Source organism: Epinephelus lanceolatus, chromosome 20, assembly GCF_041903045.1.
Source record: "Epinephelus lanceolatus isolate andai-2023 chromosome 20, ASM4190304v1, whole genome shotgun sequence".
In the NCBI taxonomy this organism is placed as follows: Eukaryota; Metazoa; Chordata; class Actinopteri; order Perciformes; family Serranidae; genus Epinephelus; species Epinephelus lanceolatus.
In genome coordinates, this window is record NC_135753.1 from 8,886,018 (window position 1) to 8,987,090 (window position 101,073).

At 40.4% G+C, this 101,073-nt stretch overlaps 1 protein-coding gene across 4 annotated transcripts; it reads left to right on the plus strand.

Annotated features, from left to right (window-relative positions):
• Nucleotides 1-14,860: 14,860 nt before the first annotated feature.
• On the plus strand, nt 14,861-100,710 carry rnf152 (ring finger protein 152). Of its 4 annotated transcripts, none has more exons than XM_078162663.1 (3): nt 14,861-15,342; nt 93,518-93,619; nt 96,422-100,710. In XM_078162663.1, exon 3 carries the CDS (start codon nt 96,612-96,614, stop codon nt 97,254-97,256), a length of 645 nt encoding a protein of 214 aa, XP_078018789.1. In that variant the 5' UTR covers nt 14,861-15,342; nt 93,518-93,619; nt 96,422-96,611; the 3' UTR covers nt 97,257-100,710. The 4 variants fall into 4 exon arrangements, with proteins under 4 accessions (XP_078018789.1, XP_033495434.1, XP_033495435.1 ...); XM_033639544.2 differs by lacking the exon at nt 14,861-15,342 and adding an exon at nt 74,626-74,854; XM_033639543.2 differs by lacking the exon at nt 93,518-93,619.
• Nucleotides 100,711-101,073: the final 363 nt, after the last annotated feature.

Consider the following 101,073-nt stretch of genomic DNA (forward strand, 5'->3'; position numbering starts at 1 on the left):
CGGACAGCGACGATATGTGACTGGTGTCTGTAGATAGATCCGTAAATATACATATGATGCCTCAAGTGTCCAATGCAAGGAAGTAAATAGCAACTACCTGTAGCCATTGGAGAGAGGCTTATTATCCATTTTTCGCCATCCAGTAGTTTGGAACATGCGCTTGGAATGTTACTCTATGTTGGCAACTTGTCTGTGTTGATTGTATGTATGTTTGTATGTATGTATGTGAAAATTGCAGCTGTTTGTACTATACTGCCCAAGATGAATTTCCCTTGCGGGACAATAAAGTTTATCTTATCTTATCTTATCTTATCTTATCTTATCTTATCTTATCTTATCTTATTTTACCAGGAGAGAAACAGGTACGTGGCAGGTCCTGCCATTTTGTGAAATATTTCATTAAAAAGACGTATGAACGGCTGAATGAGTCATAATGACAGTCTGACTGTACATAATGTATAATGATATTTTAGCAGAATAACATTACTCAGATTCACAATGTGTTAAAACTACATAAACAAGTTCTTGTAATCGCACAAACTCAATTGACAATCAACTGAATCAACTGAATTGAAGAAAATAGCATGTCAGCCAGTTAGCTAAGCTAGCACACTGTCATACAGTCTCTCCAAAATCCATCCAAAGTTCAATTTTTCTTAACATACTCAAGGCAGATTTCTAACTGAAATATTACAGGGGGGGGGGGGGGGGGGGGGGGGGGGGGGGATTCCCATAGGAATGAATGGACTTCTGATTGCCTTGTCTCCTTACACATACGTAAGTGGAAACAAGGCCTCAGGATATTTGTCATGTTTGGGCTGTGGTGGCAATTGAGCCTAAAATATATGTATATACAACTGTCAAACATAAAATGTTAATATTGCATTTTCATTCTCAAAACACGTTTTACTTATTTCAAAATTTGAAATATCTATTTTATATTGGTGATGATTGTTGACTTTTATAGCACCTACTTGTTTTTTCTCTTCTTTTTCCATGTTTATTGTTGGCGTTATGCACCAAAATACTGAGGCATATATGAATATGTTTGAAAAAGGATGTGAAAATCTACTTGGCAGTACGCCTCTTTCTATTTCTGATTGAGTTGCACTTTCAATATCCAACATATTAGCTATCAAGTGACACACTGATACATTTTTTATCATAGTGTTTCATCTTACACAAATAAATTGATGTAAACATGAACAAAACTGGAGAGAAGAGTGTATAGACAATAAAGCTAACATGAAACAGACAGGGCGGCACGGTGGTGTGGTGGTTAGCACTGTTGCCTCATAGCAAGAGCACTCCGGCTTCCTCCCACAATCCAAAGACATGCAGATTGGGGACTAGGTTAATTGATAATTCTAAATTGTCCATAGGTGTGAATGTGAGCGTGAATGGTTGTTTGTCTCTATGTGTCAGCCCTGCGATAGTCTGGCGACCTGTCCAGGGTGTACCCTGCCTCTCGCCCAATGTCAGCTGGGATAGGCTCCAGCCCCCCCGTGACCCTCAAGAGGATGAAGCGGTTAGAAGATGAATGAATGAATGAATGAATGAATGAATGAATGAGACAGACACAGTAATGATAACGGAAAAGAAGTACAACAGCGCACAAGATAAAATATTTTACAGCACAGATACAGAGCTTACATGAGAGTAAAAATAGGAGCTCGGCTTGTTTTTTCTTCCTACACTAAAGGTACATTTGTTGTCAGCACTGAGGCAATGAATGACATTCTCCTCTATTCATTCATATTCATACACAGATACAGTATCTGAGGTGGGTGGAAAACACACAAAGAAATGTCACATTGTGTAAAACTTTCTCTTTCATATAGGAGTCCTATACAACATGCACAGAACCACTCACCTGCCAATTAAATAACCTGACCTGTCCTAAAAATAACAATATAAGCCTGGCTGAGACATGTCGTGATGCGAAAACCCACACGTTTGAGATGATTCAATAAGACTATGAATGTATGAAAAAAACAACATTCATGATGTTTCTCATAAAACTGAATAACTTCCCATTTAAAGTTACAGCACAACATTTCAACTGTCCCAGAAATATTACATTACTTAAAAGAAAGATTATGAACAGTTTATTCAGGTGCCTACGTTTTTCACCATGAATACTGTAGAGTTTGATTAGCTCAGGAAAAAGTGAGAATTATTAAATAAATAAGAATTATTAAACATAACCACTTTAATTATTCGTCCAGCGATATAATTAGGGAAAATTAGGGGAAATCCTAGTTTAATCTAATGCTCCCTACCATACTTATTAAACTTTGCATCAAACCCCAGCACAAGAAAATTATGTTGTTTCACCAGAGTTGTAGCAGACCAGAAGCTCTGGAGGTGGAAGAGGAAAAAGCAGCGTTGCTACTTGGTGTGAACCGCTCCTGGTGCTGTCCCACGGGGCAGCCTGCTCAGCTGGTCCTTCTCTTCTCCTCGGTCAAACTTCTTGGAGCCCTGGGCACTTTTGGGCGTTCTTGAGCCCACATGGCAACTTTGGCTCGGGTGAGCTTGGCTCTCCATGTCGGTCATCTTCACACACCCAGTGTGGGCATGCAGGAGTCTGCCTTTCTTCAATCCTGACCTTGTTGGTCCAGGACACAGGAGTTAGGCAGACCTTGTGGCATAAAGTTTTTTCTGTTGGGTTTTAGCATGTTCAGTTCTGCTCAGGATGCAATCAAACTGCCCAGTGGGGCCACGCTGGATGGGGCCCAGCATGGCCCACTGGCTTCTCAAAAGTTCTTCTTCAAGTTTTTCTTTTTCTTTAACTTCTTTTACTTCTTTTTACTTAACAAGACAAAAAGTCTCTTCTCATCTTATAGTTGTTCCAAGGGGTTGAGACTGGCAGGCAGGCTCCGGCCTCTGTGCTGTGATTGGCCTTGCCAGCTGTCTGCCTCTGGGCTGATGTCCAGTAGGAGCAGTTCACTGTCACTGGCGGGACATTTCACTCCTCCCCTCCCGTACCTTTGCTAGTTTAAAGTTTAATTTACTTGAATTGCTTCCTAGATGGTTAATGAAGCTTGGAACATTTCTAATGCTTCCATATTTACCAACGAGGCGCTGTCTGCTATTGAATGGTACCAAACACACATTGTCTGCAACAGGATATTACCAACTTATAAATAAGTGGTCAACAGACACTACTAATTCAGATTTAAATGTTATACATGGTGATCATGTTATAACATCATATACATATGTACATGTGTATGTATATGCACTGAAATAGAAAGAAAGGTGAAGCATAAAATTACAATCAACATGTTGGTTCCTGGAATCCGCATTTCTGTCTGTCCTCTTAAAAGACAACCACAGGGAAAGGTGGGTGTTATCACATTAGCATACAGTACACACAGGTGTCGGAGTGGCATCTCAACTTGAATTTTCTTCCTGGATAACACCAACACCAACATGTTAAATAATAAAGTTACTTTTGAAACACCTTTCAGACCATGTGGCTGAGTCTGTCTCTTTGTTTCGTTTCCAGAGTTTGTGACGTGTCGTAAACTCTCCAGCCACATCTGGTGAGGTGGGGGTTGTCGAGAGCTTATCAGTTGAGTGAAGGTCTATCTTTGATGTCAGCTGAGTAAAAGTCCATTAGTGTAAATCCAAAATAAACAGGCTTGATCACCCTACATAGATGTGACTGCAGGGTGTCTGAATGTGACATGAAAATGAGTTTATCACAGAAACAAACTTGCTGTGATGAAGAAGCTCAAAGGTACAGTTGTCCTGTACTTTTTGGGCTTCTGAGGCTGATATATAAGACTTTTAAAATATCCATGACTGTGTAGCTGTAAAAATTAAGAGGTAAGCTCTTTGCTTAGACACGGTTGCAACCAGTGTTTCAGGATTCAGTGATTCAGATTACAAACACATACACTCATTTTATTTTCTGAATTAAATTTAGAGCCTCTGTTGGTGCTGCTGTTTCCACCACACTAGGTCCGAGTAGGTCTTTAAAATGTTTGTATAGGATACACCTGTGGTTTTCTTGCTCCGAGCTCCTCATCTCCACTGAGACACATTTAAGGGAATGGAACATCCTCCATGATGGTGGACTTTGATTAATATCCAGGACTTGGGCTGGAGGACAGGGGGGAAAGGACATCTCTGTATGATTTTTACCTGGCTGCAATCACCAGAATACATGTTGGCATTGTTGGTTTCTGCAAACCATGGATATGTTACATTTGTCCACTAAAGTTAAAACTTTGCATTTCTTTCTGTTTCAGTTTTCAATTTTATGTTGTGACAACGCTGTGGTTAGGTTTAAGCACAAAAAACACTTGGGCCCAATCCCAATACCCCCCCCTTGTCCACTACCCCTTAGCCCTTGGCCCTACCCCTAGCCATTGCCCACTACCCCTTAGCCTTTGGCCCTACCCCTAGCCATGGCCCACTACCCCTTAGCCCTTGGCCCTACCCCTAGCCATTGCCCACTACCCCTTGGCCCTCGAAATGAAGCAACAAGGGGAAGGGGTTGAAATCTTTCCCTAGGAATTGGGACATCACTCACTATGTCACCACGTTGGTTACGTTCACGCATACGTAACTATTTTAAACAGGAAGCTGCGAGCCACATTTCCAACCTGCATCTACAATGGAGTCTCCAGTTGAGTTCATCCTACCTATTGCGTTTGCTGTATTCATCATGCTTTGTTTGATGAACGACAGATGACAGGGGACTTCTGCTAGCTAGCTAGCTAGCTAGCTAACCAGCTAACATTATGAGGCAGCATAGTTATACTAGCTGGCGTGTTATCGTAATGTGAAAAATTTTGCAGAACAGGACAGGTGACAGATGCCAGATAGTGCGAGCAAGCTAGCTAGATAACAAACAGCCTGACGACCGTAACGTTAGCTATGTACAAACTTTTTTCCCTGTCTCTTGCTCGGTGGTAGCCATGGCGATGTCTACCCCTCGCTGGCAAGTCAGCATCTGAAATCCTTCACTCTGAAGGGCTAGTTTCATACCCACTACCCCTCGTTATGCCCCCTACCTCTACACACAAAAAGGAACTGGGACACCCCTACCCCTTGTGGGAACGCGCAAATGCAGGGGTAGGGCCAAGGGGTTGGTTAGGGTTAGGAAAACATTATGTTTTGCATGAAATATCCACTCTTGTCACTGCAATCACAGCTAGAAATAAACTGAACTCTCCTATAAAAACACCTGCTTTTGTCTCTACAAATATGGTTGAAAATGTCCTGAAATTTTATTAAAATATACCTGCTTTTGTTGTTACAAACACGGCTGGAAATGTCCTGAACTCTCATTAAAAAATACCCACTTTTGTCACTACAAACATGTCTGAACATTTCCCAAACTCTCCTTTGAAATACTTACCTTTGTTGCCACAAATAGGACTGGCAATGTCCCAAACCCTTCCTAAAATATACCCACATTTGTCGCTACAAAATCAGCTGGAAATGTTGCAAACTCTTGTTAAAAAATACCCACTTTTGTTGGAACAAACCTAGCCGGAAATGGCCCGAACTCTCGTTTAAAAAATACCCACATTTGTTGCTGCAAAAACAGCTGGAAATATCCCAAACTCTTGTTAAAGAATACCCACAATTGTCTTGACAAACACCACTGGAAATGCCATGTAATGCCAGTTTTGTTGCAGCAAATTTGGCTGGAAATTTTTGTTAAAAATACCTTGTTTGTTGCTACAAACACAACTAAAAATGTCCAAAACTCATGTTAAAAATACCCACTTTTCTCAGTAGAAACAGCAGGAATGTCCTGACCTCTAGTAAAAACTACTGCTTGGCAGGCATCTCAACTAGGTGTCACACCACCCCCTCCTCCTGATGAGAAACTCAGCTCATATACATGCAATCTGAACTGCGTCATATGTTTGAAATGTATAACATATCCATGTTTGGCAAAAATGTACAATGCCAGCATCTTATTCTGGTGACTGGGCTACTTGGGGTCAATAAGGTTAAAGCTGAAGGAGAATAATTAGTGGAATAGAAAGCACCCTAAAAGCTACAATAGAGGATACCTGAAGCTGTTTTTGATCAAACTGCAACTTGATCTCACAAATACATCAGGGAACATAGCTTTACACTGCATGCGTAGGTAGAAAACAAGGTGTGTGACCCAATATGGGTTAAATCTAAAATTCCTTTGTAAGACTTGTCCTTAGCTTTTAAACTGTCCCTCACAAGACGTTTCTAATTGTTGTCAGCAGCTCCTCTGTTGTGAATCTGTAATGGTGTGAGTCAGTGTGCTCAGTCAACACAACAGAGGTTAAAAAAATGCTCCTGTAGCTGTCAGATGTGGTGTTGCAGGGTTATTGATCAAGAGGAACGAGGACTGAAGGTTGCATCCTGCCTGCCTGTGTGTTTACTTAGCCTACAGTGAGGAGGAGACTAGAAATGTCCTCGGAATGCCAATTAAGCCGGTGATGGTCAGATCATTGTCACGCTGTGCTGATGACTGGCAGCCCTGACAAGCCGGCTGAGCGGTGCATGTGGTTCCTTTAATTAATTGCCAACGGCTTGGCTGCACGTGGGCGGACGGAGAGCATGCTTGGTGTATGTCTTTGTGAAACAAAGCGTGAGAAATTGAGGCAGAGTGAAGCTCCGTTGCTCTGCGACAGAACGAAGTGAATGTTTTTTGTGCAATTGATCTCGGAAAGCACAATTTGTTGGTTTCTGCAGAGCAATTTGTCAGTGAACAAAATGTACAGCATTTATCTGAGGGTAAGCTAAAGGTTAGCTTTAATCTCCCTGGAAAAGTGTCTGTGTTTGAACCAGCGGGCCTCTGCAGCGCGGCTTGTCCCATGGGCTGCAGCCAGATTTCAGCACCAAAAGTCAACATTAGCATTTCAGAGGCCTATCTATTTCCATTAACTCAGTCTTGTACAAGATTTCCCCAAACTCTGCAAGAGCCCCGAAGCAGTATCAGGCATTTTACGGGCTCCAGGGGCGAGTTGCCATTTCAGAGCCTTGATGCATCACAAATTTAAATTCATTATCCTCCATAATTAAAGCAAATATATCAAAGTCTGCTTACACTGCAGCGATACTGTCAGTGAACTCCAGAGGGACCGAGGCTCAGGCCTGTAGCCCAGGTGGCTTCGAAGACATTCAAACAAAGACACTCACCAAATAACCAATAATTTTATATACTGTTACGGTTATATATGTATATATATATATATATATACATATACATATATGTATGTATAAATACAGCATCTTGTTAAATACATCCTCAGGTTCCTTTTAATAATTTAACCTGAAAACTGTGAGCCATCTCCGCGTACATCACTCTCCGGTTTCCTGCAAAATGTAATTGCCACTACTTTTAATTATACTCTGGTCACCACATTTAATTATAGTGTTCAGTGAAATAATTTTTAGGGCAAATCAGAGCTCCTTCGACGACACAAGATCTTATTCCTGAAATACCCTCAGACGAACAGTGAGAGTGAGTCTGTGGTGCTCAGTAGAGAATTCATCCTGACTTTATCATAATTTATGGTGTTTTTCATCTCCTTTGAGGTATACAGCAATATACTACTCTTCTAGTCTATTATATTAAATAGCATCCTTTTATTTCATGAGCACTTCATGCATTAAAGTGTTTATACACCTCAGGACTAAGAAGTATGAAGCCTTTCCTCTCAACGGTTGAGCGATAATCAGTCCAAATAAGGCAAATCTGTCCTCACTTGACTTTTCACAGAGGAGTCTCTTTCACATTTCTTTAGAGAGCTGTCTGAGCAGCTACACACTGCAAGAGATATCAACCCTAAATGGTCAGTCAAGATAAAATTTGATGTACCAAGGTGATGCTACATGGCACTGGGATATCATTTCATCTGATTTTCTTTTGAGGAAGTATGAGTTTCTGTTTTTTTTAAAGGTATTTCTGGGCTTTTTTTGACATGCATCAAGGGGCTGCAGTCTGGAATTGAACCTGCAGCCGCTACAGGAACGACACTGCTTTTGTACATGGGGCACCTGCTCTAGGAAAATAGATAATCACAAAATCAACTTGTTTCTTGTGTGCATTGTGAAAAAAGCAACATCTTAAAGAGACGGTTTACCCCAAAATCAAAAATACATATTTTTCCTCTTACCTGGTGCTGTTCATCAGTCTAGATTGTTTTGCTGTGAGTTGCTGAGTGTTAGAGATATTGGCTATAGAGATGCCTGCCTTCTCTCCAATATAATGGAACTTGATGTCACTCGGCTTGTGGTGCTCAAAGCACCAAGAAATACATTTGAAAAACTCAACAGCAATGTCTCTTTGCAGAAATCATGATCTGGTTACTCAAGATAATCCACAGATGCAGGCCATTCTTACTCCCAACTCGTCAAATACTGCCTCTTTGTCAGCAGACCATGGCGTCAAACACCAACATACAGAGGCATCCTTTGTGGCAGTATAATACTCACTGGACAGCGGCTGTTTCAGACGCCACTGGCAACTATTGCAATATAAAGAGTGAGAAAGTCTGCACAGGGTGGGCGGGAGGAGAGTTGGATGTGTCAAACAAACTTGAAACTTTGGGGTCTCATGTTAGTTTCATGTGTGAAACCAAAAGTCACTCAAGTTATTTTAATAGCACTGAAGTGTGCTTGTGACATGTGTCACATGACGTTATAATACAGCAAGAACAACTGTACTTATTTAAAGCCTAACCACGATGTTTTTCTGATGTGATTCTGAACTGAATCGCATGCTTTTGTTGCCCAAAGTGTTTCATCTGTAAGTTATTTGGAAAAAAATGTTATACATTTAACAAGCAGAAACTGTACATTTCCTGTGAAAACTGCAATTTATGTTGAAAAGACACAATGCACCAAGTACCAAGTGCATCATATTTGACATGAAGGTACACTAACAAGGCGGCAGTATTTGATAAGATAGTATGAGAACATGTTGACCATGGGCGATTGCTTTGAGACAACAAGGGAGGCTGAACTTCCCTAAAATTTCATAGAAGAAAAGGTCAAATATGCACTATTGAATTTACATTAAAATAAGAATGTACATTGCATTAAACGTGCGCTAGGATGCGATTAACATCATGACTATGATGTTCAAACGTCAGCTGTTTATCACCAGTTTTCAAACGCGACCTCCCTGTCATACATTCTCGTGTCAGCACTGTGGACGCAGAGCCTCCAAGCATTCCTATGAGACAGCGCTGAGCAGTTTTTTTTCATGCAACAAAGCAAGACGGTAATTGGATAAATGCGACAAAATCGTCACTTCCAGGGAGACTCAGCTTCCCTGGGACCTAATGGAGCAGTAGGCAGGAGAGGATACTTGGTGTATGGATGATGATTGGAGGGATTGTCTAAAAGGCTGAACCCCTTTGTGATTGACAGCCTTTCACATTTCGAGCTCAGTCCCATCTGGATATTTGCGAGTGGAGTCTTCTGACAGAGTGCCAAATTTTATGATGTAAACTTAAAGTAAGCTTCCCCTGTTTGAAAGACCAGCAGCGACCACTGATGTTGACAGACCTTGTTGTGAGCAGCTTTGTTTAGGAACTACATTCTTTCCACTCTACTATCCAAATGCATCACCATGCAGAAGGAAGTGTGCATCTACTACTAGCTCACCTCACACCACTGAACTAATTAACATTACAACTCAGTTTAGGGGGATTGCCAATGATGTTTATATCTTTCTCTGTCAGAAGTACAAGCCTCTCATCTCTGGGCAGATGCATGCTTCCCTCCGTATGTGGTGATACATTTGGCGAGTGTGGTTCAGTAGAAAGAAAATAGTTCCTACTTGAAACTGCTGGAGCTGAAGAGATGCAGACATCCATATGGCTGATATCTCCAACACTCTGCAACCCACACCAAAACAATCAGTATTTAAGGAAAAATATGTATTTTTGATTTGGGAAGAAATGTCCCTTAAAACTGCCATATGTTAAGACATTGTCACTGGAATCAAACTTGCAGAAGTCAAAAAGAAATAAGATGCATTTACTTCATTCTACAAGCAGAAAATTTCACTTTTCTTTAAGAGGGAAGGTTTTAAATCTCTGCAAGTGACATAATATATTAAGCAAAGGTTTTTGTTTTGATTCAACAAAAAAGTAATACAAAAATTTCTAGTTTAATATCCTTTAGGCACTTAAATGATAAATGAGCTGTTACTGAAACAATTCACTTTCTAAATATGAACATCAGTGAGTTTGTTCATAACCATCTCCATGTTTCATTGAAGCTCCAGCTGCAATGTGGTAACACACAAATGCTTTCTAATTCTGTTAATGCATTAATCATTTAAGTGTACTTAATGGCCTTGCTAGCATTAACTGCTATTCTTTACATATCACAATGACACAATCCCCCTAATGTAGACATACGTCATAAAAATGAGGAGGAAATAAAAGCAGTACTCTCTCTTGACATTGGCTTGGTGTAGCCTCTTAAAGGTGGATGTGGAGTTACAGTAAAAGGGGTACTGGTTGTGGTGAGGGTCCCATTTATGGGGTGCTCATAATAGATTTTGCCCTTTGCCCCCCTATAAGGACAGGAGGCATTTTTATGATACAGTAAAGAAATCTGTGAAAGGTAACAGCAGAGCTAACCAGAGGGGCATTTAGTCCGACCAGAGAGAAATATGGACAAGCAGAAGAGCAACTGGGTCACCTATGGTAGAGACCAGAGGGGCACTTGGGTATACAAGAGGGCATTTGGGCTGAGCAGAGGAACATTTGAACCAACCAGAGGGGCATTTAGGCAACAAGAAAGGCACTTGAGTTACCATGGGGGAACGTGGGCTGACCACAGGGTCAACTGTATGATAGGAGAAGCACTTACTGGGTGGCCAGAGTGGCATTTTAGCAACAAGGAGACCCATTGAGTGGCCAGAAGGGCATTTAGCTGATCCAAAGGGATGACTAGTGCTTGGGTCATCATACCCAAACATTGGTCTGATAGTCCTTGGCAAAAAATGGTCCCAGTTTGATGCCAAAAAGTACAACATGGTCATGAGGTGGATGGCCAGATGGTGATATTGTTTCTTTCTCCAATAATGTTCCATTCAGACCCTCTTCTACAAACCAGGAAATACTCATCATATTATTGCTTTGAAAAATGCAAATGCATCTTTGTTAAGTATATATGAGTATAAAAAAACATGTTTATATGTATTTGTCTTTTAAGACTGTAGCGTTTGTAAGAGCACATTGTTTTAGGCCTTAATGTTTGAAAGTCAGGTGATGTAGTATAAAGAAAGACAAAGTCCATTTAGAGACAGTGTTGTACACTGCCTGGCCAAAAAAAAAGTCGCCACCTGGATTTAACTAAGCAAATAGGTACGAGCCTCCTATTGGATAATTACTGCATGGGCGATTATCTTTCAGCTGGCAACAAGTTATTTAACCCCAACTGGTGCAATGAGTTGCTTCTCATTTCCTAAACAACCATGTCGAAAGACACATCCCGTGGTCGTGGAAAAGATGTTAGTCTGTTTGAGAAGGGTCAAATCATTGGCATGCATCAAGCAGAGAAAACATCTAAGGAGATTGCAGAAACTACTAAAATTGGGTTAAGAACTGTCCAACGCATTATTAAAAACTGGAAGGATAGTGGGGACCCATCGTCTTCGAGGAAGAAATTTGGCCGGAAAAAAATCCTCAATGATCATAATCGGCGATCACTTAAACGTTTGGTGAGATCAAATCGAAGAAAAACAACAGTAGAACTCAGGGCTATGTTTAATAGTGAAAGTAAGAGCATTTCCACACGCACAATGCGAAAGGAACTCAAGGGATTGGGACTGAACAGCTGTGTAGCCTTAAGAAAACCACTAATCAGTGAGGCTAACCGGAAAAAAAGGCTTCAATTTGCTAGGGAGCATAAAGATTGGACTCTGGAGCAATGGAAGAAGGTCATGTGGTCTGATGAGTCCAGATTTACCCTGTTCCAGAGTGATGGGCGCATCAGGGTAAGAAGAGAGGCAGATGAAGTGATGCACCCATCATGCCTAGTGCCTACTGTACAAGCCTGTGGGGGCAGTGTTATGATCTGGGGTTGCTGCAGTTGGTCAGGTCTAGGTTCAGCAACAGTATGTGCTCAAAGAATGAGGTCAGCTGACTACCTGAATATACTGAATGACCAGGTTATTCCATCAATGGATTTTTTCTTCCCTGATGGCACGGGCATATTCCAAGATGACAATGCCAGGATTCATTGGGCTCAAATTGTGAAAGACTGGTTCAGGGAGCATGAGACATCATTTTCACACATGGATTGGCCACCACAGAGTCCAGACCTTAACCCCATTGAGAATCTTTGGGATGTGCTGGAGAAGGCTTTCCGCAGCGGTCAGACTCTACCATCATCAATGCAAGATCTTGGTGAAAAATTAATGCAACACTGGATGGAAATAAATCTTGTGACATTGCAGAAGCTTATCGAAACAATGCCACAGCGAATGCGTGCCGTAATCAAAGCTAAAGGCGGTCCAACGAAATATTAGAGTGTATGACCTTTTTTTTTTGGTGGTGACTTTTTTTTTGGCCAGGCAGTGTAGTTAATGAATGGGTCAAGTCCAGGACAATCACCTAGGAGACTGGGGTTTGTGTCCTGTGTTAGTCAACATTTATTAGTTGTTGGTGTTCATGTTGTATTTCGATGTTAGATGCTTGCTAGACTGCCCGGGAAGGATGTTCAGCTGGTGGCTATGGCGGACGTCAGCACAGCTTTCACTTTGGAAATATTTTTGGACCATAACAGGACGTTTTGATTAAGACATGTATAGCTGTGGACACATTCTGTCTGTAGCATACACAACACACAAATAAACCAATGAAGTTAGCAAATACAAGGCCAAACATAGCAATAATCCACTTAACAATTCTTTTTTTTATGAAGATGTGTTTCTAACCTTAACCACTTTTCTTTTAAGCTAATACTTCATAGTTAGCTGAATTCTAACTTAGCATTTTCTTCAGAGCCTCTGCTTTCAGACCAAGGGGCTGATTGCTGATTCACATGTAGTCACACAGTGAGTCACATAGCTGCTCTAGCCACAACTATACTTACTCATTGTGACTGGACATTTAAACAACAATCATTTCATGTCTCAGTAGCCCATTCTACACTTCCTTTCCAAGGCGGGAATTTCACGCTGTTATGGCGCCTCACTGTTATGAATAACAAGGTACTATCGTGGAATGACTAACAGAGTTGTCTCGCTTGTAAGTCAGCATCTGCAGTAGTAACAGCGCCAAAATAATGTCTGTATAAATGGGACAGCCAGCAGGACAGGATCATGGGTGGCACAGATGTAATGTTCTGACAGTGGTGGACAAAGTACAGATCTCTATTATTTGAGTTAAAGTAAAGATACTTTTGGTCAAATATTACTCCAATACAAGTGAAAGTTATGAAGTCAAATTATTACTTGATTTAAAGAACTGGAGTAATTCCCTTCAAAAAACTTTTATTTAAAGTACTTTAAAAAAAACCCTCTTAACTCATTGTTGCACACACACACACACACACACACACACACACACACACACACACACAATATCAGGCCCTATGTGAATCCACAGCTAAAGTGAAAACGCTGTGCAAATATTTTTCCAACAGAGTACGACAACTTCACATGCATATCCATTAACAGTCATTTGACTTAACATAGCACAAAACTGCAATGACTATAAGCACAGACAACTTTGTTTAAAATATTCAACTGGAATGAAGCAAAAGTTTACAGACCTCAACATGCTTTGTCAGGTTGGATGGCCAATTCTTGTAGGCCGTGATGAAGTTTGTGCGTGGTAAACAGAGCAAACATTTGAAACTTCAGGCATGGACTTGAGGTATGGCCATAGGTGATCTGGTGGGGAATCTTTATTTCCATCTGTTGTCCTCTGCCTGTCTCTACCGATGAGCTGCCCAATCCGAGCAGCACATGAACGAGGTAGAGGAACGAGAACGCCACTTGGACAAACAAACCACACGCAGAACTGCATGATCACAGTTGATACATGTTAGAAAAGAAAAAATAAATCCACTGACTTCTAAACAAATGTAATGAGTAAGGAGAGCCTTCATAGAAATGTAGTATAGCAGTTAGCAGCAAACTCAGAAAGAAGAGGAGCGGCTGAAAATGTCCGCAAATTGGGAAATCAATGAGGTCAGGGAGCTTTTTACCCTACTAACTGAGGATAAAATCAGTCACCATATCACAGGGAAGGTAAATTATTGTTAATGCCATGTTTTGCCATTGTTATTGTTTATAAAAGCACTGCCCATGAGGCCGACGCTGTTGTGTTACATGTCACGCCTATTACGCCTCTTTTGATTCCACAATGCCGACATGCTGTTTTACTTGGTTCTGTGTAAAACTGCAAAGAAGGGACTTTGTAGCGACCCTTTAGTGCAGCCTCTGTGTAAAAAGGCCTAATGTTTGCTGGGTAGGGGCACTGGGGGCCATGACAGCACTTACTGGGTGACCAGAGGGGCATTTTAACCAACCACAGGGACATTTTAACAATAGGAGCAGTCTGGTGAACATAGGAGCACTGTGTAGCAAACTACAGGACACCTGCACCAACCACAGGGCCATTTTAGAGACACCAAAGAATTGACCTGAGGAGCATCTGGGCTGAAAAGAGGGACACTGTGCGACAGGAAGGCACTTGAGTATCAGAGAGGCACTGGCGACAACTACAGGGAAAACTGGGTGATCTGAAGGGGGTAAATTAGGGCATCTGTGCCTGGCTCTTTCAGGGCCGGGCTGTGCCCCTCTGCGCGCGCCTCTGTCGCCACTTTAGAAACTGTGTCAGAGACTACAAAGCCATGTCAGGATAGACATTTTTTGCAGTGCAGTCAGAGCCACCAAAAGCAAGCGGAGCGCAGCGGTGCAGCAGGACTCCAGGCAGCCGGCTCGGCTCTGCTCACCGCCGGCCACACTCGCGTCACATCACACCCCCAGCTCGTGGTGACACGGTTTTATTCTCAGCGTGTCACCTGAAGCCTGTAATGTGTGTGTCTACATTTTATTTCTCCTACAGTGAGAGGGCGTATCCGCTCTCGCAGAGAGGCTGAGCCAGTGAAGCGGGAGTGGGAGGGCTTTTCAGTGTTTTCGCTGGTTTGAAACATAGGAAGAAAACAGCGAGCAGCCACGCCGCCCACTAAACAAGGCGAAGCGCGCATCAACAATTTCGCAACAGCCGCCGCCGCCGCCGCCGCTGCTGCTGCTGCCCCGATTAAACCCACGGAGGAGCGGAGGAGAGCAGACACCCACAGACAGACCGTCAAGAGATCACTGCTGCTGTTGTCCTACACAGGAACTAAAGAAAGGTGAGCTCCACATTTCTCTTTAAAATGATGATTTATTGTATGGAGTCTGTCTGACGGAGCGTTGAGGAAACGCAACAAAGTTATTTCCGATGTGAGGATATTTGCTTTGTTTGGTCCTGTAGGTGGGAGCTGCATCCCTCTTTGGCTTTGTCTGCACACTTCTGCATGTGCATTGTGCTCAGTCAGTCATGCAGCACGAAATGCGTGATTGTAGCATTGATATATCGAAACATGAATTCATTTTTGGAGTGTGCACTTTGTGAAACGCTGCTTTTAATGATGTTTACAGGCATTTTATTGAGTTTTATTCCCTCTGATTTCTTCCCTTACTCCTACTGTAGCTTCACATGTCTTTACGACGCTCAACAGACATTTATAGTGCTACATCTGTGTCAGTGTGTTCCTTTTGTTGTTTTACTACCAGGTGTGCTTTGTGTTGTTATCTGAATTCCTGTCCTTTCATCAGACAGCCCGCAGCAGGGATCTAATGCCATTGTCACCCAGTGTTACGGTGATTGGTTAAAAACCTGTAAACTTTTTGATGTACCTTACTCCTGCATTTTTTTTGTGGTATTTGGACACTGGGTGCAGCTTTCTCCCTCCACTATCATCTTTTTTTTTTTTTTTTTTTAGAAAAATATTTAAAGTTTTATTTATCAAAAGCATCTTCCCTATCAGCCACCTCCTGCAGTGGGAAGAGCGAGGCGATAATGAAATGTAAGTGGCTTGTTTCCTCTCTGTCTCCAGTGTGTTTTCAGATGCAGAATTAGAATTGATAAGCGCTCCAGCTGAGCCACAGGCCACCCATGTCCTGCACGAAGAGAGTGCTTGTTGTTGTTTCAGTTCTGTGAGGTAAAAAAAAACTTGAGGAGAATTTCCAGTAGTCCTAATTTAAAGTTTTCATTCTTCTTGTTTTCTCATTACATTTGACTATAGCTCTCCTTCTTTCCCCATGAGTTTGGAAAACCTTGTAATCCCCCTGCTTTTTAGTTTTATTCTTTAAAAGCCTGATTTGCTGCTGCTGGACTTCATCCAACATTTAGGATGTGTCAACGCTCACGTAATTCTCGGCTAACTTAATTGCCTGCAGGATTACTGTGTTCGAATGAGAGTTTACGTCAGTTTGATTTCTTGTTCTGTAACCTTCACTGCTTGTGAGCTGTTTCCTTCTTGTCTGTAAAACCATTTCCTGCTGTTTTGTGTGCGCCTCTTACACTGATGATGACATGCAGTTATTTATAGGCATTTTATGTGTGCCCACAGCCGTATAGATGGCAACCATTGGCTAATTTAATACCTTTGGGGTTTGATGTTTGTGTTGTTTGGACAAAACAAGGAATTTGAAGATTGCGATCAAGGCCTTGGGGCCAAAAAAACTACTGGTCCCCTACTGGACCCGCTGTAAAGGGAAGATCCACCAGTTTTATACACCAAGATTAATGTACTCATCACGTGCGGTTCTACTCTCTTGTGTATGTATCTTGGCTGCGGTTCAGAAACTTTTTAATGAAAGCCAGAGGGCATTGAGTTTGAAGGGTGTGGACGTTTACCAGACATAGAGGAGTCTTACGAAAGATTCTGGTCAGTTGCATGATGGGAGATGTAGGATTAAGAGTTTTTGTAGATTGACCAGTGCTTGTGATTGAAAGTTTTACAGGAATTTACTGTGTATGATGCATCAATTTTAGATCACTGTTTTCTTTAATCTGTGTCTCATGAGTTTTCCAACTTAACAGCATAAGAATACTAACTCAGTAAATTACTCCTTTGTCATGTCAGTTGATGTAATGCTTCAGTGCTGCATATTCCCAAAGACATTTTTGTTTGACTCACAGTAAGTGTGAAGCTTTAGGGCTCGGGGTGTTCCCTACTTTACCTGGTAGGTATTGTCGTCTTGCCTTGCTTGTGATGGTCATTTTTTATGCCTCCACACTGGCAATAGCTTTTGCCGGAGACATTATGTTTTTGGTGTCCATCCGTCTTTCTGACGGTACGTCTGTACATCCATACTTCTGTACGTCCATACGTCCCTATGTACGTCCCATCCTTGTGGACATGATATCTCCAGAACACTTCAAGGGAATTTCTTCAAATATGACACCAATGTCCAACTTTTAAAAAGCCTAAACTAAACTAAACTCAGTGATAAACTGATTAGGTTTTGGTGGTCGTAGGTCAAAGGTCAAGGTCACTGTGACCTTGTCTGATCATTCTGATGAACCCAATATCTCAAGAACAACTTGAGAGAATTTTTTCAAATTTGGGACAAAGGTTGATTTGGACTCAAGGATATACTGATTAGATTTTGGTGGTCAAGGTTCATAGGTCAAGGTTGCTGTGACCTTGCATCCATCTCATTCTCATGAACGAGATATCTCAACAACAGCATCAGGGAATTTCTTGAAATTTGGCACTAACGTCCACTTGAGGCCCGTTTCCACTGAAGAAGTTCCTGGTACTATTTGGGGGGCAGGAACTACTACAGGAACGTCCTCTCGCTCGGCCCTCTCAACCGCCGTGTCTCCACTGAGAGAGCGGAGTACGAGGAAGGTTCCTGTAAAGTTACGGGCTGCCTCTGGATGTGACGTAATCGTTGCGCGACCATTTCGGCCGGGGTGACATAGGGACGCCGTTAGCCGATAGCGGTGTCTGTAATAACTCACTAAATGGCCCGTGAAGAAAATACTTTTTCCAGCGGATGTCTTAGTTACAACATGATTGAGCTAACTGGAGTAGTTTCATGTCGTATCCGACAACGGGAGGCTTTTAACAGATGACGTCCTGATGTAGCTGATGCTTTCTAGACATCGTGACTTTCCATAACTGAATAAATACCACACATATCAACACAAAACTGCTTTGCTAGCTCAATCATGTTGTAACTAAGATATCCACTGGAAAAAATATTTTTGTCACGGGCCATTTAGTGAGTTTTTTTTTTAGATGGCGGCTGAAGCTATATGAACGAGCTGACCCTCGTCTGCTGAGTTTTAAAAATGCCGGCTATTTTGTGGCTTTCTGTTGTCGTCACATCCCTCCTTGAGTATATCCAGTCAGCACCAAGTAATCCCCAAGCCCCAGCCAGGAGTCTTTCGGGGCCGTTCTGAGTACCTACCCTGAGGCAGGGACTTGTTTAGCCCCTGTAAAAGTTCCGGAACTCTGTCCTTCGGGGGTGGTTCCTGCGGTGGAGACACGCACCAACGGCCCCGGCCCCGTAAAATTACCCCGAAGTTCCTGCGGTGGAAACGGGCCTTTGGACTCAACAATGAACTGATTAGAATTTGTTGGGCATACGTCAAACATCAAGTTTATGTTACCTTATCTGTCCCAGTCTTGTGATATGTTTCATTGGTCCAATTGTCTGTTTTTCTAATTTTCTAATTGCATTGACACAGATTTTGGCTATGCCTGTTGATAATGGCCGCTGGAAATTGAAAATGAACTGAGAGGTTATTGAGGTGATGCCAAGTGATTGACCATAATTCATGAATTTATATGTTAATTATGATGTAATTTCATACAAATGTCTGATAGGATAAAAAATAGAAATTATTTTATATCCAAAAGGTCAAAGGTCAACTTCGCTGTGACATAATAATGTTCTCCAAAAACACTTTTCTGGCCATTATTCCAAGTCATATCTCAGGTCCTCTGATGATTAAGATGTTTGTGATGCATTCATGTTTTAGAATTTGTATCTTCTTTGCAGTAACTTCCACATACGAGGCATTGTCTGCTGTTAAGGCTACATATGAGTCTGGACAGACAGGGATGTAAGCTGTAACTTTGTATTGTGAGGTGGTAATTCTCGATCTGACAATGATAAGTTAAATTTAAAAGTGAACGAAGGGGTTTTGGAGGTTTGTCAGTCAAGTTTCCGCTCCTGTTTCTGTATCTTTAATCCAGTGTGATCAATTTATTAAAATCAGTGTGTGCATGGCTTTTACAGTGTTTGTCAGTTGTAGTAGTAGTAACTGAACAGGGATCAGTGTTGGTGACTCATGATTAATCAATGTAGTAACATGTAAAAACAGTTCCAAATGTTGCAACTACAACAACAAGGATGCAGGAGGACAAATACGTCAGTGTAGTTTCTCAGAAACATCCATCACTAAAAGTGCACACAGCACACATCTCCAGTTTATATTCCCTGGATCAAACTATTGGAGAGAGGTTTACATTCCTGCAGTTTTGCTTTGTTAAAGCTCACACCAGCGGATTTATATCCTCCAAACAACAGTCACATGAATTCATAAGTTGCTTGTTTATTGGACAGAGTTTTGGTAACCTGTCAACCTGCCAGGTTAGAGAATTTGGCAGCAAGACACAGCCAGTCAAAACAGATCTGATTGCACTCTGTGTTTTTAAGTGAAACGTGATGGATTTGACTGGGTGTTTATACACTTTGAGATTAAGAACACACAAAGAAGAAGCTGGATTTCACCCATAAAACCTGTTATGTTTGTTGTCGATCCTATTTCTTGGACTCCCGTTTGGCACCTCTCATAGATTTTTGCTCACATTAATTTAAAAGCTGCTGAGGCATTTTACAAAAAAACATTGTGCCCTTTGTTTTGAGCCAAAATGTAGACTAACGTGAGAAAGAGCAAAGGTCCAGAGCTGCAAAGTAATTGGTTATCTGAGTTATTAAAATGCATTGGTTAGTTTAATTTGCTCAAGATGTTGAAACAAGATAAAGAACTTGTATTGTGTCGTCAAAATATCTTGAAAGCCTGTAGAAAGTAGTAACAGCCCTGCGACAAATTTAACCGTTTTGAAGGTTAATTTGTTTGATTTTGTTGAGACTTTACCTATTTAAAGTCATTTGGAAATGAACTCTAACAATCTCACAACCTTCAGCACAAATAGGATAAGATGAATTACATTGACAAAAGTATGTGGACAGGGTTTGCTTCAGGCTGTTTTTCCAGTTAGTGTGGTAACGTGGTAAATTTTTGGCAAGAATATATTTTTGTTCTTGCCTTGTTTGAACATCACAATGCCTTTGTGCACAAAGCCAGCTCCATAAAGAGCTGGTTTCGTCAGTTTGGCGTGGAAGAACTGGGACTGGTCAGCATAGAGCCCCAAACTCAGCCTTGTCCAACTCCTTTCCCTACAGCAAAGTTCCAAAATCTAGATGAAAACCTGAAACCAAAAGGCTGGAATTAGATACACGACAGTCACACATAGGTGCAATGTTAAAGTTTCCATATACTTTTGGCCATGTATTCTTAAACAATAAACAGATTAGGATGGATAAGGAATGGATGGATGAATAGAAAATAAAGAAATACACACTTTACCTTATTTGCAGTCAACATCTAGTTATAGTTAGGGTGTGGGTCAAGGGCGGAGTCAGCAGGGGGGAAAACATTCCTTTTCCCCAGCCCGTAAATGCCTGGAACGTGTGATTTTAAATTCACACAAGAGATGCTATTACAGTTACTACTGATATACTGATATATTAAACTTACCATAATATCAATACCCTCCAGCCATTAACACTGTGACGTACAACACTGGCATGTTTAAGTGAATTTTTATGCACGTTTTGAGACAGTATAACAGCGCTAACTTTACTCAACGCCATTGAACTTGAACTTGAAATCTAGCCTGTGTTTTGACGATGTGCTACAATGTTACCATGCAGGGATTTGCCACCTCAAGAACTACATGTCCTTGAAGGCAACTTTTATACCAGTGGTTAAACAACACTGTTTGGATAAAGCATTCAATTTTTTTCTGTTTAACAGCTCCGAAATTGCCATCGCTAAACCCACTACACTCAATTTAAATAAAAACAGTGATTTTAGTGTGTAAGAGGCAGCATATTTTCATTGCTAACAGCTGAATTATGTGTAAATTTTAACCAAGTCAGAGCTGGTCATTGGTGGAACAGTGAAAAGATGAACCAAGACCATTTTTGTTTCTGGTTAAACAAAAAGGATCTTACTCTTAAACAAAGATATCTGTCTCTGTTGGGATCCATTCCATAATGTTGTCAAACAATTGGAATAACAATCAATCAATCAATCAATTTTATTTATAAAGCCCAATATCACAAATCACAATTTGCCTCACAGGGCTTTACAGCATACGACATCCCTCTGTCCTTTGGACCCTCACAGCGGATAAGGAAAAACGGTAGAAACCTCAGGAAGAGCAACTGAGGAGGGATCCCTCTTCCTGGACGGACAGACGTGCAATAGATGTCGTACAGAACAGATCAACATGATAAATTAACAGTAATCCAATCTGATCCTGTCATTGGCAAAAACAAGTACTTTTAGTGGACGTACATTGACAGTGTAAACATGCCCTAAGTTTTACATTACAGCCTTCTGCAGCACTCTTGCTCAATACCAATTTGCAAAAAAATGTCAATCCCATCAGTCACTTAGACACAAAAACAAGGGAAAATAGGGTCCAGGTTGGAAAATTATGTCCAGAAAGCCACACAACAACTCTTCAACATGGTGGTGAATGCTTCGTTCCCCCCCCCCCAGTGTAAAAGGATGTGATATTGTATTGGATGTTCCCAAAAAAACAGACTGCATGCCATCGACACTACTTTTTACCCCAGGTGGAGACCAAATGTGTTCAGTTGCAATATATTTTGTCCAGTCTTTGTATGCTAAATCAACCTGTTGATTTACTATGTAATGAATTACTATGTAGTTGCAAAAGCAACTTTTCTTTTTTGCCCAGCAGAAGCAGAATCAATGAGTTCAAATTAATAGCCCATATTTGTAAGCAGCTGTTTACTATCCCTGCTTTTATTTGCATGTTGTCTCTTGGAAGTACCCCAGATTATGTAGATTTATCGGACTCAGCCACTACAGCCGGTGCAACTTAATGTTTAGGGGAATATGTCACCTTATATCACCTACACTTATCAGTATTTACTTGGTTTTATCTAACAGCTGCCCGATACCTTGTGCGAGCAGTCAGAAGGAATGAAGGTAAACATTGCCTTTGAGTTTGCTGAGGCACAGAGCTTCAGACACGTTCACAGCTTTGAATTTGTCCTTTAAGAGCTTAACTTGTCCTGGCATCTTATTCCAGCCTCTTTTTTTCTCTTTGGAGGGTGTGAGATATTTGAAATGTGATGCTGGGTGTTTGGCATCTGAAAAGGTTGCAGTTTTATTCAGTGTCAAATTGAAACAGGCACCTTATTTTTTTAGTCCCTTGCAGGTTTCAGATCATTCTTTGCATTTTGTCCCTGTGAAAAACTCAGAAAGAGTTATGTCATGTAAGGCTGGGTGATAAGGCCAAAAATAGAAATTAGTTTTTCTTTTAAGCTTGAGGAAGATTCATGATTTTAATCAATTTATTTTAGCACAAATGCGAAAAGACTAAAACTGATGGGATACTTAAGGCCGTAATGCATGATAAATAAGGTTACATCCATTCTAGCAGCCCTTGTGAGTCTGTACACAGACACAGAGCCTGTTCAAGATCACATCCTTACATACTATTCATACAAAGGAAAATTGCTCAAAAATGTCCATTCCCACTGTAAAGCATGGGGATTTTGTGTATGTGAAAAAAGTCTGGATCTATTCTAGATTGGCAAGAATTTCTGAAAATGACACGTGACCAACTGGACATACTTAACTGCATCAAAATGCATTGTGGCATTTGTGAGGTTTCAAAAATTAGCTGTTGGATAAAGTAATTACGAATGATGGTGGGTGACATTAAGGCCTCTAGTTTCCCGGTGCGGTGCAGGGTGGCGCAGGGTGGTGCAGGGTGGCGAACCCCGCGCAGAGCTAGTTTCGAGCAGCGCAACCCGAGGCGCATTCAGTTTGGTAGTTTGGCAGACCGAAGTGCGCTGAGATGGGTGTGGCGGCGCAGCAGGGGGAGGTGTCGACAGATCCAGCTTGGCGCAGTGACAGTTTTGTGCCAAAAGGCTTCGCCGAAGGTGCGCTAAAAGCTCGCCAGCTGAAACCAGGTCTACTGTCAGCGCAGGGGGAGCACAGCCCGGTGTAGTGGAAGTTTGGCTGACCAGCGGACAGTGTGCACACGTCACCAAAACCTCACAGGCAGGTTTCCAGAATATCAGGCACATTAACAATGCAATAAATACCCCAAAAACCACTATTCAATGCAACTATCTGCAATCAGCACATAAATGTATCTCTGTATCGACTGTCCCGTCACATCTGATGTCAGATCAAAGGGGATTGCCACCGTTTGGCACGTTTGGCACGCGTAATGGAAACCCGTGGAGGTCTGCTCACAGTTCAGTATATTCGGACACTGTGAGCTTGGACCTCCCGGACCAAAACATCAGTTTCCTCCTGGGAGAAGTTTGGCCGTCTGACGCTGCTGCTCTCTTCTGCCATGGTGAATTGAGTAAACTCTCATTACGCCTTCGCGCAGTGCATTTAAGGGCAAGGAAGGGGCTTATTTTATTGGTGTGATGTGAATTGGCTGTGTAAAACCCACTCCATGCCTTCTCTCCTCCCTCTTTCCGACTTGCGTAGGTAGGAGGGATGGAGGTGGGAAAGAGGAGTAGCTGCGCCAGTGCGCATGGTGTGCCAAACTTGCAAAATCCGCCTGGCCATACCCAGCGCCTCCGCCTCGCCCGGTCTGCGAAACTAGAGGCCTAAGTCTCAACTGAGGCTCGGCATCAACATTGACCAATAATGCTGCTCCTAGAGCGAGGCTCCAATAGCATGCTGTCTGTAGTCCATCACTACCAGATGCTTAAATTAAGTAGTACAATAAGGAGAGTATGAAAACCGACATCAGTTTGAGGACTGACAGAAACTTAATGTCTGCTCTGTTCTGTTGATTAGACATCAGCCGGCTATCTGCAGCTGGCATTAGCTTCATGGCTATATGTCAGGGACAGATTGAAAAAAGTAAACAAAGTTTGTACACTGTGTAGTTTTTTAGGCTTTTTACAAGTTGTATCCCTTTTGTAGTTTGGATTCTCTAAGAATTAGCCAAAGCTAGCTAGCCATATTTACTCACCATAGTTATGTTAACTGCATCAAGTGATCTTTTTACTTGTACTTTAGTGTTTACGTTAGTGTTTACTTTAGTGCACATTGTAACAACCGAGTTTTCATTCCAAGAAGACATTTAAACTTAAATTTGCTGAAACAAAAAAATTGCAAGGAAAAAAAAAATAAATTAAAAAAAAAAAAGCTGCAGAAGGGTTCAAATTTTGTTTTAGTTGCTTACAAAGAGTGCCAGGACTGAGTCCTCAAACCTGGAAATGAGTGTACATTTTACCACTCCTGGATCTTGTCTAAAAGTCAGTGGGTTTTTTGGTTAGATGCCTGAAATAAGGTCTGTGGTTAGTATAAGCTTAAGAGACTTAAAGGTTTTGTTTTATGACGTAAAATACGTCGATAAATACTCCACTGGTGATCTTTGAAGCTTTAATGTATCTTGTGAAGCTTCTATGTGTCTTTAACAAGGCAGTTGCTAACAAGTGGCGAAATGAAACTACGGAACGTCATCATGCCAGGCTTAAGGTGACCAGATTTCTGAGATGAAAATCGGGGACATTTTCAGTGCCGCGGTGAAAAATCATTAAATATTATCATTATGAAATAAAAAACAGGGACAAGTACTTTTTCATGTATTTTGACCACCTTTTATTACAAAAAAGGTTGCAATCAAACAAGTGAGTGACATCACCAACCATCCATCCACTGAGGAAGACAAAAATATCTTAATCTTGTTAGCTTGAGGATGTATTTTTTTGGTCAAAGGTTTCAACTCATAACTGAATACTTAACTGATATTTATGACGCAAAAGGTGGCAATCAAAAAAAGGGATGACATCACCGTGATCCCCTCATTCATCCACCTCCGTAGCCTCCGCCTCAGGAGCCTGGGTAGAATAAGAGCAGAGGAGAACATGAGAAAAACTGCAAGAACAGAGCCAATAGTAAGTGAATAGTTTCTTAAAGAAATAACATCAGTTTTGGTAATATACTTATATAATTTAGTCATTGTGCTCTTTTTTATATGCTCTATGTAACTGCCTCTGTTTGAAATGTGCTACATCAGAGGTTCCTAAACCTTTCAGACCATGTATCACTATGTACCAAACCAAATTTCCAAAGTGCAACTTTCTACTGCAGATATGATTTTTTCATACAATAAAAATAACTGTATCCCCCATGCAACAGCATCAGCAAGGCTAAACAACATCAACAAAATGCTGCTTTATTAAAATCAAAGAATAGCCTACATTTATAAAGTGCACTCACAAAAGATAGAGATAATATTGTCATCTCATGGTAATCTAATATAACAAGTTACACCTTCACTAACAACAGTGACATACAAAACAGTGACATAGGGCATCATCTAATCAGATGGTCTGCATTTATAACTACTAAATTCATTGGTTACCCACACAGCAGTGTCTGGTGCCAGCCCGACACAAAATACAGCAGTTAACACAACTATTAACCATTTACTTATTATTTATTTATTATTTTAACACAGTCTCAGGTCCCTATGTCTTCAGGAAAATCCTATGCTACCAAAGCAGTCTTCCACCTCCTCCTTTTCTAAAACAGAGCCACATACAATGTCATCACCTGGTAATCTCACGCTAACGTTACAGCTTCACCAATGACAGATATAAAAACAGTGACATAATGTTAACGTTCACTGACTTTTATAACGTTACGTTAGGTCTTCAGTTCAGATTAAACAGACGCACTGCATGTTACAATCATACTTAGCCTACGTTACCTCACTTCACACACACACACACACACACACACACACACACAGTCAAGTCTACTGCCAGCTCACACAAAATAAATAAGTTCATACACAACATACCATTTAACGCGGCTGCTGGTCTCCTCTTCTCTCCTTCTGTCGATTGTTGTTGATGCTGCTGCGTCTGGTCGTGCTTCCTGATAACGTCTGTAAGTCATACGACGTCTTCTCTGGCGATGCGTTTACTGACTACCGTAATAACTGGTGTTTGAGCCTGCACATATTTTTCCCTCCATTCAATGTCAAAATCGGGGACATTTTCGGAGACAGCTTTTACCTGGGACAGGTCACCCAAATCGGGGGCTGTCCCCGGAAATCGGGGATGTCTGGTCACTGTAGCCAAGCTGCGACGGCTTTCTTGTTATTGTGGTGATATTAGGTCATGTGACTGTAGTGTAGTTTGTTCATAGCCTCATGTTAGCTTTCTACTTCTGGTGATTGCATTTAGGCTTCAATAGTAATAAAAGTGCTGTTCCTTTTGTGAAGATTATCTTGCTAGAAAAAAATGTGTAAGTTTCATAAACGTTTGTTTGAAAAACGTAACCCCTGAAGAACGCTATATTTAAAGCTTAACGGTGGATATAATAATGCTAAAATGCTATCTAATCGCAACACTAGCTTACTGTTGAGGCTCATTAATCCCTCATAAAAAATTGGTTAAAAAAACACAGTTAAGTTAATGATGCTTGATTTGAAGCGTAGTTCTTGAATTTTTCAATACTTATTTTAATACAAAGTTTTTCCCTGCCACCAGCAGTGGTGGAAAGTAACTAAATACATTTGCTGTACTGTACTGCAACTTTATACTTCTACCTCATTATCTCAGAGGAGAATACTATACTTTTTACTGCACTATATGTATTTGATAATTTTAGTTACTTTGCAGTTTAGTTGACAATACTACATATTATCAGTTATCAGTAAATTATAATATGTAATTATATATTTAAATACAACTTTATTGATCTGCAGGGGGACATTCACCAGCTACCAAGCAGATAAAGTATATAAACAGTCTCCAATGTATCAATAATTCTAAAACTATAATGTAATACATATTATTCTGAAATGTGCCTCTCTGCATAATAAGAACTTGTAGCTACTTTTGATTAGTAATACTGCATTTCTCTTAAAGAAAAGTTTGAATGAAGGACATATAACAGAGCCTCTCTACTCTGTGGTATTGTTATTTTTACTCAAGTACGAGATCTGAGTACTTCTTCCCCAGTGTTATGGGGAATGTGGTAGAGTGAAGCACAGCTGGGCTAACCAGCTTTACCCTCAAAAATAGTGATTGAAAGTCATGATGTTCTGCTGTGCCAGCAGCCTCTGGCCTAATCCATGCATCACTTAAATAAATATGACAAGATGTTCATTAACTAGATCAATGATTTCACGTTAGCCTCAGATTGAATATGTCGAGCTGATGTCGATGTTGGCTGATGGAAGATCCACCGCCTGCAGAATTAGATGACGTTCTCCATCAACAGATTTTTCTGCCCTCTGCTAGTTGTTTCTGTAACCTCTCTGGGGACCTTCAGCCCAGCCCTGCGCCCCCTCCATACATCATTTCCCACTTTATTCTACTTTCCATTCTCCAAAAACTGCACCTCTGCTGTCTCCTCCATTAATTTCTCCTCTCCCAGGACAGTTGGCAGGTCTGCTCCCACCTTTCCCTCTGCTTCATTTGCATCTTGGCTCCACACGGCTGCCCAAGTGTTTTCTTGGAGTCAGGTGGCTAATTGGTTCCCATCTGTTGGGAGAAAGTGGCCTTTATGGGATCTTGGGTAATTTGTGTCAGGAGTTTTACCACATTGATTTAGTTTTTCCCTCCCTGCCCAGAGTTCACACACTGTTATCTCTTTGTTTTCTTCATATTGTTGCAGCAGGTGAGCTATGGGATTCAGCTTTGACATCTTCCGGGTTGTTTTTCAATGCAGGGTAAAGAGTTTGGAGCACTGTTGCAATATGTTTGTGTACAAAATGTATTATTTAGATTTTGTTCAGTTAATCTGTCAGTTGTGAAATTCTCTGAGGCAAAAGGAAGGACAGAAATGTAGTAATTTGTTTTTACTTCTCAGCCACTTTATTCAGAGCATCAGTGTCTTGAGCAGTGGTGAAAGAGATATTAATATCCTTTAGTTAAGTGATACCACAGTGTGAAAATACTCCACTACAAGCAAAAGTCCTGCATTCAAAACCTTACTTAGGCAAAAATATGAATCAGCAACATGTACTTTAAGTACTTACAGGAATAGTGTGTAAGAATTAGGGGGGTTTAGTGGCATCTATTGGTGAGGGTTGGAGATTACAACCAGCTGAAACTCCTCCTGGTTAGTATTCCTTTAGTGTTCATTGTTCAGGAGGTTTTTACCAGGAGCTGACTTATCCACAGAGGTCTCTTTCTCTCCAAAATAAACAGACCAGGTGATTTTAACCAGTGAAAACACTGAATAAAGCAGTTTGAGAAAAAGAGTGCTTTTCTGATGCTCTTGTCACAGAGTGGCTGCTAACAATGGTGGCTGTTATGAAAACACGAATATGCCTGTCTAGAGCCAGTGTTTGGGTTGTCCTTTTTGGGCTACTGCATAAACAGTGTCTATGTAAATACAAATGGCTCATTCTCAGGTAACGAAAACACGATGATTCTTATTTTCATTATGCTTTAAAGAAATACTTATACTAAGAATACTTATATTATATTACATGTCTTACATCATTTTTTCAGCTTTGTGATGATACATTTTCCAGCTGATCCAAGAGGGTTGTTATGCCTCTGCCCCGGCGATAGCAGTGTCCAGAGTCATTATATTTTTGGGTTGTCCATCAGTCCATTCATACATCTTTCCATCCCATTCTCATGAACATGCTATCTCAAGAACATCCGCTTGGACTCAGTGATGAATTGTTTAGTTTTTGGTTGTAATAGGTCAAAGGTCAAGGTCAGTGTGACCTTAACTGTTTCAGTTTTTTGAAACTGATATCTCAAGAAAACCCCAAGGGAATTCTGTCATATGGCACAAACGTCAATTTGGGACTTATTAGATTTTTTCACTGGACAGGAAGGGGATGGAATACTGTAATCTGAAAAGTAACTAAAGCTGTCAGACAAATGTAGTGAAGTAATAAGTGCAATATTTATCTCTGAGATGTAGAGGAGTATAAGTATAGAGTTGCACAAAATGGAAATGCTACATTTAAGCATCTCTTCTCTGCTGTTTTGACCAGATAACGTGCACTTCCCCCAGCGCTCATCTGAGGTTTTAATTTCACAATCACTTATCTGCAGTGTGAGTTCCTTCTGTGTACAGAGACAGGTTCAGAGGAGGAAGTGAACAGGTCTAACAAACCAAAAACAGGAAGTGACAGGAAACACTGAGACACTTGTTTCAGGGAGACAGTTTGTTGACTTCTTTGCTACCTGGAGAAAACAAATAATTTCAGTCAGCAGAGCGCTGTGCCAGCAGAGACTGTTGGCTCTCATCCATACTGCACTTTACTGCACCTATTTAACATTCAGCACCGACAGAGAATACTGTGTTTGGTCTCTGAGGGCGGCCGTTTATGAAAAGTCTAGACTGCAAGATGAACCAAATCCAGCTTGTTGATGATATCTGCTGTTTGTAGGATTTTTTAATGTGAGTGTGGCTACTTCAATACAGCATTTTACAATTGACATAGATTAGATTTTACAATCTCTGTGTTTCTGACCAAATACTTACGATTTCATGATATTCTGGAAATGAGAGAGTGAGTCTCAAACTTCTCTTTCCTCCTTTGAAAGCAAAACAGTGTTATGGCCTGTATCCTTTTATAAACCTCTTTAATTTGTCTCATGCATTCACAATTTTAGTAAAATATGCAACAGAATGAGTCAAGTTAAATGCGATCAAGATCATGAGTTTTTTTTCTGTTTACACGAGTTTCTGTTGTGCAAACACTTAAATTGAGTTTCAGATGCAAAACTTAGTCATGTCGTTTTCCTAGATGAGTGTTACTTGTTTTTCTTCTCCTTCACAAAAAAATATGTCTGCTGTCTTGACAAATTTTGCTAAATGTTATCTTGATCTTAGTACTTCTGCATCATTTAACTTTAATTACACTGTTTTAGAACCACTGGATTATCCTAAGATGAATTATTAACCGTCAACAAATGTGACATGCAATGCAAGTCATTTTTAAGCAAACATGTCCAATGTTGTTTTGTTACAGTTTTTCCCAATATGACTGTTCACTGCTTTTCTCGGTTTCATATAATCTTAAACTGAATATCGTTGGGTTTTGGACTGATGGTCGAATGAAAAAAGACATTTGAAGATCTCTGGGAACTTGTAATGTACATGTCACTATTTTCTAGTCTCGCTCACCAGACCTTTCTCAAGAAAAGAAAGGTCTGGCTGGGCCAACTCTCACTTTAAGATTGGAGAAAAAAATGCCCGGGCTGCTTGTATTTCTTTCAACCAATCACAATCGTTCTGGGCGGTGCCACAGCAACGGTGCTCTTGCAAAAATATTGCCGAGGGGAAACAGGTTTTGGTGTAACACACCCACAGAAATATCGCCTACAGGACACGAACCATGGCAGAAAAATGGCTACATCCCCGCAAGATCAAACACCGCAAAAGTTAGTAAAGGACGTGTTGAAAACTGCAACCGGAGGTGGTAGGGCGGGACTTCAGCGGGTGGCTCGTTCCGCCCAATGAGAGGCTGATCTATGCAGCAAACTTCCACCCACTCAGACTACTATTTTCTGACATGGTATAGACTGGACAACTGATGGAATGATTGTAAATGAATACACTGATTAACTGATTGTGACAAAATTTTATTAAATGATCAGTTTTCATGTAGTCATGTAGAAACAGGTATAGAGAGATGGGTGATATGGCTGCACTGATGTCAGGAAAATATGCCATACGTGATAATGTTCTTGAATATCACAATAACATTATTACTTGCAATAAATAAACAGATATAATGAAAAAATGCAATATCACAGTCTTTCACTATGTTTTTATCGCACAAGTTGACATCGCAATGACAATATAAAAAGTGATATATTGTGTAGCCTTAATGAGCGGTAAGATTTGTCAAATGTCTATCTATGGGTGTGTTTGACCATTGTGTGCAATGTTAGAAATCAATAAGCATGACCACGTAAAGTACCTTTTATTTGTCTGGTATTTAATTTGTGCTTTATAAACAATAACAAAGGCATTACCGTGACAATAACAATCATATACCGTCTGTTATATGGTGGCTTATTTTGTCCTCTGCTTGGAGGGTAAGGAGCTCCTGAACCTCACTGTTTTGCTAATTTGCGGACATTTACAGCCCCTGTTCTTCTCCCTGTTTGAGTTAGCTGCTAACTGCTAACAACTTCTTTTTAAATCTCCCACGGGGGGAGCAGCAATAGATGTAAAAACACACAGAGACAATACATCTGTGATCAGTTCCCTAATTTAGGCTAATTTTAACATTTTTTTCAATCTTTTCCTCTTTTCCAATTTCCCGTTTTATTTTATGGAAGTGATCAATGTAAGTGCACTTGTCCTTTAAACTAAATTAATAAATAAATAAAAAATAAATGCTAACAAAAGTTGGCTGGTACATTCGTTACAGGCATATCAGTTTGTAGAACAAGTTTGTAGAACAGTATTGAACAGTTAGAACAACGTGCAAATCACTCCTTCTTGTGGCTGTCTGCGCTTTCCCTGTCTTCGTGGCTGCAGCTTGCGCTCTCTTCATCGACTTCATCACCACTGCTGTACACAATTTAAAAACTACAACACCCATAATTAATGTAGGCACTGCTACAGCCAATATGCAGCTGGCGGGAGCTGCAGGACGACTCAACCACCATGATCAGGTTTTATGTTTTATCAGGCAATAACTACACCAGACTCTGCTCTAGTGTCATTTTCGGGACGTCACCCTAACTGAAGGAAACATTCTGTTCTCGTTCTCCAAAACATTTTTTTCTTCCTCTAAATAAAAGACAAAATGAATATAAAAAAATGCTAAAATTCTTCTTAAAAATGACTTCAAGGAAGACTTGATGAACTGTATCCAAAAAAATAAAGATAGATGCCATCCCACATTTCCATTAATCTCATTATCATTTTATAAATGGATGTATATTTTATATCTGATAACAAGTTCTCTGCTGTGACCTTCACTTCTCTTCCCCTCATCATCCCTGTGCATTTTTATTGATAATGTTTTGTCACATGATCCCCGCTGAGAGAGAGTTGTCGCTGATGAATCAATTTCAAGCTCTTTCTGAGAGCTTCCTGACAATTGATGGGGGGTGCCGGCGGTGACCTTCTGTAATGAGGCAAGGTCTCCGTATCTGCCAGCGGGGGTTCCTCTTCAGCTGAAGGAGAGGGTGAATGAGCAGACTGAAATACAGGGCTGCAGACTGTAGCTCGGCTAAATTTAATTTGCGATTTAAAAAAAAAAAAAAAAAACAGGAGAGAAGAGGAGGAGATGAGAAGCGGATGAGTTTTAAAGTGGCAATTGAGGGGAGATGATAGAAGTAACTGGTGGCGTTAGACCTCCAAGGTTATCCCACAAACTGAGACGCTCTCAGAGAATTGCACACATCTGTAGATGTTTTATTTAATACACTTATTGTGTTTTTAGTTTGCTGATACTTTGATGGTCTGCAGCCGGTTTGTGAGCTGATACGGCCGTTTTTCTCTGACACTCCATTTGTTTCACCGCTCTATCTAAAATGAGGATTGCGTGCATACAAACAGGCATATTGATACACCCGCTGACTCCTCCATCTATCCTTAATGACAGTATTTAATGCTTTTTTTAGGAGAAGCCATGAACCTGTGGCACATGGCGCCGCTTCCTTCCTCTCCTGCCCAGAATTCCTGAAAAGGATCCAATTTGAATCAATCACCGTCTCCCTGGTGTTCCCGTTGTTTTGTGGGTGTCTCCTCCGATGATAGATGCTGTTACTTGTGTTTGCTGGATGGATTGTAAACGGTGACGAATGGTGAAGGCTAATGCATCCTCTGTTGTCGGAGGAAAATCATTTACCTTGCTTTCACAATCCATTAAGTCAATGAGAGGAAGAAAAGTTGGATCTGCAGAGGTGATTTCACTCCGTACATGACACTGCCCGATTATAACTGTGGATACTGCAGGTGACATGTAATACATGCAACTGTATGGACAATTATTCATGTCTTAGTGTGGGAAACCACCCAACCACCCAAGTCTGTTAAAATGAGCCCATTTTACAGCTTATGTCACGCACCCTCCAGTGGCCATATTGGATGTAGTTGCTTGTGCCAGTGAACCTGCATGAGCCTCTGGAGCAGTTGTTTTCAGATTTTTAATAATTGGGTTAAATCTATCATACTCTTGAATTCTGGCCTTTGTGCTTTGTGTTTCAGCTGTTTTTGATAAAAGAAATGTTTTCACAGCAGACAGTTGAACTGGTCATAGCAGCTAAAGCTAAAATTGTTTCAGGGTTAAGATGTTGGTTAAAATACAGCTGGGAACCTTTTTTGCGTCCTTCTCTCCCTTGTTTTCTGGAATATCTCCACTAACGCCATCAATATGAAATACCCTCCAATATTATTTGAAAAATGGTAAAAAATTGAAAAATACCCATCAGAATTTCCATCAGGGTACTTTTCATAGCAGCAATCTGTAAACCAAATAATAGGAATGACATAAAACTGGGAAAAGAGGTAAATTATCACCTCTGAGAAGCGGTAACCAGTCAGTATCAGGGATGAGGGGAAACATCGATGCAGCATAGTATCACAGTATTTTTCTATGGCAGTATGGTATTGTTAAATAGACCTGTATTGTTTGTTTTTTCATATAGATCATTAATATTAACTTTAGCCTACTAGAATAATATAATCAATTGGGTTTTTTTAAGTTTAGTTTCAGTTTTTTCAGTTTTTCATTTTTTTCCGAAGTTTGAACTGAAGTTAGATGAAGTGGCTAAAAACTTGTAAAAATCTGTTATCTTGCTATCTTCAACTTTTTTGTCCATTGTTTAAGGGGTGTAAGAAAATGTTTTAAAATATATACAGTAGGCCTAAATCTCAGCATTTTATTCATTTCTGTGAAGAAAACTATTTTTCCTTTAATGTAGAAGACAGAGTGAAAGGGGGGTGAGAGAGAGAGAGCGGGGGGTGACATGCAGCAAATGGTCGCAAGCCGGACTCTAGCCTGTGTTCGCTGCAGTGAGGCATCGCAGCGAACACATCGCAGCGAAATCGCGTGGGGCGTAATTTGTCGAATGTCAGAAGATAGTGAAAAATGTCAATCAGTGTTTCTTGTTTTGTCCACAACCCAAAGATATTCAGTTCGCTGTCATAGAGGGGTACAGAAACCTGAAAATATTCACATTTAAGAAGCTGGAATCAGAGAACTTTTAATTTTTGTCTTGAAAATAACTCAGACTAATAAATCAATAATGAAATTAGTCGCTAAATAATTTAATCGTTGACAGCTTATCAATTAATTGTGGCTGCCATTCCGTTGAAATATCAAATATCAAAAATATTAAAAAAGCCCTGCTACTAGTTCCCAGAGTACACTTCTAAAACCCCCAAATATTTCATTTACTATCACATATGATAAGGAAAAGCAGAACTGGGACTTTGAAACAGAGAATAGTCAACATTTCTGCTTAAATGACTGAAATTATTGTTTGATTATCAATATATTTGCGATTTTCAATGCTAAACATAATGATAATGGGTTACTTGTTCACTGAAGTAAGTCATGCTAGTCCGCATGCTCTATACAAAGATTCAGAAACTGCCATACTAAATGAAATGCAGCCAGTATTAATCACAGTATTTCCACCTGTGGTTGTCCTGCTTTGACATGTCAAAATATCTGCTTCTTCCTGTCCAGTTTGTTTCTTCAGACTCTAGTAGAAATCGTTAGATGTGTAATTGTGGGAAAAGATATTGAGTAAAGGATCCAGTATTGTTGCATGATTGCGCAATTACATAAAAGACCTTGCTGCAGGCCTCTTGAAATCAGTACAGTCTGCGGACGTGCCAGCTGTGTGTGGAACGTTATAGTGATTACATCATTGTGTGCTGTTCCTTAAAAACACAGCTGCAAGAAGAAACAATACCACAGATGAACAGATGGGCGAGTTTCTTTTAACATAAAACACCCACACTCCATTTTAGACAATAAATGTGAGGTTTGCTTGTAGCTGTAGCAGCCAGAATGTTCCTAATCTATACCCAAACACTGTAGATAATGTCAGCTCTCAAAGATCCGTTGCAGTAAATAAGTTCCTCAGTGAACGTCTTTGTGCACATGTGCAGGCGAGTGTGCATGAAGCCTTCAGGATGAAGGTCTGTGCTCCCCTGAGTCACCTGCAGTCTGGTGTCAGACATGCGTCATTGGGTCATACATCCTCCCCCCGAGGACGGACCTACGAGGTGCCATCACACCTCAGTACTCTGGGTTTTTATAGTGTTTTTTATGTTACTCCAACACACCTGAAACTCCATTGACCTCAGTGACAATGACTTCTCCTCCAGGGACTCAGAGGGATCATGCCTGGAGAGGAGCAGACTGAGCTTTACTTTTATTGTCAGGGTTTCAGTTCAGAACTCACTGCGTAAATTCAAACTGCAGACGAATCCACGAAGAAAAGGAATTCACGCTAATTAATAACACAAAGTATGGTCTGATTTTGACATTTGTTTGTAAATGGAAAACATTTGAAATACAACTTGATTAACACTTATTTGAGTGAAAAATTTAAATGTTATTTGATAGTTTATTAATGAACATTATTGCAGTCACCGAGCTCAAACAGCCACACAGACATGGAGATGACAATTGTTTGTCTGATCACAGCTGCTTTCATTTAAAAAAAAAAAAAGAATACGCAACAACACTGCAAGATAAACACACCCTCCTCATTCACCTCATTGACTATGTTGAAATGCACTAAATACTCTTTATTTTTACCCTACAATATTCCTGCGAAGCTGTTTACATTGCTGATGAAAATAAATATTCCAATGATATTCTGTTTACATAGAGCTGTGCATACTCTCATGTCATCTACAAGTGCCAGTGTGGAAGTGCCAAAAACTGCAGTTCCTCTAATGGCCACTTGAGGCTGGCTTTGGAAGTCAGTTAATCCCTATAGACCCCCATGTTAAAATGTCCAACTTTACAGGAGAAATAAACATGTTTACTTGGGTCCATGTCATTGGTTCGACATCTCATTAGTCCGACTGTCCGCGGTGCTGAATGGCTCACGGCGGGCGTATGGTGCGCCGCGACCGGCTTGAGGCGAAGCAGGCTCACGGCTTATGAGTTTGTCACTTTCTTTTTCATTATAACCCATACTATGATCTTTTCCTGACCCTAACCAAGTGGTTTTTGTGCCTAAACCTAACCAGACCTTAACCACAGGGCATCATGATGATTTCGGAACAGACTTCGGAACAATGAGTTTAATATGGTCGGAACAATGGGATGTCGGACCAATGGGCTGTCGAACCAATGGGCAGTTCCCGTTTACTGCCTGGTACAAAAAACAGGTTTGGCCTCTAAAGCTAATTTCCCCCATTCATGTCAACTGTTCGGTGGGTGAATTTTTATATAACCCACCAATTGAATATTATGAAGGTACAAAGTTATGCATAATTAAGGGTGTTGCTGTTTCACTGCTGTGGGTACCAGTTGTTGACATGTAGCTACTACGGCATAACATAAAATTTGAGTAACCCCAGATTCACAGAGTATAGGGCTATTTCATTGCATTTTAAGATTATGAAAATGATGTAATATTTTGGTCGCCTAAAGGAGTCGTGTTCAGCCATTGGTTGTACTTAAAGACCCTCTAAGAAGTCGAATGTTCAGTTTTTCTGGCAAATACCTTTTGTTTTAATAGTTTCAAGTTTGTTTTTCTGCTATAAAACAAGTAGCATTAAAATTAGCATTATCACAGTTGGAGGTACAATGCTGCTATGGTTGGGATTGTTCCCTCGCGCATGTTCTTTGCATGTCAGCATGGGTTATCTCCGGGTACACCAGCTTCCTCCCATAGTCCAGAGGCATACAGTTTAGGTTAACTGGTGACTCTAAATTGCCCATAGGTGTGAATGTGAGTGTGAATGGTTAGGATTTGCAAATTTGCCAGCTGTAAATGCACCATGCTAACCAAGCTAGCAGCTAGCGTTAGGGTTAGCTCCACCCTGCTATCCAAATATGGTCACTCCTGGCTCCAAAAATCCAAAAAAACACAGCCACCTTCTTTCATTCCTTAAATCACCTTCTTGAAAAGGTGGAAAGTGCTATATCTGTGCTTATCCAAAAACCTGTTGATATGTAAGTCTTTGGTAACGTTTAAAAGTAGGTATGTTTCTGCTTCTGACCAGAAATGTGGGCTTTTCTTTTGGGCATACATCTCTACACCTGCCTTCAAATTGTTGTTTGCTTTGCATAGAATGCACAGAGCTGATCTTAAACAGGCAAGATGCCATGTGTCGCAAACTGCAGTAAAAAACCTTAGTGAAGCACATATTTCAAATGCTTGGTATACATGTCATACAAAGAATGTTCCTGAAACACAAATAATATCAGCATACCCCATATATTAATCTGGAAATGCTACATTCAGAATAAGGCCTAACTTGGAATATCCAGCAGAATATGCTGTATACATGACTTGTATCAAATTTGAAATACTGTTATATGTGGAATAATAGTAAAATATTAGTGCGCGTTTAAATTAAGTTAAAGAGACATACTATTTAACCTGGACTTCACTGGAGCATATATCATCTTCTCACCAGGTATCAGCAGCAACACCCCCCCCCCCCCCCCAATACAAAAAACCTCCTGAATTTTGCACATTTGTTTTGTTATTTTTTTGTCTGAACGTGGTTTAGGAAAAGAGCAAACAAATGTGTCCATGCAGGGAAATACAGAGATATTCACAAATAATTTACTGTAGCATTCATAAAACACACAGTGTAGTGTACGACAGCTAGCAGTAGAAGACAAATCAAAGACACTAAACATGTCAGGGTCATTATAGTTAGAATACTAATCCTGAAGCAACAGACATGACGTCTCTGCCTTTTAGAGGCGTTACTAAATGTTGTTTTTGTCCATAAACGTCATTTGTAATTGGGTTTTATGAGAGAGCAAAGAGCAGAGGAGACTCTTTAACTTTGCAGTGTTCATTGTTGTTGCCCGAATAAGGAATAAGGAGCTTTTAATTTGACAAGGGTGTGGCGCGTGATTCGTCAAATGACCCAGATATGATTGACGAGCTGGTTTGTTTATGGTCAATTTACGACGCACGTTGTAAGCGGCTGGTTTTCCGTGATTTTCCAGTGTTTGCCGGCTGAAGGAACGTTCCTTTTGTTTTTAGGTGTTTGTGTCACTTTTGATCAGGTGCCAGTGGGATGCTGGACCTGGGGGGGGGGGGGGGGGAATACAGATCTGAGGCAGATATGGAGGGTGATGGATGTGTGGTATTCTAGATGGATGAGCTTGTGTAACATCATTGAGCTGTGAAGGTGCACCGTACATAACCCTCTCAGCACAGCACAGCACAGTATAGTGAATGATGTATTGACAGAGGTATAAAAGACCCCTGGGAGTCATTTACAGGTGACGCAACTCTACACCTGACCTCTTGACCTTTAATGAAACAGACGATGAACTCCATCCAACACACTCTAAATCTACACACTGCTCGCTTCAAGCTGAAGTGACAGCTATCACAAGACAGCTTTGGCACATAAATGAACGTAAGTTGCTTTAAATTGTCTGCTGCCACAAAGCTTGATTTCTGAGAGGACGACTCTATATGTTTGAATCATCTTTCATGCATTTAGGTTGCAGAAAGTCCTTTTTACAAATAGATGTTATTTAATATGATGGGTTTGTTTTGTACATGGAGAACAAAATGCTGCAACCACACTGACAAGTGAAAGAGACAAAGATCTCTCTGAGCAACAGTAGAATAAGAACAAAAGAAATCAGCAGTCACTGATGAAAGAAACGTAAGGCTTAGCATCAAAAGGTGCAGATTTAAAGATGAACAGGTTCCTGATTCAGTGTCAAGTGCACAATATTGCCTGTAACACGCTGGAATTAACTTTAGCAAAGCTCCTCTTCAAACTTAGGACGTTTTACAAACTATTGGTAATGGTAGCACTTACCTCCGATAGTGAGGCAAGTGCTACAGGCATGTGGCTTCTGTCCTCTCTGGGTTGGTGTTTCATGAAGGACTCTTAATGGGTCTTATCTCCTCCACACACACTGACAGGGCCGCTGACACCAGGGGAGTTCTGGGGCGCTGCCGAGACTTCGCTCTCTTCTGCCTGTGCCTGTCTCAAACTTGAACGTTGGCCGCTTTGATCATGAAGATGCGAGTGACAGCTAACATTAGCTTGACCTTTGTTTGTCTTTTCTCGGTCAGCCAAGCTCGGTCAAATCCTGTCCTGTTGTGCTCTTCGGTGATCCAGAGGCAGTGTGTAATGTTTCTGCATCAAACAGCTGTCATTCACAAACTGGCAGCTGCCACTAAAGTTGGACATGGTGCACCTGTAGGCCTATTCTGACCTGTAGCCCTAAATGCATTGAAATGGCCTGGTATATGCGTGTGATTATCTCTGCTTTTCAAAATAAGATGTTAATACAGTGTAATTACATTTATGGAAATAAGATCTTTAGGATTATATTCACAGGAATTATAAAACATGTTACCTTAGTCCCTTATAAATGAGGAAATCCCACTGAGTTGTGGGAAATTATTCAGTTGTTGAAAATAGTGAAAAAATAGAGCAATTGTGGCTTACGTAGATCAAATTTATTGATACATTATTACATTTTGAGTATTTTCCTGTTGAATTGTTGAAATTGTATTAATCCACCTCACGATTAAACACTCCTGATATCAAAATGTGCTTGATTTGTAAAAGACTGAATAAAATAAAACAAAAACATAGAATTTGGGGAAAAATAAAATAAAATCTGGAAATAGTTAAAAGGGATTTCATGGGGCCCTACATGTATTTACATGATTTCTTTGCTGGCCTGCAACATAGGGGCCAACGTTACAGAGCTATACCAGAGCGAAAGTCTGTGAGTCTATGACTGAGTGAATGCCACTACTTCCTGTTTCAAATCAAAGGCCCTCTGCCATTTTTAACCAGTCTTGTTTTTTTGTTGTGTGAATCATTGAATCATTGAAGTATTTTGAGTATTTTAAAAACAGAAAATTACCCTAAACTATCTTGTTACAAATTACATTTGATGTTTTTTTCAGCCCGGTCAAATACCGATTACAAAACACTCAAAAGTAATTAAAATACGTATTTTAAATAAAAGTAACAGAATTCACTGTTTTGCATGGAGGCTCCAGAAACAAAGTCAAGGTGATGTCATTGTGTACCTGAGAATCTCCGCCAACAATAACCATAGCCAGAGGCATTATGTTTTTGAGTTCTCTGCCCGTCTTTACGTCTGTATGTCTGTATGTTTGTCTGTCAGTCTGCCCCATTCTCGTGAATGTGATATCTCAAGAACGGTGGTCAAAGGTCAAGGTCAATGTGACTTTCAGATGTCTCATTCTTGTGAATGTTATTTCTTAAAAACACCTTAAGGGAATCATCCACATACGTACATGGATGTAAAGTCTAAGTGCAACTTGACTGGTGCATGAAGACATACAACTATGAGCCGGTAATTGTAGTTTACAGTTACTTTGATGTAGTTAGAGATTTATTGATTTAGGTATTCATTGCTTTGATTATTTTAACAGTTATCCAAAAAGTCAAAGATTGTTCATTTCCAACATTTTCAATTTTATTTTCAAGGGATGGGATGGAGGTCGATATCAGTTGATTATTCGGCTATGGACTTTTTCCTGTTCCAAACTATAGCTTTTAAATCGACCTTTAAAAATTAGATATTGGTCGACCTCTAGTTTAAACCTCTTCAATCTAACCACTGAATAGACTGCAGGGGCCCAAAGACAAACAAACCAACTCAGTATATAGAGCCCAAAGAAACCACTGTGGTTTAATAATCATCGAGGGTCACTTACACAAAATCCGTGTTCCAACAGTAAAGTAAAATGTAAATAGAACATTTGATGAATTGTGTTTATCTCTGTTAATACAGTCAGTACTGACGACAAGAAGCAAAACATCAATATCACAGCTGATTCATGACTTTTGAACAGCAGTGTGGATTAAATCATGATAAATTACAACCATCCATTCTCTGTCTGCCGTTTTCCCGATTCGTCAGAATAGTCAGTGCCGTCTGCCTGCTCGTCATGTGGCCGTGTGGTTAGCATCATCTAGACACCTGACCCACTTTTTCTTTTATTCCAACATCTGGGGCTGTCTGCCTCCGCTGGCTCGCACATGCCTTCATTATTTATTACAGCGACATGACACAATCTGTGACAACAGTTCTTCATGAAAGCATCATGAGAAAAGCAGCAGCATATGGTGACTTAATGATTTTACAGAGGCTATGCAAGATAAATCCTCTGGTGTTATTATTATTTATTTGTTTCCGTCCTCCGTCTGGTTTTTGCCGGCCATGTAAGCAGATATCTGCCCGCCTCTGTCCACACCTCCCAGCCACTGGCATCTAATTTTACTTTCAGATTTGACTTGGGGATTGAATTTGAAAGCTATTTCACCTCGTAAAAAATTGGCTTGCAGTGGTGGCTTGGTTGAGCTGTATAGGGGAGTATTTTTTAAATTTCAGGATGTGGCAGTTTGGAGGCCCCGAGAGGAGGGTTGTTAATATGGTTGTTATCCCGGGAGGGGAAGGTCTTTGTTAAAATGTATTTTTTCCAGGGTGACCTCCCCTTTTGAACCTGGCGGAGCTTGTTTGGGGACACTGTGTGGAAAAAGGCTGCATGCTGTGTTGTGTCTGTAGGGTAGAGGAGTCACAAAACACACGCCTGCCGTGATTGAGATTGTTTTTTCTGCTTCCTTTTTTTCCCCTCTGATACACAAGGACACAACCCCTGAAGGGATGTGGTTTTGATGGAACCTTGGCAACCAGCTCCAATGAGGAAGGAGAAGATAAAGGAGAGACGAAAGATGAGTGATCAAGGAAAGGAGGGCAGATAAAAGAGAGACAGCATGGGGCTCTGAGGCAGATGAGCAGCAGGGGAGTTTATCTGATTTTTAACCATGCTGGAGGCACAGCAGCATGTCTGACTCTTTATCCTGAGAAAAATATCTCAACAACTATGGCTGGATTAAAATTTAGCATTCATGGTTCTCAGAGGATAAAACTAGATGACTTAATTGAACCTCTAAATGTTTAATTAGTGCTACAAACAGGTGAAAATCTCTTTTACAGGTCATGACAGGAGCTGCCTGTCTTGAGCCATGACTTAATTTCCATCTCACCTGCTGTATTCACTCCTAATAAGCAAAGTAATTTTCAGTTAATCGAGTGTTGCTGCCTGCCAGCTCTTAATTAGCTAAACAGACTTAATCCAGCTAATCAGGAGGAGGTACAGCAGGGCATGAAAGTTTGTACTTCATACTGTGAAGTTTTGCATATCGTATGGTCAATATTTTGCAGATTTTTGCACTAAACTGTTCAGCTTTTCCACTTCTAGTGCAGTATCTCTTATACTTTATTGGAGTTTTTCCCAATAATAATACCAGTATCGGAAATGCCTCCAGTACTGTCTAAAATGCTGTTGGATATCAGAAAGTATGCAAATCAGTGCACTGATCCAAGACCATAAAATAAACTTAAAAGTAGTTAAACAATTCAGGACTATACATGTTGGATCTCCTGTCCGTAGTTTTGGAAATAATTCTCAGAACACTGTATTCGCCAACTTATTTGTTGAGAACTGGGAACACAGTGGCTTTGCTGAAAAGAGTTATGACAGGCAACAACCTGCACATTAGCCAGAGAGAAAGAAGTATTAGCCATTTACACATATTGGACATTTTGGGGCATCTATTTTCAATTTTACCTTATTAAAATAAAAACCCCACTGACTCAGAATTTTGACAGTCTAAGCAGATTTGGCTGTTCAATACAAATATTGGACTATTCGTTCCTTTTTTTTTTCAATACAGAGTTTGAGAGATTGACTGGGGTTCAGCGGGGCGTTCAGTGTGAAAGTGACATTCATGTAATATAGTAAACAAACCAAGTTAGCCCTTTCCAGGTAATGCTAGCTAACTGTGCTAACAACAGTGCAGAGATGTGCAATAGCATTTTTTTTGCTGACACAAGATATCAAACAAAAGCCAGAGACTATGTCATACTAAGTGAACTGTAAGAAAGCAGAAGATGTTATCTCAGTGCCTGACCGGGCAAAGCCTCTCCTCTAGGCAGCTGCCTCTTTCTCACTCAGACTCACCCTTGGTCTCGGTTTGCAGCTGCCTCTTCTGGAGAGCAGCGTAAAAGAGAAGACTGCTCTCTCTACAGCTAAATCTGAGGAGCAAAACATCCCCAGATGTACACTGCACACTGACTGACAAAAACAAAACAGAAAACTACTCGGCTTGATGGAATCCTACTTGGCTGAGGAGTCTCTGACTTATGATTTGAATCTTCAGCTTTCGGGGGGCAGGTCCACCTAACTTTATTGCTGGAATCATTAATCACCATCTGATTTTTGGGATTGTAATCAGAAGCATAATTTCATAAAAATCGGGAACACATGGTACTGTAAAAATAAAATTTCTGTAGAAAATGCAGCACCAAGCTAGCAGGAGATATGGTGGGTAGTTTGCTTCTCACAGTCGGCCCAGTGTAGGCAGATTGCTCAGCCTGTAGCAGCCTGTGGTTGGCTCTTTGTTGCAAAGCCACTCAGGATTTGACCAAATGTGAGGGTGGAGAATCAAGTTGGTAAAAGTGATTGCATGGCTGAGAGGCTTGTGGCTTTTCCGGCCTGAAAATTTTGTTGAAAAGTTCAAGATTTTTTGATTATAACTAAATTTTAATGGCTTTCATGGCTATATTGTCAACATAGAAGAGACTCTACTGGATTTCACTCTTCCTTGGCATATTATATATATGTATCTATGGGTTTTCATGTGAAGTGCCACGACTTTAATGGCAGCTTCTCGTCTTCCTCCTACAACCTGAATTTGTGTATAAGTATGTTTTTACTTTTAAAAAATGTAAATTTGTATCACATTTACCTCGTATCACCTGTTAAACACTGCAGGTGGTGCCATGAGTTATCTTTTGATGATCATCCTTTGATCTATTTTAGTCCCCATGTATGACTGACTGACTTTGTGAGAGCTGCAAGGATTAAGCGATTAATCAATTGGTTGCTTCTTAAGTTGGAGTATTTTTCTGGTTTCTTTACTCCTCTTTGACATTTAACTGAATATCTTTAGTTTGTGGCTTAAACAAAATATTTGAGGACGTCATCTTGAGCTTTGGGAAACACTGACTGATTTTCACAATTTTCTGACATTTTTTTACATCACACAACTATTTAGAAATCGAGAAAATAATTGACAGATTAATTGACAATGAAAATATTGGTTAGCTGCAGCCCTATTTTGTGACAGGTGATAGCTTGTGTGTTAGGTGGGATGCCATGACATATTTCCACTCTTTTTACCACTCCTCCTCTTTTTGTCCACTACTTCACATTACAAATCAGATCTGTCTGTGTTGCTCCATCCATTCACACGGTAATAAAGACGTACTGCCTTTAGGATTTACCACTGCTCCCTCTGTTCAGCGCTGCCAATGAGCCTGTCCTCGTGGCCAAATTTATATGCTTGGCAGCCACTCCTCAGATCATTGTTGGACGTAAAACAAGTCATGGGTGGCAGTGATGGAGAGGATGGAGGGGGAAAATGAATAATTTTCATTTTCATCCAGAAAGGATACAGTTTAGATATGGGTTGTTGAAATTAGATGTCATGTGTGTGATTTGCCTTTGACTGTGATAGTTTGTTACATGTAACACAGGAGTATGCTGTTTTCTTATGCAACCCACACACTGAGAATGGTTTCCTGTTTTATAAAGTAAAAGGGAATTTCACACATGCTCCTCAGAAGATAACTAACCAAATCCTCATATCATCCTGGCCACCAGGGAGTCTGCAGCGGCATCCCATTTACTTCATCCATCACAAATCCTCCACTGGGGCTCTGATGTGTCTTTACTGCCGAGGGGAAGCGCTCCACCGATTTTACCCTCTTTTTTTTTTTTTTTTTTTACCTGTTTTTAAGTCTGAATCAGCAGCACACAAACAGGATGACAAACTGGGCCAGCCAGCCTTTCCCTTCTGCTACATTAGGCGTCTCAGTGTCTCTGTGTGTCTCCATGGCAGCCGGCGAGGCTTCGCCCAGCACCTTGCCAGTGGGGAGGTTGATGGTCACATGTGGTGCAGCTGACCCGTTTTGACACACACACTTTAGCACACATGCACAAACACACACACAAAAACAGAGGGAGGAGAGCAGAGGAATGCAGTAATAGTAGAAAAGATTTCATATTTGTCTTCTTATAAATGACACATGCAGATATTCAAAAATTAATTAAATTAAAGATCATAGATTAAAAACTTAACCAGTCAGGGTTTAGTGTATAATCACCTGAAAACAAGAATCCTTCATGTTGCCCTGCCTAAAGTAGCCCAGAACAGATAACCCAAATACTGGGTCCAGATAGGGCCACTCACGTTTTGCGCATTGGCCACCATAGTTAGCAGTCCTTCAGCGACCATTGGTTTACTGGTTTAAATAACTGGGCCGGATTTTTTTGGAGAGGAAGAGACCTCTACGGATAGTTTGGCTTGTGGTATAAACCTCCTGAACATCTGGATCTTAAGTTATCAAAGAAAAAAGGTTAGCAGGCCAGCAGACCATCTGTGATGAGCTGAACAGCGTAAGAGAAACACTGATTTTTAACATGAAACTGCTTTATTCAGTGTTTTACTGCTTTTAATCACCTGGTTCTTTGATTTTGGAGAGGAAGAGACTTCTGCACATAACTCAGCTCCCAGTAAAAACCTCCTGAACAATAAACTGTGAAGAAATTCTAACCAGGAGAAGTTTCAGATGGTTGAAATCTGCAGTCCTTGCCACTAGATGCCACTTTTTTGTGTTTTTCACAAATATGTAGTGCAGTAAACAGTCTGTTAATTTTTTTTTGTAAACATAGCATGGTTAATAATCGCAAAGCTTTTGTATTTTAGAAGTTTTACCCAAAATTATTTATATAAATCAACTTTGACAAAATGGTTTACAGTGTTTCCCACAGAATTATAGTCTATGTACGGCAGTAGCTGCTGGGAGCCGCTTGTGTGTTTGTCCCGTTATATCAGTCTGTGTCCCCTCCCTGAATCTTTTGAAGTTCCACATAATATGAATCTAACTGTCAGAAATGATGGATTTTAAGGAAGAAAAACAATGCTTAAAGGGGAACTACTGTTTTTTTTTTCAACCTGGGCCTTATTTTCCGATCTACTTTTGTCTAAATGAGTGATAGGATGTTCAGTATTTGACATTTCTCCAGTATGAAGCTAGGGCTGACCTGCCTGCAGCCCGTGAGCGTGCGCTATATTAAATAATAGAGCACTCAGACAGCGTCAAACAGCGCCAAAATACGTCCACTAAAAGTGCATTTTTTTCCACACAGATAGGCTCGGATTGTTAGTATAATTATCCGACAACATAACGGAAAGGAGAAATGAACGTCTGTGTTTACCTTTAGCTGGATTTGGACATGTTCCTCTGCCTGTTGCAATTTTAGTATATGTGCTACCAAAGTAACACTGCTCTCTCTCTCTCTCTCCTGGTCAGCTCTTCAATTTCAATGAGCTCTGCATCCGTGTACATCTGTGTACTCCATGTTCAAATAAATATGGGTGGTCATCAAATTCAAATGGCTTATCCAGATCCGATTGGTCAAAATTGGGTAAAAATTCAGCCATGACTACTCCAAACAGAGTAAGTCCTCGCGTTTGGTAAGGTCAGTCCAGCAGTAACTTCCTGCAACAACTCAAATCTCGCAAGACGTGAGATTTCAGAGCCAGACTTTCACTCTCTGAGTGAGTGTTTTGGCTTGCCACTACAAACATGTTCAAATTTTTACCTGATTTTGACCAACTGGATCTGGATGAGCCATTTGAATTTGATGACCGAGAGCGAGATTTGTGAGACTCGAGAACTAGCATGACCACTAGCCATCAGCTAGTCTTGTGTGAGTTGCCATGTAAACACAGCAAGCCTGCAGGGCAGGCTAACTGACCATGGTGAGAAATGATGCTATAAAAGTGGAGTAAATTACGTCTTTTCAAGTCAGTTTTGCATGCCCCGGCTTCATGGCACTTGGATTATAACAAGCAATCTCAAAGTAATTTTAAAAATGTGGGTTCAATGCACTTCAAGTGTAGCTGTTATTCCGGCTAGCTGTTATCCTCCGATACCCAGAATGAGTTTTGTGGATTAAAAAACTACACTGGACTTCTTGTCGGCATGAGGGTCAGTAAGTACTGTCTGTATTTTCATTCTAGTCATTTAGTCATCTAGTCAAGTGGTCATTTCCTTTAATTTAATCAGCAAAGTTCACATGCAAACAATGATATATGCATTTAGGAGACATCTTCAGTAAGTGGACTGTCCATACCTCTAGATCAGTGTATGTGTTTTGTGCTTTCTTTAAAACATTTTGATTTATTCAAAATGAGAAGGAAACAAAGGACTGTGCTGCAACGTTAAGTCTTAATTTTTGAAAAACACCAGGCATTAGTGGGCTTTTTAAATACAACAAATACTCACTGCAATGCATTAAAGTAGAGGTGGATTTTAATTCCCTTAACAGCCTCCCATATTGTTTTATTGGTTGTGTACTGAAGCATCAAAGGAGGCATGTCAAACACATCAGGTGCCCCCCACCCCTTCTGCTCCAGACCCCCATTACTGGGACAACCGATTGTTTTCCTACTTGTGAGCATGTTTCCAAACAATTTGAATTAATTGGATTGTAAATTGATCCTACTTTGGAGCTGAAACCCTGGAAGCCGGAGCTCTGGCTGCATACAACAGTTTAATCTGAATACTAAATGTTATTAAAAGCCTCCCCTGCTTCGCCCGTGTAGGACAGTGTGTACCTGGTAATGAGAAAAAAGCCCCAAGGGCCTATTGCATTCATTGTGCACCAGCATGGTATAATTCAGTAATTAATTGCCTTAGTGCCTGGATGGCGCTGTAATAGTTTGAAGATAAACAATATGACTTCACGGGGCTGCTGTCGTTGTCTTTCCATCTGAAAAGGTAAGCAGAACACCGAGTTCCAACAGTAATGTTTTTATAATGAATTGATAAGAGCCTCGGGGTTATGCAGAGGCACATGTTCCTGTTTCATATATTCATTTTTGATTAAATCCTGAATGTAACCTGTGAATATCTTAGAACAAGAAGAATTCATAGGGCTTCAACTATCATTTTCATTATCAGTGAATGTGTTAGCTACTTTTTAAAATAATCCATTAATCACTGAGTCTATAAAATATCAGAACAGAGTGCTCATAACCAGGGGTGTCATGCAACCCCAAAATGTGGGGGGGCACAGTGGATTGGGTTCGTGCGCTATGCGCGCGCACAAATTTTTTTGAGGGATGCCCTCAAATCACTTATTTTGGGGCGTATAATCGTACTCTTTCGCGTCTATTTCCAGAACGGAAAATAAGAGCGACGTAATTCTTTTTTTTAATGAAAGCAGGACACTTCAGCCTTTACATCGATCCCATCGGTGTGTTTTTAGCTTACCCGGAAGCCTAGATGTCAGGCTGGTAACATCGGCTGTCCAATGGGAGACCCGGGTGGCTAAAATCCAATGGGAAAGCTGTGAGCGGTCACATGATCGGCCAAAGATCGTTTATTATCAAGATGGTTGCTCTGTTGCCGTGTGTGATCACTACTAACAGGAAATCTCCCCTAAATCCTAATAAATAATGTGTAAATTACCATTTATGCATTTTATGCAAGTTACGGCCACTAAATGGGCCTGAGATGAAGGAGATTATTTAGAATACATTTCACTCAATATGACCACTGATCATAGCTAGATGGTAAAATAATAAGTAAGGTAAAGTAAGTAAAATAAAATTGGTTGAAAAAAAAAAAAAATCATCCCTCAAATCTGAGGGGGCACGTGCCCCCTCGGTTTCTATTGACGTGACGCGTCTGCTCATAACAAGTTCCAACAACCCAATGCGACTTGACAGATTTCAGACAGAACTGTCAACTCAAGAAACTCTGTTTCTATCATCAGTTTAACATTACCTCCACTCTAAAAGAGTGGAGGTAATGTTAAACTGAAATGGACATTAAAGAACTAGAGATGACAAAGGCCGACTGTTTTGCCTGCTTCTGAGCCAAAAGTTGAACTTGAACACTATAAAGAATACAGCCAATGGCCAACAAGCATGTATTCATTCTGCACCTCTGTGGGAGGAAATAACTCTCAGCTAACAACCCGATCTTGAAAGATCAAATATTATATAGCAAAGTAGAACACAAGCTATTACGATCTGTTTCTGCGAAAGAGCTCAATGGCTAAAGAACTTATCTTACCTAATATAACAAGTTTGTTTTGATCTCTGGCCTCCTTGGCTGTAGTTTTCCTCACTTCTGTTGCTCTTCTCGTGTTGCTTTCTATCACTATCTACTTCGCCGTCTCCGACACCAAGTCAACATGATGAATCAGCTGAAAACAGCTGACAAGGGCTGACTGGTGCCAATGGTGATGGTTAGCAAAAACTAGGGTGACAGATGCTCACCAACAGCCATTCATCACCGGCTTGGTATGTCAGAGCCTTACCCAATTTCTGTAGGGGCGAGGGATTCAATATTCCCTGACCAATCACCAGAGACAAACGAATCTGCCGGAATCTAACATAATTTTAGGTCCACACTAATGCCTAGTATATACATACTGGTTTTGCTGGGGCTTTAAGTGTGGAGAGTATCATTATGGAATCCTGATTTGCTCTAAGCATGTGTGAAAATGGTTGGGGTAAGGCATTGACCTTAAATGGTTAGAGTCAGAACAGCTTATTGGTCAGGTGGTACGACCTGAACTAAGTGGGTTTCTGGTATGGATCAGGTAGTGACAGAGCGGCGCGAAGTAAAATCAAATTAAAATGACGGGCAATATTGTGAAAATATGCAGTTCATGCAAACAGCTTAACAATGGCTTTGTCCCAGCAGTGGCACTAATTGGCTAATCACTTGTCCCCCCTCTACTGGATCAATGTTTTTTCAACCAAGAACTGCTGCCAGATGAATCAGTGAACTTGATGGAGTTGGTGGATTCAAAGGCAACAATGTGACCGTTTTATTGGATTGTAAAGATCTTAGAGCTGTAACAGTTAATCGATTAACAAATTATTTGTCAACTATTACATTAATCACCTTCTAATTTGATAATTGATTAATCCATTTGAACAACCTTTTCCAGAAAAAAAGAGTCAAAATTCTCTGACTCCAGCTTCTATAATACAAATGCTTTCTGGTTTCTTTACTCCTCTATGACAGTAAACTGAATATCTTTGGATTGTGGACACAGCAAGATATTTGAGGACGCCATCCTGGGCTTTGGGAAACACTGATCGACATTTTCCACCATTTTCTGACATTTTATAGAACAACTAATTGATTAATCAAGAAAACAATCAGCAGAGTGATTCACAGTGAAAATAACTGGCCCATTACAGAAGCTCAAACCAGCAAGTGATTGCTATTTTTGGCTTAAATGAGTAATTCATTGTCAAACTGTTGTTGATTTTCTATCTATCGAATAATTTCCCAACCTGTTGGCCTTTGACCCTTTCAATCTAGACAATATCTTCAACTTATCTAACAGCCTTTTGTGCCTAAATAGTTTTAAAGAACTATCGAACTTTCTTTTGTATGCTCTTGTTTGCATTATGTTTATGTTTGCATATATTTCCTGTTGCATCACTCTGATATTTGAATGGATGTAATGAATGAATTAAATGGAGACGTGCAGAGATTGAAAAATAGACTGAAAACCGCAGAAGGCATGGCTCCAACAATCTTCTGAGTGTTTGATGGTTATTTGTTTCTTCTGTGATGAAGCATATAACAAATTAAATTTTGTTTCTCTTGTTCACTCGCTTTGTTCTCTCATCTTGCTCACCAACACACTCTTTCTCTTTTTCTCTCTTAACTAGCCGAGAAGCCAACAACATGATTTTGTTTTTATCATGAGTAGTAATTAAAAGAAATGTCCAATGCCAGGTCTAATATGATGGCACTGACACGGTTAAGTGCATTGTGTTTGACCCACGTTCTGATCCAATAGTTCCTGGGCTAACAGACCGTACTGCACCAGGAACCAGATACATGTTTGACACCTGAAACTATGGCTAAGGAACTTAATATGGTCTCTGGTTCCTTCAGTCAACACTTGGGTGAACTTTCTGAGGTCCTCAAATTGTCCCTCGGCCCCTAGAGTAGTATTATGAGTTATAGTAGTAGTAGCAGTAGCAGTAATAGTGGTAGTAGTTTCAGGGGTGGTAGTAGTAGTAGTTTTAGGAGTAGTAGTAGTAGTATTTTTCAGGGTAGTAGTTTTAGGGGATAGTAGTTGTATTAGAGGTAGAAGTAGTAGCTTCAGGAGTAGTAGTTTTGGTGGTAGTTTATGGGGTGGTAGTAATAGTAGTAGTTTTACACTTAGTAGTAGTTTAGTAGTTTTCAGGAAAGTAGTTTTAGGGATTGAAGTAGTAGTTGTAGTTTTCGGGGTAAAGTGATTTTAGAGGTGGTAGTACCTAGTTGTTTCAGGGGTAGTAATAGTTACGAGGCAGTAGTACTTAAGCGGAATTATTAATAGTTTCTGGGAAAGTAGTTTTAGGGATCATAGAAGCAGTAGTAATTTTTGGGGGGAGTGGTAGTTTTAGTGGTATTTGTAGTAGTTGAGCGGAAGTAGTAGTATTAGTAATTTTGGGGCAGAAGTAGTTTAGCGGGAGTAGTATAGTTTTCGGGGAAAGTGGTTTTAGGGGTCGTAGTAGCAGTTTTAGGGGTCATAGAGAAAATAGTAGTTTTGGTGGTAGTAGTAGCCTAGTAGTTTTTGGGAATTAGTAGTTTTAGGGGTATTTGTGGTAGTTGAGAGGAAGTGGTAGTTTATGCTTAGTAGTAGTTTAGTGGAATTAGTAATAGTTTTTGGGAAAGTTGTTTTAGGGATTGAAGTAGTTGTTAAGTAATTTTAGAGGTGCTAGTAGTAGTTTTAGGAACTGTAGAAGTAGTAGTAGTAATAGTTTTAGGGAAAGTGGCCTTGAACTGGTGGTTTTAGGGTTAGTAATAGTTTTAGAAGCAGTAGTAGTTTTAGGACTAGTGTTAGTAGTGATTTTTTGTAAAGTAGTAATTCTAGGGGAATAAGTAGTCATAGTAGTAGTAGTTTTAGGAGTTGCACTAGGAATGTTGTGACACCTTAAGTAAGTTTACGCTCACGTTCAGCATCCACTCTCCATCTAAAACTGACAACATCTGATAAGACTGATAACTTAAACTAAGAAAGACCTTCATTTACTTAACTCTAATGCCAACAACCAGTTTTAGAGATATCTCATTTTGCTCCACCCGTGGCAGGATTTTAAATCACATCCAGAGCATTGTGCTTCACTATTCTGCGTACAGCACCTCTGCTTCTCATCTCGCCTGCTCTGCTTACACAGCCGAGGCTCGGAGGAAACCCGCAGACGCTCCTCACAATGTAGATGACAGGATAAAAAGAGAAAGAGACAGAGTGGCGGAGAATGAATGAGCAACGGGGAGCGGGGAAGCAAAAAAAAGAATGGAGGGAGTGATAGAACGAGAAGCGAAAAGGCCAGGGAGGGAGGATAAGCCATGTCTCCCTTGTCTTGACATTTCTCTCTGTCTCTCCTGGGAATGAACACCCCGATATAAATGTTCCAGCTGATGATGGAGTGGGACAGGAGGAAGAGGAGGAGGAGGAGATGGGGGCGGAGAGTGTTTGATGTGCATTAGTTATTACACGCAGCAGAGTCGGCCTATAATTCGGTTTCAGGTTGATGTAATTAAAGGGTCCGGGCCTCAGCAGTTTTCTCTGGGCTAATTTGTTTAGGAAGCGCTGATTTCCCCCCGCCGCCGGCAGCCGGTGATGATAGCGCTACAGTGACTACGCTGACTGCTGTTGCTGGTGGTCATGGCAACAGGAGGGCCCACAGGTGTCCATATTGGTATCTGTGTCGAGCTGGCTGTTCCTCAGTGGGCTGGATTTACATTCAGCACTCTGCACCAGGTGCTGCTCATGCACACTGGGAAAGAAGTTCACCGGAGTTTTGTGCCAAATGAGACATCTTGCTTGGATAAAGAGACATTTTAACCACATTTACGCCTCATGTTAACATGAACTGTGTCTGGATGAGGAAAATATACAATATAAACACTCATTTGTTTTCTTGCTGAGATGAGATTATTGAAGCGAACCACCTCATGTCTAGGCATAAAAAATGGAGCTGTAGCCAGGGGGTAATTAACTTATCTGTACAAATATTAAGAAACAACATGTTAATTAGTGATATTTAGAGGTTCTGTTGGGTGTATTTGAATTTTAGACAGAGCCAGGCTAGCTGTTTCCCTTGCTTCTGGGATTGAACTGTTCTCAAATTTTTCAAACTGATTTGATATAAAGCCAAACACCAAACCGACCCGTGTACTGAATTTTACCACTAGGTGTAGCACTTGACTCAGCAGCCACTTTCGAGTGGAACACAATGAGACAACAATGCCCCTCCTATTCCGTGTTTGTACGTTTTATACTGAAGGGCGAGGCAGAATAATGGTGCAACATTCCTACCTTGAACAGGCTGTATAAAAGGGGCTAGAAATAGTCCCTCCATCATCTCGTCACCCCAAAAAATACATGAACTTTCTAGTAAACAAACACAACCTGCATTTACAAGTTGTAAATCGGGGCTCTGCAGTAAATTGTCGGACGCTAGTGGCCTGGTTAGTTCATTTATTCACTTAATATTATGTTGTCATATGGCTTATTACTAATGTGGTACAAGCTGGATTTGGCATGGTGACACCATCAGCACAGGTTGCTGATGTAGGCTACTTTGTAATTTGCCAGAACCTGTCATAATTACAAATGTCGATTCAGCCAGTTTGTATAAAATCATACTCTACCTGTGCTCTGTCTGTATGCTAAACTATGCTAATCACCTCCTGGCTCTAGCTTTGTACTTAACACACTGATGTGACTGTGGTTTGGAAATGGGGAAACAATCCAGCTAACAAAGCAACAAAGACGGCAACCTATAGCCTCCTACTGAGGTGCACAGCCAAAAAGCCTGTCGATTTGCCAGCAAGTTGCCCTTTAAGTGGATCTTTAAACAAGCATGTCTGATAATTTATGTCAAATTTTAGTGCAAGAACAAAGTCGGAGTGGCCAGAATTGTGAGAATTAGACCCACGTAATATAATTGCATTTTACTTTTAGTACAAGGTGTAAATGGTCAGATAATGTATCCATATGCAGGATGCATTTTAACACCAACAGAAAACATCAGGCGGCACAAAATTGTATTCACTTTTTAAAGCTGCACAAGACAACAGTGTAACCTGAAAATAAAGCCACTTGATCAGTCTAAATGACTAAATGAGGCTGCACATTGAGCGTCTCATTCATTCCCACTAACTGAGTCAACATGGATCCCCTCCAAATGAAATTCTGGCATGCGTTTTGAACATATCCTCTCTCACAGCAAAGGACGAATCAGAATTAAAAGAATTGTGAGTGTCTCCATCCAGAGAAAGCTGGACTTGCCAGCGTCAGATGTGTTGCCTGTGTGCTTCCTGGGGTTTTCTTTTTGGTTATAAGCCTCACAGTTTGGATATGAACGTGCTGTGTTCGCTTTTACTTGATGTCACTTTGCAGGATTTCTTCGTACTGATGTCTCTTAAAAGTAACTTCGGTAGTTAGTGGCATTGGCAGTTTGTGAGCCACAGGTTTAAAGGCGATGACAAGATGACCACTTTTTAAAGTCTAAATCAGCTGTATTTAAATTTTACTTCCTTTTGCAAAAAATGAATTGATTTCCTTCTGAAAGCCCTGCCGAAAGTCTGGGATTATACTGATGCAATTTCCCAAATCATACCATGGCAATTTGGTTCTTTCAAGAAATGCACCATTTTCTAAGGTGCCCTTTGAAATTGCTGCCATTACCTCTCTTATAATTTAACCACTTTGTAGCATTAAGTCTGACAGTTCTCCCGCGCCACACTGCAGCTTTTTCGGATTGGTTTTCTCCGCAAGGCGTTTGATAAAAAGGAAAAGCTTTATCTGCATCCAGAGGCCTAACCTCGTTGGGTCGGGGACTGATCCTGCAGCTCTGCTTCCTCTCAGACAGCCGATGATAATCTGTCCACTCCTCGGGTGGCCCGAGTGAAAGCACGAGCTGGCTGTCAGATCAAAGAAACCTCTCTCCTTGCCTTTCCTCCCCCTCTTTTCTTGGAAAAGAAATTATTTTTCAGCTTTGTTGCCAAGAAATTCACGGGTGGGAAAACAGTGGATAACTGTGGGCGGGTGGAGTTTTCGTTTTGCGAGCTGCAGGTTTTAGTAATCACAGAATCTGGTGGCATTGATGGGTTTTTCTTGATCTCTAGGACGAAATGAGCACAGATTTTCTGTGCACTTGATATATTTGAGGTCCCACAGGCAGGATTTTAAGGAATTGCAACTACAGGATGTCCACACTTGGCCTCAAAATGAGTGCTTGCATCTCCTGTGGCTGTGTTTACTTAATGCCAGAACAGGCAGGCTTTTCATGAATAATTATGCCCATTAGATTAAACTAAAATCCCAAACTAGGACTGCAGATGGAAAGATGGTTCCAACCTTCCAACATCACCACAGAAAGTGGCTAAATGGATGAGCTGGATCACCAATGTTAAACCATTAGTGTTGCTTGGCAATTATAGTCTAATACTAGTTCACTATTTGGAGTTAACTGATGTTGTTTTGTAATGTCTGGTATTTGCAGTTCCCATATTCTAGATACCTCCTTCGAGTTTTGTACATTAAGCTTTTAAACTTTATTTCAGAGTTCATTCTTGACCTTGTAAACAGCAGTTGATGAAACAATCTCACCTCAAGGTCCATTTAGTAGCTTACGGGAACTTTCAATTGTAACACACTCATAGACTATAAAAGAAGACCCATTGGTTTGTGGACTACCATGTCAAGTTTGGCATTTTAGCCGATGCTATCTTGGTTTTTTTGGAACTGAAAGTGACCATATTTGCACGAGAGGGTGGAGCTGTGGAGAAGCTGACTTAGAACCTCTGTACACACCCTGCTTTGTTGTGTATTTTACTCTAAATGGGACCAGATTTTACAAATTAAACATCACACTGTATTGAACAAGACTTGAAACAGGTGATTAAGATCATACACTCATTGGGAACAATGTTTTTTCTAAGGTAATAAATCAAGTGAGAAGTAGAGTCATTTTTAGACTTCTGTACAATCTTACTTCTTTGTGTAACCTGCTAGCCATTAGAAAGAAATTTCAAGGCACTTGCGTATCGGTGTCACTTTCCAGACACGGAGATAGCCCCTTGAAGTTAGCTCAGTTGTCATGTGATTGGAGATGCTTGAATTTACATTTTGTTTGAGCACTTTCAGGACTTCTCATCTGAATTGTAGGTTGGATTAAGAATTGGGAATGTCATCCCCAGAAAAAATGCTGGCATTGTATGTCTCTGCAAACCACGGGTAAGTTATATATGCATATTAAAGTCTTTGAAACCTAATGCTGTGGTTAAAGTGTGGATAGCTTTAGGCAAAAAAACACTTGGTAATGGTTAGGAAAAGAACATGTTTTGGCTTCAGATATCCAGTTTTGGGGGCACAATTCCCATAAGAGTAGCAGAGCTGTCTTTGTTAAAAAACAAAACAACTGCTTTTTGTGTTACTGCCCCACTAGAAAAACTGTGATAGGTCGTGACAAAACACCCACAGTTGAGCGGCGGTCATTTTGACAGCTATCATAGATTTAGTCTTAGTATTAGTCCTAAGACGAAAATGCTGATTAGTTTTAGTCATATTTTAGTTATTTTATCCATCAATATGTTTTCTGTTTTTTGCTTTTTATCATTTGGAAAGCTCAATATCTCTCTGTTTATGGTCTGAAAATCTTAGACACCACAAATATCTAATCTGAGACAACTAGGATTTGTACCCAGGTCATTGTAAACATGATCTCACTGTTAAGAAGCAGAGAAATAACTTATTACAGCTCACAACTTGCACCAACGGCTGACGCTTCTCCAGTGTTTTTTTGCTAGACAGCGGAAAATCCTGGCGCAGACTATTTACTGGAGTTTACCAGCCTGTCACTCATGCGGCATTTAAAGATAATTGCAAGCACTGCTGTTCCTGGCTTTCAATGTCCGATAGTCCACCACAAACATTTTTGTCACGTTTCATTTCGTCAATGAATATGAAACATAGATTTCATCTTAGATTTTATTATCAATATCTATTTTAGCTTGTCTGGTTTTCTTCATGGAAAAAAAAATTTGTCATAGTTTTCATCAACGAAATCAACACTGCCATTGAGCCATAAACGTCGCTGGAAAAACAGTGACGGGTCACTACAGAACACCCACGTTTGGTCACTAAAAAACTGCTAGAAATACAGCAATGACTCGCCAAATCACAACCAGTTTTGTTGTTTGTTGATCTTGATCAGTGATCTGCAGCCTGTCAGGTGTCTCACCATATGATCTGTATGAAAAATGCTAATGTAATGGAATCGGGGTTTGCACAACTGTACAATGACATTTTCCATACCTGTAGCTAGGTGCCTAGCTACAGGTATGGAAAAATAGCAACTGAAGAATGGTGGCAAACATGGATGAGATTGACACAGCTGTACATGTTGTTGCAAATCAACTTAAAAAAAAATAACAGCTCTTAAACTGGACATCTCTTTGAGAACCATAAAAGTCTAATTAATCATCAACTGCCACAAATTGCTCAGGGATAAACAACAAAAAAACAATGAAGGGAGTTAACAAAATAGCAGTCCCGTTTCCCATCCATTTTAGTGACAAAGTAAGTGAAAACTGAAAAAACTCCATCTGGTAATGAAGATCATTTGATACAATCCAAAGCTCCAGAGGAGCTACTAAATAGACATTGGGGCAAAATTGTTTCCTCAGCTGTACATTTATTATTTTTTTACCGTCTGTCCATTTCAATTAGAGTTCTGATACCTGCACTTTTAAATAACCTCAATATATTGGTGGCACTCCCTATCAATTAAAGGCAAAAATGCCCATAAAAACATCTTAAAAAAAAAAAAATATATATATATATATATATAAATATATATATATATATACATATATATATATATTGGTCAAGAGACAGTAAAACCGTGATGATATTGGAGTACAACATCACGGTTATTTCACTCTGTATGTATCACTCCGCCTCACAGCTGATTGCAATCAACAATCAAATCAAAACTGACGGTTAGTGTTAGTTAGGTCAGCAGTTGCGTTGTAGGCTAATTAATTCATCCACTGTCAAACAGCCAAAAATATGGATTTATTTCCTAAAATAAGTTTTGAATTGAACTATGAATGGTCATCAGAGGAAGATGAGGGAGAGGAGAAGCTGAATCCATCTGAGCACACATCCAGGTTTGTCAGTGTTTCATCAGCAGAGCTCAATGACTTGGAGAAAAGCAACATACTGTCAGATCAGAAGGCAGAGTCGGCTGTGCCTGTGAAGCGACAGTCCACCATGCAGTCACCAGAGACTTATTTCACCAGCTGCACAATTAATGGAAATGTGTATAAAGAGTAAGTGCCTGGTGCACCATGTCTGCGTTACATAGCAACGGTGATAGCGGAGTCCTGAAGGAACTATTTTTGTTGGCGGAAGACAAATAAAATGCTTAAATTATCTATTTTGTCCTCATTTTTCAACATTTCTTAATCAGCCTTGCTTATTTAACTGTTGAACTGTTGTATAAAAGCAATATCACACTTGAGCTCGTGGCCTGCGGCCTCGTGCCTACGACCGAATCACAGCCGTGACGATATCACAGTACAACATCACTCAGTCTCACAACAAAGCCAATGTAGTAGTTGTTCTGGGGCTTCCGATCGTATCATGCAATCTTCTTTACTGAGTTTGCCCTGCTGTCCTGATGAGTTCAAAGTTCCTTATATTTGAGTACTTTAATGGCTTCTTATCTACTGAAAAAAAAATACCCAGGAATGTATTTTCAAACCTTGGTTGTGAAGGCAATAAAGAGCCAGCTGAAAGCTGCAGAACATCTTCTAAGGGCTCTTTCCAAGGTCAAGAATGAGCTTTCAACTTTATGAATGTCTATCTTTCTTTTTCTTTGTCCCTTTTTTCTAATAATCTAATGACAATGGCAGTAAGATCTTTTTCTCACAGCTGTGACAGATGTGACCATGTGATGAAAGTTGCTTTGTTGTAGCAGAGTTCAGATGGAGGCAGCAAATGGCTTTTTTAGGGGGAATGGATAAGCTAAAGAGAGAGAAACAGAGATAAAAGTTCTGCTTGAGAGAATATTCATGTCCATGTGCCTCTGTATTGTACTGTGTGACGTTGGCATATTAAAGCTGCCATGATTATCAGCCCCAGAGATATATGACCCATATCCCAGACTCAATTTGCATATGTCGCTTCTTTTTTCACAAGTTCATTCATGGTCTCTTTCCTCCTTTTTCAAAGCTTGATATATGTCACTCCTTATGGTGTCCCGTATCTTTAATCGAGCTGGTCATAGTCCTTGGGCGTTTGGGGTTTGTGCGTCTCTCGTGCTGTCAGCTTGTCTGTTGGCTTGTTGATTGAAACATGCCCCGAGACTGTTTCTCGCTGGCCAACTGATGACACATGATGCCAAGCGGCTGATTTATGACCTCTGTAGCACACCGACGCTGTGAAACTCCTCTCCCATCTGCTTCCTTTTTTTTGCACAGGGGAGTCAGTGTATTTCGTTCGACATTGACCCTGTAAAACTTGATTTTTTTTCCCTCCCCCAGACACTGGAGGCTGTTCATCTTTCCCTTGCTGAGTTTGCATTGTGCTCTTCATTGACTGCCTCCCATTGACTGTGTCATTGTGTTTTTGTGGTCCTTTTTTTTTTTTTTTAACGACCATCTCATCTGATGTCACTAGCATTGATTAACTCGGTAGGCCTCATCAGAGCTTGTTATCCTGTCAATTTTCTCACCAACTGCTCGAGTCATTAACATTTAGGTTACTGTGCAAAATGCTACGCCAGGTGTTACCGTAGCTCATCTAACTCACCAGAGTCCATCCACACCTGTGCTGCTGTCAGAGAACAGAGAGTGATGTGTAAATGTGATGGAAACCAAAACACTGTCAAGTCTGTGTTATTTCTTTGGCAGCTGTGAGAGATTATTTATTTAAAACAAGATCGCAAGTATGTAGATTAATTCTTATAAAATATACCTGTAAGTCAAACAGCTGTAACCTTCTGCAGATGAATATTGACGCAGTATTTGTGATGTTGCCTGTAGCCCTCAGTGAGCACTTTTTAAAGCCTGGAGTTTACACTCAAGAACATTTTGTCAGCTGCTTCAGGCAGAAGAACTGAAATTTTGGCTTCTCTGTGGAGCCAGACTAGGCTGAGTCTGAGGCAAACCACCATGGCTGAGACTGATAGACTGAGACAGCTGTCAATCACATCGACACAGCACAAAACATAACTCTCTTTAAGCCTTCATGTGTATGTCTTGGAACTGTTATCGTCAAAGTCACCACCAAGACACTCATCAGAAAATAAGAAAATATCACTTATACATAATGTACAAACAAATTTGATTGGCCAGTGCATGGCATTTCCAGATGATGTTGAACTGTGTTCTTGCACAAGTAGAACCCGCTTGAGTAATCACTAAGTTCCAAATGATGTCATTTTTACCATGTAAGCTTGCTGGCATCCTAACATACAGTAAGTGTCATATTATTGCTAATATTTACCATGTGGTTTGCAGAATAAGAATATTATACAATTTCTGCTAATAGATACCCCTAAATCCTACACACCAGACCTTTGGGGCGGCAGTGGCTCAGTCCATAGGGACCTGGGTTGGGAACCGGAGGGTCGCCTGTTCAAGTCCCCGTCCGGACCAAAATATGGAGCGTGGGCTGGTAGCTGGAGAGGTGCCAGTTCACCTCCTGGGCACTGCTGAGGTGCCCTTGAGCAAGGCACCGAACCCCCCCAACCGCTCGGGGTGCTTGTCCATGGCAGCCCCACTCTGACATCTCTCCACTTAGTGCATGTATAGGTCCTGTTTGTGCATGTGTGTATTTGGACCTGTGTGTAATTGGCAACAGAGTGAAAAAATAGAATTTCCCCTCAGAGATTAATAAAGTATATATAAAAATAAATAAATAAATAAATAATCTAAATCAAAAGTGCTAAGTTTAGCATGTTACTTTGATAATTTAGTAAATAAAGCAACATGCTATCATTTACCTTAGTATGCCATACCAGCTTTAATGTTAACATGCTAAAGTTTAGCATGTTAGTATTTTCCACCATTTATCTAAAACTAATGTGTTTTTCTTATTCTAGCATTAATCCGAAAGCCACTTGCCAAAGCTTAGTATGTTAGCATGCTATTAGAGTATTTTTCGAAAAGTAAGATACTAACGTTTAGCATATTTATACGCTATTAGTAATAATCTAAAAACAAGTTTAGCATGTTAGTATGCTATTCTACTATAATGCTGCATTCAAGTGGAACTTGTGAACTTATGTTTAAGAAATGGGAAGCCATGAACTCTGAACTCTCAGGAACCTTTCATATGCAAGGGCATGAATATCACTTATGAGCTGTTAGGTATTGAGAGGAATATTGGATTTCTCTATTTTTTTTTTTTTTTTGCAAATTAGTTAGCATTAGCTTTGAAAGTGAACATAATGGAAGAAACCATTCAAGTGTCGTCCACCTTTGTAAGATTGGCATAATAATCAACCACAAATCTTCCTGTGACATCATCCATCCACTGTGTGAGAGTGAGAGTGAGAGCATACGGGTCAGCCAGTATGGTTCCGTTGGTCAGTGTTTACTTTTTCACCTGACCTGACATTGTGTGTTCGTACATGGTGGTACATTCTGACAGCGCTCCAAATTGACGAATGGTCCAGTGCGCTCAGGCACTCAGAATGAATATGTTTGAATGCGCCACTCGCATCATCCTCCTCCATTGTCAAAAACAAGCCAACAGAACTTTCTAGCTAGCACTAGCTAATGTTTGTGGAGAATCGTTGACATACTGTTTACTAACAGTAAAAGGGTTATAAATTTTAGTCATATAGAGTTGTTCTTTGTAATTGTGGCTTCCCTTGTCATAACTATGAGCGCACAAATTGGCAGCATATGCCATACTAGCATTAATCTGAAAGTAACATGCTAACAATTAGCATGTTAGTATGCTTTTCTAGTATTTCCTTAAAGTAAGATGCTAACATTTAGCATTTAAGTATGAATCTAAAAACAAAGTGTAGCATGTTAGTGTGCTACTGTATGTTAAAGCAACACAATGAAGTTTAGCATATCACTTTAAGCACGTTATTTTGAGCAGTGACGCATATAGTCTGAACCTGAAGTAGCATTAGTTTTATTAGTGCTGCAGTGAATAATTATTTTATAAACTAATCTGTTTAAATTATCAATTAATAGATAGAATTTTTGGTCCACAAAATCCTCTCATTAGAGAAGAACGTGAAAACAAAATGTTAATTTGTTTTTCTCAAAAACTGAAAAAAAAAAAAAAGTTTTCAAGATTGTTGCGCTTATTTGCTCTTATTTATCTTTATTTTTGTATAACCCCTTCTGTTCTCTTTGACTTCCTTATTTCTTCTTATTCTGTTGCACTGTCTGCACTGTGGGTGAAATGTTGCCGCAATTCTCTGTTACATATCTGTAGAATTGACAATAAAGCCTCTTGAATCTTGAATCGTTGCCAATAAACTAACGAATTTATTGACTAATCATTGTATCAGTATTATCCTAACTCCATCAGACCTGTTGGGCTTGGGTTGGGTTGCAGACCGAAAATCATAATTCCTAGCAGAAATTGAACAAAGTGAATCCTCCAGCTCTTTCCCTGCACACTTGTTGTGATTGCTGTTGGTTTGTAATGAGATTTTTCTGACAGCTACTGCATGAACATATCTTAATCACAATGGCTCCGTGTCTCAGTGTGTAGGAGAAGGTGCTGGATTAGAACTGTTTGCATAATATCAACATGTTTCCAAACTTCTGCAGAGGACAGTGTGTCCTTTGTCTGAGCTCAGGTTTAGATGTTCCTGCTACATGTTGTTGACCACTACAACAACAACTCTCACTGTCAGCTGCAGGTCTGATGGCTTTGTGGAAACCAATTGCTTTCTGTTTTTACCTCAGGCTTTCCGTGCTCAGCAGCAGATTCTGCTCAGACGGGAATACTTTGAGGCTTTTCATTAGAGGTACAGCTTGAAAGCATGCACAGAAGGCTGTCGGGGATCTTTGCTTGAACACAGGTAGCCTCTCACATGTTTGGCCTCAGGAGACGTTGCTGAAGGTCAGGCGTGTCTGATGTGTATGTACAGTGTGTGCGTCTGTGTGTTTTATGTTTGACATTTGTCTTTTTTTTTTTCTCATTCACTCGGCTGCAGGGCTCTTGTATCAGTGGTCATGTGAGTGTGGAGGTTCAAAGAGAGCGAGATGATGCTACAAGAGGAGAGAGTAGTGTTGGAGAGTGAGAGAGAGGTAATTCCGGGTTCGTCAGAGACGGTGTGCATATGGTGCCTGTGCAGGTTGAAGGGCATCATTCAGCTCGTGGATTTAGAGACAATCATATGAGGCTCTGTGGGTCTGTTCTTAACTTCTTTCATTCCCTTTTCCACCCACTACAATCCTGTTCACACCAAACACTGCAAAAGATATCCACAATAACATCTCAAATTGTCTTTTTTATGTGTAAAGAACAAGGGAAAACAGTAAGAAAATGTCCCCCATGCTGTCTGAAACTTGCAACAGGAACATTTTACTGAACAGACAGCTTTTCAATCTGAGAGCAGTCCTCCTCTGGTCTATTTCAGTCTGACATTGGAAGAAGGGGCTCTAACCTAGCAGCGGAGAGTGACATATTTGTTCAACTGACGTCTTTTTCAGTGGAGATGTGGTACTATAGTGTTTGCTCAGAGCAGTTTAACTTCCCGTTTGTCATTCTGATCAAAGAAACATGTCAAGATAAAAGTTGTTATTCCTGTAAGTGAGCACCAGTGAGCACAACACCAGACCTATTTGAGTCTCTGAAAGGTCTGTGATGTATGCAGTAACCAGGTTTTCAACTCTGAAAAGAGAAGTTGCTGTTAAGGTTTTGTGTCTCTGCGCTGGTGATAGACTTGGCTGAAAGCATTATGTTTTTTGTTGTTATGTCGTCCATCTGTCCATCTCATTCTGATGAACGCAATATCTCAAGAACACCTTGGGGGACTTTCTTCAAATTAGGCACAAACATTCACTTGGACTCAGCAATGGACTGATTAGATTTTGGTGGTCAAAGGTCAAGGTCACTGTGACCTCACAAAACATGTTTTTGTCCATACCTCAAGAATTCACATGTTAATTATGACTTAATTTCACACAAATGTGTAATTATATATAATGATGAAGTGATGACACTTTATATCCAAAAGGTTGCTGATTGTATAGATCTTCTGTGCTGCCAGACATTGATGTAAACTGTAACTGCAACTTGATTGATTAGCAGAGGCATACAACTGCAAAGCAGTAATTCTAGTTAAAACTCACCCTTTGATGTCTGAAAGTTAAAAGTTAAGAGTTGAAGATGGATTCCTGGAGTTAAAAAAGCCTTGGTTTTTCACTCTTATTGCTGGCTAGTTTGTGTGAATGATATATTTTTGTCCAAATTTTAAATGACTTTTGAATAAGAGAATATTTCTGATGAAATATCAGTATTTAAAGCTCAGATTTAGTTGTGTTTTTTCCTTACAGAAGCGATTGGGGGCACATGATGTATTGAAGGACCTTCGGAAATGTGAAAATCCAATGATAATTTCTGTTTTCACAGATTCTGGCTGTGAGAAATTGTGTAATTTTGGTCGTTTTTAAAGAAAACATTTGCGGCGCCTTTGGAAGGCATGTTTTCGTTTAAAGATTGTCAGTGAAATAAATGCAAAATACAACTATTTAAATCTGCATGCCCCCCCCCCCCCCCAAGCCACAGAAAACCCATAAGTCCCTCCCTAGTACTTAAAAAATCATGACACACCTCCCCCCTTTTGCGCTACCCCCTTTCCCCCCCATTAATAACAAACAGTACCTAACATCTGAAATTTGATATCTTTAGACTGTTGATTGGACATATGTCACAATTTTCTGTTATTTTACAAAACCAAATGATGACCAATTAACTGATAAAGAAAACAGATCTGTCCATGACGATGTGAGGGAGGACACAATTAAACTGCAGCCTCAGTTGCCCTCACCTTGCTCCAACACCTGACGCTGTGACAAGCATACACACACACACACAATGACAGACACCATCCAGCTTTAATCCTGACAAATTGCCACCACGGTTACTGCAGAGTCCCTTTCTAAAGCCCTTTATCTGCCTTGCCCGCCCATTCACTGGCATACACAGGCTCTGAGATTCATTCTCCAATCTATATCCTCCCCAACAGGGCCCATTATCTTAAGTGAGTGTCGATAGGATGCTGAGAGGCTCTCTCTTTTTCTTCTTCATGTACAAATGAGCTGCGGGAGTTATTTCAGAGCTGCACTGCGTGTGTATATGTGTTCTGGCTTGTAACCCAGCTCGTGTAAGTGCTGATGAATAACTGGCCTCGGTAATCTGCTGCACATTTCCCTGTGTATGTATGTGTGTGTCAGTGCTGCGGGGCTTTGATGTCGGAGCTTCTGTTGTCATCCCTCATGTCGTTACCGGCATCACAAGGTCCCGCTCAGCTGTCAGACGCACCAACGCCACGCTCCCTTTAAAGACTGCAAGCTTGCCAGCCAGGGATAAGGCATGTAGGAATATCAAAGCCTATTTATTTTGGCAACATGTGGGGACATTTTCTGGAGGATGATTGGAAGAGAAATTATAGAACGCTGTCCCTTAAAGTGAGAATTAGCAAACCAAGGTTCCTCTGGAGGGAATTGTGTTTTTTTTTTCTTTTATAAAAAACTAAAAACTGATTAACAGTCTTCCATACATCACCGAGGACTGGGTCCTTGTTTAAAAACCAACTTGGTGTTTCCACTTCAGGTTCCTCTGGAGAAAGAGCAGAGGTTTAAGGCTGTTTGCTTTTGCAGAAACTGAGAGCATATGGCAAGACTAATCATGTGTTCTCACACCAGGGGACACGCCCAAACATGGCTGTGTGACATACTTAGTATCCCACCCCAAAAACTTATAATGTAGGTCATTTTCCAACACCACTGACGGAATTCAACAACTTCATAATCCACAAACCATGGCAACAACGTATATGTCATCTGACCATGTACTTTTTAGTATCCCCTGGAAACAGTCTCTGTTCTTGCAGTGAATTTCTGTATATGCAACATTTTGTAAAATAGTGCACATGCTGTCAAACTGGGAAGTACTGAGTGTATAAGTGGATAAATGAGACTTGAATTATGCTGCATAAGATGTGTGAGTTTGTAAACAGATGTTTTAAAATAGTTTTGCTGTTGTTAAATGCGGCCCCCTACGACTTGAGAATTTTCTCAATTTTTTGGATTCTTCGTTCATTGTGGAGGCGTGCGAGAAAATCTCAAAAAAGTCTCAAAAAACAGCACGCACATCCAAAAATGATAAATACTGAATGCTGGACAGAAGAACAAATACAAAATTACAAAAACAGGTCCACCCATCAGAAACTGCTCCTTTTGGAAATTTTAAATGTTATCACCACATGTGACGTTTTGACTCATCAGACAGGAACAAGATAAGGAGACACACCTTTATATATACAACCAATGGTGGTTGCCCAACAGATCATGTGATTAGACATGTAGCTATACAGAAACAGAGTACAACACACTGCAAAACCAGGACAATTTCACCCCACAGGAATACAATACATTTACAAAAAAAAAACTTTTACAAAAAATACATTCACAAAAGAATACATTTAAGAAAAGGCCAGCAGTGCCTAGAGTATCACATGGAATGTCACATAACAGAAACATCAGGTGAAAAAAGAATGTCATAATGACATGCAAATTCAAGGTTACATCGTAGAAGAAGATATTTTTATAATTCATATATTCTTTAATAATTATTTTTTGTATTTTTGAATAATTGATATACAAATGGTCATTTGGAAGGTTTTCTGATGCTGCTGTATTTTAAGCTGTTCGGGCCACAGTACTGGGCAGTTCAGTGACTATGAGGTCACCACTGTAGCAAAGTAAATTAGCATGAGGCTGACAGTCAGCACCTATAGTATCAGTATGTGGTCCTTCCTGATGGATTTGTCTCAGTCTGTTAGAGGAAGACCTGACCCGTGACTTGGGAGCTACATGCCAATCAGAGTATCGACCCATTTGTGTTTTCACCAGCTGGAGGTGTCCGCACTGACATCAGTCTCTATGAAATATTCCTCTCCTTGGCTGAGCGTCAAACGTGTCCTCAGCCTTGCCGCTGTCTGTCTCACTAAAAGAGATGAGGAGGGAGAGAGGGAGAGAGGGAGGGATGGAGGGTGTGAAAATAGCCGATGGAAGACATCACGGCCATTTCTCAAACTCAGAAGTGTAGTAGCAGGTGGCCCGGCAGCTGTCAACCTCAATTCTCACTTCTGCAGCTCATACAGAAACTACTTTAGTTTACGAGCTTTTACCATTACCATTGGCAGTTAATTGCTCCTGTATAGTGTGTACATTTTAATGTGTCTTTTAAAACACAACCTGCTTCCCTTTGTCCTTCCACGGATGCTGCAGCTGTTCTGTAACAACTTCTGCTATACTAGACTACTTTCCTCAGTTTCCCTTGTTTCTAAGATTTTAATTTGCCCTTTAAATTGGAGGATTAAATTAATTGGTTTATACTCAAATGATTTGGGATTATAATAAAGAAGTATTTTAACTTGCTTGAAAGATGGAATTATTAGAAAGACTTAAGCTCCCTCGAAGGATTTATAAGGACACAGAAACAAGTAAAATGTCTGCAGTCCACTTGCTGCTAAGAAACACTGCTGATTGAAAATTATGGTGCAGTCTAAGGAGCTTTTGTCACTGATGCCTCATTGTTGATTAGGGGTTGAAAATAATCAATTCTTAGATATATTATGATCCCCTCTTGAACAAATCAGCATTAATGTTCAAAACTCTGTAATCGGAATTCAGAGGGACATTTTATGGGATGAGGATGGGGTCTAACACGGTAACAAGATTACTGGCCTATCATTAACGCTACTGTAAGCCACCTGACCCAGTTTGCTACTTGATATGTAACCAGTCCTGACAAGTGCGCTTCATGTTCCACGACTAAGTCTTCACTCACTGCTGACAAAACTTTCAATCTGCGTACCGTGAAGGAAAGTTAAAGGAATATTTTTGACTTTTTCTTTTTGACTTAAAGATACAATATGTTCAAACCCAGAGAAATCTGTCATTTAATCAAGGACATGGTTCATGGTATTTTTTGTCCAGTTTTAAGACACATTTTAGATTAAGAACTATATATATTTAATTAATTTGAAGTCTGGATCTTAAGTTATCAGACAGACAAGCTGGGCAAACATTAGTGGCAGCTCAGCTCCAGCCCCAGCCTCGCAGAACAGCATCGGATAAACATAGATTTTTAATGTGAGGTCCCGTTTATACGACAACGATTTCAACTAAAACAATAAACTTTAGTTGCGTTTTGGCTGATCATTTACACGACAGCGGCGTTTCGGGTGCCTGAAAACGCAACGTTTTGAAAACGGGTTCCAAAGTGGAATTTTTTGGAAACGGCAGCGTCTCCGTTGTCATGTAAATTTGCAATATGCAGTTCCTCTGAAAATGGAGACTTTTCGCACATGCGCATTACGGTTCCAGTCACTAGGCATGCACGAGAAAGTCAACTGTCACAACAACAATGCGGAGCTCTGTTTGTGCTGCTCACCCTGTTGTTTTGAGTGTAGATCTGTTACTGTAGCAAATCCACCTCATCGTCCATCCAGACAAAGTTATCTGTGCATGCTTTCGCCATTGTGTCTTCTTTGTTTTGGTGTGTAATCACTGCGTTTTAGAGGAAGGCACTTCAGCGCAGGCGCATGGCGTCATGCTGTGGTGTTGCTTTGAAATTTACACTGCCACCCATTGGCCTGGTGTGCATACTACAGCGTTTACAGTGGATTTTGCGGCTCCGTGTGAACGGGGATTGTTTCATTAACGTCATCATATAAACGCAGAAGTTTTTTAAAATGCAAATGACAGACTTTTCCATTTTTAGAGAAACAGGGCCTGAAACTGCTTTAGTCATTCTTTTTTACTGCTTTTAATTACCTGGTTTGTTTGTTTTGCAAAGGAAGAGACCTCTGCGGGTAATTTAGCTCCTGGTAAAAATCTCCTGAACATCTAGATGCTAAGTTATCAGAGAAAAAAAAGTGAGCACACAATAGCAGAAGCTGGACTAGCAGCCCCTCCACGAAAAGCCCAACAGTGTTGAAGAAACACTGATTGTTAACATGAAACTGCTTTATTCAGTGTCTTACCTGCTTAAATCACCTGGTATGTTTGTTTTGGAGAGGAGGAGACCTCTGAGAATAATTTGGCTCACGCTCCGTGACAGCATTGCACCATCATTATGACTGAGAAACCCCTATCTGCAGAAAATGACATATAGTATGTTTAAATATCTGTGTCAGTTTTATCCCCTGATAGTATAGTGGGTGATATGATTAAAATCCCCTATCACAGTGCTTGTAATTTGATTTTGCAGCATTGGTAATATATGATGATATAGCACATATTCTGAAAAGTTAATTGAAAATGGATTAAACAACCAAATAGGATTGTCAGTAGTTAATCCAGCATAGTCAATACCCGAAAAATCAAGGGTCTTCGTCAGTGATGATTATATAAACATCCAATATTATTATAAAGAAGACAATAGGTTGTCTACTTTATTTTGACATTCATTTGTCATTGACACAGAGATGAAACTGAGAGATTTACAGTGGTAAAATCTCAAATATGTTCTCTATAGTCACGTCGTCCAGTCATAAAAAGAATTAAAGCAGAGTCCAGAGCAGAGTCTACATGTGTTTTCTTTCTCTGACTGTACCAGTCTCTTTTTTTGTATTTTCCATCTGTCCAAATTGATGGATTTTGGATTTTGCAGAGTGTAGAAGAGAAAAGGAGATGAGCTGGAAATCACATTACATGTTTCTGCGCAGAGCTGGAGGAAAAAACAAACCTGTTGTTGTTGCTGTTGTCGATGCCAAACAGGGTGCATCAAAGCAGCACACATGTCCTCTGTGGGAAGATATCCTGACTTGCCACCTCAACCTACCAGTTATGTTGACAAATGATAGCGGAAGTGAGTTCATATCACTTATTTTTTCATGACGTGAAATAAAAAGCACGGGAATCAAGCATTTATATTAATTAAGAATCAGTTTTTGATGGAATTATAGCACCATGAACCAAAATCTAATTGAATTATGAGGCGATAAGGTATTTACAGCTCTGAAAGACTTCTTTTACACCCTCAGATTGAGCGTCTGCTCTACATACTAATCATGTATTGTGTTAGTGTTCTCAGATAAAGACTGCTTACATCCTCTTAGTGTGGCTGATCTCAGATGGGAAAGTAAGTAGGCTAATTGTTTATTCTCTGTGCTGATTCCTGTGTTCCTTTAATGACTGCAGGCAGACTGTTGACACAGTATGGATTACAGGACACACAGCCTGTCATTGATGGAGGATACTGCATGTTTTTGTGGCTATATGCTTTTCTAAAATCATGTTTTAAATGTGACTTTTGTTTGGTGGTAAGACTTTTTTCATACAGCACACACTTCATCAACCTACAGCTCTATTGTACCACTTGAACCTCGTCGAGTCCTTTCAGAATGGAATTCCTGTGTTTAATTGGCCTTTTAAAACATACTGGCATTCAACGGAAAGTAGCTGTAGTAATGTAGTAATGTATCAGGTTTAGTGGGGTTTGGACATGATCAGAGCTAATGGTAATAACGTCAGTCCAAAACAAAGTAATCCATTTATATATGACTTCTACCAAGGGGGAAATTAATGCGTCAAGGTTAAAACTCACTAATGGATCATTAATAAAAGCTCCGGGGCACTCTATACTATATAATATAACATTTAAGAGCGTATAATCATTTGTAATTCTTCATTTAAAGATGACTTTTACAGGTAGCAAAAACATTTGTCTGAAAATTACAAGTTTACATCTGTGAGTTGTTAAGAATTCCACCTACATTTATTGATCTAAGGACGATACATGATTGTTATGTAGCACTTTCGTCATTGCACTTACACAGTAATAACTTTATAACGTATAGTTACAGTTGTGTGTTTGGTCTAATTTTGTACATCTGTATATCATCTGTGTGTGCCGCTATATTGAGGACAGTTACAGTATGTTGTGCCTTTAATACAAATGCCACTATGCACTATTTATTTGGTATTTATTTTTATTGGTTGCACAAGTCTGCGATGACTATCATTATCTCGCTGTTTTTCTATGAGCAATGACGATAAACTATTGAATTGAATTTAATTGAATCTTCCAAGTATTTTCTTGATCAATCGATTGTTATGCCTCTGCACCAGTGATAGCTGTGGCCAGAGACATGATGTCTGTCTGTCCCATGCTCGTGAATGGAATATCTCAAGAATGCTTTGAGGAAATGTTCTCAAATGTGGCACAAACATTAACTTGGACTCCAGAATTAAATGATTAGAATTTGGTGGTTGAATGTCAAGGTCATTGTAATCTTGTCAGTCTCATGCTTGTGAATGCGTTACCACAAGAGTGAGGAAAGTCCCTCAATTGTGGCACACACATCCACTGGGACTCAAGGATGAACTGATTAGATTTTGGTGGTCAGTGGTCAAGATCACTGTGACCTTGTATCTGTCCTATTTTTGTAAATGCAGTATCTTAAAGGAAGTAAATTCGGGGAAAATTTTCTCAAGTTTGACATAAACGTTGACTTGAACGTCAGAATGAACTGATTAGAATGTGGTGGTAGGGGGTCAAAGGTTAAGGTCATTGTGACCCCACAAAACATGTTTTTGTCTACATCTCAAGAATTCACTTTAATTATGAACAATTCACACAAACATCTAATATGTTAAAATAATGATATTTCATATCAAAAGGCCAAAGGTCAACTTCACTGTGACATCATAATGTTCTGCAAAACACTTTTCTGGCCAGTACTCAAAGTCATACCTCAGGAACAGAAGGGGAGACATTTGGTCAGATACTGAATTGGTGACTCTAATCTTGGGTGCCCAACTTGAAACTGTGCTGATTGTTATAGATCTTCTGTGCTGCCAGGGGGAAGGTGTGTGTTAAGCATCCATGTTTTCACAGACATGGATGTAAACTTTAAGTACAAGCTGACTGGTTCACAGAGGCATACAACCATGAGGCCATAATTTAGTTTGGTCAGTAAATAAAATAGTGGTAACAGATTCCTAGAATAGAATAGAAGTCCTTTAATGTCTTTGCTCCAGTATAATGAAATTTAAAAGCCACAACTGTACACAGTGGAACACAAAAGGAATAACAGTGATAACCCAGAAATATACCTTCATCACATCACCATAAATAAATGTTTGTAATACTGTATCAGTGCTCGGGAAATGCACTTAGCAGCAGGCTGGATGTGAACAGATGGAGGTGTACCTTGTGAAAACAAAAGTGAAGAGACTGTTGTCACAAGAGGAACAACAGCCTGAGATGACCTACATTCACTTGACAAGGACCTCTGCTGTGTGAAGATGACTCTTGTCTGTCATGAACAAAGGCTGAAGTAGCATGGTGTTGTAATCGAGCCACAGGGTGGAGGTTTGGTGGGTGGATGGATGTGTCAGCAAAGAGTGTGACTTTGACATGGTGGACCACTGGGGCTTTTCTGTTTCCTACAGACAGAAAATGTTTTCTTTTAACCATGAACACTATCCTCCTAGCCTTAATTAAGTTGTTGTTCGTTAAACCTAAGTGTTGGAAAATCAAGAAACAGTCATATGACTAATAACTGTAAAAAAAAAAAAAAAAAAAGGTAAATGAATATATATATATATATATAAAAAGCAACAATGAGCAACAACATACAATGTCTATGTACAAGTCAATGTTCTGTACATTGTAAACAAATACAAGTGCAAAGGAATACATATTGACTATTAAAAAGACACAAAGTGGGTGGTTATATACAGTATACAGAACATGCATGGTATATTTGATGGTGAGGGCTGATATGCACATGTTAAAACACAGTGGATATATCAATTCAGTCAGAGTTAAAACATCAATGTGTATTGTCACCTTTAAGATATGCCTTTTATTTTGAAATTCCCATGGCACATCTGTGTCACCATGTCTCTCCAACCACACCTCCTTCCTAAACGTTTAAATAGTGCTAACGGCTTAGCGCCGTGCAGATAATGGTAAGCAACCAAGAAAAAGACTATGAGGATATTTACTAATAGGTCTATCGTCTCATATGGAGCTCCCTGCTCCCGAATTGAATCAAATCAAAATTGTATCAAGGCAAACTTTGTGATACCAGCAAATATAGTATTGTTGTCTGAAGAACTGATATAATATTTAGGGCTGTCAACATTAACGCAGTAATCCCAATGCGAAAAAAAGTAGTTAAATGTAATTCAGGAATTAATCTTGATTTGATGTTTGACAACCAAATAATTTGGAAGTAAGTAGATGTTTAAGTGTTTAGGATATTTCACCCAACCAGCAGGGGCATCAGATCAGAAAACCTTATCATGGGTAATTTCTGAATGCAACATCAAACAAATTATTTGGGCTTTTACTTTGGAAGACTGTTTAAACTTGAATACACATCTTGTGTGTTTGAACAGTTTTCTTTAGTTGTCTATGGTAAAGCTTTAACAGACACTTAAATAGTGACCCCAGAGGTTTAAAGAGTGCAGATGAATACAGTTCATGCAGGTGGTAAACAAAGCATACATTGTTCACTGTCTGGCAGTTTTTCTTCTTTGTGTTGTTTGGACTCATTTGGTCAGGGGAGAGATCACTGGCATTCAAATCTAAACAAAATACAGGAAACTTCCTGAAACTCTTACTTAGTTAAACAGTAGCTGTGACCCACCCACCAACAGCACTGGCGAGTTTTGTAACCTGCAAGAAGACAACAAACTGTAGGTGTGTCTGACCTTTAGACACTTCAGGCTGAGTGAATTATCAGTTTGCTCCAGAGGAAACAGGTTGGAACACTTCTGTACTGCCTCAGGCCTCAATATATATAGAAAGAAAGGAGGACAGCTGTATGTGGTCATGGTGGATGATGACATGTTGTCGCTTGAGCTTCTCAGGCTCATGTTTTCTATCTAAAAGCAGGATATTGTTGTCAACACGCTGTTAGAATATATACGTGTTTATGATTTGGACATCATGGCGAGTTTGTTTCCAGTCTGGGTGAGTTGGTTTCGACTGTCTGGAGATAAAATCATAGATTGTGGTGCTGAGGGAAACAAAATGTTTGTCTTGCTCTTCCTGTTGTGCTTATTAAGATCATTTTAAACATGCATTCTTTGTGTTGTCCGCACTAATTGCAGCATACTGTAAGTACGCCGGGAAACTGTTGATGGATGTCCATTTCTGTTACAAGAGCTCATTAGATTTTGTTTTCTCTTGGGATTTAGGGGATTTTCTAGTTCTCTGATTATCAAGGGTAGAAAACATGCATGTTGGTGGTAATAGTCATTAGTCATAGAAACTTTTAACTGCAGTGGAATTCATGCGATTTGTTATGCTCAATTTAAAGGAGCTATATGTAAGGAATCTAAAGCAAATAGTCGTCAAATCATCCTAATATGTCACAGAGACTAAGGAATAATGTTCATATAACATACTGATCTCACCGACAACAATAGTATAGCCAGAATATTTGCATCTAAAAAATTTTTTTGCAGTCTGCAAATCATGTTTATGTTTTGAATTTGTGTTTTGGCCTGTTGCGCCACCCACCGCCATCTACCCGTCACGCAGTCAGTAGAGTCTCAGCATCAGTTACAGTTACGACTGAGCTACAGCAGCACAGCAAGCAGCATTAGCAGTGTCCCAGTACATAGCATTAGCAGTCTCCTCAGCTGTATCCCGCAGCAGCGTTAGCAGCAGAGAAGCCGTACTTGCTCAAACGGTCCGCTGGAAAACCGAAGATCAAGGACGCGGCGACGTGGCCCTGCCACTGCAGCCGCCCATGGGCAAACAAATCAGTCTCCAGCGTGCCGCTGTCCAGCAACCTTGAATCTGTAGGGGAGGGGGGGGCGGACACGACTCGTGGCAGTATTTTGAATTTGAGTACAGTAACCGTTTTGGCCACATTCTTACATAGAGTGCCTTTAAATGTATTTCATTCTAAATGAATTTATTAAACTAACTAATTCATTCAAACGGCCAAGAAAGATGAAGAAGAAACACATTTTGTTAGTAGATATACTACTAATTCCCTGCACCCTTTAGTTTTTCATCCATCCATCTTCATAACCGCTTATCCTCTTGAGGGTCACGGGGGGGGGGCTGGAGCCTATCCCAGCTGACACTGGGAGGGAGGCCAGACTATTGCAGGGCTAACACAACCATTCATGCTCACATTCACACCTACGGCCAATTTAGAGTCACCAGTTAATCTATCCCCAACCTGCATGTCTTTGGACTGTGGGAGGAAGCCGGAGTACCCGGAGAAAACGTAGAAAACAGAAACATGCAAACTCTGCACAGAACGGCTCCCTCCTGAGATTGAACCAGGAACCCTCTTTCTGTGAGGCGACAGTGCTACATGCTACGCCATTGTGCCACCCTTTAGATTTTCAGTCTTATTATAATCTGGCTTCACCTTGGCTAATTGGTTAGATCCAAACCTTGCTCCTCCCCAGCTCCACCCTCTACCAAATATGGTCATTTTAGGTCACTTCTTGCTCTAATAATCCAAGATGGTGACAGCCAAAATGCCAGAGTCAAGGCTTCAAAAGTCCACTACATCAATGTCATGGTAGTATTGTTTTTATTCAGAATATGGGCAAGCCGCATTAAAATGTATAAAAACTTGAAAACAGAGGTAAAACACAAACTGCAGTGATTGCATTTAAGCTAGTTAATTCTAACTGGTGAGTTAGCCAAAGCTAAAGCTAATTTACCCACTTTTACCTGTTTCATGTTATTGAAAAAAATCTATGTTGATGCTGAGTCTGTTACACTACATATATAAAGCAGTAAATTATTATGGATCCTGCTAAATGCTAACTAGCCTAGCTTAGCAGAGTGGTAGTAACTGTTCTGTAACTCTAGTGGAATTAATATTATGTTGTGGTTAATTTAAATGTATTAAATATAAATTATTTGATTTAACTAGCTCATTGGGTCAAATAGACAAGAAAGATGTTAGTAGATACTTCCCTTTCCCTGCCCCCCTTAGATTGTCAAAATACAGAGCACAGTGTTAATGATTAATAGTCGGCCTAAAAAGGTACAAAGTAAGGTTTTAAAACTTAGCTAAACTGTACAACAGATACGTAATTAGCCTTCAAACTTCAAACTGTTTCTCTCAACTACACTGTTCCAGTCTGCATTTGTATGGCAGTTTATTGCAGTGATTAATGCTTTGCACCACAGTTGGATGATATTCCACACAGTTCTGTAGTAAAACACACACATGCAAATTACTCAATAATTAAGACTTCAAATAAATTCAAGTTGTCAGAAAGCGTTAAAAGACACCAAAATAGGCAGTTTATTAAAAAAAACTTCCTTGAGGGAGGCTTATCCTCTGTTTCCTCTGGCTTGTTACTGATTCTCTTCGCCTGACAACTTAGTTTTCCTCCTGGAAACACAGACGTGTGTGTGGGTGAGAGATTGCTTTGTGGAGTAGCTGATGTCGCCCGCCTCATTTGTTTGGGTTTGCCCATAATTAACGTGTCAAAGCGCCAGAGAAAGACATTGAGGTGTTAAGGGTGACAAGGTGACATGACACAGTTTGAGGGCAACTCTAAAAATGTGCCGCGCCGTCACCTTGTCAATTTTACCACCTCTGGTCTTTTTCCCCGAGTACCTCGGAGCGAGGGTTTGACAAAACAGCAGAGATATGACAACGTCTGTCTCCTAGCAACATGCCAGATCTCCTGTCTGTGGTTCAAATTGACTGAGAGACTCTTGAAAGCATTAGCTCGCAGCGTCGCCATGAGTGCGATAGATAGTAGAGGTGCAGGTTGAACGGAAGACAGTACGTGTGATGAATCTCTAATCTGGTTGTTTTTCAACATCCAGTGAAAGTGTTTTTTATTTCTCTTTCCTCCGAACATTTACCTGCTGAGCTTCTCCAAAATTCAAGCTGGGTCTTTGTCTCTCCGTAGTACAATACCTGAATACACATTCAAGCACATGTACACAAACATTCGTGCACGCCCACACACACGCACTCCTGCTGTGCTGCTCGCTGATGTGGGAATGATCTCATACTCAGTCGGAGGAGCAGGGTCGGGGTGCGTTTGTGCCTGCTGCGTCGCCTTGTGCCGGATAGACTCAAGCAGCTGCAAAAAGATGCACAATGTTAAAACCTGTCTTCTCAGGTAACCACCTCGCCAGGAATGATTCTTATTTACCGCCGACTTAAAAAGCACAAACCCAGACACCCAGGCAGACAAGCCTTGGAGAAAACACATTTCACTGCACACGCTCTTTTCCATAAAAGTCTGTGATTTTCAAACGTCTCTTTAGAGCCTCTGGAGAATCGTAGCCCTGAGGCCTGTCCTTAGCAGTGAATTTTATCACCGTCTCTGTGGTGAACTCTTTTATTTAATAAGTGAATCGAAGTGTTTCATTCCACAGTGGGATGTTCTCCATTTGAAGAAATGAGACCTGCTCTTACAAAATGATTTCTGGCATGAGAGGAAAAAGCACATTATGGCCTACGGTTAAAGTTATGAGTCATCTAAAGACTACTTTCACTTATAAAATGTTTTCAAAGGGAGTCGCTTTTGTTTTTGTTGAAATTGGTTGAACTTTTCAGGATTTTTATTGTCAAAGCGGATATAGAGTGCTGACAGCGACACTGTCCCGCATTTATTAATAGTTTTTAAATAATCCTCATTTACATAGTTTCCATAAGCAGCCTCGTAGCTTAATTAAAAGTGTCAGTGTTGTTTGAAGTTTGGGCAGAGCTGCTGTGCTCGCCTTTATCTCAGGTCTTCAGGATCTTTACTTGAATCTGTAGATGGAGATCAGGCCTACGGCTGCTGAAATCACAGCGTTCACCTCTTTTCATCTGCTTTGAAAATTGCACAATTTCTCAGTGTTGAAGATGCCTTTCATCAAAGAGCGGAGAGGGACTGTGATTTGTTTTGCTGATGAGAGTTTTTGGACTCTGTGTGACCTCACTGAGGATTGATGGGATAGTGTGTAAAAGCACCAGTAGCAGTTGCTCACATGCGTACAGGTGTGTGATCTCACAAAAACAAACACATAATCACTCATGCATGTCAGTCTCTAAACAATAGAGATAGTGCAACTTTAAAGATGGAAAATACATTAAAAATATAGTTTCTGTACATTTAGACACATTTTCAAGTTAAGATTGTTGCAGGACTTTTGTCATGTTTTCTGCATGGCTAAAAATTTTTATGCATAAATTGGCCCAAATGTTGTATAGTAATGTGGATTTTGCTTGAAAAGGTCAAGATTTTATATTTCATAACTCCCAGACTTGGCAAATAAAAATCTAAAATGCATTTCTCCCTCTATCAATTCCTCTTCCTCCTCCAGTTTTCGCAACAGAGTGCCAAAAACAACTCAGAGCTGATGTTACTGTGATTTCAATTTTCACTGGACTGTTTTTTTTAATTACAAATGTGACAGAATTGCATAAAATTAACGACACATTCTCTGACATTTATCACTTGCTATGTTTTTTTGTGACGAGCTGCACAGAAAATACCTCAACATGATACTGTTGGCAACTGACCATCTCAATGAAAAATTTTTAACAGCATTTAAAAGCTGTGTTATGTGATAAAACTGCTTTTTGGATCTAGAGTGCTTTAATATTTTGCACATTTACTTATTTTCAATGGAATTGTTTATATTGAGATTTATTTGAGGTAGTGATAAATAGATTTCCCGAAGGCTTGATATCAAATTCAGTCAGTGTAATCAACTTCGATGAACACTGACAAGTAGATTACATAAAGCAGTGCTGCTTTTACTTAAATGTGGGCAGATGTATGGTGCAATGCACTGACATATTTAGATTATTATTATATAAGTGTCTGACAACATCATGGAAAAGCTCAGTGACGGACCTTTCAGTTCAGAGTAAGTTAGTTAGTTAAACCAGAAAAAGCCCTCAAATCGCTATTGTCAAATCCACCAGACTCCATTTAAATTAGCAGTAATTTTAATGTCGTAAAACACACTTTATTCAAAGGTGACAGAAGCAAAATAAAACTCAAAAAAAGCTGCCTTGGTTTGTCTTTCCACTGTTTGAACAAAGACTCTGGTTTGGTTGAAATAAACCCATAATCCACTAAGTTAGATGTGTAAATCTGCTCGCTCTGTACATGCTAAAATTACCATTGATTTGAGAGTCTGGTGGGGTTGGTGGACAACCAGTGGTGATTTAGGGGCTGTGTCTGGTTAAACTAAAAAGGTCTCTCTCTTTAGGGCGTCTTTTCATAATGCTGTCAGACACTTAAAATAATCATCTGAGCCTGTCAGTGGCAAAAACAAACACTTTAAGTGGATGTAAATTGACAGTGCTCAATTGACAGGGATCGCATTGCATTTAGTTGCTGCCGGCTGCAGCCCCCTTACTCAACACTGGACCGGTTTCAAAAAATTTTGTTTCCATTAGTTACTTTGACAAAAAAACATGAGAAGATAGTGTCCAAGTTGAAAAATACCGATATTATCCTTTTAACACAGTCTAAATTAGGCTAAGGATCAGTTCATTCAGATAAAATATGACCAAACACTAGGTAAAGCTAACTCTGCATTCAGTGTCAACGTATCAGTACAAATTTGGTCAGTGCTTCTGTTAAGTTATCCAGTTTTATACCCTCAGTCTCTCTTTTGGTAAAGGTCTGTGTGATGTCTGTGTTTGAGAACACTCTGACCAGAGAGGTAATTCAATCAGCTCTGCCTATCCTCTCTATTTTCTCAGGTGAATTTGTTGCTGTTAACTGTGGAAAAAGTCTTCTGTTGTCAAATATTGGCTTTCAAGAATGAAACCAAATACCTTGAGAGATGTATTGGACGAACACTGTTGTCCTCCTCCAGTTGGGCGGCGGCAGTGGTGCAGGAGTTGGTGTCACGCTCAGACAGATCTGTGGGGCCGCGCTCATCCAGCAGCCCTGCCAGCTCTGACGCTCGCTGGCTCCTCAAGCTGGAAGTTGCCATAATGTGTCCTGCAGTGGTCGGCTGCACAGGCCTCTATCAGGGGCACCATCTGTGCTGAGCCCGCACACACACAATGCAGCACACGTCATCCTCAAACACAACAATACACAAAAAAAGCATTCAGCTTTATGGACATATGTGATAGCTGAGCATCTCATGCCTAAACTGTGAACATTAATCTGCTACTATAACAGCCTCCACTTCAGATGTTGGATTCAGGTGCTGCAGGGATTTGATCCCATTCAGCCACCAGCATTAGTGAGGTTCAACACTGATGTTGGGAGATAAGGTCTGGCTCACTGTCAGTGTTGCTGCTCACCCCAGAGGTGTTGAATGGAGTTGAGGTCAGGGCTTTGTGCAGGATAGTCAACTTCTTCCACACTAAACTGGGAAAAAAAAACATTTCTTTATGGAGTTGGCTTTGTGCACAGGGAACATTGTGATGTTGAAACAGGAGATAACACATAATAGGAACCTGAAAAAGATGTTCCCTGGCTCCATATGCCCTTAATAGGACAGGTGTTAGGTTAGGAGACTTTAATCATGACTCTGAAAGTAATGAAGTTGTGCTGGCACAGGTTTTTGTCTAAATATAGTTGCTCTTTTTGTGAAGAGGACAGTTCAATTAATTACAGCCTAAGGAATTAAAAAAAAAAAACTATGAGTAGAATGAATTGAAAATATAACAACTAACCAAGTAAATAATTGAAAAAGAGAGCCAAGTTAGTGTTAGAAAATAGGTCTAGGGCCAGGAACGTGGTCAAAGGTAAGGTAAGGAAGGACAGCTGCAATAACTGACTACTCCCAATGCCAAATGGGTTAATGTTAAGGAAAAAGACGTGGACAGAAGGTCTGAAACCTCCACACGCCCTCTTACTCAATAATTTTAATGTCAAAGTTTAATGTATTTATGGCTCTCTGTCTGACATGTCATGTATTGATATGCAATATAAACCACAGCATTTTTAGGGAACAAGAGTGAAAAGAAAGTGGCATGAACACAAGAGGGTTAATGTGCGTCAACAGAATATTTAACTGGGAAACATAGGACCTAGGAAACTAAAGATCCTGGGAACACAGGACCCCGGAAACATAGGACTTGGGAACATAGGGTCTTGGAAACATACAGTAGGACCATGGGAATATCGGACCTTGGGAACATAGGACCCTGGGAACTTAAGACCTTGGGGGCATAGGACTGTGCAAACATAGGGCAGTGGGAACATAGGACCTTGGGAACCTAGGACTTAGGAAACTAAAGATCCTGGGGACATAGAACCCTGGAAGCATAGGACTTGGGAACACAGGACCTAGGAAACAAAAGATCCTGGGAACATAGGAGCTTGGGAACTTAGGACCCAGGAATCATAGGACCCAGGGAACATAGGAGCTTGGGAACTTAGGACCCAGGAAACATTGGACCCAGGGAACATTGATACACTTGCAGTCCTAGTCATCGAAGCTTGCTAACTCTCAGTTAGCCAGCTAGTTAGCTCAGTCACTGACTTAATATGTTCACACAGTTCTTCAAAAGAAACATTTGTTTCTGAACCATAACTCATTTGTGTAGCTTTTTGGCAATCACTAACACATCAACTAAACCAAAGTATGTTTGCATTTGTGGTCCTGAAATATGTGGCTCCAGAGGTATCTAGAAGTCCTACAGTAGAATGACTAATAACTGCAAGTAGATGAACCAGTGTAGCTGATGAGCTAACACTAGCCAGGTAGAAACATGCAAGCGGTCATCATGCTAGCTTGCTAACTTTCAGTTGATGATAATTTTACAGCACTTTACTCATGCAGACTTTTTACCTGTAATCTCTTTTTTGGAGAAGTTTATACTCCAGTGAGTACGTTTACATGGACGGTTTAATTCCCTTTTCATTTGGAATGAAAATTCATTCCTATTAAAAGTGATCTTGTAAACACCTAATTCAGAATGAAAATGGCCAGTGCGATTGAAAATTCAATCCGATGTAAGGGGCTGGAATATTCCGTTTCTAATTCCGAATGAAAGAATTTCTTGCACTTGTATACACTCATTCCTCTTTAAGTTCATTCTGGTCTTTCTGCGCGTGCTCGTTTCCTTGCCTTTCTGGCGCGATGACATATATAGCACGCATAGCAACGGGCTGAGATAGAGCAGTCGGACTCGTTGCACTCACCGGTTTCCATACGCCAAAGCATGGTCTTCTATCTCCCTCCTTCGACTTTCTACCTCCCTTTTCTTCTTCAACAGACGAAGCATTAGCAGAACAAGGTTGTTGTCGTACTGCTGCTTCAAGAATATAAGCAAAACACACCTGAAAAAGGCACTAAAAACAGCGGCATCAAGCATCTTGTTATCCGGAGCGAGGACTAAAGTGTTTTCTTCCAGTAAACGTAAACACTTAACATCCGCCCCTATCCAATCAGAAACCTTCCCTGCCGCAAACCTTGCGTACCCAAATACAAGCAATTAAACTGATCTCCCGTGTAAACCCTCATTTGGAATGAATATTTCCCATGTAAACTACCTGGAAAGACTTTAATTCCAAATGATTTCATTCAGATTTATTTCATTCTGAATGAGAAGCCATCATGTAACCACACCCAGTGTCGCAGGTTAGTGGACGGTGCGACACATTTAATAAGCTATGCTAGCCTTCTCCATTTTGGACTCTACAGCTTGTAATGACATTTTTTGCGTGTCAAAAATGACTATAGATTTGTGTAGAGATATCTATTTTTGCAATAACTCCATTCAGATTAACTGAAACTGGTTTCAGTACTTCTATAATTTTTCTTCATTTCTTTAGACCTTAACACACAACTATATGCCAAATCTCTTTCTTTTCTTTAAACTTTATTCTAACCTTAATCCTAAAGCCAAGATGTTAGATAGTCATCCTCAGACAGCTATTTTGAAGAGGTGTGGATAAGCACAGTAGCTTATTTTAACACATATCCACACCATACACTGCAACCTTAGTCAAGGACAGACTGTTCTCTGTCCTTCTCGCCTGTGCAGTTAACATGAAATGTATATGAAAAATGGGCTGCAGTTTAAGTTAATTGATGAGTTTTGGATTAACAAACAGGGAAGGACTGTGGAGCATAAAAAGCAGCTGCTGTTGCCCTTTAGCCTCTCTAGCTCCTGCATGACTACTTAAATGTACTCTGGAAGAAATATTGACTCCTGTCCAAAATATGTGGGTGAGGAAATCGACACACCAACTACATGCAAATGCTTGCTCAGCACACTGCCCACAGTCAAGATTCAGACAAGAACAAATTTCATTTGGCATGTTTTTTGAGTTGTAATATTTATGTTACTGCAAAAATCCCATGGCTGAAACATGTCGAGATTAACTGACCAATCTGTTACCACCTTGGCTTTTATTCACTGATGACAAACAAGGATATTGAGATTAATTTCATACTTTAGCATGCATAAGTGACAAGCAATTAGCATAAAATCAACATGCAACACCTGCATCACAGCACATTGCATTTATCTGTCATTTTGAAATGAGTGAATGTCGATTTGTGCATAATGGAAAGTGCCACAAATGGCATGGACAGACTCCAAATGGAGCTGTTGAGTTTCATTGCTTCTGGCTAGTTTGAAAGTGCTAGGAAATGTGTTTGCTCCTGCCAGTTTCTCTGCTGTTTTAATAGTTATCTGAGGAAGGAGAGATAGCGTTAGAAAATGTTTGGGAATTAAGGATGGTACATTGGAGAAGAGCTGAGCAATGGCTTTATTGACTTAGGATATCTGTTAAAATCTCATGAAGAAACGGGTGAATATGGGCATCAGTCCAGGCATGATTTTTACTGCTGCCACAGACTTTTCAGTCCTTTTTAATTTGTTGGTGTGTTTGGTGGTTACAGATATCTCAAAAGCTTGCCAACAGATTTCAATGAAATTTAGTTGAATGTGCGGTCATGGGCCAAGGACCACTTGGTGTCACTCCAACGATTTTTTTTTTTTAAAGGATTTATTATTACGACCAAATAGGGGCTACATCCAAATGTCCAATATCTGGCTTGCCAAATCTGCGAGGGCACTGGGATGCAGGGAGATAAAATGTGCATTGAAAATGGAATTAAAAACTCAGTAATTACCATGGATATAACCCACGCTGAGACCTGTAATCCTGTAATCCATCTCTTTTTCAGAATTCCTATTGGCAATTTGAGTGCATTATCAAACCTCACACGATACAAAATAATGTCCTCTGTAAGTCATCCATACTGATGTGATTTATGGATATTATTATTAACAAAATTACTACTTGAAAGAGGGAAAAATGTACAATATAAACAAATGCACTTGGCTGTCAACAATGACATGTACGTAGACTTATAATATCAGAGGATATTGGCTTTTCTCAGATCTATTCGTATCATTTTTTGTTCTTTGCAGACATACAAAATAGAATACAGTGTAGTAAATTGCAGCAATAAATGTTTTACATGGAATTGACAATTACTCAAGTTTTCAATTCAGTTCAGTTCAATTCAGTTCAAGTGTGCACATTTTTTAAATTTGGATTTTCTTTTTGCAGATATTGTCATTTAAAAGACATGGCTCTCCAGTGAAAGCATGTCATATTTACTGTTACTGTCATTTATGATTATAGTAGGAAGATAATTTGAAATAAAAACTTATCTCACTTGCTAGGTTTTTGTGTTAAAAGGTCAAGGTCACTGTAATCTTAAAGGCTCATTTATACTCCCCTTACTGACGAAAATAGTTTTTTCAGTTTCAAACTATCTAAATGTCAGTATTACTGATTCTATCTGTTCCACCATTTTCTAAATGCCTTTGTTGTCTCCTACGGATGTATCTTACTTGAACTACGCTAAACTGCCCCCGTGATCTATGATGGTACTGCCCCCTTTCTTTTCGTATCTGTAAGATTTCAGAAAACGTGCATAGGTATGGATGAATGAACGCAGAATACAGACAGAAGGCTCCATCCGTGTCTGTATACATGTCTAACGTTAAGCATAAATGAGCCCGAAGTCTTTCTCAGTCTTGTGCATATGATATCTTCTTAAAGCCTTAAGGGAATTTCCATAAATTTGGCACAGACGTCCACTTGGACTCAAGTATGAAGTGATGAGACTGTAGTCATCAAAGGTCAAGGTTTGGGCCTTAACTCAAGAATTCATATTGTAATTAAGCCAAAATTTAACACAGATATATAACAGGATAAAATGATGCATTGATATATTATATATCGATATATATATTATATCCAAAAGCCAAAGGTCAGCTTCACTGTGACATAATATTTTGCAAAAACATCTTTCTGGCCATTACTGAACGCCACATCTCAGGAACAGAAGGGAAGACATTTGGTCAGATACTGAAATGGTGGCTCTAATCTTGGGTGTCCATCTTGACACTGTGCTGATTGTATAGATCTTCTGTGCTGCTGTGGGGAAGATGTGTGTGAAGCATCCAAGTGTCAGAATATGTAGTGTCTTTGCAGCACCATCCATTTTTAAAGCACTGTCAACTGTCATGGCTACAAATGAGTCTGGACAGACATTGGTGTAAAGTGTAACTGCAGCTTGACTGGTTTGTGGAGGCATACAACCCTGAGGTGGTAATTAGTAACTCTGTATTAGTTGTTGTGCTATATACTTATTGTGTGAGTGGCTGTTTAAATGTAAAATATCTGTAAAAGAATATCTCCAGGTTGTGGAGCTGATGGCTGAAAAAGCCTGCACGTGTCAGGTAACAAACTGCTTTTCACCTGCTCGATGTGAACACACGACCTATAATAAACCAGCATGCACATGCATTATATGAACAGTGACATCACACTGTGCATCATCATTTCACTGGTATAAACTACCTCAGGGTTTGCAGATTACCAAGTTTTTCCTCCATGCTGCTCACAGCCCACATCCCCCCTGCTGCTTCCAGGTAGTTTATTATATTGAGCTGGGTGGAGCTGTGTGTGTGTGTGAGAGTAGTGTGTATATAAGTGTGTGTTTGTATATGTGTGTACTTTTGGCTGGGGCGGTTATTTTTAACTTCTGTCTGCTAGGACGAGCGCACTTTCTCCTCAGCTGATTGGGTGTGGAGGCCCTGAGGGAATGTGTGTGTGTGTGTGTGTGTGTGTATCTATATATATATATATATATATATGTGTGTGTGTGTGTGTGTGTGTGTGTGTGTTTCTGTTCAGTCTTCTGTGTATGTTTTCTGTTTGGTTACTCCCAGTGGACCACAGGCATGTCGGGGTGGTGGAGGCCGCCGCTCGGTCACTCTGCATCATTATGAAGTCATACGTCCTTCCCTGCTCCCCTGATGACGCCACAAAAACACTCAGAATTATTAAAGAGTCATGCTTTTACAAAAATAGACCAGATAGAAAGGCTCAATCAAATCCTAAACTTTCCTTTAAATGGTTTCTACTGATTTGTGTTCTAGTTGAGAATCTCACCTGACACTTTTGTTTAAAACTGCTCCAAGACCATTTTAGGGGGCTATTTGTTGGATTTCTATGTAGGTGTGATAGAAAATGGGTCACAAACTGAGCATTCGCCAGAAAGCCAGGTTGCCCTGGTTACAGCTCAGTTGAACCGATAAATCATATTGTTAAGCTGAAGCTCCTCAAGCTCCTCAAGAGCAGACGTGCTATTTCCTTCAGATTTAGTGAAAAACTGACACTGGATGGCCGTGCTTTCACTGTTACCTCAGACGATCTCTTCCATCCGAGTGACAACTGTGTCATCACCAGGGCTGTGGAGAGTTGACAGTGAGAGCAGCAATGAAATGAAAACTGTTGATAAAATCCTCGATATGACAGCTTAATAATACAGAGTTTGCAATACATTCTGCTGAATAGAGCTGCAACAGGTCATTAACTGATGATTTGATGAGTTGAAAATTAATGAGCAACTATTTCCACAATCAGTTAAGTTATTTTTTGAAGGAAAAAGCCAAAAAAAACAATGTCACAAGTGAATATTTGCTTGTTTTCTTAGTATTCTGTGATATTAAACTAGCAAAAGTTTTTGTCTCTCACTTTTGGTTTGGACAAAACATGCAATTTGCATATGTAAACTTGAGCTTTTGGAAATTGTCATGGGCATTCTTCACTATTTTCTGACATTTCTTTGACCAAACGACTTATTATTTGAGAAAATGATCAAAAGATTCCGTACATCTGTGTGTATGTCCCATTATCGTGAACCCGATATCTCAAGAATGAAGGGAATTTCTTCAATTTTAGCATAAATGTCCACTTGGACTCAACAATGAACTGATTGGTGGTCAAAGGTCAAGGTCATTGTGACCTTGCTTCTGTGTTATTTCGTAAAGGCGATATCTCAGGAAGGCTTTGAGGAAATTAACTAACGTCCACTTGAACTCGGAAATTAACTGATTAGAATTTGGTGGTCACAGGTCGTTGTCAGTGTGACCTGAGAAAACATGCTTTTTGCCATAACTCGGGAATTTATTCACTAATTATGACAAAAGTTCACTTTCAATAGGATATTATATAATGATGAAATGGTGACTTAAAAGGTCAATTGTCACCTTTGCTGTGACCACCTTTAATGTTCTGCAGAAATACTTTTCTGGCCATTATTTAACTTCTCTGTAACAGAAGAAGAGATCTGGTCAGATATTGAATTGGTGACACTAATCCTGGGTGTCCTCCTTGAAAAAGTGCTGATTGTATAGATCCTCTGTGCTGGCAGGGGGAAGATATGTGTGAAGCATCCATGTTTTCACAGACATGGATGTAAACTGTAGATGCAACTTGACAGATTCGTGGAGGCATTCAGGCAGTAATTCTAGTTTTTCTTTTTCTTTTTTGTAATCATTGATTTGAGGAATTTAGGGCTGGGTATCAGTACTCAATACCATTAGGTATCAACTAGGGATGCGCCGAAATGAAAAATTTGTGGCCGAAGCCAAAGCCGAATAATGTTAAATGCTTGGCCGAATACCGAGTACCGAATACCGAATATCGTTGTTTAGTTTTTCATTAGTTTTTGCAGATGAACCCCCTCCAGATTAGTGTTGTCACGGTACCAAAATTGGATCCCACTGTACGATACCAATGAAAATATCATGGTTCTGAGTAGTATCACGATACCACAGCAAAAATGAGGCAGATGTGCCTTTTGTCATTTATAAAAAGATAAATCACTTTTCTATGATACATCAATGATATTTCAATGGAATAAATTACTTAATGACTTATTCATACTTCAAAAACAGCATCAATCAGTGATTAACATAGGGGGGGATCAAAATAAATAATAATAAAATAAGAATCAACCAGCCACCCTCCTCCCCTGACAAGTAAAGAACAGTCCCTAAAGCGCGGTGAGGTTTGTGGGCTGTGAGCGGCTCGTTTCTCCTCTGACACATCACATACCTGTGTTCGGCTGGCTCGGCTGTTTAGGTACTTCTGGGCAGTCCACACGCCAAGAAGAGGATATTATTGGAGCTGACTTCTCCATCACCGGTAAGCCGATGGCCGCCGTATTTGACAGGAATACATTACTGTCTGTATCTGTGACCCCTGTTCAACCCACAATCGGTGGGATTCGCCTTTCGTTTCTGCTGCTGGTTGAAATCTGTAGGCTGCTCGCACAGCGTGCTGAATGATTTAAGCCTATTTTGCTCGCTCAAAACTATTTTTAGTCGCAAATGCGAGTGCATTGAGGGACGGATCGCCACACTGCCGACATTTTACTCCGCGCGTCACGGCACGCTGTTTGATTGCGTTATCAAAACACGCCACTATTATTCGGCCTTGCTTTTAACTTATTCCACCGAATACCGAATGTGTGTTTTTTTGCAATATTCAGCCGAATATATTCGGTTACCGAATATTCGGTGCATCCCTAGTATCGACCAAAATAACCCAGAAACAAATAGTGTCAAAATGTCTCCAGTCAGCTGACACCTGCATTTGATCTTTTTTTTTGTGCTGGGGGTCTGATTCCGACTCCACAACAGATCAGAAAACTCTCTGTTGCTGTCTCTCCACTCCCGGAGAATGGTCAGTTCAACCTCTGCCCGCTTAGCACGAGCTAACACAGCAGCAGTGGCTAACATCCAACACTGAGCTGTTAAATGGTCCCAACAAACTCACACCAACACTGTAACGTTTCGTTATTTGTCATTAAACCTGTTAATAACCATTAGCCTTGTCACTGTGTGTGAAGTAGCGGACTCTCACAACTGTCTCTGGTGCAGAGCTCACCCTCCTGCAGCAGCAACTACACCCATTCGGTCTGTGATGGGGTTTATTTGAATTGGCAGTTCAGAGTGCTGAGTTGCCACCAAAATGTTCAAAATTATGGCTACGCTACACGTCACCCTGTTGGCATTATAGGTATTGAAAGAAGTTCTGGTTTGGTAACTGTTGCTCATTTTGTGTAAAAACAATAATTCGTTTTTTTTTTTTTATTAAATTTAAATTATATTTAAACAAAATTAACTTGTCAGAAATGCTGCCTCTTGTGATTTTGTTTATGTATTTATTGTGCAGCTTTATTCTAGTCCTTGACATGCAGAAAATATGTGAAAAGGTAGTTGCGGAAAGGAAAAGGTTGAATGCGGGGAAAAGGGAAAGAAACTACCCGATGAAAAGTATGAAGAATTGATGTAAAGCAGAGGAGGAAAAGCTTTTCAGTCAGAAGGGAAGAGGGAAAAGGGAAGGCAAGAGAGAGAGTGACTGGGTGTATGGGAATATTGAGCCACAAAGCATTTATGTCAGATCAAAGCTAATCCTTATCTTTGGGAAAAGGATTCAGTAATACCCTGGGCTGTCTCGCCCCCTCAAGGGCAGCTCTCTCTTTCTGCTTCCCTCTCCTGTGTGCTCGTATTCCTCTCTTCACTTCTCCATAAAACTGCCAGGATTTCTCTGCACTTTTTTATTTCCTCGACTTTGACTCGGTGACGGTGTGGAGAAACTAGGTCAGCAGGGGAGTGCAGAGTGAGGAGGCAGGAGAGGCTGGGAGGGTCTGGACTCCGGACCCTGGCTGCAGAGGGGGAGGGCAAAGAAAGGAGACGTACATGAGACTGAAGCGGATGATGCTAACAACCAGATAGTCTGTCAAACCCTACAGACAGGTTAACCTAATGAGGATTCACTTGACTTCTCACTGTACTGAAGCATTGTAGGGTGTGAGAATATCTGGTTTTCTTCACTGTCTGAGGAATCTGTTTCCAACATGTTTGAACAGCAGTCCCATGAAACTCTTTGCATTCTTAGGTCACTTGTAGTAGTCTTACTGCTAACTGGACACAGCATTTCACCTTGATGAGGCATCTTGGTTTGGTTTAGAATAAGCTTCCAGTTTAATTTTGGAAGAATCTGTATTTGTTAAACTATGCCCAAAACATTCAGGTACCCGCTTAGCTAAACAATAAGACAAAGCTTCTTGAATGCTGATCTTTTTAGTTTAGCATTGTAGTTCTTTAAGGTTATGCCACCCACTGTCCACTTTCATGTACTGCTAAAACTCATGGGATGTTAGTCATCTTACTATATAATGACGAAAACTCTGTCTGTGGGTGTGTCTGTCTGTGTCTCTGTTCCACGTTTTTCTCCTCACTGACTTGGTCAATCCATGTGAAATTTGGCACAGTTATATAGCAGCTGATTGAAATTGCAAACTTTGAATGGGCATATCTCATGTCCCATATGTCGTAGAGACATGAAACTTTGCACAGAGATGCCTCTCCTCATGAGGAACAAATTTGCCTCAAGAACATAGATTCCGGTGATACAGATTTTCTGCCATTTTGAATTTTTTGAAAAACACTTAAAATCGATCTCTTCCTAGGAAGTTTGACCGATCTGCATGAACATAACCTAGGGACCAATATCTAAAGTTTAACTCTAATTGGCAACTGGGTGGCGCTATAACAACAGAAAAATGCTTAAAAATGGCTAAAATGCGACCGATCGCTGTGGCTCCCCCTGTGGTATGACTAAGTCTAGTCTGGTATGGTATGCTGTACATAATCACGGAAACTGTCAGTGTGTCATTCTGTCAGTCAGTCATTCTGTCTGTCCCATGTTTTTCTACTCACTGACGTGGTCGATCTATGTGAAACTGCACATAGGCATTGAGGATTGGCATAGGTAGAAGGTAACAAAGCTACCAATGAGTATGGACTAGTGTTAATGTTAATCACTTCCTTCAGGACTTCTTGGGATTGATGTAGCCTAAAATGCCTGCTACATGGCAGCTTTTCTAAAATACTGTGATGCACAATGTTTTTAGGTGGGGTGAAAATTGAAGTGAAGTGAAATTTGCAAAAATAGTTTGATTTTTTTGTGTATAATTTGTTAAAAAATCAAAGGCATTTTGTTCCAGTGTGAATAGAAACTCACTGTTTTGACTTTGTGAGTTACACTACATTAACGTTCCCATTAACCTCGCCTTCATTCTTCCAGCATGTGCAATAGATCTAGATGCAATAGTTTTTGTTGAGGTAATTTGCCTGTTGTCAACACGTTTCAGCCATTCTTCTGGGTCTGTTTTGCTGTAAAAAAGTTTGTTTGTCGATAACTCTCATTTGTGTGGACCACAATGTTGGACGCAGTGTAACAGCTTACCCTTGCTTTTGTGCAGAATGTCAGGGACTTTCCTTGTGCGGTCTTCAGCAGTAATTTTTGTTAGCAAATGTGAGTGGTTTGTGTTGCACGTCTGTATCTTCATGACCAAAAACAAGGAAGTGAGTTCAGTGATGTCATGTGGGGGAGTGCTGTGATGGGTCAGATTGGCATAAAAGCTGATGTGGTTGAACAAAATTGCAATGTTGCACAGAATTCAAGGGGATTGGTTGAATTTGCTCTTTTATTTGCAATTTCAACATCACAACATCCTGGAGGGGCTAATTAATGTGATCATGTAATATTGAGGAGATGTATGTAACGAAAGATCCAACTCTCAACAGAAAAACTATTTTTGCTCATTGTGTTCCTTTTAAAGATAACTGAAACCCTACCAGACTTATAGTCTGCTACAGTCATCTGTTTTCTGTCTCGATACAGATACTCACCTCAGGAATACCAATTACAGACTCGATACCAGTGCTGTCTTTTCTTCCAAAATTCGAAATCTCTCTACCAAACTTCTTGGAACTCATTGGGATCATTTTTACATAAATCTAAGTTCTAAAACTGGCCTGGCAGCTCATCCTGACTTGGTGGATGTTTTAACTGATAGCAGAAACAGTGAATCCAAACTTACCAAACTGTATTTTTATGATTGATCACACCTGACAGAACTAGACCCACTGAAGAAGGTATCTGGTATCCAGAGGGTCAGATAGGTGCATCCTTAGAGCTAAACCTAAATACAAATAACGGTGGCTTCGAAATAGTTTAGATGCCTACTAAGGATGTATTTTGGTCAGGATAACTTGGAGAAAACCCCAGGGCAGACCCCTTACACACTGGAGGGATTTTACATTACACGGCCTGGCAGTGCCTGAGGATCCGCAGGGAGAGCTGAAGGACGCGGCTACAGACAAGGGCATCTTGGCTACCTTGTTTAGTCTACTGCAATAATGCCCTGGCCCTAGATATTGATGGATAAATCAATGAAAAGCTCTCAAAAGGATTCAGGTTTTGATAAGCCGATTCTATGTGGGATTTCAGTTCCAAAAAAATGCTCAAAAATCAAATCCTTGTCTTGTTGCAGTTTTTTACCACCGCCCAAGGTCGAATGTGATCATTCTGTCTTGTCCAAATGAACCAAACTAAAGGACTCCAGACTGAATAAATGGCTCCAAGCATGCCTGGTGTGAGTACACTCTTATCTGTCATTGCCATGTCTGTGTCCCCACAGGGCGCCATGACAAGTTTAATTGCCTGAGATCTTGTTTTTGATAAAGGACTGAGATGTACGGTGTTGCGGGGCAATCAGTGGTCACCTTTTTCTGTTTCTAGCACCACTTTTCTCTCCATCTCTCACCCTCCATCTGTCTCACTCTTCACTCTTGCTGTCTACCCACAGTCGTGCCCGGAGGGACACCGGCTCTGTTGAGATGGCAGCAAAGAGAAAGAGAGAAAAATCTAGTCATCTTCCCTCCTCAGCAGTTTTCACACTTGACAATTTGGACGAAAAATAAAAGGAAAAGTCGGCAGGGCCTGTTTGGTATTCATTGTTTCCTTGGTGCTATTTTGACAGGGTTTAATCATCTGTAAAAGAAAACTATCACGGCTTCCGCATGGATTAACACGGTAGACATGATTATGCAAGAGGAGGAGGAGGAGGAGGAAGAAATTGTTTGTGGAGTCTGTGGCCTGAAGGAGACAGTTAAAAGAATTAGCCATACTTAACACAGATACTGAGGCCAAGGGTCTCATGAACTCGCCCTTATTGAAGCCAGCTGCCAGCTGATATGTACAATGTCTGCTGTACATGATGTTAAGTCTGCCGTTCGTGATGCATCGTTTGACAGCTGCACCCCCTCAGTCAGGTCTGTACCTTAACTCCGTGCTGTGAGTTCAGTAGTCTGTAAAAATGTTCAGCATCATTTACAAGTGTTAAACAACTGCAGTGCTTGCTCTTTAAATACAAACCATGCATTCTGCTCATTGTTGGCTTGATATTTTCAAATGCTGGGAGGAAGCTTTTTAGCAGCTGTTTTGAACTGATGTATGTCTGTCCGTCCATCCCATTCTCGTGACTGCAATATTTCAAAAACCCCTTGATGGGATTTCTTCAAATTTGGCACAAGTCTCCACACAGACTTAATATTTAGTTGATTAGAATTTGGTGGTTAAAGGTCAAGGTCACTGTGATCTTGCATCCATCTCACTTTGGAAAAGAGATATCTCAGGAACACCTTAAGGAAATTTCCACAAATTTGGCACAAACATCCACTTGGACTCAGCAATGAGGTGATAACAATTTAGTAGGTAATTGTCAAAGGTCGAGGTCACTGTGACTTCACAAAACATGTTTTTGACCAGAACTCAAGAATTCATGCATGCTAAATATGACAAAAAATTCACAAAAAGTGTCTAATAGGATCTAACAATATAGTGATGACATTTTATATCCAAAAGCTCATCACAGTGTTCTGAATAAACACTTTTCTGGCAATTATTCAACATCATAACTGAGCAACAGTAGAGGTTACATTTGGCAACTCTAATCTTGGGTGTCCACCTTGAAACTGCTGGTTGTATAGCTCTTCCATGGGAAGATGTGTGTGGAGCACCCATGGTTTTACAGACATGGATGTAAACTAACTGCACCTTGACTGGTGCTTAGGCATACAACTGCGAGGCGGTCATTCTAGTTTTGTATGATGCGTTTAATTATTCTATTTGTTGCATTTGGCACCACAGCTACCTGAAGGGAATGAGCTGTCCTTCCTCTCTGTCTCCACACTGTCGCTCTCTCTGTGTTTGCTGTCCTCATCCTCCTCTTTGTCATCATTTTCCACCTGATTAACTAGCTGACCTGCTATCTTGAGTTATTAAACGATACTATGCACCCCGTTCCTACGTACGATTGTAATATATATTTTTAAAACCCCAACTATTTTGAATGAAAAATACAGACTTGGAGTGCAACTGCCTTTAGTTTGAGCAAGCATTTTTCTTTGGAGAGTGTTTCTGTACTTGTTTTTTTTTTTTTTTTTTTGTCTGTCAGAGTTTGAGTTTTACACCGTCAGAGTGAGGACAGTTTTTGGGGGGTTGGTTTATAAGGATAAAACAGGAAATGTAGCTCTGGGGTGGTGGATTAAGGTTATGCATATAGAGTAGTGGTGAGGATTATGATTGTAGGGTTGGAAAGAAATAATGTAGATAAGTGCAGAGAGCAAACACACTGTGATGATTTTTGTGATGTTTCATGGGGCCTATACTGATACCCATAATGTGGAACCAATGAAAGTGATACATTAACTGATATTTAGTTCCAGAAGTCAGTTGCAGTAAATAAAAAAGTTTTGACTCAAAAGTGCGCTATGCATGTTAGTCCTGACTAATACGCCCGCATAATGTATGTGTGTGTGTTGGTGGGACGTTCAGTGTGACAGTGATGTTCATGTAATATAGTAAACAAGCCAAGCTAGCCCTCCAAGCTAATGCGTGCTACAGTAAAGACGGATTGGGCAATATTTTTTGCCGACAAAAGCCAGAGACTGTAAAGTATTAGGTCAATGTGAGCTGTAAATTCACCACTTCGTAGCACAAGGCAGAAGATAACGTTGTCTCAGAGCACAATAGGGCAAGTCTCTCTTCTTCTAGACAACTGCCTACGTCTTGTTCAGGCTCACCCTGGGCCTGGGTCTGGGACCGTAGCTGAAATTGATGGGCTTAGCAGCTAAATCTGGGGACCGATACATCCCCAAAAGTGCACTGCACTGACGATTTTAATCTTCGACTTAGAAGCCCTAAACTTAAGCCCTAACAATAATACCATCTACTTCTTAAAGTACTTAAAGTAAGAAAACCGAATTTCCACAGACAGTTTTTGTTGCCTTTTCTAGCATATTTAAGTACCAAAAGTACTTGCTTTTTCTTTCATAGTTTTTATTGTTGCTGTCCTCAGTGTCTCATTACTGGTTTCTCTTCTCTTCTGTTGCAGATGGATGACCATGTTGCCACCAAAGAGCTGTGACATCACTGTGAAGTCGTGGATGGTGGTGGACGTTGTGCTTTCTTAACTTGGATTTGTGCAACCTTTCTACCAGACCTGTTTGGCTTACCTCGTCCAAAAGAAATAGCTGTTATCTGCCAGTGAATATAATAAGGGACCACCGGCCCATCTTAACGAAATGGAGACTCTTTCCCAAGATTCCATTCTGGAGTGCCAGATCTGCTTCAACTACTACAGCCCTCGCCGGCGGCCCAAACTCCTGGACTGCCGACACACGTGCTGCTCAGTGTGTTTGACCCAGATGCGCAGCAGCCAGAAGGAGATTCGTTGTCCATGGTGCCGTGGCGTCACCAAGCTCCCGCCAGGCCTGTCTGTCTCCCAGCTCCCGGACGATCCGGACATCATCACTGTCATCGCCATCCCTCACGCCTCTGAGCACACGCCTGTCTTCATCCGCCTCCCCAGCAATGGCTGCTACATGCTGCCACTGCCTGTTGCCAAGGAGCGGGCGCTGGGCCTGCCGGGGGAGCTGGGATGTCGTTTCCTGCCGGGCAGCCAGCAGAAGGGGGTGACAGTGGTGACCGTGCCCGAGCAGCAGCCTCTGGGCCTGGCTATGGGTCTGGAGGGTGTGGGGGTTGGGCTGGAGGGAGGGGAGGGCGAGAGAAGAGTTACTGGCCCAGTGGGAGGAGGAGGAAAGGGCTCTACATGGTCCGGTGTGTGCACGGTGATCCTGGTGGCTTGCGTGCTGCTCTTCCTCCTGGGCATCGTGCTGCACAACATGTCCTGCATCTCCAAACGCTTCACTGTCATTTCCTGCGGCTGAGGGTGGGGGGAGGCTGCTCGGACTGCTGCGGACTCCCCCTGGATTCCCCCACCAGCTCTGCCTCTCCTCAGGGCGGGACTCTGCTGAGGAGAGGGGACTAAACTCACATCATGGGCATCCAAGGAAACTACAGAGCAATGTAGGGAGAAACAGGTGAAGAAGAGGAGGGCAGGGAGGAGATCCACAAACTGTCTGCCATTGTGTCCCTTTTTTTATTTGGGAGACTGAAATTAAAATGGAAATATAGATACAAACCTTTAATTTCCTCTTGCTGGCCCTTAAACTCCTGTCCTTTCCTGTCCTTCCATTTTCTCTGAAAGACCGCTTTGGGAGTTACTCCAGAAATGTTTTTGGCCAGCTGATTGGTTTTTGGCCAGCTGATATGCTTTTGGCGAGGGGCCGATCTGACACTCACTCTTACTCAGAGCCGTTGGATTGCCCGTCAGTCTGTGGTTTGTAGAAGTACATCAGTTATCATAGTGTTGTTAAGCTGAGTGTAGGTTCCAAGTGCGGTGTCTCCAGCTGGTGCGGCAGTACAAAGAGTTAGGACTTGGCTGCTCTCCGTTCTCTGATGCTGCAGGAATTAATTGTGCAGGATCCACGTCTGGCCCCATCTGAATCATCTGGGAAACTCAAAATCAAGACAGCTTTTCTTTTTTTCCCTTTCATACAACCTGTTCCTGCTCAGAACAAACTGTTGCTGTGATGGCTCAATATAGTTAGTAAAGGGATTGTTGTCAACAAAGGACAAAACATGGATTATATTCTTAATTCATGCCATCTTGTTACAAGCCCAAACCAAATACATGGGTAGTAGAGAGTTGCTCTATTTAGTCTTCAGTTTCAGTTAGTGCTGAAATGGTCAGGCATGGAGAGATTGGTTGGTTAATAAATTACTGTTTCATATTTGTCAAGCAGAAAAAAGACAAAGATTTATTGTTTTCAGCTTGTTTTGAAGGATTTTTTATGTTTATATCATTGTAAATTCTATAGCATTGGGTTCTTGGGACTGTTTGCCAGCTTTGGATGGTTGCTTTTTCAAAAAGAAATCCTTTACAAAAAGAATGATTAAAGAAATAATTGATTAATTGGTAAATAAAATAATCACTAGTTGCCATCCTATATTGAAAATGGTGGGAAAATGTTGTACAGCCCTCTTTTAGGATGCTTGTTGCCAAAAATATGCAGGCTATGTGATAAACAAAGAAATTGCTCAAAATACTATGAATAGAACTTTTTTTTCTTTTTAAAGACATATTTCATATTTAGGGAAAGAAGTTTATTTGAATTCTGTCTTAAAGTAGGCTATAAAAAGATCAATACCAATCTCATGTCTTTGTGTTATGTGCAGCTCCAGGGCAAGGATGCAGTTAGCCTAGCCAAGTGTAAGATGGAAACAGGGACAAACAGCTAGCCTGGCTTTCTCCTATGTTTAAAATCTTGACACTTAATTTGAACCTCTAAATCAAAACAGTTACAGTAACATGTTAAATCTTGTTTGTTTAATTTGTACAATGGTCAATTGAACTTAAGTTCATTTACCCCCTAGCTGAGGTTCATTTGGACAGGTATGAACACAGCAATCACGCTTGGGTGCATGCCAAAACAACCAGACCGAGACCTTCTTGAAGAGGTGGTCTTGGTTCTGTCACAACCGAACTCTAGTGCGGTTCATTTGTGGTGAGAACGTGTTCCAACCTCGATCCGAACCAACTGCACACACATAACGCTTTGTTTGGGTTAAACAGCATGAGCATGTTACAGTCCTGGAGGATTATTAATGTGCGTCTCCTCCTATGCTGCCTTAATATGCACATTCAGCACATCCAATGCATCAAAATATTGTTTTCTAGTTGGGGCCTCGTTTTCAAACTGTATGGTTTGACTAAAATGAACAATGACCACAATATAGTCCACGATGACCAGCGCTAAAATCAACCTGCGTAGTTGTCCCTCCATTGTGACATTAGAAAGTGTTGCATTATTTTGCAAGTGTACTCTTCTTCAACGCTCCTGTATTTTTCCCGCACAGAAATTCTGACCAATCAAGAGCAGCTTTCTTGCACAAGGCAGATATGGTCTGCTTGTAAATGCTGCTGTAAGAACACAAACCAACTCTAGAAAATTATGCAACTTTGTAATTAAATTAGTCCCTGATTCGGACCAAAGCAAGCGAACTCTAGGTGTGACAGCACCCTAATATTTTTGTACAGTTTAAACAAACAGGATAAAACATGTTCCAGTAATTTGTGAGCTTTTAGCGGTGCTTGTGTGTTTTTGAACATTGAAGAGAGCTAGGCTAGCTGTTTCCCTGCAGTTTTATGGGGAGCTACATGCTACGTGAGTTAGGGCCTGTGTCCATATAGCATTTTTCCTCAGCAGAAAATTGTTGGCAGGGTACTGGGGAGTGCTTCATCCCAGCGCCTCATAAATTCCTGCTACCAGTGCTTTTTTAAAATGACGCACTGTGTATGGGTATGTTTCTGTGACAACAATCTTGACACCAATGTTAGCTCGGTAGCTAACACAACGCTACATTAACGGAGGGTCGACCACACAGTTAAAAACAAGCCTACAAAGCGAACTGGAAAGCACAACACTCACCAGCAACATCCAGTGTCTGCAGGCCAGTCCACTCCCAAAATAATGAGCCTTTTTGTCTTTGTTGTGACTGTAGACCTCAGCATAGCTAAAGAAGTGGCAACTCAGAGCGCAGGGGGCGGTTGCATAAAAAAGAGGACAACTGAAAAAAGACGGCAGTGCTGAGAAAAAAAAAACGCTCTTTGGACACAGGCCCTTAGTTAGCTTACAGGACGTAACCACAGTTTAAAGGGAAATTTTGGTTTATTTCAACCGTCTCCTATCGTCCTAAATTTGTTTCAAGTCACTAGTGACATAGAAATAATAGTTAGCATGTTAGCTGTTAGCCTAGATACAGCCGTAGCGTCACACCTGTTAAAACGTAATTGAACGGGCATCCTTTCAAGTGCAAAGTTAGTCCACTAAACAAGCTTTTTCTCCACAAAGACCGCCTCATATCATTGGGATAAATGTCAGAGAACATATAGAAAACGACATGTAAACGTGTTGTCTTACCTTACCGGTGTGGTGCCATGTTTGTTGTTTACCATTTAGCTAAGGCTGCAACCGGTCCCATTCCTTGCAACAGAGGTATTCCTCTTCTGTGGGCATTGGGGCACAGCATTCACAGGTAACGTTACACCACCAATCTCCAGAGCTAAAGCCTTCCAGCAGCCATTCCTCCTCTGTCGTCCTCTACCTGTTGCACCTCTCTCTCTCTCCTCCTCCATTCTTCAGTTTCACGAAGCTCTTCGTCAGTGTATTCTGGCTCAAATAAATACACACTGGTAAGGTAAGACAACACGTTTACATGTCGTTTTCTATATGTTCTCTGACATTTATCCTAACGATATGGGGCGGTCTTTGTGGAGAAAAAGCTTGTTTAGTGGACTAACTTTGCACTTGAAAGGATGCCCGTTCACTTAAGTTTTAACAGGTCTGACGCTACAGCTGTATCTAGGCTAACGGCTAACATGCTAACTATTATTTCTATGTCACTAGTCACTTGAAACAAATTTAGGACGATAGGAGATGGGTTGAAATAAACCGAAATTTCCCTTTAAACATTTTTGTATGGGTTAAACAAACAAGATTTAACATGTTACAGTCATTTGTGAGCTTTTTTAAGGATTTTTTTAAAGAGATAAAATGTTTCAGTAATTCTTGAGCTTCTGAAGTAAATGTACTTTTGCATGGTTAGCGGTTTCCCTGTGCTTCCAGGCTTTATGCTAAAATA

Coding starts and splice junctions, on each gene's coding strand:
- rnf152 (XM_078162663.1), top strand. CDS start 96,612: ATGGAGACTCTTTCCCAAGATTCCATTCTGGAGTGCCAGATCTGCTTC.